Source organism: Haliotis asinina, chromosome 10, assembly GCF_037392515.1.
Source record: "Haliotis asinina isolate JCU_RB_2024 chromosome 10, JCU_Hal_asi_v2, whole genome shotgun sequence".
NCBI classification, from domain to species: domain Eukaryota; kingdom Metazoa; phylum Mollusca; class Gastropoda; order Lepetellida; family Haliotidae; genus Haliotis; species Haliotis asinina.
In genome coordinates, this window is record NC_090289.1 from 29393074 (window position 1) to 29537252 (window position 144179).

The 144179-nt window shown below is 39.5% G+C and overlaps 10 protein-coding genes and 1 pseudogene across 13 annotated transcripts in view; 5 read left to right on the plus strand and 6 right to left on the minus strand.

Annotated features, from left to right (window-relative positions):
• Nucleotides 1-1611: 1611 nt before the first annotated feature.
• LOC137298525 (methyltransferase-like protein 27) lies at nucleotides 1612-13083 on the minus strand. Of its 2 annotated transcripts, XM_067830817.1 has the most exons (7): nucleotides 12950-13083; nucleotides 7255-7319; nucleotides 6270-6380; nucleotides 5618-5749; nucleotides 4638-4776; nucleotides 2835-2927; nucleotides 1612-2286 (listed from the first exon to the last, which is right to left on the minus strand). In XM_067830817.1, exons 2-7 carry the CDS (start codon nucleotides 7297-7299, stop codon nucleotides 2078-2080), a joined length of 729 nt encoding a protein of 242 aa, XP_067686918.1. In that variant the 5' UTR covers nucleotides 7300-7319; nucleotides 12950-13083; the 3' UTR covers nucleotides 1612-2077. The 2 variants fall into 2 exon arrangements, with proteins under 2 accessions (XP_067686918.1, XP_067686919.1); XM_067830818.1 differs by lacking the exon at nucleotides 7255-7319 and having other exon boundaries at nucleotides 1917-2286; nucleotides 12950-13074.
• LOC137298601 (uncharacterized) lies at nucleotides 7982-9841 on the plus strand. Its single transcript, XM_067830898.1, has 2 exons — nucleotides 7982-8176; nucleotides 9167-9841. Exons 1-2 carry the CDS (start codon nucleotides 7982-7984, stop codon nucleotides 9839-9841), a joined length of 870 nt encoding a protein of 289 aa, XP_067686999.1.
• A 9367-nt stretch (nucleotides 13084-22450) lies between the features above and the next one.
• Nucleotides 22451-27145, minus strand: LOC137298602 (methyltransferase-like protein 27). The gene is made up of 5 exons (XM_067830899.1): nucleotides 27038-27145; nucleotides 25468-25599; nucleotides 24451-24589; nucleotides 23194-23286; nucleotides 22451-22659 (listed from the first exon to the last, which is right to left on the minus strand). Exons 1-5 carry the CDS (start codon nucleotides 27143-27145, stop codon nucleotides 22451-22453), a joined length of 681 nt encoding a protein of 226 aa, XP_067687000.1.
• A 13472-nt stretch (nucleotides 27146-40617) lies between these two features.
• LOC137298603 (SPRY domain-containing SOCS box protein 2-like) lies at nucleotides 40618-43663 on the minus strand. Its single transcript, XM_067830900.1, has 4 exons — nucleotides 43573-43663; nucleotides 42402-42977; nucleotides 41409-41546; nucleotides 40618-40730 (listed from the first exon to the last, which is right to left on the minus strand). Exons 1-4 carry the CDS (start codon nucleotides 43661-43663, stop codon nucleotides 40618-40620), a joined length of 918 nt encoding a protein of 305 aa, XP_067687001.1.
• Nucleotides 43664-45710: 2047 nt separating this feature from the next.
• On the plus strand, nucleotides 45711-50785 carry LOC137298835 (perlucin-like protein). Its single transcript, XM_067831157.1, has 5 exons — nucleotides 45711-45828; nucleotides 47705-47796; nucleotides 48228-48321; nucleotides 48854-49088; nucleotides 50702-50785. The coding sequence occupies exons 1-5, from the start codon at nucleotides 45774-45776 to the stop codon at nucleotides 50724-50726; spliced, it is 501 nt and encodes a 166-aa protein (XP_067687258.1). The 5' UTR covers nucleotides 45711-45773; the 3' UTR covers nucleotides 50727-50785.
• A 1377-nt stretch (nucleotides 50786-52162) lies between these two features.
• On the plus strand, nucleotides 52163-54722 carry LOC137298966 (perlucin-like protein; annotated as a pseudogene).
• Nucleotides 54723-56096: 1374 nt separating this feature from the next.
• On the minus strand, nucleotides 56097-65931 carry LOC137298987 (zinc phosphodiesterase ELAC protein 1-like). 2 transcript variants are annotated; one of them, XM_067831446.1, is made up of 9 exons: nucleotides 65594-65931; nucleotides 63044-63159; nucleotides 61797-61991; nucleotides 61538-61632; nucleotides 60704-60799; nucleotides 60169-60268; nucleotides 58737-58917; nucleotides 57547-57641; nucleotides 56097-57063 (listed from the first exon to the last, which is right to left on the minus strand). In XM_067831446.1, exons 1-9 carry the CDS (start codon nucleotides 65670-65672, stop codon nucleotides 56953-56955), a joined length of 1068 nt encoding a protein of 355 aa, XP_067687547.1. In that variant the 5' UTR covers nucleotides 65673-65931; the 3' UTR covers nucleotides 56097-56952. The 2 variants fall into 2 exon arrangements, with proteins under 2 accessions (XP_067687547.1, XP_067687548.1); XM_067831447.1 differs by having other exon boundaries at nucleotides 65807-65924.
• A 325-nt stretch (nucleotides 65932-66256) lies between these two features.
• LOC137298057 (RUN domain-containing protein 3B-like) lies at nucleotides 66257-82805 on the plus strand. Of its 2 annotated transcripts, none has more exons than XM_067830105.1 (10): nucleotides 66257-66452; nucleotides 70148-70263; nucleotides 70678-70814; nucleotides 71768-71853; nucleotides 74214-74303; nucleotides 74870-74950; nucleotides 75970-76126; nucleotides 76621-76778; nucleotides 77248-77400; nucleotides 77859-82805. In XM_067830105.1, the coding sequence occupies exons 1-10, from the start codon at nucleotides 66370-66372 to the stop codon at nucleotides 78955-78957; spliced, it is 2160 nt and encodes a 719-aa protein (XP_067686206.1). In that variant the 5' UTR covers nucleotides 66257-66369; the 3' UTR covers nucleotides 78958-82805. The 2 variants fall into 2 exon arrangements, with proteins under 2 accessions (XP_067686206.1, XP_067686207.1); XM_067830106.1 differs by having other exon boundaries at nucleotides 66282-66452; nucleotides 70148-70267; nucleotides 70685-70814.
• Nucleotides 82806-85995: 3190 nt separating this feature from the next.
• LOC137298121 (protein SPO16 homolog) lies at nucleotides 85996-94437 on the minus strand. Its single transcript, XM_067830220.1, is given in 6 exon segments — nucleotides 85996-86123; nucleotides 88017-88134; nucleotides 91096-91174; nucleotides 92852-92989; nucleotides 93537-93672; nucleotides 94338-94437. Coding segments are annotated over 6 exon segments (699 nt in total).
• A 2619-nt stretch (nucleotides 94438-97056) lies between these two features.
• On the plus strand, nucleotides 97057-101152 carry LOC137298257 (EF-hand calcium-binding domain-containing protein 1-like). Its single transcript, XM_067830434.1, has 5 exons — nucleotides 97057-97183; nucleotides 98224-98507; nucleotides 99101-99263; nucleotides 99807-99881; nucleotides 100336-101152. The coding sequence occupies exons 2-5, from the start codon at nucleotides 98229-98231 to the stop codon at nucleotides 100431-100433; spliced, it is 615 nt and encodes a 204-aa protein (XP_067686535.1). The 5' UTR covers nucleotides 97057-97183; nucleotides 98224-98228; the 3' UTR covers nucleotides 100434-101152.
• Nucleotides 101153-141596: 40444 nt separating this feature from the next.
• Nucleotides 141597-144179, minus strand: part of LOC137298405 (probable G-protein coupled receptor 139) — a 20130-nt gene continuing 17547 nt past the window's right edge. The window contains exon 2 of the mRNA XM_067830666.1: nucleotides 141597-143899. Within this exon, the coding sequence (XP_067686767.1) occupies nucleotides 142729-143899 (1171 nt within the window). The 3' untranslated portion in view covers nucleotides 141597-142728. The remainder of the gene's footprint in view (nucleotides 143900-144179) is intronic.

The following is a 144179-nucleotide window of genomic DNA, read 5'->3' on the forward strand; positions in this document are numbered from 1 at the left end:
CCAATCTAAACAATACTCAAAATCCAAAACAAAACAGATTTCGTTTGGTTTGTAGAAATCATTACATTGTAGGTATCACTGTGAGAAAAAAGGCTTTTGGGTTTCCTTCACATTCGCATACTAAAACACTGGCGACTCTATAATATTCAATTATATATTGAATAAGAGGTAAACAAGGTTATAATGAATGACAATGCGCATTCAGTGTAGACGAGTCCTCTAGAACGCCAGTCTTAGAAGACAGATGAACCTAAATCCAAAGCCATTCCCCCATACAGAATTAGCCAGTCCCGACTTTCCTCAAAAGCAGATTCCTTGTCATGATAAGGAACGCTTAATAAACCGTTAAGTGACAAATCAAATTCTGACAACCAAGATATATCACAATGGATATAGAATACCTCGGAGTGACATGTACAGGTTAAATATGAATATTGAAGAGTCCTTGAGAACAAATATATCAAAGAACTATCACTCTATGTCCTGGAGAGCTGGTTAGTTGGTTTGGTTGCTTTGTTGTTTAACATCACACTCAGCTCTGTAGAGGTGGTCTGCGAATAAATCAGCCTGGACCAGACAATCCAGTGATCAAAAGCATGAGCATCGATCTGCGCAACTGGGAACCGATGACATGTGTCAACCAAGTCAGCGAGCCTGACCACCCAATCCCTTTACTCGCCTCTTACGAAAAGCTGTAGGCCTATTCTACCCCGGGCCTTCAAGGTTCACCTGGGAGTCAGAGAAGCAGACATGAAAACTGTTCTTACGTGTTGGTTCTCTAACATGAACTATGTGTAAAATCCTCAAGCAACAAAGCCATTTGATGTAACTGATGTATGTATTCTAAAATTAACCGAGGTTACAAATCAATACAAAGGTATCGTTCTTGCTAGTAGAAACAGAATGGCAGTACAAGGTCTTATTATAACTTGAGATGAGAAGCCAAAGTAGGCGCCCCTTATCTCAGGAGATTTTCCAGCAACCCATTGGATCGGACTACTTGTATCTTCCAGATGTCTTTTTTGATTTGGTAAAAGCCTAAATGTAACAAAATCTACATGTAGAGCACACTACTGCTATGTCTCCAGGAGAAGGATACTTGGAACACTGTTTCACACTACAGATACATCCTACACTGTTACAAAACAGATTAAAGTACCAGAAACGTGCTGGCAAAATTGCCCAGAAATGACTTAAAAAGGGTACATTCATTACAGCAACACTTATGTCCATGTAAAAATTCTGGTAGAAGTCGCTGGACAACGCTGGATCATTTCCTGAATACAGTCGAATTTGGCCAGTTATAATGTTGCAAGCTTGAACATTACCAAGAACGACTAGGATATGCGTGAAAAGCGTTTTCAGGAACTCTCACTCAGCATAACAACTGTTCCGATGTTTTCTTAAAGGTACATGGCAAAGTGACGTCATGTGAACACATTGGCGCAAAATAGAGAACATGAGATTAACATTTTATGTAATGTCGCTAAATAATCTTGAACATGTTTTCAATGCTCATCACCATTTCATATTTTTTCAGTGAATATGTTCATGGAAAGAACTCCTCACATCTGTCTCTGAAAATAGTTCTTTCTTTCATATATGTGTGTATTTTTTATGAGGTGTTTTTCAGTTTGTGGGTATGTTGTTGGGGAAAGACAGTTTTTCATCTTTGGTTTTAAACGGGAAAGGTCTCATCAAGCAGAAATTATCACCCTTTAACGTTTCTGGTCAGTGCGAACCGAAAACACATTACACCAATCATTATATTGGTCATTATATTATATATCTGAGAATCCATGAATTCCCCAACAAACGAATGACACAGCATTCACAAGTTTAGAACCAATAGGGTGAAGTTACATATTTAATTCACTTTCTGCTTTTGGAAATATGTCATTAAAGCTGCATAAATATTTGAAACATGGACATCGCTTTTATTCACTTTGACAAATGACAAGGCCAACGAAAAAAAGTCATCAGTGATGCATACATATTTAGAACTTGGGATCTTGACAAATGAAAAGTCTAAAACAAATGTATTTAGTACGTTATAAGGACTGATATTTCTTGATTCCTAAAACTTCTTTTCTGACACAAAAACCCTCAAACTATACAAAGTCCCCGGGCCGTCTGTCGAAGAAAGTTCTCCATCTTCCAGTGCGACGGAAGTGACCTCCCACACGCCCTCCTGCGCCAGTTGGTCTATAAGGGGAAGTAACTGATCCCGTAAGTTGTCTGAGCTGTTGATGTATCTGGTTGGAACCGTGAAAGTGATTCGACCACCTGGTGAATATTAACTTGTTGAGTTATTTAGCTGGTGAAAGTCTGTTTATTGTATACTTACTCCTGCTACATGACGGCGATATCTAACTGGTGAGAGAGTTTAGTTTTACGCCGCACTCAGCAATATTCCAACTATATAGCGGCGGTCTGTAAATAATCGAGTCTGGACCAGACAATCCAGCGATCAACAGCATCAGCATCGATCTGCGCAATTGGGAACCGATGACATGTGCAGACCAAGTCAGCGAGCCTGTCCCACTAGTCGCCTCTTACGACAAGCAGAGTCACCGTTTATGGCAAGCATGGGTTGCTGAAGGCCTATTCTACCCCTGGGCCTTATGAGAAAACTACTATGCTCTTTCATGAGTTTTACAGCTTTACAAACATATATTGAACAAAATTCAAAATATTAAATACACGTGGTTAGTAATAAAGGTATGTGGTCCAGCGACGATAACAACCACAACTGCTTACAACACTCATACAGAAGAAAAACATACAAAAAGCAGCAACACGCGTGTAAAGCCAATTTAAACCAAGATATTCACCAGGTTTAACTATCCGAATCATTTCCTGGAAGGCCTCACAGGGAATCAGACCTTCATTAAAAGCACCCGATGCCACAATGTAGTCATAGTAATCTGGAAATATATAAGCACAATAGATAGGAAAAACATCTCTAGTTTTATTTCAATTTTTAGGCATTACAAAAGAACAGAACCCAGATAATTACAATCAGCATCATGCTGGTAATCAATGTTCATGATAATTTTGTTGAGAGAGAGAGAGAGAGAGAGAGTGAGAGAGAGAGAGAGAGAGAGAGAGAGAGAGAGAGAGAGAGAGAGAGAGAGAGAGAGAGATATTATTATTTGCTGTCCAATGCAACCAGTCCATGACATCATGCAAATTTTATAGTCTGGTTCATAATTATTGAGAATTTTTCTTCTTACTTTGAGCTATCCTAACACCTCAACTGATTCACTGATACTTAAAATTAAGTAATGGTATAAGGGAGGTAACTCATCTTGGCCTACTGAGTATAGTACAACTAGAGTTACCTCCCCTGAATTTGTAGCAGACGTCATTTTCCTCAGCACTGTCAACAATTTCTGCTGAAGATAAAAGAAGGTTGATTTTTGAGTTGTGTAATCAAGGAATTGATGATGTAAATACATTGGCAGAGAGAACAGGAACTCCTCTTTCTACTTTGTATAGGATTAGGAAGAATTTTAAAGAGGGAAAGGATTTTGGGCACCAGAAAGGAGCAGAGAGACCCAGAAAATTGGACTTCTCAGATCGCGTCCGGCTGGGAATTTTAGCGTCTAAAAAGCAAAGGGCAAGCATCTCCAACATCAGGTATGAAATGATAGAAAGGGGATCAACAGTTGTATCAAAATCTACAGTTAGAAGAAATTTGATTGATCTTGGATGGGAGAAAAAGACTGGAATTCCTTCTCCTCTCATGAAACAAGAACATAAAGACAGGCGTGTTGAGTGGTGTTTGGCACATGAAAACTTTGACTGGGAAAATGTGATTTTTACTGATGAAAGCTCAATATGGGTATATCCCAATAATGTGAAAATATGGACAAAGTCTGCGTCAGCACCGTTGTATCGACGACCTAAATACAGCCCAAAGTTTCATGTATGGGGAGGGATATCCTTATTAGGAACGACCCCGCTGTGTGTGTTTGAGGGAAATCTGACAAGTCAACGCTACACTAACATATTAGATAATTTTCTCCTTCCAAGTGCACGTGTTTTATGGAAATGACTGGATTTTGCAGCAAGATAATGATCCTAAACAAACCGCAAAACATGCCAAGCAGTGGTTTCAGGAGAAAAATGTGACTGAAATACCATTTCCTGCATATAGTCCTGACTTAAATCCCATTGAGAACATTTGGGGGATGATGAAGGAATGTGTGAATCAAAAGGGGTTGACAAAAATTGAAGACATGAAGAGAGAAGTGGTCCGATACTGGGACAGCATAACTCACGAGACACTAACCTCTCTGATAGGAAGTATGCCTACCCGTCTTAGACTGTGCCGTGAAGCTCAAGGAGACTTGATAAAATATTAAATTGTTACCTACACAACATGAAAAGGTCAGTTCACTTTCACAATACATTCATTTTTATCTGATTTGTTCTCGTTTAATAATATGAAATGCTTTAGCTATTCTCAATAATTTTGAACCATACTGTATCTTGAAACGGAGCACAATTCACGTTTATGAAAATCAGTTAACGTTTAAACATTGTATATTAAATCTCAGACATGTTCCTATTTCAGTGTTCTTGATATTAGTCCAAATACACTGAGTATTTACTTTAATTGTGTTTCTCACCCGTTTCTATGGCACCGTTTCTTTCTTTGTTTATGAATGCACAGAGGTATCTTTGGTAGATGTTACGGCGTTTGGCCACATTCAGCATATTCTCTGCTGGATCCAAACCGTCGACATGTGTGAACCCATCATTCTTTAGCTGAAAAGTATCACGTACAATTGCACAGATGCAAGTACACTGGACAAAAGAAATAATTATTGATACTGGTATTTTTATGACCGATATTTTATCAATCTGTCAATGAGTAGATATATCATTATTCATAGTTTCAAAATTTACACATATCCCTAAATACTTTAGTAAAGTATATTTAGGGTCTGAAGAGATGCCCCATACGTAACCAAAGAATGTCACAATATAACCTATAATAAGTTGTTATCCCTGTCAACACCATTTTCACCACATGCAAAACATTTGAGAAGAAAAGAAGAAAAGGTGATGTTTTCAAATATTTAGGCAAATATTTAGTAAATATATATTTATCAAATGTTTTCAAGATTCTGAATCTACAAAGCTTTATTGGTATTTAGAAGCTGTTGTTTTGAATGAGTGCCACCCGTGAAGGTCCCAGGGTAGAACAGACCTTCAGCAACCCATGCTTGGTCTGTAAGAGGTGACTAACGGGATTGGGTCTTCAGGTTCGCTGGCTTGGTTGACACATGTCATCGGTTCGATGCTCATGTTGTTGATCACTGGATTGTCTGGTCCAGACTCGGATTATTTTTACAGACCACCGCCATATAGTTGGAATATTGCTGAGTGCGGCGTAAAACTAAACTCACATACTCACTCACTGACTCATGGAATGAGTGCCACTAGTTGGGCACGATGCTCCCGTCTTCTGCGAACATCTGGCATTGATACTCATTGGTAGTGATGCGTAAACACATGCTCATGGTGTAGTCGGAATTGTACACTCGACTCTACTTTCAGAAGAGATTCACAAGGCATGTGAAAAGGGTTTTAAGCTGTTAGTTACCTTATTTCCAAGAAGGCCTGTGCCAGCTCCAACGTCCAAGACTTTTAGTTTTGATCTATGATCCTCTGGGATCAATTTAGCCATGAAGTCTCCGACAACTTCAAAAGGTCTCCAGTCGAGGGTGACGTACACCTGCCGATAGAACTGACTTTTGAGAGAGAGAGAGAGAGAGAGAGAGAGAGAGAGGTGGTTAGAGAGAGAGAAAGAGAGAGAGAGCGAGAGAAAGAGAGAGAGAGCGAGAGAAAGAGCGAGAGCGCGAGAGAGAAAGATGTGTGTGGTTATAAAGTTGGAGGGAGGATGAAAAGAGGGAGACATGTATAAACTGTAAGACAGCTAAGCGATTTTCTCAGAAAACAGGACAGAATTCATTATTTACGAAGAGTATATATCTCTCAACATAATGAAGGATTATCATGTTTGTGTGATGGTTGAAATTTAACTGTTTAAGCATGCATTTACATTTATATGATGGTGCATATGTTGTTGTCAACAATGACAACAACTCAAGCGTTTAAACGGTGTTTGGACAGAGGGTGTACACCACTTCAGGTCGAAGTATGAGAAGGAACTTGCAATCGTAGAGATAAACTAGATAATATTATGACCGATACTGGGGTAGTAATTGTGAACAGTGGCTACGGATTTATGTTACCTGTTCATAGTCTTCAGCAAAGTCGTTGAACATGTCTGCGATATCACGAGGCGTCATTTTCTTCCTGAGGCTGAAATCAAACCGTGCTTGTGCATGACGTCCGGCCATCTCCTAGTGAAGAAAATAATGTTCCTGTCGTCAGATTTGTGCTCCCATGCATTTTGTCGTATTCAAAAATCGGAATCAAATACGTTTTGTTGTGTAATTATCTGATACAAATGTGGAAGATTACCATAAATGATGTTTTAATCGACAACAGAAGGAGCATTTCACAAATTTCCTTTTTACATTAGACATATTTTTGGTCGGAGGAGATATTCGTGACAAAAAGCTTTCCATATTCACAACAAATCTTCAATGTTCAAAAGCACTTCCCTTACTAAAACTAAATGAGTATATTCTGGACGCAAGTCTTCGACATTGTTTCTGAAAGATTTGGGGTAAAATGATGGCGCTTTTTGTTCCTTGACGGGGTCACCATAAATTGTCAACGCAAAAAGTAGCATCAAAGTATATACTGTCACTGACAGGGTCCTTGTGTATATAGTGTTAAGACTTCGTCACTGTCCTTATATACTTTGATGATCTCCTTCTTACTGATCTGTTCTAAGCTCCACGTGAAACGAATTATCTACCCGATTTGATAAAATATATATGTAACTTTAGCTGTATCCCTAATCTGATAATTCAATAATAATGACATCGCCAGTTCTGTACTAACAGGAGATATCAGACAAACTGTACTTTTGCAGATCCAGCTATTCGAGTTACACTTTCGCAAGGAGTATTTTATATCAGGTTTATTACATGAATGAGTATGTTAGCAAGCAAACAGGTGATCTTTTTCAAATTTGACGAATAGGATGCAGTTCCTTTCTTGAACTTATATTTCTCGGGGATTTTTTATTTCCATGCCAACAGGTTTTGCACGCTTATTATATAAAATGAAGCAATCATAATATTTTGACATTTATGTGACATTTACCTTACTGGCTGCTTTAATCCAGAACAGTCGGATCCATTTAAACATTGAGAAATGCAGAAAGAAATCTAAATAAGAGGGAAAAGAAGTCTTTGAAGGGCATTTAGAAGTGAAATACATAAGAATGAAGATTTTTATGGATATCGACTTCTTTATATGAGAACACAACGTTTCGGAGTTAATGCTTACTCCTTCATCGGCATTAACTCCGAAACGTTGTGTTCTTATATAAAGAAGTTGATATCCATAAAATTCTTCATTCTTAAGAGGGAAAAGGAAAACATAACACGCACATTAGATGTAAAACTGATCTACTCGAGCATGTACTAATTGTATGCATTATAGATGTTATATAGTCATACGAGTATTCCGCACAGAGAAAGCAAATGCATATTAGTCTTCTAAAACATGATTGTAACAGCTGAGATCAGTTTTTGAATGCTTGAATAGGTCTATGAATAAATTGCTATTGGTTGGTAGAAAATGTGTATGGAAATTGAAGAAATTGATAGAACGGTCATTTAGTGCTGTGAATGAAAATATGAAAACGTTATTTGTGGCGGTGACAGTTTGCCAGTGAACTGCGCAGCTGAAGCCAGCTAGAGAAGTGACAGCACCGATGCAGACGTTGTACACGGACCAGCTTGCAGTAGAAAATAAGGAGACCGTACGCGTTCTTCCATGATTCCCCAGTGTCGGCAGTTCTCTCCGCGGACACCACGGCATGAGAATGGCAGCGTTACCTACTATCTACAAGATGTGGATTTGGAAGACAAGTCGGCAGAGACAAGAAGTGGACACCATTTCCTTCTTCTTCCTGATTGAGAACAGGATTCAGGTGTTCTCTATCACTGAACAGCTGCAGGTGTTGCAGACCGCTGATACCGTATACATGGATGATGGAATTTTCACACCATTTGCTGAGGTTTGGGATCAGGTTTACATCATTTAACACTGTGTAACATCCCTTAGACTTTGCCCTCTGCTTGATCGTTGAGAGGCCACCTACGTTAGACAGTTCCGTTTCCAGCAAGAATATAGTCTCTGACTTTGAGCTTGCCACCATCCAAGCCATAGAAACTGAATTCCAAACGCAGAGACCAAGGGATGCAACTTCCGCTTCTCCCAGGCCATGTAGAGGAAGACACGGATCTGTCATTGGTGCTCCAGGAAGATAACTCTGGAATAATGTGCCAAAATGTCTATCTCACAATGCTGATTTTGCTGACATTTGTTCTCTGTTTCTGGAATGTGCACCATCACCAAATCCCAAAGCTGTTTTACTCAACACCCAAGCTGGACCTTCTAACTTTTCAATGACTGTCAGTCAGTATACCCGGAACTTCTTGTTTTCAATTGACAAAAGACCTGGGGGATGCTCATCTCAAACTTCAACTACTGAACAGAAGAATTAATCCAGATATGACATCTCATAAAACAACATGGAATTTCATTCTCTTCATTCAAACGCAGAGGTTGTCGGGCGGGAGACAGATTCATAAACATGGAAAAATGTGTAACTACATTACTTACCAAAACAAGAGAAACATTACAAGCTCATATCAACAATACCAAAGCTGTAGAAGTTCACCCTAGACAGTTTCCAAGCAAGCTAATACTATCTTTGGTCAATGCTCAGTCGTCCCGAAATAAGACTTTAGACATTGCAGACTTAGTTTTTGACAAGCATCTAGATATCCTGTTTCTCACAGAAACATTGTTGAAAAAACATTCAGATGAAAGTAAACTTGCTGAACGGAAATCCCAAGGGTATGACATTCTTCGTGTCCCATGGGAAAGTCGCACTGTTGGTGGAATTATAGGATATTCCCCTTTCATATCAAGTTTATGTCCCGAGGGAAATAATTTTGGTTTGTCACGAGCTTTAGCGACATAACACCATCCACAAATAAAGCAAGCCATAGTCTCCACCCTAGCCAGACGTGCCAAAGCCATCTGTGACCCAGCCCACCTCCAAGACGAAACTGACCACCTCAAGAGAACTTTCATCGCCCTCAATGGATACCCCAAACAACTCGTTGACCAGACTATAGCCACAACATTCCAGCATCAGAACGACCGCCTCCCTAAACCTGAGCCTGCACCCATCCGAGTCAACATTCCATACCAAGGCAAGATAGGTCATCAAATCAGTCGACTCCTCAGAAAAACTGCCAGTGTTGATGTGACCTTTTATTCTGATAGGACATTGAAAAACATCCTTAGTGCAAATGGAAGAGGTGGCAGTGATCAAACCAACCCCAACCCCAGAGGCTGCATCTACAAGATAAACTGTGATTGCGGCAGTAGCTACATAGGTGAAACCTGCAGACCATTCAACGTCAGACTCAAAGAGCACAAAACTTCAGTAAGAAACTTAGATCTGAAATCAGCCCTCTCTGAACACATCGTCAACTATCCAAACCACTCCATCAACTGGAAAAACACCGAGTTCCTGGCTTCCAACATCAGTGATTGGTGGAGAAGGAAGCTTTGGGAAGCAATCAACATCAGAAGATTAGAACCTCAGATCAATAGAGATCAAGGCGTGTACCTACCCTCTGCCTGGTGTGTCAACAAGGACTCATAGACTCTCAATCTATCAGCTGTGTAAACAACCATGTACTATTAAAATATTCCTCCTTTTCATCTCTCCTCTGTGATTGTACATACCTAACTACATTTATGTGCTTGTATATACATCTTACCTCTCTGGCTTCATGTATACCTATATATATTCTGCAGTGTTACCTATGCTCATTATCCACCTGACGAAGGGGCAAGAATTAGCCTTGAAACGTCGTGTTAAAAGAATTAAAGAAGTTGTCATCCATAATATTGTCTTGTATTACCTCACCAACTTCTAAATGCCTTTGAACAATTTCACCCCTCAATGAGTTCATATCGTTTGAATAACTGAATGTGAAAATCAGCGATGGAACCATGTTATATGTCTTTATCGACCTTTGCCTTCGAAAACAAATAAACAGTTAGCCTCAGACTTCCACAAGGATTTCTCAATTCTTCAGCGAATGTTGACACGATCTAACAGAGTACTACTAAATGAATTTGACATACACTTCGAAAATGAAAAGCTGTCAAATAGAGTGAAAAACGTATTGAAGGATCACAACTTTAGTCAGATCACACAAGAAACCACTCACAGAGCAGGACTCACCCACCCATGACTGGGTGGTTATTCCTCCAGGCTTAACAGCCTGCAGTTGAAGATATTCGCCTATCTGACCATTTCGACATCACAATGGTTTGAAATGTGAACCACCCTGCTGTCCATTGCAGGACAATACTGTGCAGAAACCTGATATCAAGTACTACAGACGAACACCCCTACTGTGCAGGACCAAATGAGCTGGCGGAATCATACATATTCACTCTAAAGGCCCTCCCGGATACGCACGCCCCCTGACTAGGCGGGAAATCTGGTGTTAATGCCTTATTGCCTAATGTTTTAAACAGCTATGGGCCAGTGTCCAGCTTATCGTTATCATCCAAACTTTTGGAACGAGCTGTACACATTAGACTCAGGGAATATCTCTCTTCAAATGATCTTTGGTAATGTTTCATCGCTTATCTTACTTGATGTATCATCTGCCTTTGACAGTGTGAATCATCAGAAACTCTTCGGTAGACTCCATGACCAGTTCCATATTGCCGAGATACCACTGATATGGATCACATCCTATCTTCACAACAGAACACAAGCAGTCATCATAAATAATGAAGTCGCGGATAGTGGCAGTTACTATGGATTCCCTCAAGAATCAGTCCTTGGCATTGTGTTGTTTGTGTTATACACAAGCACCCTTTTGCACATCATAGATTAACATGGATTGAATCACCATGCCTTTGCTGATGATACACAATTGCTGGACAGTTTGAAAAAAAACCCCAAAATCCGTTGAATTCCTTTACCCGTACAACCCTCTGCAGTCAACATGTAAAAGTATGGATGTCAAACAATGATTTAAAGCTGAATGACGAAAGAACGGAGGCCATACTCATTGGTACAAAACAGCGTCTTCACAAACTGGATTGCAATAAAATAACTGTTGTCGACTCTTACATTAAGATTTATTGACTCCTGCCTCACTTTGGAGGCGCGCGTGGCTTACGTATGTAAAACTTGCTACTTTAACTTAAGGGACATTGGAAACATTCAGTATCTTCTAACAACCAGAACTCTGATTCAGGCTTTAGTCATGTCTAGACTTGATTACTGCAACAGTCTCCTCTATGACATTAACCACGACCTAATTACATACCTTAAAAATCCAAAATACTGCAGCAAGAACTGTCACCAAGACTTTCAAACAGTCACACATCACCCCAGTTCTGAAAGACCTTCACTGGTTAAACGTTGCCGTAGAGGCAAGGATCCATTTCAAACGTTATGTCTTGCATATATATGTCAGCATGACCTAGTTCCAGCATACCTGAGTGAACTAATCTCAGATCACAATGCCCCCAGAAACCACCACCATCTGTTTGTTCGAAGAACTGAACTGAAACGCTTTGGTGAAAGGGCTTTCAGTGCATAAGCACCATTAAGAATTTATGACCTATCCCTTTACAAAATGTTTCTCTGTTATCTCTTCCTGTTCCACTGAGACTTTTTGACCGTTTGTACAGTATATCAGCACAGGAGTGTGACACTTGCGCGAGTGCTTTGAGCATGCATGCTGGATGGACTACAGCTCTATACATATCACCGATGACCAACAAGAGCTTCAACATCAGACTCACATTCAACACCATCATCATATGCATCTTTTCGGAGGATCGAGATGGTTGACAGAGCAAAGCTATGACAACTCAACTTTGGGTCTGCTCCTCCAGTCGCAAGCGAGTCTACAGAGAGATAGTCAACAGGAACATGAGCTGCAAACACACCCCAAGTTGTATAGGAACTATGTATATGTATAACTGATTCTGTGCTACCAACTGAATCATAGTGCTTTATATATAAGATAAATTTATATTTATATTCATAAATATATATAAATATTTCTGTAAAAACAGATGTATTTACTGTAGTTACTGTGCTACCATTATACGTTGTTATTTAAAATCTCTTATGTCATTCTTATTATATAAGTAACAAAGATCTGAAGAGTGGAGTTAGTCAGCTTTCACCGCGAGTTGATGTCATTATATATAATCTTTACTTAGCTTATTATTTTTGATATTTTTGACATGAAATTGTGAAATGCGAAAGGATACAATACGACTAATATAAATTTAATGACTTAATGTAATGTGACGGAGTGATTTCTACTTTTTGTTTAGCATTATTATTTTTTTAATTCTTGAAGATGCAGAAAACCAAGACATTCATCAAGGAGAAGGCAAAAACATCTGACGGTAGTTACCATGTCAACCACTGAGGGAACAAGTGCCAAAACTAAAACTCACACTAGTGAGTTTAATATTTAGTTGTCAATCGGAAAAATAGAGACCTGCAAATCAGAAAAAATAGAGAGCAAATAAAGAATATGGAGGATTGAAAACATTTTTGATTATTTATTTTTTCGTAATAAAGTGGCCAGTGGGTTTAATATTTGTAAATTCGCAAATGTCCCTTTTCGAAAACAAGGTTACATTAAGCACTGGACCGCTAACAGCTATAACTAGTGTCAACAACTTATGAAAGGAAACAGATGTAATGGAGTCAACTCACCTAATGCTTCGACTGTGAATTCAACAGTTACTGTTACAGTGCCTCGCCGTTTTTGACACCTATAGCTGATAACTCTCAAGCTTATGCTGCTCTGCTTGTTTATAAGATGTTTCCGTTAGAGTATTCACACACCACGTGGGAAGGTTTATCACGTGACTAGATTTTTGTCTTGTTTTTAAGCACATTTATTGCCTACATGAGATAATAGTTTTACCGGTAGTCTTTTCCAAATCCGTTGAAGGTGTGCTTTTTATTTAGTTCCCTGTGGGATTTGGCCATCCTGGCCGGACTTTGATATTTCGTAGCCCTTGCATCAGGTAGTAACAAAGCACGGAAATACATCAAAGTCTCATTTATTTCATGCAACGCATATCCACATGTACACATTTTAGATTCATAACATAAAGTTCGTAATATATAGTCTGGTTCATAATTATTGAGAATTTTTCTTCTTACTTTGAGCTATCCTAACACCTCAACTGATTCACTGATACTTAAAACTAAGTAATGGTATAAGGGAGGTAACTCATCTTGGCCTACTGAGTATAGTACAATTAGAGTTACCTCCCCTGAATTTGTAGCAGACGTCATTTTCCTCAGCACTGTCAACAATGTCTGCTGAAGATAAAAGAAGGTTGATTTTTGAGTTGTGTAATCAAGGAATTGATGATGTAAATACATTGGCAGAGAGAACAGGAACTCCTCTTTCTACTGTGTATAGGATTAGGAAGAATTTTAAAGAGGGAAAGGATTTTGGGCACCAGAAAGGAGCAGGGAGACCCAGAAAATTGGACTTCTCAGATCGCGTCCGGCTGGGAATTTTAGCGTCTAAAAAGCAAAGGGCAAGCATCTCCAACATCAGGTATGAAATGATAGAAAGGGGATCAACAGTTGTATCAAAATCTACAGTTAGAAGAAATTTGATTGATCTTGAATGGGAGAAAAAGACTGGAATTCCTTCTCCTCTCATGAAACAAGAACATACAGACAGGCGTGTTGAGTGGTGTTTGGCACATGAAAACTTTGACTGGGAAAATGTGATTTTTACTGATGAAAGCTCAATATGGGTATATCCCAATAATGTGAAAATATGGACAAAGTCTGCGTCAACACCGTTGTATCGACGACCTAAATACAGCCCAAAGTTTCATGTATGGGGAGGGATATCCTTATTAGGAACGACCCCGCTGTGTGTGTTTGAGGGAAATCTGACAAGTCAACGCTACACTAACATATTAGATAATTTTCTCCTTCCAAGTGCACATGTGTTTTATGGAAATGACTGGATTTTGCAGCAAGATAATGATCCTAAACACACCGCAAAACATGCCAAGCAGTGGTTTCAGGAGAAAAATGTGACTGCATTACCATTTCCTGCATATAGTCCTGACTTAAATCCCATTGAGAACATTTGGGGGATGATGAAGGAATGTGTGAATCAAAAGGGGTTGACAAAAATTGAAGACATGAAGAGAGAAGTGGTCCGATACTGGGACAGCATAACTCACGAGACACTAACCTCTCTGATAGGAAGTATGCCTACCCGTCTTAGACTGTGCCGTGAAGCTCAAGGAGACTTGATAAAATATTAAATTGTTACCTACACAACATGAAAAGGTCAGTTCACTCTCACAATACATTCAATTTTATCTGATTTGTTCTCGTTTAATAATAAGAAATGCTTTAGCTATTCTCAATAATTTTGAACCATACTGTACATCCATCATAAATATGAATAAATTATCTCCCCTCTTTCTATCCATTCAGGACACATGTAACACCGACTTAGATCCAACTTGACTTATACAAGCAAATGTGGGGACACAAATATCCCTCATCTGAGGGGGACATATGTTGAAGTGACACACAAGAATCTAATGGCCAGCTTGTCTGTTGTCATTGATCCTGCCATTACATGTTTTGGTCACATGAAACATTTGCACATCGCGCATTGGGGTAGGAGTTCCCGAAGGATACGGGAATTACTGAGGCCTTAAGAATGATCACAACTGCAGAACTTGATCTGAATGCAACCAATCACGAATCCTGGACACTTGCACCATCAAAGGGTTGTATTTGAACAGAGGCTCGTAAGAAGACTTGACAAGTAACCTCTGTTCCAAGAGGAAGAAGATGTCAATGAACTGAAAGGTATTTGGATGTGAGTCGGCTATTTGGAGACTGGGCGTTAGGTGCTAGCCTTCCCCGTGTTTGGTTATACGTGGCTTCACGGTCTCTAGTGATTCCACAAACTCTTTTCGGTTTTCCTTCCAACCAAAACATTGTTAAATAGCCCGTGGAAGGTATCAAATTTCTATCGTCACTCACTAAATGTACCGGCAGAAGTGGCAGCGCTATTGTCCGTCCCACAAGAAGGGACACAGCGGCTACCCGTAGAGATCCGGGTTGGAATTGGTCCTCAGTTACCTAAGAGCAAGAGGCGATTAACTGGCTCGGTTGACACATGCCATCGCATCCAAATTACGTTAATCGGTGGTCATGTTGTTAATCACCGGATTGTCTGGTATGGACTATATTATTTACATTGTGGCGTAAAACTAAAACTGACTCACTGACGGAATGTGTAAGGCTGCACAAAGTTCTGTACAAACTTCCACACAGTTTGAGCTTAGTGGAAGAAACACTCTTTCAATTCCGACGTTAGGAAGGTTTTTCGCAGGTAATAACCTCAAAGTTAGTACATATATTCCAAGGTGCAACAGGGAGATCGCAACTGATTTGCACGAGCGTGATCAAATCAAAGAATCGAATGTACATCCTGCTCAGACTTGTTCGGTGGAACATGTTGTCTTCTTCAAGCGGACGGGAGAGCTGGCCAAAGCGCCAGGGAGGCGGACCTGTCGGGATCGAGCCCATCTGTGACCGGGTGTAAATATCTTGGAGTGAACATTGAGTGCAGACTTGGAAATCACAACTTCAAAAATGCCCCTCAAAGAAATAATCTGAAACATGAATAATATATATGCTAATATACAAGTTTGATATATTTATTTATGTACATATATATTGTATTTTAACATATATATACTTCATCTCTCTATATATTCTATTCCAGAACAATATCTTCCAGATTACCCAACGTCAGTTCAATTTTCACAGCTGATGTTATGTGATATTTTCTGACTCTCTTCGGTGCCGCCAGTCTGTTAAAAATCTTTCATGTAACCATCCACTCATAATCAAAATAATTGAATTATATTATGATCGTGTTACTGGTCATCGTCTTCTTTTGGTTACCCAGTCATGTTCATATTTTTGGGAACATAATGGTCGATTTCGCTGCTAAGGCAGCACTCAACAAATCTCTGACACCGCTTCTTATCCAATAATCTGATTGTAAAACATTTATTAGATCTAATATCCGTGATCGGGTGCAAAAGAAGTATGACACCCAAGTAGGTATAAATAGATAACATCATACAAAGCCAGCTATTGGCTACAACGACTTGGGTTGTTGATCCAGATCAGTATACTCGATATACTAATGAATATTTGTTAAAAAGCAGAGATCCTTCATTTTGCATCCAAGGTGATGAAACAATCATTGTCAAACATGTCCTGACTGACTGTATTGCTTTTTCCATCACAAGGGATAAATACTTCAATGTCAAAACAGTGAGGAATATTTTTAAAGAACTAGAATTGCATATATTTGACTTTGTTTTGTGAAAAGGTAATTGTTATATAATTCGTAGTTTAGATTATTAAAAATAGCATATTTGTGATTTTAAATTTTAAAGTGTCCTACAATCGTCGGCGGGCTGGAGGGATGGTGTACATTCAGCTGGACCCATGCAGGTAGCTAACGTCCCCAAGGTACCTAGTAGGGTGATTTACCTTCAGTTGTTGGCGATCTTTTATATTGTATATACTTAAAGTGTTTTAAATTCAATTTCAATTTATATTTGTGATAGTCATGTTGTTTTTCTGCCCTTCGCTGACAGGTGTTTATACTTTATTTTTGATTATTATTAATCTATAACTTGAGTTACTGACAATATGACTGTTTAAGACAATATTGCCGATGTGACTTAAGATCACTTAAACTCACTAATGTATTGCTACTTAATTTAAAACAGTGGCGAACACCTTCATCATGTCCTACCAAATTCCATGAGCTTACCAAGGAATTTGTCAGCTTCTGGTTGTGAGTGTCTCTGCGGCTGCTTACCAGGTTAATCTCGATGGTGGACGTGCAGTCCTTAATGCAACACTTCCAATAGACAGTATCCGTTCTTCTCGACTTGATGCTGAACTTGTAGTTAACCTATACTGAATGTTGTTTTCGTCTGCCGTTTGGAGTATACCGAATACTGACCTAAATATCTGCCATTTAGCAGGAACGCGTGACAGGAACATGTCCCATTTAAATGTATTATACTCGCCAATTTAGTTTTTGAATATTTTTTGATAATATCAGTTAACATTTTTACTTTTAGTCAAGGAATCCTCCTTTGTGCACTATTCACAAAGAGTGAGTGAGTCCGGTTTTATGGCGCTCTCAGCAATATTCCAGCTATATCACGGCGGGGGACACCAGAAAAGGGGCCTCACACATTGTACCCATGTGGGGAATCGAACCAGAGTCTTCGGCGTGACGAGCGAACGCTTTAACCACTAGGCTACCCCACCGCCCCTATACACAAAGAACTTAGTTAAGCGCTCCTGACATATTTCACGATTCAGTGTTCCCTGATAATAACCCTTTGGAGCATATCTGGACCACGATCGTAGTGGCAACAAAGGGATCCTCCCTTACAGAACCTGGTCCAGTTAGAAGCTGCACAGCGTGAGGAATGAATGACATAGACTGTTTGTAGAGAGGATTAGGAGGCTTACAGTGGGTATGAGTACTGGCTTTCATACAGTCACATGGAAGTTACACTCGGTATTGACCTTGAATCGTGTAACATTCCAGGTCCATACTTCTACAGACATGTGTTACGAGAGTGTATTTTCCATGATCTGTGTTGTTATTAATCATTATTGTTGCAGTTGTAATTGGGTCACAATATTTAAGGTTTTAGTGTTAGTTATAATGGGTCACATTTCCTACAAAGAATTATTTGAGCTGCACGCCTCTAAGGCAGTACTTGGGAGTTCTCTGCCCTTGGCTTCCTAAATGTATTTGTTGACTGTCTAGAGACTGTTTTAGAGCCTTCCATGTTAGTGGCGATGGGCGTATGTGCTCGAACTTTCAAGAAATGACTGAATGTATATATAAATGCTAGTTGTCGTCTTGGGACGGACACGGACACATTTACTGGAGTACATAATTCTGCCTCTGTGTCAACGCTTGATCTACATAACCTCTGCCTGACTGCTGCTACATTGTGCATAACTGTTTCTCACTATCATATCAAGACTTTGGTGAGTTTGCAATGTGACCCATTGTCTTACATTTCGTCTCATTTGTATTGTATTTGAAATCAGTATTGTGAAATTGACTTGTGACGTTGTATAACTTGCTCTCTTTGCTTAATAATACAATATTTGAATGTCTTAGACTTGTCTTTGTTCTGTTTTGCTGGTTCACGGGGGATTTCCTACACTTTTTGTCATGGCAAATTTTTAACCGTAACATATGGTTTTGTATTAAAATGGTTGTGTTTGTTTTAAATGAGAATTGATCATCATACAATTTACTTTTTTTCTTTGCTTTATGAGCCCAAAGGGTCATACGGATCAGTAAAACTGTTTTCCATCGTAGTCATCTGGAGAAGTCTTCTGTATGTGTTGAAAAAATATTGCAGAAATACAGGGGGCACTTGATTAAGTTCTTTCTATATATTCACCCCATCATGATACTAAGACTAATGCTGACAACTTCGTTAGTACTAAGGATGAAGATTTTATGGATATCACCTTCTTTATATGAGAACACAACGTTTCGGAGTTAATGCTTACTCCTTCATCAGGTGATTGAGAATGGGGTACAGAGCTATATTTATATGTACAGGTAAAACAATAACAAAGTAACAAGTGGAATGACTTAACGAAAGCTGGAAGACCTCTGTCAGCAAACTCGACCAGAAATCGGCCATCTCTGAACACATTCTCAAGAACCCTGGACATTCAATCCGATGGGAGGACACTAGGATACTATCTACCAACAACAACAACTGGCGCCAAAGGAAACTGCAAGAAGCCATCGAGATCCGGAGACAGAAACCAGCAATCAACCGTGACCAAGGAGTGTACCTACCAAGTGCCTGGGACTTATTGATAAATTAATCTCATCTATCTGTGTACATTCTATCTATGTATTCATGTATAGCCAATCTACCCGTGTACATCCTTATCTACTTGTGTTTGTACATCATCTACCCCCATGTAAACATGCCCATCAACCCTCATGTAGTCATGTACATCATCCTTAATCCCCAATCATGTGTTATGTAAACATCATCCACCATTGGCTTCCATCCTTATCCCCAATCACGTACATCGTCCTTAATCCCCTACCTGTGTTATGTAAACATATCCCATCATCTGTAATGTATTACCATTGGCTTCAATCATTGTTATCATAACTGTCGGGTTCCAATCAGCGCTTGTTTATACTGGCTTCCAGCTTTCGTTAAGTCATTCCACTTGTTACTTTGTTATTGTTTTACCTGTACATATAAATATAGCTCTGTACCCCATTCTCAATCACCTGATGAAGGAGTAAGCATTAACTCCGAAACGTTGTGTTCTCATATAAAGAAGTTGATATCCATAAAATCTTCATCCTTATGCATTTCACTTCTAAATGCCCTTCAAAGACTTCGTTAGTACTAATCGCTACCGGCCAAATGATAAGACAAGATAAGATGATCATTTAGCGCGTTTAGAGGCATTTGTTAAAAGTACCATTAGGGGAAAAAAAACTGGCAGTGGAGCCATTTGGTTCAGTTTATATCCAAGTTTATAAATTTCAAGTGTGCTTATGTTATATCCTGCTTGACATTTACAGCCACATCGGCGTGTCCCTAATGTATGTATTATTGTTACCTTATTTAGAATTAAATTTATACTTTGTGGAAGGTTTTATGCGACTCCATCGCTCATTGTGGATGATTTTTATGTCTCTTGTAATGATAAAAACATGCATACCCTAACAGGTGCAAAAATATTTAATCGAAAGGCATCTGCAGTTACGTCTAAATAAAACTCATAAAATTAATGGATTAAAATTACCGAAAACCAAGTGCAATGTATTCATTTTACAGACCACATAAACTAGAGTGAGATGGCACTCCTATAAATGTCCTGTACTAGTGTATTATATTTACTAAAGAATGCATCGGAAGGAGCCGTTGTAAATTTGATTTCAACTCTATAATTTATGACGGAGCATGTGAAAGCAATTTACAAAATTTATATTATATTCTGCTTATTATCAATGCCTGATTTTTTACCTTGGATTTTATTTTGTTTTGTTGTGTGACCCAAAGCAATTTTATATGGTCTGTAAATAATCGTCAGTGATCAACATTTAATTGCAATTGAGCATCAATATACGCAAATGGGATACAATGACCTTTATCACACCTCACACATGAATGTCACTTTCTGATTGGCTAAGCGCTATTCTGTTATTTTCAATGAACCCCGCTTACAGGCGATGTCTTATTTTCAATGTACACCGCTGGCAATTCCGAACTCGGCGAGGGCTCGAGGAACTTAAACAAACCTCGAGCGTACATGTGCCCATGGACCCCAAGGGACCAGTGGACAACTTACAGTGTTAACCGAGGTTGTTCGCCTTATCCCACCAGTCGCCTCTTACGACAAGCATGGGTTGCTGAAGACCGAGATCTTCATGGGTCGAGTATCACCTTAAACTGTGGCACATTTATAGTCCGTTTGAGGCAAAATGATGCCGGTGGATTGCGATCTAACACTAACACAATACAAATAGACATTAAAGTAATAGACCAACGTTGAGTGTAAAAAAACCACAACAGACCATACACTTGAGCAAATTAAATAAAGTTTGGTAAAATATAAAAAAGTTGTATCATTTTTGTGCGTTGTCAAAGTTTGTTGCAAGGACTACCCCACCGTCTTGCATTACTCAAGAAACTAGAAAACATGAAAGAAATAAGAAACATTGTTTGAAGTATTTTATTGAAAACTATCAATGTTTTATACACAGGTGAAATACATTCAATATATATTAGATCAGTCGTGGTTTTGGAAACTTGTCCGTAAAGACAAGGATTCAGGTACAATTAGTTCTCAGAAATACTTATTTAGCATGCTGACAATCGCTGCATATTGTTTGTTAACATTCCAGTATCAAAGAGACGTTATGACGCAAATAATGGAAAAAAGCTGTCATCATTGACCTCGTGACGACTCGTGTGTCTTTTTCGAACTGATTTTGTTTCAGAGTAAGCGAAAATCTCATTGTCAACTCCACTTTTATATGGACGTTTGACATGAATCATAAAAATCACACAAACGTGTGTCAGGTACGCGCGACCAAAATCATTATTACACCAATCACAAACTTTCTTTGAGCCCTGGATTTGCATTCATTATAACGCACAATGTTGACTTATGTAGGCCAGCATCAAAGAGAAGTCATGCCGTAGATAATGGGGAGCTCACTGACTCGTGACGACTTGCAGCTGTCACACCGGACCGGAAATGGTCTATACTTTAAATTATACTGTTCATCTGTACTGCATATTATATATATATGCAAGTTGAGCATTGTTCGTTGTAAAATTGAAAACTCACAATGTACATAGTATAAAATGCTGGTAAACACATATAAGATGATCCACGACCTGACATATGACCACAATTTGCATACTTGGGAACGCCCCACAGAACGATCCACTTGAAACAAGAGGGAAACAGGTTGTCGATAAATATCGAGAAGTCCATTTTAACCGTGCGTTTCACGCATGAATTGTTATAGCACACTCGGGAACAGGTACAATCCCAACGAATTGAATCAACACAATATACTGAGCAAATATGTTTAGGACCACCGATCCATTTCACGAAGCAAATGACATTGTCCTAGGGTTTTTTTAAAACAAAATTGTTGAATATCTAAAATGCTTGTCAATGCCCCAATCATCTATTTGTCTTCGTCTTTACTAAAGGTTAGCGTGGAATATCAGTATCTTATGCCTGAAATTGCAGTCTTATCATTTGAAGGAATATGCGGTGTTGATTTCATGTCACGGTTAGCATGTATTGCACGTGCATAATCGTCAAGCTACCTGTAGCAGCCAAGTGTACTCGCCCAATTCGTTGTACCGCCTCTCTTGTCACAAATGCGTTTAGTGCGCAGGATCATCTAATATGTGTCTAGCAGTAGACTATATCGTTTACAAAAGCAAATACGTGATAAGTGCCTACATATCTAGATTTAAAAGATTAAAACCTCTATTTCAACCGGAAACGCCTCATTAATGTTCCCTGCACAGATATTGTTCACACCGACACTTACAAATCTGAAATATTCCTAAATGCTCAAAGTATCGTTTCTGACACCAGAACTTTCAGACTAAACATAACTCCTGGGCCGTGAGTGTAAGAAAGTTCCCCATCTTCGAGCGCAACGGAAGTGACCTCCCACACGCCCTCTCGTGCCAGCTGATCTATAAGGGGACGTAACCGATTCCGCAAGTCGTCTGAGTTGTTGATGAACTTGGTTGGGACTGTAAAAGTTATTCGACCACCTGTAAATATCAATAAATCGAGTTTGTTTAGTAAATGTTTCTTGTGTAATCACGTACTCAGCATTAATCCAGCTACAGGACAGCGGTAGGCAAATAATCGAGTCTGGAACAGCGATCGAGTGATTTACATGACAAACATCGTTTTATGCAACTGACATACAATGACATATGTCAACTAAGACAACGGGTCTGAAAATATGTCCGAAGTGTCGCCGCTTACACATACGACAACGTGGTTTGGTGGAGAAACGACTGGAAAATACGTATGTTCCATATTTCTAAAAAATCAAGAAAGCTAATTGTGCATTTATTAGGATATGTTAGATAAAACTAATTAAGTTTCTCCTAAGATTTAACACATATTTCGGGCACAACAATAACAGAAAACGAATTCAGAAACTGTTAAAAATGTTGATACATAGTTTTATAGTGACACTTTCTGGCTACGATTATTACACTTCAAATTTATACAATAGAAAAGGAAGAAAAACACCTTTTCTTATGTGTGAAGGCAAATTCAAATAACTTCGTCACCTGGTTTCACGACCCGAATCATTTCCTGGAAGGCCTCACAGGGAACCAGACCTTCGTTAAAGGCTGCCGATGCCACAATGTAGTCATAGTAATCTTAAAAAATAGTAAAAACACAGCATTCAAGAAAAATATTTCCCATTATACATCAGTATTCCAGCGCTACACAAGGACAGAACACAAACACTTGGGCGTCATCTTGAAAATATCTTATCAATAACGGGAAGTACTGTTCAATTTGAAACTGCTATATTTTTAACTCAAATGCATTTTTTAGAATAGAAAATGCTCAAACACCTTAAGCAATATATTCACAAAACTCAAACTGTCTACTGTTTTTGAGTTTAATATCAATTTCAGTACATTCTGGGAAATGCACATTTCCTCAAATTTGAGTAAAACTTCGAACTTAAGTCAAAACTCAGACTTAAGTTTGTTTCGAGGGATTGGGGCCTGGAAACAATTACAAAATTATTTGATCTGCAATGAAGGTGGTCGAGTGTGAAAGCGTGAACGTTTGCTGTTAAACGACATACTCAGCGCCAGTCTATGTGTATGGCAACCTGTAAATACTCTTGGCCAGATACTCCATCGACCTCCGTGATTGGTACACAGTAATATGTATTAGCAAAGTCAGTGCTTGGCTACCGGACCCCGTTGGTCGCTTTTTGAGACAAATATCGGTGCTCAAGAAAAGTTCTAAGAATGAGTGAGTAAGGGAGAGTCATTTGGCACCGTTTACACAGGTTTAGCGAGTGAGTTAGTGAGGGCGAGGTAACACTATCGTATTTCAGTTATATCACAGTGGTTCTTATTGATGTTGGACGAAGTTCCAAAATAATGTCACTGTCAGGCTCTCACCATTTGGCTGAAACTCAAAGGAACAGCTGTGGCATGGACAGATCGAGGAAAATATTAGGAGCAGCAGTGGATTCGGGCAGTGAATGAATAAGTCCACGACTTCATGCTCGTTTCGGCGCTTAAAACGGAGCCCAAGTTTTGAAAAAAGTATGATTTAAAATAACGCCGTATGACTTATCAAAGCCTGATGGTTTTCAAAAGAAAATATTCATAAATATATACTGGAGAAAATAGTTTGGAATATATGTTAATTTTGAAATTGGGAATAATGATTTATTTATTCACTGACACACTGATGAAATATCAATAATAAAAATACCAATAGTCCTAACTTATTTTGTCCAGTATATTCTACTGTAGCAGTTATAATATCACAGAAAGTGTAATTTTGGTCCCCACCAGTGTCTATATCATCGTTTCTGTTCTTATTCATGAAGGCACAGATAAGTCTTTGGTAGATATCACGACGTCTTGAAACTTCCAGCATCTTCTCTGCTGGATCCAGTGCGTCGATGTGTGTGAACCCAAGACTCTTTAACTGGAAATTTTAGGTCAGAAACATATTTATATGGACGAATTATTATTAAGGCATCACACGACTGGGCCAAGTGCAAATAACGATAAATAAATAGGCAGTTCTGTCTACACCAAATCTGTGGGGCGCGTTGGGCGAGCTGGCTAAAGCGCCATGCTAGTGATCCAGCGAGGTTGAGGTGCCAGGATCGAACCCACCTGTGACTTTGTGTGCAGACTCTTTCCGTACTGTCACAATCCTGTGCAGGATTCCGTGCACCAGATGATGGCCACATGAATTCGTGCAGTTGCAGGTACACGTGCTGCAAACTTGGACAAAGTACTCTGACTGTGTGTCCTAGTCCACCCAGGTGTGAATTGGGTACCTCGTTAGGATGAAAGAGACAGAAAAACTCGGTGCGCCCAGTGACAGCAAGAGTTGTATACTCCGCAGGGAGCTGAGCTTGATAATACGATGTGACGTTGGGATTGACATCCAATGATCAAGGGAAACAAATACCAGCGCCTTCAGCAAGCACTAGATGCATGGATATTTGAGCTATGTAAATATTCGGTTCTATCTACGACATGCAAATGATGCACCATTGAACGTACTAAGAAAAAAGTGAAATGTTCCAAATTGTCAATGAGGAGATATCCAGAAAATGCCTATGATGAAATAACAAGATTTATGAAAAAGACACAGTAGTTTGATATGGCATATAGACGCTATAGGTACTTGATTAATAGTCCTACGTACTATGGTTCAAAGTTGAGGACAGTTGTACTGTTAGATGAATTATCAAACCATAACAAACGCTGCAAAAGTAAAGCAAAACAAATATTCCCATCTTATACCTTATTACCAGATTAATCAACATAGTTCATACCGATTGGAGTTACCTCATTTCCAAGAAGTCCTGTGCCAGCTCCAACGTCCAAAACTCTCACTCTGGATCTGTCTTCTACTGGGACAACTTTAGCCATGAAGTCTCCCACAACTATGTGAGATCTAAGACCGATGTTCAAATATTCCTACAGAATGCAAAAAGAGACACAGCAAGTACAGAACACCATTAAAACATTTTTGTCGTATCGTGCATGCAGATCAGCGTTCGAAATAACCGCCGGCCCGGAGGCCAGCGCCGGTTGTTATTGTATCGGGCCGGCAGTTTCAAATATGAAATAGGAAATACAATGAAATAATATGTCGATTATTTTTCAGCTAGGATATTTCCCTTTTTTTCTTTAGTAACGTTCATCCACGATTTATCATGTTACGATAATTTCCAGTTTTACTTCCGGGTATTTCAGCACTTTGGCGTAAGAATGTCAACACCAGTCAAACAAATGAAAACTCCCCTGTGTGCCATTGGCTTCGCTTGATTTTGTAGAATCGGTTTGAAACTGTGTACAATGTAGTCTACTTTGTTTTTATTAGGTTGCCTTGGGCCTGCAGATTTCATTCAGGGCCCGTAGATTTTAAAGCCTGCAGGAAGCAGCAGGCTCTGATAGCCAACTTGTAAATTAAAGTATTGCAAACACTGATGCAGACATGAAGTGACTCTATACGCCCGTCAAGACAAAAGAGTTATGACTTTAACTTGTCCGCTAGCCACCAACTGCAATATTCAAGCATCTCAGGCCAGATGCATGGGTCTACATTTAGGACCTTTTGGGAACAATCGAGCTTTATATATATGTATCCACCATGAATCGACCAGCGTCATAGAAGTGTTGTTCGAAAATTGACCGTAATAGTTATAATACCAAGAGCAAGTTCAAAGCGAGAGGAGGAATTGTATCAGGCTCATGTCGCTCACTCATTTCGTCCAATTTACCAATGTTCTCCACCTGTTCAATATTCCTGCAGAATGTAAGAACGTCAACAACTCAACGTTTCTGGCCTTGATTGATTGACTCTGACTATAGTCAGTTTGGCTCAAAGGCGGACCGATCAGTTGCAATCTAGATCAAAAGCTAATGACCAATGTTTATTAAACAACTTTTAAAAACAAAAATTCTGCCAAAACCTCACAGAATTGATATGATGTTTTGATTATGATCGACGTTTCACTGAGTGTTTTATGTTTATACGTTTTCCAGTTAGATTGCAATTCATCGGCCCGCTTTTGAGCCGAACGGCTTATAATATCCTTTCACGCCACACTGACCAGTATTCCAGCTGTATGGCGGTGTCTGTAAATAATCAAGTCATGAGAGCATAAGTATCAATCTGTGCAACTGGAACACGATGACATGTGTCAACCACGTCAGTGTGCCTGACCACCTGATCCCGTTTGTCGCCTCTTACGACAAGAAATAGTTGCTGAAGACCAATTCTATCCCAGGTCTTCACATGTCTGAGACTGATGTAAACATTATCAACATACATACTTTTGAGTCATGGTCACAAGTAAAATTTAATCAAACAGTCTCCTGACTGATGCGAAGGTGGGGATTCCTGTGTTACCTGTTCATAGTCTTCAGCGTAGTCGTTGAACATGTCTGCGATGTCGTTTGGTGTCAGATTCTTCCTGATGTCATATTCAAACCTTGCTGCTGTGTGACGTCCGGCCATATCCTGATGTACTTTTCTTGACGTCAAATGGCTTAAAACACGGTTATGAGATAGATTTTACCATCATACTATTAGAAGCAAATGCACTGGTGTTTTTAGTCAGATATATTTAAAAAAATAAGATAATGGTATTCACCGCACTTAAGGTATATTTCTCTTTCTTTATTCAAACTTTAGGTGTGGTATGTTTCATATTGATGAAAGGATATGACAAATTTCGAAATGTTTTTGCACAAGAAACCTTGAATTTAAGGAACCATCCTTACTTCAAATAAAATTCCAACACAAGGGGGCATGTCCTCATTGCTCATTGGCATGACTTGATGGTGCATTTGCAGACTAAGGTTGTCACCGTAGGTATTATTACATGTTTTCTGCAGGAGTGCAGATAATGTCAAAACTGAAAGCAACTAGGAATCCATACGTAAAAGGGTTTCAGTGTGCTTTGGATTCACGTAAAAAAATGAATTGTCTTTGCATGTCTTTATTGTGACAGAGGCGTTTAAATTATTCTTACGTTCAAGTGACAGTTGGTGGTGCCCTATTGTGACAGCAAGGGAGGCAATGCTCAGTAAGTATGTTCTTATCAGGTTATTTAGGATTTAAAACATTAAAACGGTTTGTTTTCCTGTGTATTTTGCGGTTCTCAAAAGCTTACAAGTTTTATAATCTAACGTGATTACGATCCACAACGTGATTGGTGAGAATGAACATAGCTATTACACGTGATTTAGATTTAGTCTGAGTCTGATGAAGATTATGTTAATTTCTGGGTGTCAGGTAACCCTACATAAGTTACCTTTACACATTTTGCCGTCCCAATTTATGGCCACTGTTATAGCTATGACCTATATTCACTTTGTCTCTTTGTTAACTATAAACATATATTGCTGTTCCACTTTATGGCCATTGTAAGTCGGGAGATGAGACCAGTAGTGCTGGATCGGTGTACCGTGACGCCGAACAGTTCAAAGACATTCAAGAATAAATCCACACAGTCTATATACTCACATACCTGTACTTTATATTCTGAGAGTAAATCCGAGGTTAATCTTTGACAACGCCAGGCTCTTGCCGGGCACCTATAACTATTACAGTCATGTCACACATGGATAGATAACGTCTACACTATAGTGTAGCCAATGGGAGACTAATTGTAAACCAATGGTGTGTTTTAATTTGCACTCCGGTTTTTGTCAAGGCTGTAGTCCAATTTCCCATGTCGTTGGAAACCATGTTGTGCTAAGACCTCCTGTATGTGTCGCGATGGAAAGATACTGTGATCCATTTATCATCTCTCTCGAATTCTTCTCTATTGTCTTAGTGTATGATGAAAGTATTCTCTCTCTCACGAATCATGTGTTCACAATTATGCGCTAAATGGTAACGACAGCAAATGAAGCAATAACGAAAGTATCCATAAGGCTCAGTCTTGAATTTGTATTAATTTTCTAATGTCACCTTTCAACAGAAGGTGCCCACCTTTTGCTTGTTTTCACCCATCCTTTGTGGGTACAGACCTTTATATGCTTTACAAATGGTGAGTGAGTTTTTCGTCACAGCAATATTCCAGTTATATGGCAGTCTGTAAGAATCGGGTCTGGGCCAGACAACCCAATGATCAATGCATGAGCATCGATCTATGCAACAAGGATACGATGACATGTGTCAATCAAGTCAGCGAGCCGTACCATTTTGATCTTGCGCAATCTACTTGTGTGATAACATTCATATTTTTTAATTATCATCACAGTCGAACTTCAACTTAGAAACTTTAATAAACTTTATACACTAAGTCTTGTTCTCGCATAATCCCTCTACTTGCGTGGTAAATTTCATGTGATCTCAATCGACCATCATCTTACAGACTTTCATATAGTTTATACACTAAGTCTTTTTCCTGCGTAATCCCTCTTGTGTGATAACTTTCATGTGATCTCAAATTCAGATTACAGACTTTTATATACTTTATACTCTGACTACGTCTTCTTCTCACATGACCCCCCTACTTGCGTGGTAACTTTCATATGATTACACTCGAACTTCAACTAAGTGCAAAATTGTAAATTTTCATCCATCCTTTCTGGGACCAGACCTTCATATACTTTATACACTGATTCAGGTCTTATTCTCGCGTGCTCGCTCCACTTGTGATTCATTTACTGCAAATTTTAATTGCTAAACATCAGTTACAAGCTTATATTGTCACATCCATTATCAACTATTTTAAAAGGGAAAAAGATGCAAGGAGTACAACTCACCACGTTCCAAGGATGATCCAACTGTGTTACAGGGGCAGACGGTAAAGCGCTCTGATGTACTATCTGCAATGAACAGCTCATACCCCTCGAGCTGATTCACTTATCCCGGGACAGAGTTTCTGCTCCAGTGACCACACCGCTCCACTGACCACACGGAGGTGGACCTACTCGACGGCTGTGAAAGAATATGGTCATGCTACAGGTGTGAATGCAGCAATATTTATGCTCCAAACCAGCATGAACGTCAAGTTTTTTTGTGGTAAATTATACTTCAACTTAAAAAAAATCTTCATTCTCATAAACCGTCATAGGTGGACAAGGGCAAAAAATATACAATATTTACAAATTTTTACAAAGTAGCGTTAACAACGTATTAACTACAGCCAGTTCTGAGACTTATTGTACCGCAGCATATAACATTCACTCATGATACATGAACCGTGATGCTCGGATTTACATTTAAAACAATGCAAATAACATTCCCACGTGATACAAGATATCTTTAAATCATGATACATGTACAAGAAACATTACATTACATTTCACTTATGAACCAATAATGCGTGATTCTGCTTCTGCATAATAATTCAATCAGAGTATTTCTACCTTGCAGCAGATTGTCCATTTCAACATTCAGGATACTGTCGAGGTGACGATTTCAGTCTTTCCGGTCTCGGTCTTCAGCCCTAGGATCATTGTCACTTAGAAGATAAAACTATTCCCTTTCGTTGATTTAGTGTGAGGTTTTGCAATTAAACGTGTAGCGGACTTAAGTCAACGACAAATGATCGCAAAGTTTAAAACAGTAGATTCGTCGTCATTCTAGCACGCCTGATAAGCGTTTTAAAACGGACTCTTTGGCACGCAAGAACACAAGACATGAATGGGCCTTTTTCTGGAAATCGCTTAGAATCTTCCAGATGAGGGACAGGTTGTGTAATGAACAAAATAACACACTTTCAACCACATAGATGCATTATTTCAGGAACCAAGTAACATAACAAATAGCATATATACATAGAGACGAAAGTACTGTTCCTGTAACGGAGATGACTCATCATCAATCTCACTGTCTCTGGAGGGAGTTCGCATGGTGGCATTGAGGCGGTGGTCCAAGGTGGTTGACACGGTGCAGACAGCTCACAACAGTCCTCAATGGGGCTCCAAATTTGTAACGGAGATGACTCAACACACAAGACTAAATCCAGCCAGGCTGTAGTTCAGGGGCCCGTTTCACAAAACTCTCGTAGCCTAAGATCTCGTAATTTTTCTCGTAGCCAATGTACCTCCTATACTGTAATGCAGGAGCTACGGATGCTACGAGAAAAGTTACGAGATCTTAGGCTTACGAGAGTTTTGTGAAACGGGGCCCTGCTTTATTACTGTAGTTTTGACAGTATAACACAAATCTTAAACAATGTATATGAATATATACTGCTCCATCGAAAATACCTATTTTGTCACATTCAGTTCATTGCACATTGTTCACGTAACAATTGATGTACTACCACTGGACATATAAATAACTCAAAATAAACGGACATCGCAAAATTAATGGTTCAATTATCACTGAGATTCTTAGAAGTGGAATTATGGAACACTTTTGGCATCTTCCAAACACAATGAAATATCAGCCAATCTTACCCTCTGTGGGGCAACTTGCATCAAACTGGCCACATGTTGTGAGGCACCAAAATATACACCATCCAATGAACTAAAATATGTGTGCCTTAATTAGCATGGAAATGCTAATTCTCACCAGTAAAGTAAACGTACAATATGTTTGGCACCAAATCTGAATCAGTCGTAAGTCAAATTATTGGCACCAACAGCTTGTAACTTTGAGTCAAAATATGCTACCACCAAATACATAAATTCAGCTACAATAAATACTGAATGAACTTTTCAACAATTAAACATATTTTCGTCGTTAATTCCTTTCATATGAAATATAGTATAACTTACCTGAAATCCACCAAAGTCAAAATCCTCCACTCATGACTTTCAAGCCACCTTGCCCAGGTGGGAGACAGACAGCAAGTGAAAAAACTTCACATTTCCAAAGTCAACAATATTCAACATCCAATCGAGATGCTGCAAATCCTATGCCAATGGAAACCAAGGACAGGGCAGCAGGCCTGACCTTTACAAAACTTGGCTAATTTGCATAGAAACTAATTTCAACCCATGACCCAGTGGTGACTCTGAATACACCATGGACCTGCGAAAATGTGAACCTTTTCACTGACAACTGCATTACTGTTTAAGGCACTATAAACGAACAGAGAAATAAGAAGAGACATGTTAAAATAGTTTTTTTTCTAGAACACTTTACAAATTGTAAATTGTACTTGTTACATTCATGCTATGGGCAAGTGTGATCATTAAATTTTTCTCAAACGAATCATTTAATATTAATCTCCCCTGCTGTCTGACAATCAACTGGCCTCAATTCAAGCCGTGGAGTTTAGTCGCCGCTAACTGAGGGAAATAATTGTTGATAACGACGAAACAATTCCCAATCTGGAAAAGACACGATATCGTCATGGCGGCATTTTTGCGTGAAGCATGGACAGTGGAGGTGGAAGCACTGAGCATTACGAGCGGGACGAGTTAGGACGTGTAGGCCGACATGTGTTGATACCTGTATCGCCCTCACAAGGCGAACAACGTCAATGAAATATGATTACCGTAATAATTAGATGTACATAACGAATACGCCACACGGTAGGGAGGCCCGCGCTACAATAGTGGTATACTATGCCTCACCCGACGACGGGGCCAGGGAGAAAAAAAGACGTCCTCCGAACTAACATCATGCACAAATTATGCCTTATTGGATTTACACGAGACGCGATAACCGTAGTGATAGCGATAGTGTTCAATGATAAAACACTACGTATGGGACCAACGATAAGTTCTCATGTTTACAGCACCACCAATGTTACATCACCTGAAAGTGCTAGAACAATCTGAATAAATAACAGAACAATTATAAACGAAATAATCAACTAAACACTAAATTATGAAGAATTCCAGACTAGGTGATAACAATTTATCAGTTCACCTTACTAGGTTCCATTTCAGTGTTAAATGTTCCCGTCACGATATGGCTGAAATATTGCCGATGTGACGTTAAATATTCACTCACTCACTCACTCACTCACTCACTCTACTAGAGAACATATGTCTGCCCACGCGAGAAATAACGCTCCTCATTTAAGCTAAATGAACCACAGCATTTCTTGTAGGATATTACAACGTTTAACAAATATCACTAAAACAACGACAGTCTCGTGTAACACTACTTCTGCTAACCCATCTGACTCCAGTCGATTGTCCTTGTTAAAAATGAGGTTTGTGTTAGAAAAGAAAACTCTTGACCATGACTTAGTTGCACAGGTGGTTTCTACTTTAATATCAGAAGTAGACAGTTGTTCGCATAAGCACGATACAAGTTACTAACTCCTATCATTTCTTACAACTAGACACGAATGTACAGCTTAAATACATCTAACTTTCAGCTGCCCCTTTGTCGAATTTTGTGTCGGACCACTCCTATTTCGCTGACGAGCATGCTTTATATCTTTATAAAGCCTTTATATCTGCTAGAATCCAACTTTAAGAAGTTGATAAGTAACGACATTCCCACAGAGGTTACTTGTCATGTCTTCCTATAAACCTGTGTTCTAATATGGCTATATTTCCCGGTTTTCATTAAATTCCCTAGCGGCAAAAAATCGCAAAACGAATTAGCTCCCCTGTTTCTATCCAACCAGAACACGTACGTGTCACATCGACTTAGATCCAGCATGCCTAATACAAGCAAATGTGGGAACACAAATATCTCTCATGTACCGGGGACCTGTGTCGATCCGACACAGGAGAGTCTGATGGCTATAGCTTGTCTGTTTTCAACGAGGACTATGGAGACGCCATTGATCCGGCCATTACATGACTGTGTTCTGTCTAGATGAAACATTTCCGTATCGCGCATCGGGGAACAGGTTCTAATTTTTTCGAAGCGTACGGGAATTACCGAGGCCTTACGAATCATAACAAACAACATCGCTGATTGAAACAACTAATCTGACGGCAACCAATCACGAATCCTGAACACTACCACCATGAAAGGGTCGTATTTGAACAGATGTTCATACTAAAATATGACTAGCAACCTCTGTGGGAAGACAATGTAAGACTCTAAGTGTCTCGGTGAAAGATGGCCCTGTGATCGGATTGAAAATTTTGTCAGAAAAGAGAGGGCCTGAAATAAGAGATCTATTCCGAACGTACCTTTGATGAGCAGGGACGTTGTCTAACTTATCTAAAGTGACAAACTTACTGGGCTTCCTTTCACGAGGCAACCTAAACTAAGGTGAACCTTAACTCCCATTCATTAACATCGCACCAAGGTTACCTTAGTGAGTTACGATCATCATAGTGCTATGTGAAAGGGGGCCCTGGTCTTCCCGTTGCTATACTCAAACGTTGCTATATAGACACCTCTTTATCCAAACGTTGCACCGTTAGTTCACCAATACGAAAACATCCGTAAAAGGAAGATAAAGCATTGTGTCGTAGCGTAATCTGATTTAGGGGTAAGGTAATACAACAGGTAAAGCATCCACCATTCTACCAAATATGTCCTCAGTAATTAGAAAAAACGTTGGTCCACAGAATTCTTTAGACACTAAGCCCCCCGCAGTGGTTTCCGTACTTGAAATGAGTTAAACATATCGTCCATAGAACGAATTTTACGAATACAACCCAACTTCGGAATGTAGGTCCTCATATTCGAAGGCGATAGCTCCAAGTGAAAGACGTGTCGTATCTACCCGCTGTATGTTCTGCTTTAAAACTTATATCCCACTCCAGCACTAGGGCCCTCACCAAAGGCGTCACCTTGATAGCCCTATATGCTTTCTTGTTAATGACAGAAACGATGTTGTCTGAACGAATATAAGAGGATATATTTTCCTCGTAGCCCATAATGTAACCGTCAACACAACTGGAAAATTCCAAGATATCTACATTTATTTATTTCTAACTTTCTGGTCATACTCCATATGCCCACTCTCTCTTAAAGCCTATTTCAAACACTAACGTCGGTGAAGAGATGTCGAAAACTACTAGACTACAACACTTGTTTCCTAATCCTGTTATGTTGACTCCGAAATAGCAACCATAACTTTAGTTCCTCTTGGCCAGTTTTTATTAATTTATCTTCTGAGATGGGTTCTTCACACCAAGCGTAAGATCATACAGTTTTCTCAGAAATGCCCCGTCTAATACTACGACCATACAAGTGAAGTTAAGGCAACCCAACAACGACTGTATTTCACTGAGTCTAACCTTCTTTTTCTTATACGTGATTTTATATTGTCTATATTTCAATGCCTACAAACTGGAGACAGTTCGGTGAGTTGATTGGTTTTGTTTTTGTCTGGGGTTTGGCAACCCCCTGTGCACATATTTAATGAGATTGGATTAAAAAAGTCAACAAATTGCTAATTTTTAAATATTTATTATCTCGACTCTAATTAAACACCTGTGTAATCTCCTGCAGAGTCACAGATTATTCTGAAACCTATGACCCCCATAATGTAGGTCAGCACTGACCACGATGGAGTAGAACGTTCTGGAATCTATGACCCAGGTGTGTGACCTCATCACGATGAGTGAGGAAGTTCTGGAACCTATGACTCATGACCCAGGTGTGTGACCTCATCACGGTGAGTGAGGAAGTTCTGGAACCTATGACTCATGACCCAGGTGTGTGACCTCATCACGATGAGTGAGGAAGTTCTGGAACCTATGACTCAGGACCCAGGTGTGTGACCTCATCACGGTGAGTGAGGAAGTTCTGGAACCTATGACTCAGGACCCAGGTGTGTGACCTCATCACGATGAGTGAGGAAGTTCTGGAACCTATGACTCATGACCCAGGTGTGTGACCTCATCACGGTGAGTGAGGAAGTTCTGGAACCTATGACTCATGACCCAGGTGTGTGACCTCATCACGATGAGTGAGGAAGTTCTGGAACCTATGACTCATGACCCAGGTGTGTGACCTCATCACGGTGAGTGAGGAAGTTCTGGAACCTATGACTCATGACCCAGGTGTGTGACCTCATCACGATGAGTGAGGAAGTTCTGGAACCTATGACTCATGACCCAGGTCATTATTATTTAACCAATACTGAACATACAATATGAAAATAGCTGGGTGGTTTCAAAATTGATTTATATCTGAATTTACAGGAATAAATGTATACTCAGTATAGCAACAAATATAGGATGGCCGTCAGGCGTGTCCCACTTTGGGCACCCCTTTCCCGCGTAGATACCGCAGGCAGCGTTCTCTGCATGTGCTATTGATTGTCTGAAAGGAAATATATATTAAGGTTTTACAGGGCTATAAAGTACCTTTAGCATTTGAACGTTAATTGTTTTCTTCCAATGCTTACATCCCAATTCTGAAATTCAGAGCAACTAACCACTTTCTACCCACCGAGACCGGCAGATGGGAGGGCGTAACCTGAGAAAATGGAACATGTAAGATATGAGACAATAGTTGATGAACTTCATTATTTACTGAGATATAGCTACTTTAACGATATTAGACTAAAGTACATTCCTTCACTATACCTAAAATGGAAAAATCTGGTTACTTTCAAACAACTAATGAGTACAAGGAAAACAGCAGAATTAAAAAAGCTACCATGTTTATCAACAGTATACTATAACACTTTAAATGGTAACTGTGTTCCATCTTGTGATTTTCGATGTAATCAGATGATTTTGTACTCTTGTACAACTGCTGGGTGGTTGAAGGAGAATGAAGAAGTTGAAGTTGAAGTCAATGACCGCACAATGAGGTTACACAGCTGTTTAAGTAGGTCACCCAGATACTCGATGAAAATGGCCATCTTTTTTGTCTCAGTACTCAAGTATGCAACATTCACTGGTTCGGTAATATAACTTTATTATCTTGCTAGTAATGGCTCGTTAGCAAGCAGCATCTACGTCAGTGGCGCCACCTATGTAGAGTGTCATTCCTGATTATTCGTGCTTAACTCATCGAATTACATGATATCTCTTATTCCCCATTACATGCTAAATATTCAGTACTTTTCGTACTTTGGCAGCAGGCTTTAAGGTAGCGCTTTGGAGTCAGCAAACTGCCTGCCTCTGTCAACGCTCGACCTACATGACCACTGCCTGACCGTCCGCCGTGTTACATTCAGTATTACTGTTTCTGACTCGCAAACCAAGACGTTGGTGAGTTGATGTTATATTTGTGACCCATTAGTGTAGATTTGACTCAGTTGCATAGTGCATGAAAGTTCTGTTGTGAATCATGCCTCAACACACACAAGTATTGAAAATGTTAAACTTCTCAGTGTTATATTTTGCTGGTTCTGAGGGGATTTCTTATACCTTTTGTCACGGTAAATTTTTAACCGTAACAATACCATAAAAAGTAGTGATATTGGATTTACATATATATTTATATATATATAATCACTGGTTATTATTTATCTGCAATGTTTCATAATTACCATTGGTAATGTGATACAAAAACAAATATCAGTGATCAATGTTGATTTATTTTATAATGGGTCAAAACTGGCGACATTTACGATGTACCTAAGTTTGAAAGTACGTTTTCATCTCTTTTGTTTTGTTTAAGATGATAGTGGATGGGTATCACAATTTCTCGCTGAATTCAAACCTGTGAAGTGTATATGTAATCGTTAATCGTCGCATTTATTAATTTTAGTTCAAAGTGAATGTTTAGAAGGAGGGACACGCATTTCTTTTGGGTTAAACAAAAATACTTCTTTTTCAGCGTAATTAGCCATCAACACTACCAAACAATGAACAGTTACTTTTTAAGGTCAAAGCTCTTGACGTCAAAGCATCATGACGTCACAATTGCAAAGTACATTACATGTGGGATCTGCGTATCACATGATGCTATTGTTTTCTGTCTGGGTGGATACACAGTCCCTTTCAGCTCGCTCTCGTTATTTTGTCAGTGTATATTTCCATGAGATACCTGATAACTGTAGAGGTCGTGTTTCAACTCCACGGGTTTACCCCCATGGAACAAATGCCATGATGAGTACCGAATGAGTTGCTATTGGCAGCGGGGTGTATTGCAATAAATCTAGCTTGTTCGCGGGGTGCATTGAAAATAATATACCGAAAGCCATTAAAAGCTCAATTGGTATTAGTTGTCCTGGAACTTACAAAACTACTACTGAATATTTTTTACCTGTGATACAGAGGATGTTCGTGCCTAAATATCGGTATATCCCTCGCTCTCGCTCGGGAAATACCAACATTTAAGCACTCGTGTCGGAAACATGGTACATGACACGGACACACATGTAATATCCTCTATTCAGTTTTAACAATGTTCCCACCTCAGAGTTCTCAGGTTTTTAGCATGTCATTATTCAGACACGTCTGAGTTTGAAACAAGACAAGTTGTTTCTGTGGTAATTTGTTTTGGGTTCTCCGAGTGGGTTGGCAGAGTGAGTGTTGGGTGACGGAGTGTAGGAAGTGGGAAGATGGGTGACGGGAATGGGATGACTGGTCATGGGTGTGTGGGACGACAGGTGATGGGGTTGTGGGTGTTGGATGACGAGTGACGTGTGGGATGACGGGTGACGGGGGTGTTGGATGACAGTTAATGGGGTGTGGGATGACGAGTGACAGGGATGGGATGATTGGTGATAGGTGAAGGGGTCGGCTGATGGGTGACCGGGTATGGGATGACGGGGGTGTTGGATGACGGGTGACAGGATCTGGGATGACAGGTCATGTGGTGTGGGTTGACATATGATGGGTGTGGGATGACAGGTGACAGAGCGTGGGATAACATGATGTGGTGTGGGATGACAAATGACGGGGGTGGCATGATGAATGTTCACGTGGGTGTGGGATGGCAGGTGACTGGGTGTGGGATGGCAGGTGACTGGGGATGGGATGACGGATGACGGAGGGTGGGAAGGGTGACGGATAGTGGGGTGTCGTAAGGATTCGGTGAGGAATGACAGAGTATGGTGTGTGGAGTCAATACACAGCAAAGATTGTAAACAATATGTTTTGTTACATGATTGGTTTATTTGTTCATCTAAACAATGAATAAACGATACAACAGCCACGCTCCACAAACAGTGCACCAAGTAAAACCAACTAGCGTCCTTACGAAGAACAAGTCATAGTTTTTTATGAGCATTTAGGTCGCACACAGCAATATATCAATAACATGTGATTTTGTAAACAGTATACATCAATCATCTGTGCAGATTCATAAGGAAATGTGTGTAAATGTATTTTAATTTTCGGAATGTTAGTGACTCCATCCCATTTAGCGATCAACCGTTTGAGATTAAAAACGATAAAACAGGTTGTTTAGTTTCGTCTTATTTAAGGTAATGGCTACGTGAAGCTTATTGGTTGTTGTCCCACTCTGCAGCGTCCGTACATATGTACTGTTGTACCCAATGTCTTCATATGGGGAATTACACACCCAGCAGTCGAGTTTGGTTGACCATGTATGTCCAAGGCCACCATGACAGTGTGGCCACATAATTCTAGCCTTAAGTGAAGAAGAACGTATCGTCATTTCTTACAAAGTCGATGTCGGGAATTAACATAACAGGTTCCATAGTAGGGTAGGGTAAAATAGGGTAGGCTACCCCAGCCCTAATACTATACAATTATAGACTGGTGATAAGGTCCTCGTTCAATATTAAAACAGGTACTGACCGAATTCACCAGTTTACGTCTGTTTTATCATGTAATTACCGAAAAGCTTCTAAGAGCCAATACATGTCCATTCAGTCAAGAAAAGTAATTTTATATAACAGGGCAGTGAAACACTGAAAAATAATGTATGCTTGTTTAATGCATAGAAACATGCAGATGTCCACTGTCAGTATCAGTGTTTATTATGTGAGCACATTTTCCGGATATCTGATTGGCCGTGACTGTCGACAGAAAAAACACATTGACTCCTACCCAGGTCCGACCAAGAGTCACATTGACTTGAGTTACTATATGGCTTACATGGCACATAACGTGATTATTTCATTGAAAATAACATTAATTTCTTGACTAAACGAATATGTCCTGGTTTTCACAAGCTTTTTTCTGCAGTTGCATAATAATACAACGGACTGGGGAATTCGGTCATACCTGTTTATGTACCCACAAAAAGAAATATTGACCTCAGACTTCGTTCTTTGTCAGTGAAAATAAAATTTTCGGACTTTTCCTCGGTTACCATTGCTTTTCGCGGCTCCATAAAATCAGGTATTGACCTCATTCACCAGTCTGTAATTGTATATCAAGCTGAAAACTCAAACACGTACCCAGGGCTCTAGATAATTTAGCTGTTATCATTTATTCCTATGCTATTGTCCATATTGGGTACTGCGGAGATCTGTTTAGGTATTTAACAAAGCTTTAAACATTTTCTTGGGTTGGTACATAAATTCTTTAAAATGAAATTCGACTTTCATGCTGTATTCAGGCACTAAGTAAAGAACTGTATTTGTATTCAACAAAGTGACTTGTGGAGCCTTCATCTTCAGCAGTTTGGATTGGAAGCATATACGTTTTTACAACCTTTCAAAGACAGACATCACATGAACGCACCACATTTCTCTTTATCATTACCATAAACACATTGCATGGGATGCACGTGCACAAGGCTAAATGAAAAAAAGAGAATTTTTTCTCGGACTTCGGCGCGTCACCTTTATTTGTGCGCGTAACAATTTATTATTCCCATTTAAACAATTACTTGGCCGCGTCTCGATCATCCATTTGTCCACTATAAGAATGGGTGTCTGAAAGAACGAGTGTGGCTGAATCTAAAACGCATTAACACGTGCTTAACGTCCCCAACTGTATTTCTGAGAGAGAAAAAATGTCTCCCTGGTCACTTTCTTTTTTGTATCAAAAATTAAAAATTAAGTCCTACCGCCCTCGTCACTTTTTGAAAAAAATGTGCCCGAGAAACATTTAATTTTTCTATGTGGCCTAACCGATTAGAGGAACATGTATAAAATAAAAAAACCCCAACTTTATGAGTGTTAAATCTAACAGTTTAGCAGAGGCAAGCCTACGCTAAACGTTACTTTATGTAGACGCTGGTTTTGAATGCCTTCTGAGACTATGGCACTTGAATCAGAATCTGGAATAGGGAGGGGGCGGAGAGAGGGGAAGTTGGAATGTGGCATCCTCTGGTCCAGGGCGTTCGTTGTCCGAGTTCTGGGCCCAAGCTTGAGCACGTGCATGTCCTGAGAACATGAACATGGGAAAATGCCAAATATCATGTCAGTTTGGTTTAAATGAATATTTGTGATAATCGCAATTTGCTATTAACAGTATTCTCCACCGAAACGGATGCCCGTTGTACAGGTAGCACCCGAGACTAATTAAAACACTTTCAAAAACAGCATGTGTTGCTAGGCAACGTGCAGAATTACTTCCAAGTAAACATTCGAACAAGTCATGGGCGAGACACTACATTTGCCTAGTCTGTTAAAACTCAAAGCGATATTTTAGTTTGTTGGATGTGTGTAATGCAAAGATTTTACTGTTTTTGTTTGATGTTTTGCTTGTTTGTCGATCAGTGCCACACCGAACAATATTCCATCAAAATGGCTGCGGTCTGTAAATAATCGAGTCCGTACGGGAGAATTCAGTGATCAGCATCATGAGCATCATTTTGGATACGATGATATACATATCAATCAGGTTAGTGAGTCTGACCAACCGATCCTGTTGTTCGATTCTTAGGACAAGCATGGATTGCTGAATATCAATTCTAACACGCATCTTAAAACAAAATGTATAACTGATATGACGAAATATTATGAAGATTCGAGTTTTCTTTTGTCATAACATAAGCTGCATCATCAAATTGCTGGCGTAAATGTTTTGAAAAGTCGGGCGAGGAAGATGTCACAACTCACGCAGTGCTATAGACTGGTACATGGCTCGCTTATGGAGATCTAGATCTTCGGATTTCATGCGGTCGATGCCGGAACGCGATGGAACAGTCGATGTCGTCATGGCTGCCGTAGGTGGGTCACGCATGGCACTCGACATGGCTACGGAGAGAATGATGAAAAGAGAACACTAAACGATGTCCTATGTAATACTATAGTTGAATATTCGAGCGACTTATATACAATTATACCATTTACGCGTGCCATTAATGGTTTATCACACGGGACACTAGTATTTTCTTTACTACTCACCCTAAATAATATCACAGAATTCAACTTACAGAACGAGTGCATTACTCTTCCATTACAGACGCCACAGATATGAATACATGCCACTTATGATTGTCAGTATTACAGCTGTAGTCTCATGGAACTCTTAACCTCCAAGGAGGGTAAGCCTAGCTTTGTTGAATCTGTCTCCAAACGAGAGTACCATCGAAGACATTCGTGTCGTGTATGGGTAATTGGTTGGGAATTTAGCATAGATTTCTTATGGGTGTGGAAAGGGTTTCATCTCTTTTTTATTTTTAAAATATTCAAATGTAGGTAATGTAGAAATGAGACCATCTCCTTTTTGACATCTGATTTCTCCAATTATCAGAGCATCCTTTAGCGAGAGAGTTAGGACATAGTTCCCAGCTTCGAGGTTTTCCCAGGTGTTACCTCATATGTAGTGAGTGAGTATGGTTGTCTGCCGCATTTGATAGCAGTCCAGCAATATCACGGCGGGAACACCAGAAATGGGCTTCTCACATTGGGGAATCGGCCGCGGGTCTTTATCGGACGTTGTAATCATAAGGCTATCCCACCGCCCCCTTTAACGCAGACATAATATCGTAACGTGGTAAAAAATCGGAACTTTATTGATACCGATTTGCATTATATCGACCGAGTTTCATTAGATCTGACATCATCAATAAGAGGTATCTACGACATCAGTCCTAAACATGGCCTCACCAGAACCTCTGTAGAAGACTTGTAATCGGGCCCTGGACACGTTGGCTCCAACCATCACATACAGGGGCTGATTCAGGTAGTGGATGTTTTCAGCCATCACACCCCAGAATGTGCTGCTGGATCCGAAGCCCAGCTCACCACGGTCCATGTCAACATACATGAAAAACCTCTCTGGGATGACGTCTTCTTCGTTTGGCGGACACCTCCTTCCCGGCGCGGAGTTGTGAAACATTGTCTTCTTGGCGATGTCCAGTCCCCAGGACCCCTCCGTCATGCCTACCAGGGTGACCTTGCCGTTGATGAACAATGGCGCCGTGGCTGTACCCACACCCACTGACGCTGACACTCCTCTGTGGACTTCTGGCCAGATAACCTCGTACACGTGCTTACCATGTGAAACCCCACGTGACCATTTGGCGCCAACTGTTACAGGTCGTTTGGCACGCTTGCGTTCTAGAGTGTTACTGTCGACAATCGTGATGCCTTGACCAGCAAAGGCAAATCCGTGGATGGAGAGTTCCGGGTCAGAGGTGACGGTCAGCGTCCATGGAGGTCGGGAGAGAGTCTGAACCAGGACTATATGGTAGAATGCATAGGCAGTTAACACGATGCTCGAACCAAAATGATATCATAGATAAATCATGCTTTGGACGTACATTAATCTTGTAGGCACTCATAATCTTTAGTAATAAATAATTCACCATACATTTAACATTCAAAACGTATCTTTCTCTGATAATCACGTCTATGGGGATAATCGCCCTCAAAATGGCTACCAGCGCTGATATGATTTATCCATGTGCCAACTCTGTTTACCAGATTCAACAGATCATGTCGCTATCATTTCATACAACATATTTTGACAACATTTAACGCTCTTTTCAGCATAATGTTTTAAATTGTACACCTAGCCATTAATATCAGAAACAGATTTTCGCAAACAATTCGTCGTCTTCTGAATAATATGTTACGGGATCCTGTTAATCAACAAGATATTGCGTGACTTACGGAATAAACCGAACGAATCCGAATGCTTGATAGTCATTCTGCCTAGAACAGTCATTTTGACGTACGCTACAAAATATGCTGATAAGTTAGGAATAGTAATGTTTTTTCGTTAAGATTTATTATGATTTTTAAAATGTTTACTTCAACAGAAAAGGTCGACTACCTTGGTTTGCAGCGTTGAAGTGCACAACCCGACCTCCAGCTCTTTGTGCTGAACAGACGTAGCAGGCGGCAATGGCGAGGCCGCACGCCATGATGAGCAAGCAGACGGTGATGAGTGCAGCGTAGCCAACGTCCACCCCTACATCCACCCAGAATGAGGGTTCACCATGACTGGGGATGAAAAGTAAGGTCACAACTGACACGTTTATAGAAATATACGGTAAACATAAATCGTGAAGTCGTATTAAAAGACAGAAACAAAATAAACGAAAGGCGGAGCTTTTCGAGCTTATGGATTGTCCTGTGTACTTACCATCCCCGGTCGGTTCAGTATTTGATAATACATGAAATGAAGGAGATTTCCTTCACAAGCTCATCTGTAAGGAAGCGTATTGGGCTCCGGGTCGGCATTTTTTGAGCATTGTGAAACGAATGGTTCGTAGTGTGTGCTGCTACTCTTTGACAGTTAGACAAAATGGGACCCGAATTCAAGAAAAGAATAACTGGCTGTTTCCTTAGCCTGAACGGTATCAATCCTAAATTTGGAAAAAATGCCCGATGTTGTTTTACAGAATGGGTTATATATCAGAGGAAGAGTGAGTGAGTGAGTTTAGTTTTACGCCGCACTCATCCAGAAGAACAAACGGATACCAAGTATCTCCTGTAAACTAGCCTCGTTTGTGTGACATAAGCTTTCTGACTATGAAATACTACTTTCAGCCTATTCGACACATGGAACACCTTTACTTCTTAACGCGAATTAAAATCCCATTAAACTTCACCTCATATCCAATTCACAGTAGAAAACGCCGGCCCTTTACAACAGAGGTATTTACTTCATGCCGACCTGGAATGCCGTGTACTCAGAAATACATCAATTTCCCTATTGTCTGGGGCTAAGGAAAACAATAAATAACTGTAAACAATATAGCGTTATTTCAGACTGGCCTGTGCCCATTCACAGCCATACTCACTTCAAATACAATATAACTTCGAACTTGGGCAGGTATACCTATAGATATGTCACACTACACCTCGGACCAACATTGTAAACATGATATATTGAAGTAGGATTATGATTCATATCAGGGATATATGTAATTAACAAAGTGAGTCTGAATGTGACTAGATAAAAAGTTTTAAAACGGGATAAAAAAATAAGCCTCCCTGATCTGACTTTGAAGGTTTTTGTCAAACGGCAAGAAGGACGTCTGTATTGAATGTTAAATATTTCTTTGTGGAAATAAATAAATTAGTGCAAATGATTGTGTTCTCATAGGTGATTTTAAAAAAAATTAATTTAAAATGTAAAATTTACTAATTGAAAATATAAAGCTGAAAAATTTGAAAGTTTGAACATTCTTATGATCCATTGCCATAGTACTTACCACACGATACCTGTGAAGAAAACAAAATGAAACTTAATTAGGCGTGTATGTAAGAAAATCGAATCAAGGGTGTATATCGAAGTATTTGATGTTCACAAATTCTGTGTAAGTTAACCCAATTCTAAGACGCATATCACAACATCGTTATTCATAGCTGACAGGTAACGGTTTTAAACATCAAAATAAAAATATCGATTTCAGTAAAAAAAACGATTTACAACACCTTTGATGAAAATTGTGACAACCAAAACACCAAGAAAAAGCGTCTGTTCAGTCATCCTTGGGCGTCCATTATTTTCAGAGCAGTTTACTGGTAGAGCAGTGTGCCATTGCAGTTAGTGGTACTCCTTCGGAACCTAACCGAGCGGTTACGGAGACAGCCGAGCTTTGACAAATGATTGACGTTAGGAACCATTTCTTACATGAATAAGCCGCAGTCAACACAAGGAACGTTTCGTCGTTTCGCATCTACATTCCCACAACAGCCTAATTCTCATTCTGTGCCACACCATGATCCAAGTTATCTCTGTCGTGTCAACAATCGATTATGTACAAACCCGACTTCATATTGCTTGAAAGTTCCGAGTGCGGGGTTCACCATCCAGCCAACCAACAAACACACTTAATCTCCTTCTGTGGCATTACAACTGATTTTCATTTAGTTATTGATGATTACATAGTTATGTGCTCATGTATGTTTATAACGTTATAACGTCATTGCACATGTATGTTTATGTGTGACCTGTGTTTTAAGACACACATGTAGACAATGTAGTCCTCCTGTCGTGTTCTCAGGAGATAGTAGTACACAGCTATGGAGAAGGTGCTAGGGTGTTTGGCTTTCGTTTCCGCCTTTGTCCTCGTAACAGGTGGGTAAATCTTGTCATGAATTTACTCTCTGCTGTACCGTGTCACTGTGCTAATGCAGACTCCATATCTAAATTCGGTGCACCCCTAATTAGGCACATCGAAATAGTCAGAATCGGTTCAACAAATTTATCGTAGCGCGAAGGTTGACTGATCCAGGGAAAAACAGGCCATCGCTACTACATACTGGTCAAAAAGGCTAGAACAGTGGCAATTATTCATTCTTAGTGAACCAGTGAAGATTCGAGTTAGAATTGATCTTCAATAGCCCATGCCTGTCGCATTCGGCGACTAACGGGATCGGGTGGTCAGGCTCACATGTCATGAGTAGATCGTTGCTCGTGCTGTTGATCACTGGGTTGTCAGCATTTCTTCGTGAAGTAAACATGGATCATTGCAATGACATCTCACATCTGTAGATCGACAAACAACTGAATGTGTAGACCACTTTCTGTTTGCTGTCTTTTAGCGGCATGTGTTATGATCACCCCATGAAGGATTCTTAGAGGACTCCGAAACGTGGTGTGTCAAAGAATTTATCCATAAAAGATCTTGGGCACTTTGTGTTTATTCAACTGAGTGAAGGTTTTTATGTCACTTTCATAAAAAAATGTGATCACCCTTTTCTGCCAACACCTGGTGTCATCACTGCTTTTCTGTAATTAGTTTATTTTATTTCCATCACTGAATTCCCGTTGACATTTTTCGGCAGATATTCCAGTCTGTTCTCTTGCGTCAAGGTTTTATATTTAATGCCTCTAGTTGTGTGGTTAAACTCTAACCTGTCCCAGAGTCCATAAACAACATTACCTCACCCCCTCGCACTCCCGACTAAACTTCTGGTGAATCAAAAGTTTAGATTTCCTCTGAATATCCCAAATCACTGAGGCTCATTTTCGATTTAGATTTACTCTCAAAGTTACATATATTTATTGTCAAAGCGTTTATGGACCCTGATGTACGCCAGAATGCTGCAAACAAATAACCAGATCACACACTGTAACATCCCTCCCTGATGTCATAGGTTTGTGCAAGTTTGAGGTTATTACGTATTCAAACATAGAAATTTCCAGTGGAAAGGGTCAATTTTATTGCAGATTACCATTTGTAACACTATCTAGAGCGATAGTAGTATGGTCGATGATTTCTTAACAAGACACTTTTTAAATATCTGGGTTATCATAACCGCGTCGTTTGTCTAAACTTTATCATAGTAAATCCATGCATTCAAGACATTAAACTGTTTCGTTTTAGTTCGTCGTTCATGCATAACTTATAAAACCAGTTTGAAACTGGGAAGCCGCAACTTGAATGGATTTATTGGTACAATGAAGAAAGAAATGGCTAAATCATTTTAGACTGTCTTCTCATGGACTCTTAAAAATATATCCAAACATAACATATGCTAGACAGCAACAGTTATTAAACAGGAAACATAAGCATATATACGGAAGCGTAGTAGGACTTAATATCTCCAACGTAGATGCTGTCGCCTACTGTTAGGAGAGCGTATTTTCTGTAATTTGTATTATTATTGATTAAGTGGTAATTACTACGTAGTACTTAATAACTGCTATGTAGTACTTAGTATTTCCTGCGTAGGAGATAATAAGTCCTACGAAGGTGATAAGAAGTCCTACGTAGGAGATAGTGACACAAAAAGAAATTTCACTGTGGCCCTACTACGCTTAAGTACATAAACGCTTTCGTGAGATTTCACTTCATTGTATCGAAACTTGCGTTTCTTTCGCTGTTCAGTATATGCTCTCATTTGTTCACAGTAACATAAAATTAAGAGAGAACTGCAATGTATGATCATCCAGCATTGATGTCTACGAGTTTTGTTTCATGACGGTATTATCCATTTTATCTCCACAGGTCAGGGTGGCAGTTGTCCCGCCGGGTACGCATACTACAGCGAGTCCTGCTACAAGATGTTCCCCGTGGCGGCCACGTGGCCCGAATCTGTGGTAAGGAAATGTATCAATATCACCATATTTACAGTGGAGTTTAACCGTTTAACAGTTTAACAGTGTAGCCAATTTCACTGCATCATAACACTCGAATCCATTACATGTATTGTAATGTATTTACATTGTAAACCAGTTAATCTGGATGGGATTAATATATATCCGGGGTAGAGAATCCTTGGATTAAGAGAGTCTCTTTTTCCGTGGGATTGGTTTATTGGCCCCTCGTAGAATCTGATGGATCACAAAGAAGACACAATGTGTGCACATAGCGAAATATCAAAAATGTCGTCATCAGTAAATTGTGTCAGCCGTGTTCCCTTCAGTTAGACGTAAGCATGTCAGTCTGGGATAGTCTGGGTTTGACCGTTCTAACAGGGTCCTGTCTATCAAAGTTTTACTGAATAGTGTAGACATAATTTTTTATACAGGTCTTCTGCAAAACCTTCGGAGGAAGACTGGCCATGATAACAGACCAACAGGAGCAGAACTTTGTCGAGAGCTACATCACTGGGCTGCACAACAGTAATGAGACAAATCTGTGTGAACTTTGATAAAGGCTAAACGAAGGATGTTCTGTCGAACATCAGAACATCGAAGATATTACATAACCATATAAACATTTTGTTCTTGTAACCGAGACTATTTAGTTTCCTACAGAACCAAGAAGTAGTGTTTACCAGAGGTTTAGTAATACAAGGTTGTTGTTCGTATCGATTTATTAATTTAAATATCAGGTTAACTTTACATTTTCAACAATTTCAAACCGATTTTAAAGCGAAACAAATAATTTCATCAAAATAAACTAAAAAATTAACAGTTACTTAAAAATCATCTGTAACCCAAGTGTCTCCAAGTGTCCATAAACACTAAAATTCAAACCAATTTTAAAGCCAAAGAAATCCTACCATCAAAATAGAATATAAAATCAACAGTTACTTAAAAATCATCTGTAACCAAAGTGTCTATAAACAGCCGTACACCCTGTAACGTTGAATAATTACAAATACACTGTTCCAAGAGGCTTTTTTGTCCCGTCTTTGTCTGGTTGCTGTAGGTCATCTGACGATGGACATTTGGCTTGGTGGGTCCGACCTCTTGGTGAACCAGGAGTGGATGTGGATCAACACCATGGACACTATACAGTACAGCAACTGGAAACCCGGGGAGCCCAACAACGTCGGCAGTGGCAGCTCCGTCACGGAGGATTGCTTAGCGCTCATGACTTCAGCTAACTATGAGTGGAACGACGCTCCCTGTACAGACCGAATGTACTTCCTTTGTGAGATAGAGTAAGTGATGCCAGAAGCTAATACCCTTTACTCCATGTTTCCTCGCTGAGACAATAAAGTCGGTAGCCAAATACCACCTTCATTCCAGGCATACAACTGCCACATCGCACCTACTATTGTGACACACTGTAATGTCCCTAATGTGGTACACAACTGCCACATCGTACCTACTATTGTGACACACTGTAATGTCCCTAATGTGGTACACAACTGCCACATCGCACCTACTATTGTGACACACTGTAATGTCCCTAATGTGGTACACAACTGCCACATCGCACCTACTATTGTGACACACTGTAATGTCCCTAATGTGGTACACAACTGCCACATCGCACCTACTATTGTGACACACTGTAATGTCCCTAATGTGGTACACAACTGCCACATCGCACCTACTATTGTGACACACTGTAATGTCCCTAATGTGGTACACAACTGCCACATCGTACCTACTATTGTGACACACTGTAATGTCCCTAATGTGGTACACAACTGCCACATCGCACCTACTATTGTGACACACTGTAATGTCCCTAATGTGGTACACAACTGCCACATCGTACCTACTATTGTGACACACTGTAATGTCCCTAATGTGGTACACAACTGCCACATCGTACCTACTATTGTGACACACTGTAATGTCCCTAATGTGGTACACAACTGCAACATCGCACCTACTATTGTGACACACTGTAATGTCCCTAATGTGGTACACAACTGCCACATCGCACCTACTATTGTGACACACTGTAATGTCCCTAATGTGGTACACAACTGCCACATCGCACCTACTATTGTGACACACTGTAATGTCCCTAATGTGGTACACAACTGCCACATCGTACCTACTATTGTGACACACTGTAATGTCCCTAATGTGGTACACAACTGCCACATTGCAGCTCAACCACACAACCTCATGTCTGTTGTTAACATTTTTAAAGATCCCAACACAAATACTCTCCATAATGTTGGACATTTCCTCTTTCATGCTGAAAAGAGGATCCATTTAAAATATGCTCAGCGACTGTAATTGAATTATGTTTGTATTTTGGGCCTGTGGCCTTTATACAGAATAAAATATGTCTATGTCTATGTCTATGTCTACATTGCAGCTGTTGTGATGACACGCACGCCATGCCCGTAAGACGATGTACATTTTTCTCACAATGCACGTGCTGTGACCACATACTGTAATGTCTGTAACATAGTACACAGTGGCATATTGCACCTACTGTAGCGACACCTTGCAGTGTATAACATGGTATATACCTGCCATATTGCACCTACTGTAAGGACACCTTCCAGTGAACAACATGGTACACAGCTGCCATATTGCACCTACTGTAAGGACACCTTGCAGTGAATAACATAATACACAGCTGCCATATTGCACCTACTGTAAGGACACCTTGCAGTGAATAACATAATACACAGCTGCCATATTGCACCTACTGTAAGGACACCTTGCAGTGAATAACATGTGTACCATGTTATACACCACAGGGTGTCAATAGACATTAATTCAGCATTGTGTACATTTGGATATCCCATCACGAAGTCCACGAAGAAAATTTTCTTGTTTCATTTTTGTTTTGTTTTCACAGGTTGGATTCAAATCCTATTGGGTGAGAACATGCACACGCTATTCACAAGACTTTGTTCAAGTTAATAAATCAGGTTTGAAGTTGGTTGTCTATTCTTTCCTCAACAAAACATCCTTTATTTTAACACATTTGAAAATATAGTGAGTGAGTTTAGTTTTACACCGCACTCAGCAATATTCCCATTATATGGCGGCGGTCTGTAATGAAAATACAGCTACAACACAACAACACACCTGGTAGTATGGTATAGTTTGATTTTATATAACGTGGCTTTCACCAGGGAGCCTATATAGAGAGTTATAGAGTATCCCTGCTTTCACACAGCAAACTTAAGTTTGACGACATACGTTGTTGAAATTTTTAAAGTTGTCAAACTCGCGCATTCACACGTAAAACACGTTGTAAGTTTCGTGTCATCTGAGCGCCATGTCTCTATCGGAGTGGCCACGTGACAATTTCGTTGACTGCAATTGATCGTTTCTGAACAACACGAGTTTGACAACACTATACACGTCAAACTCGAATTTAGCCACACCGAAAGTGTGATGAAAATTTGGTGAGAATAGAGACTGATTCCATTTCTCGACAACAGTACTAGTTTGACTCTGAAATTGGTGTTGATGGAGAGTTGTTGGAATCTTCACACTCTCAAACTCGCGTTTGACAACATGTTTGACAACATCCAACTACATTCCAGTCACATAAAGGACTAATTTAATGGAGTCTGGATCTGACAATGTAGTGGTGGATGTTGTGAGCAACGACCACGTTGTGAGGGTGAGGAAGTGAGGGGATAATATTTTTATACATTTTACTGTACGATGCCTTCAGCGACATTCCATCCACATTCAACCGAGAGAAACCAGTAACTGGCTTTAAACACCGGGCCTAGATTTAGGTAAGGTAGTCGTTAGTTGATGTTAATGAATGGCCCTTACGACAATCCCAGCTCTAAGAGAACTTCGAAAATATATGCCCTGTTCTCTATCATTACTTGACTACTGCATTCACACGTCAATCTAACATTTTCTGGAAAGTTGAGAGTGCCGTGTTCGCGATCCAACCAACAAACAAATGGAATCTCCACCACGAAGACGCGATCATTCGTGGCATGAAAATAAGCTGATTTTCGCTTAATTATTAAAGACTGTATGTGTATATGTATTGAACGTTATTACATTTATGTATGTGTGATCTGTGTTCATATACACGTGTGAAGCGGTGGAACAGTCAAGTGGATACAGCGTTTGCTCGTCAAGCCGAAGGTCTGCGTTCGATTGCCCACATGGGTATAAAGTGTGAAGCCTATTTCTGGTGTCCCGTGATATTGATGCGATATTGCTAAAGAGGCGTATACCTATATTCACTCAAATACACGAGTGAAATAATGTACGACAAATTAAGGTCGAGGAAGATTGCTCACATGTCATGTTCCCAGGAGCAGGTTGATAGTACACAGCTATGGAGAAGGTACTAGGGTATTTGGCTTTCGTTTCCGCCTTTGTCTTCGTAACAGGTAAATGTTGTCATAAAATAACTCCCTGAAGTAAACTTTTAATGTACCATATCGACTGAGACCTCAGTTCAGTCTAGGCCTAATTAGGAAAGCATTAGAACCGGCTCCACAAAGCGATCGTCGCGTGAAGATGGACTGATCCATGGAAGAATAGGTCCTAGGTATTTTCAAAAGGACAAAGCAGAAGCAGACTACTATCCTGAATGTTGGGGTCTCTCGGTATATAAAACAGTGAAACTAAAAATAATTTCAGTGTTAAGATGCATTAGTCTTTAGCACAGTGTTCACAAAGCGGTCTCAGTGCCTCAGTCTCTCTGTATATTGTACAGTGTAGCTCAAAGTAATCCTACTCTTCGTGTCTGAAAATTTGCAGTATTTACAGAATTTCCTTCAGGGCGATCTCGGTGGTACAGTGTCTCAGACTGAAGGATAATGTCCACTGAGCGATCTTACTGTTACGTAGTCTCAGTTCTGTAGTTTCTGCTACTTAGAGGTATTACCCATTGTATCCCCAAAGGTCAGGGTGGCAATTGTCCCGCCGGGTACGCCTACTACAGCGAGTCCTGCTACAGGATGTTCTCGCTGGCGGCCACTTGGCCCGAGGCTGTGGTAAGGAAAGGTCTTGACTTATCATCATCGTTATAGTGGAGTTCCGTATAACAGGGTAGCCAGTTTCACTGACACATCGGGACACTGGGAAAAACAAAAACTGAATAACTGAATGTAACTCCGTTAATCTGGGCGCCGATGTACAACGCGATCTTAGCGCATACCTTAACATAGACTTACGACTGGCGTAGCGTTGCTTTGTTCAATGGGACCCCGGGTGGTACTGATAAAGTGAATTGTCTGCAATAATATGTCATTGGAGCATTGGAATCTTGTGTCATTGTGAAGGAAGAAGCTGCCATCAATAAATGGTATCAACACTTTTCTTGTGGGTATATTTAATCTGTCCGGAGAGCCAATTGTTTCATATTACTATTAATCATTCAAGCCAAGTTCATATCTTTCCTATGTAATGCAATGTAATTATACTTAATCTACCATACAATGCAATTTTAATTAATCTGCCATGATTATATTCTAGTTGATCTGCCGTGCAATAAAATTTACTATTTCATTTTTCGGAACGTCAATGGAAGAGTGACGTTTCTATCAAACAACTGCATACCTTGATCCTTGGACAGTTGGAGTGAACACTTTGTGCGTAATTGTTATTACTTTGTTTGAAAGTTCGCTCGGATTTTTATGCCAGATAATCAACATGGCTGTCATTAATTTTACAGGTGTTCTGCAAAACCTTCGGAGGGAAACTGGCCATGATAACGGACCAACAGGAGTAGGACTTTATCGAGGGCTACATCAGTGGCCTGCACAACAGTAATAAGTTGCCATATGATTTAACCTTAAATGGCTGGACGTATAGGTCCCGGTCCACAAATCGCAAGCTTATTATAAACCATAAAGTTACGACAGGTAACGCTTTGTGGATCGGGACATAGACAACATATATTTTATGGTCTTTCGTCAAACACAGAAATCACATCATAACATTTACCTCTCATTTTCACCTTGCATCTGAAACCAAACCAAATGCTATGCTATATTTCCTTACACAATCAAACCAACAAGTGGTGTTTACAAGAGTGTAATGTTCTGTGAGTGGATCGTTAAGATTACACATATTCAAATTATCATTTGATACTTTGCATTATCATTTGATACTTTGAATTATCATTTGATACTTTGTATTTATTTGACTAACCAGTGTTGAATATTTGTACGGAGTTCAATGACACCATCTCAGAACCACAGTAACTCACGATGAAGCACGGTCTACAAACAAAACCATCTTAGTACTATAGAATCATTATTTATTGTTCCACAATCATCTTCTCAGTTTGAGGCAACGGGCTTACACCGAACCATTTTCCACCTTCAGTTATAACCCTAACATCTAAAACGTGTTAAACGAAAGTAGATGTATAGTGTCAAGGCCGTCCAGTTTCCAAAATAATGTTGCAATACCTGTAGGCCACCTAACGCAGGACATTTGGCTTGGTGGGTCCGACCTCTTGGTGAACCAGGAGTGGAAGTGGATCAACACCATGGCCAGTATACAGTACAGCAACTGGAATCCTGGGGAACCTAACAATGTTGGCAGTGGCAGCTCCGTCACGGAGGACTGCTTAGCGCTTCTTTCAGCTAACTACAAGTGGAACGACGCTCCCTGCACAGACCGAATGAGCTTCCTTTGTGAGAGACAGTACGTAGCTGAAAATAAGTACCCTCTACATTTCATGTTAATTATTCTGAACACATTAAACATTATGTCTTTTTCTATCCGTCTTTGCAACCTAACAGTTAAGGTTAATAGACCTTGAAATGTCCGTAGCATAACAAGCAAAACTCCCTGTATCGTTTTTTCGAGATTTACCTCATGTTTCAAGACATTGTGACCTTCCCTCTTTCCACAGACTGGATGCCAACCCTATTGGGTAGGAAATACTTGTCCAGCAAGATTACGCACGGATATGTACAAGCTGAATGATTCAATAAAATTTGTTTGACCTTTGCTGTCTTTTTCCTTCAAATTATTAAATGAAATACTTTGAGTTACTTTTTTGTTTTGAAATATTTAGAAATCGAGTGACAAAAATGCAGCACACCTGACTAATAACTAAGGTCCTAATTACATATACAGATTATGATACCACTGTGGAGGCATATTTTGTCAACTTAACTTTAAACAATTTCACAAAACTCTTTCATAAACTAATCGAAATGCCAATGTCTTCACAGTTCACTATTTGTCTAAATATGTACTATATTTACCACACACATCAATAATCCACCCATGACGGGGTGGCATCCAGTGATCAATATTATGAACAATGGTCCAAGCTGTCAGGGCTTCAACACGTAATAAATCAAGAAACCAAGAACATCCTCAAAACCATTTGATCATCTCTTACCACCAACATCTTATGGATGCTATAGAAGTTAAGCATCTAAGGTTCAGGCTTGGCATTCAAAAAAGAACTGAAGTCTGAAACAAAATCAAGATTTTCACATTTTCATATCTAAGTCGTATTCGTTATGCTGCTTGCGCTATTGTTCTGGCAATTTCTGACTTAAAACTTAAGAATGGGAACTTCAAACCACATAACTTACTCTGTGCGGTCATACCAGCAAACACATAGATATAATAATTGTAAGTTTTGGCACCGTTGATCTTGTCGCAATGAGTAGGCCACTTGTTAATACATCTGAGTAAGGTTTTATGCAGATTTAGCTTTATTCCAGTAGCATTACAGCTGGTTAACAGGTCAAAGTCAGTCGCTCATTATTTCTGGAATTTCTGGGTCCACCGGTGAAAGTCTGGGGTAGAATAGGCCGTCAGGAACCCACGACAACCCTAAAAGATGACTATGTTTGTCATGAGAGGCGACAAATAGGGTCGAGTGGTCAGACTTGCTGACTTGGTTGACACGTCATCAGTTCCCAATTGTCTAGATCAATGCTCATGCTGTTGATCACTGGATTGTCTGGTCCAGACTCGATAATTTACAGACCGCCGCCATATAGCTGGGATATTGCTGAGTGCGGTGTTAAACTAAACTGACTCACTCACTCACTCATTTCTGGGTCAGTAAAGCCCATGTCAGTTCAACACAATGTACATGCAGATGCATATTGCTGATGTGAATCATAGAAATTCAAGAAGTAAAACCCATGATGGGGAAAGTAAGCTCACACAGATGAGAAGCATTACGTGCCACAAACTATGAAGACAACAAGCTCCATCATCTGTTGTCTTTGGCCATCACTCTATGGCTTTCCTTACAATACAAAAATGACACTTAAAATGTTGAATAAGGATTGTTTTGTATTAAAAAAACTGATATGATTCATGATAAAGAGTGACAGGTGATGACATATATTAATTTGACTTGTAAGACAACCTGACAGATCTCTGTCAGAAGATGACACCTTTGTACACTCGTTTGTACTTTCAGAGCAAGTATGAATGGCACCATCAAAGACACTATCTCAAACATCCCCAACAGACGCCTTCAGGCACACATACCTGTGTCATCAATGACACAATGACACCATCTCAACAACCAATAGACCTTCAGTAATACATGCCTGTATCATCAATGACACCATCTCAAACATCACCAATAACCATCCTCAGTCATACATGCCTGTATCATCAATGACACTATCTCAAACATCACCAATAAACATCCTCAGTCATACATGCATGTATCATCAATGACACCATCTCAAACATCACCAATAAACATCCTCAGTCATACATGCCTGTATCATCAATGACACTATCTCAAACATCACCAATAAACATCCTCAGTCATACATGCCTGTATCATCAATGACACTATCTCAAACATCACCAATAAACATCCTCAGTCATACATGCATGTATCATCAATGATACCATTTCAAACAACACCAACAGAGGCCTTCAGTCATACATGCCTGTATCATCAATGACACCATCTCAAACATCACCAATAAAGATCTACAGTCATACATGCAACGTGTCATCAATGACACCATTTCAAACCTTACCAATAAAGGACTTATAACAACATGTCTGTGTCACTGTCACTGACCCCAACTCCAGACAGAACAGCTCAGATCATCACGTATAGATTACTGGTTATGAATGTCTTAGAGGTATGACATAAGTGATGTATCAAGTCTATTTCATCGGTACTGTGTAGGTGTACATGTCTTCAGCACAGATGACCTTTCCCTTTCCCAGGACATTCTCAGCCTCCTCCATCAGCTTCCCCACAGAGTCCTCACCTTCCTAGAATAATGGAGAAATATAACAAACTGAAACTTGTTTACTCCATAACAGAAATATTTGTGTTTGTTGTTTAATGCTTCACTCAGGAACATTCCAGCTATATGGAATTGGTCTGTAAATAATTGAGTTTGGACCAGATAATCCATTGATTAACGGCATCAGTCTATATAACTGGGATATGATGATATTCCATTAGTTGCACCTTACGATCACTGAACAGGTAGATGATTGAGAAAATGATTAGGAAAAAGAGTCTGGACCAGACAAAGACTGAAAACATGACCAATAATTCATTCAATTCGGGCACATTTGGACACAAATTAAAGACCTCTTTTGACTGAAGTTCTATTTTGAGATAACTAAAAATTCAAGTGTAAATATTGGTAAATACACGAGGAGTTTGCTGGACAGAATTGCGAGTTCAATACAAATGATTTAATAAATCTGAGTTAAAGATAAGGCGGTTGGAATGCATACACCAACCTTGGCATCATAAGATAATGGCCTGTATCTCTGGCTGAAGTGGGTGAGTATGAGTTGTCCTACCTCCAGTTGCTGTGCCACCTCGGCCGCCATAGCTAGGACACACAGAAAACATTAAAACAAACTAATGACAAGACTGCAATACAACACAAATATGAACACTTGTTCATCAGAGTAGTGAGTTAGTTGTACACCTTGTTTAGCAACACTGCAGCAATACCATGGCCAAGGCTATTACAAATGGGCTTCACATGTTGTACCCATGGCAAATTGAGTCTCCAGCATGATGAGTGAAGGCTTTAAAGGTCACATGCTAAGATTTAATTTTGATACCTTTCGGTATGGACTTGCAGAAACAAATTATCAAAAATGCAAATTCAACTGATAAACAAATTATCAAAAATGCAAATTACACTCATAAAAAAAATGTGATGAAAAAAGCCCTTGAAATGGCAGTTCAAACAAATCACTAATTTTCCATCAGCGCTGAGTGGTAAAGTGGTTTCAAAAGCTGTGTGGCTTGAACCGGGAAGGTGACATGTACAAACACAGCAAGTGATGCATGCAAGGATTATCTCTTTGGTCAAAGTTGGCGAACAAGAGATGTTTCTTGTGATTACAAACATCTTGAGTCTGCAGTAATAAATGTACACTGGCCCCATGCAGATTTTACAAAAAGTGTAGCATTAGAAATAATAATTTCATTGCTAAAATTGCTCTGCTTGAAATCTGTGAAATGTTTAATACATGTCTGTGGTAACATAGAAAAATATATTGATTATGACAAGCTGTTTCTGTCACTGATGGAACTCAGTATCTGTTTTATTGACACCTATGTGTCTGCCTGCCTGTCTGCTAATGACAATATACAATACACAACTTCAATCACTGACCATATGCAATTTGAACTTAACACCTATTAGGCTACACACCATAAATAGAAACGCACTGTCTGCATATTAGCAAATGAACCAGCCAGTGAAGGTCTTTGTTACACTTGAGTGCACATCCACCCTGCTCTGACCTGATTTGGTGACCCAGGTGCTTTGTTTCAAGGGAAGGAAACCCAAGTACAAAATATTGCACTTTTGATTTTCACATCAGGAGATGTATCATATTGTAGCCTCATATCATTGCAGTCTACATATGATGATGGATTGCAGCTGGTGCAATGATATCAGAGGGCACACCTGGAGTGGAATGACCATTCTCCATGCACTTCTCCCACAGAGCATTCTCCAGTGTTGCTTCATGTATGAGGACGTCTGCTCCACATCCCACCTTGACCAGCTCGGACGTGTCACTGGTGTCCCCCATCACCAGGATGTGACGTCCAGGTCGTGATGGTCCGACCACCTCACTAGCTTCTACCTGCATACAAAGTAATATATGTGAACAAAAAGTGATATTAATGCATCTCAAAATTAATGGGAGTGTTCAACCTTGAACTATGACTGGATTGATGAGCTTCAACATAAGACATACTTGTTGCTTATATGTTGTTTTTTGTTGAACAATATCATTCAACAACTTTCCCACAAAAGGATGGCAGTCTGTAGGTAACTGTCGCAAACAGACATTCTTCCAAGACTATTGAAAGCATTTGAAATACCTGGCAAGCAAAACACCACGCTGATCCATACAGCTGCTTCTGATGACAAACATTGACTGCTGTTGTTTATATTCTTACCCTCAAGCATAGAGCTGCTAGACTGATACATAACAGTTGCCATGGAAACTGGGCATTGTTATATGACTGGTATTATGTTATAAGCCATGTCAACCTCCTTCAATAGTCATGCCCATTTATCCGAACCTCAGATATCCAGAAAACTCGCCTTCTGAATGAAGATTCCTTAAAATGAATTCACAACATTGTAAAATTACTCACCCATCCTGAAATCAGGTTTCCGTAACCGTACGGTCATTTTCACATACAAAACACCAAATTATGTGCATTGTTTGCCTTGTATATCCGGATGACTGAGCACCTGTATGTTTACACATGCGATTACCGAGGGCCTTAAAAAAGTCGGCAGTCTTTGAAGCGTGAGAAGATTAACTACCTCTGAGTAGCAAGGTGACACTGAGTTAATTTTGAGGCGTGTCAATTTGTGGGTCTCTATAATTAATTAATCCGGATGATCAAGCAAGCCTGGACAGCTGTGAGTGAAAAGACAATTGCTAACTGCTTTCATCATGTGGATATTATCCAATCAAATGAGGACCCACAAGAAGACATGGCCTTGTTGGAACTTCGCGATGCACTATGATCCTATACACAAGTTGCAACTGTGACTGTTACAGCCAATGATCTTGTGAATATCGACAGTGACGAACTGACCGGCGAAAGTCCCCTCGCTTTTCTACACAGCCAGTGCAAAAAGTTATGACTGATTTCTTCAAGCAAGCATAACTGCATGAACAGGTATGAGACATTTTATGTATGCACTGATATTTGTTTATGTGTAATCAATAAAGATTATGTCTGATGCCTACTACGTTCATTTCTTTGTACGTTTCTTTGTACACATGGCCTGTGGTTCAGATATCCGAAAATTTGCTTATCCGGACAATTTCAATAATAACACAAGAGTTCGGATAAACGGGGCACGACTGTACCTTAGTTCCATCCTCGAGGACAACTGGTTCTCCAGACTTGAGCTTAGAGTACAGGGGACCTGGTGGAATCCCTCTAGACTTGGCTGCCTCCACATCGAACCTGGAACAAACATTTTTAAGAGACAGTTGTCTGAAAAGAAGATGACTCTTCAGAAAGAGGTACAGATAATCAAAAACATGTGTTGCAGCATTTCTTTTGTCCATCTTAAACATATCTGAATTATTTCCCATATCTGCATTGTTAGTTATACTTATCTAATACACAGGATTTGTTTATTTGTTAATCCCACATTAGGTAATATTTGAGCTAAAAGGCAGTGGTCTGTTAATGATTGAGCCTGGACCAGACAATCGAATCAACATAGTGAGCACCAATGATGAAAATAGGTTACGATGACATGTCAACCACGTCAGCGAGTCTGACCACAGGATACTGTTTGTTGCCTATTACTACAAGCAGAGAAGTCTAATCCTAGCTGACATCTCCATGGGTATCACACATGAGAACTTGACAGCCTAACAATGGCTCTCATACCTGCCTGGTTGTGGTGCCTCCTGTACAGAGAACCCAAATGATGGCACCCGATGTTTGAGTTGAACAGCCTGCACGTTGAACTTCCCATCATTGAACCTACCGGGCATAAGTCACACAGTTGCCCCAATAGGTGGTGATTGAAACAAAAAATACAATATTTGATTTGCTTAGACATTGCAAACCTCCAGGCACTGGCCTGACTGGCTTGCTACTTCTCATGTGACTACAACCATATGACTACCATGTGTCTACCATTACAACCATATGATTACCATGTGTCTACTACATGTGTCTACCATTATAACCATATGACTACCATGTGTCTACCACATGTGTCTACCACTACAACCATGACTACCATGTGTCTACCACTAGAACCATGACTACCATGTGTCTACCACTACAACCATGACTACCATGTGTCTACCACTAGAACCATATGACTAGAATGTGTCCACTACATGTGTCTACCACTACAACAATATGATTACCATGTGTCTACCACTACAACCACATGTCTACCATGTGTCCACTACATGTGTCTACCACTACAATCACATGACTACCATGTGTCTACCACTACAACCATATGACTACCATGTGTCCACCATATGTGTCTACCACTACAACCATGTCTATCATGTGTCTACCACTACAACCATATGTCTACTATGTGTCTACCACCACATCCATATCACTACCATGTGTCCAGTACATGTCTTCCACTACATCCATATGACTACCATGTGTCTAGCACTACAACCATATGACTACCATATGTCTACCACATCTTGTGTGCCTATCAAAATGAAACCAATAAATTCACGAACTCACAGTTGCCACACACCATTTTCATCAGGGGAGATAAGTCTACCTGCTTTCTCATTTGGATGGAGTTTTTCATCCGCAGTGTGGTCCACAGTCCATTCCTGTCATAGAGGAAAAAGATATCTCAACATGCATTCTCAGCATCTATCTGGTTGTGAATGAACCAGTACTGCTAAAAGCGGCTTAAAACTACACTCAATCACTCACCCACAACTAACATGATTCAATCAATAACACCAATCAACATCACATGACCTGGACATACCATCCAATCAGTTGGCAGTTGTCTGTCAAGAACCTGCAGCTCATGAACGATATAGTCAAATCCCAGTTGTGAGCGAGACAGGTCCAGAGACACGCGAAGGAACTTTCTGAGTCCCAATGGTCCATACAACTCCACAGGCTCGGTCCTAGCGTTGTTCTGGCTGATGGTACACATGAGGCCGGGGAGCCCAAAACACTGTGAAAAAAATCAGTGATGAACATGTCAGATCTGAATATGAGCAGGTTAGAATTGAGCACATACTAGTTGCATGAATAATACGGGTCATTGTGTCCCAGTTGTCTTAATTGATGTTCATGCTCTTGATCAGTGGATTGCCTGGTCCAAACCCGATTGTTTACAGACTGCTGCCATATCAATGGTCATTACATTCAGGAAAACTTGAAACATCAACTACAAACATCAAAATTCAAAACACACTCTCATGGTTGAACTTCCCCACTTGTCTCTATTTGTATCCTATTTCAACAAGTGTCTAGGATCCATTAGAATATTTTCATAAATTGTTCATAAGCAAATATTGTGCATCTAGAAAATTTTGGGCCATGACGTTATTGGAGTGGCTAACAGCAGACTTAACTGAAAAGTTTTATAATTCAAAAGATCAAAACTCTTTTTGCATTTGTTACAGCCTAGGGATGAAAAATTAATCCAATGTTATCATTTTTTCAAAAATTAGGGATGGCAGCAAAAATGGTCCATTGTACAGAAGTATAACATAGTACAGAAGTATAATCCAATACAGGGGTTGAGATTATCAAATGACCAAAGCAGGAAATCTCCGGGACATAAGGATACCTTTTAAATCATACAGTTGTCATTATCATATTATTGTTTGTTGTATGGTACCTAATTTTAGCCTCCCTTGCTTGACATTATAGGTAATGAAACAACCACTAACTTTCATGATCAGCGACCCGTAAAGATGAGGGTAGAATAGGTTTTCAGCAATCCATGCTTGCCATAAAAGGCATGGTCAGGCTTGCTGACTTGGTTGACACATGTCATCGGTTCCCAGTAGCAGATTGATGCTCATGCTACTGATCACTGGATTGTCTGGTCCAGACTCGATTATTTTCAGACTGCCACCATATAGCTGGTATACTGCTGAGTGTGGCGTAAAACTAAACTCCTTCACTCATGATTAGCATAGACATAATTATTACTGAACACAGTACGTCATCAGTTCATCACTGAGACATTCAGATGTTCTGGATATACAGACTTACATGATCTCCATGGAGATGAGATATGAATATTTTGCTAATTTTCCCTGGTTTAAGGGGACTCTTCATCAGCTGAATCTGTGATCCTTCTCCACAATCAAACATCCAGCACCAGCTATCTGCAGAAAACAGTCAAACAATTGGGATACATATTTGTCTACACTGAAAAGCTGTCAGTAGTCCAGCATTTAATTAAACAACTTTGCATTATACCAGGGTGTGCTTGCCTATAGCGTCAGTTGTAATCATAACCATTTTGTAAACAATATGAAAATATTAGTCATAACAGTGATACATTGCCACAAATTCTAGGACATTTTACCAGTTAACTCATTAAGGCCGAGAGATGCATATGTAGGGCAAATTAATTAGCTTCTCACAGCGAGAGCCGCATATTGGGGGTTATGAAAAGCAACGCCCATTCAGTGAGAGCCGCATATTGGGGGTTCTAAATTTTGAATTTGTATTGTACCTATTATTTCATTCAATTTAGCAGTAATGATCAAAGATTAGCTTTTCGTACGAGAGAGGTTACTTTCTGTGTTAATCAGAAGAACTATTAATGTGTTTTGATAACAATTGCTTGCAATGTCGGGGGCTTATACAGGCAAATGAACACATCTCTGCAAGAAAGGGGATTATGAGATGTTGTTACAGCAGGTAAGTGTTTGTTACTTGTAATTGGGAGTGAATACTAAGATACTATGTTTGCGCATTGATTGAATTAACGGTGACAAGGTTACAAAACCTTCTTCTAAATTAAATCATTCATTCATTCATTCATTTTGAGGAGTCCATTGTCAATCTTCTGAAATTTGTTTGCTTTCAAAACAAATATAAGTGTGCCCATCTTCATAAATATTTGGGGAGATTCAACTTCAAGTGTATACATCACAATATATCAGTATCGTGTAACTTATTTTAATTCTATAATACATGTACTTGAATCGTAATATTTATTCGTAACAATGTGTAGATTATATTGAAATGTTCAGCAAGCCATTAAGTTTGATGAACAAGTAGTGTGTGCAAAATGCATATGCCAATAAATACTATCCCCACTCAATAGTTGGATTGGGTTATCCGGGGTAAAAATAATTGGATTGTAGCGATTTGAGCACTTCAAAGAAAAATAAACTCGTCAAAGTGCTTGTTAGTCCTACATGTACATTTCAGGCATCCTTACGATTGTGTATGTTCACGATAGCTAGAGTTGATAAAACCGAAATCCAGCATATCGATTGGTCAACAATCAAACCAATAGTCAATCTGTATCCAAGCTGTCTAGTGACCGAACGTGCTCTTCAGAAATTTAGCCCACACCCCATCACCTGTCATTTCCTCTGTGACAGGTATCTCATGATACGATTGGTCATAGAAAAGAAATCAGCCACTATATTGAACAGTTGAGATACAAAACATCCTATTCAGGAACTCTGATGACGCCCAACCCGTGACCCTTTGTCTTATGTATGTGCAAGGAATAGCATTATACAATATGCATACATGTATGTTCGTGTGATAACGTATATTTTCTGCATTAAATCTAGATGAACCAAAGTGACAAACTGTGAATCTGTTCCATGTAAGTCACACATTAGCTTATTAGTACTTACCTTAAAATATTCAGTATATACTAGCAATGCATCAGCGAAAACGCTTCTTTCATAGAAGATTATTAGGCATGTGCGTAAATTCTTCTTTACTGCCATTGACATAGATGTTTTGAACAATTTAACCTCACACAATGATATGAGAGGGACAATTTGTTTAAGTGTGTCTTCCATACAAAGAATACAAACATGTGTTAAGAAAATACACACGCCACCAAAAGTCTACAAGAGAAAGTGTAATAAAATTACATAAAACGTTACATATATGACATGTATTCACTCCTGCTTTTTTTCAACAAATACCTTTAGAACGCAATTAAACAATTAAACAAACAGGACTTGCTCGTATGACGAGACAGTTTCCTGTAATCTACGAAACCAGCCCTAATTAGTCTCGGCACAGCTGGCCAGGCAATCAGCACAGGGTTCCAGGTGTTGAGCAGTGAAGTGGCTCTCGGGCTTAGTGAGTTAAACAAGCAATATTGTGGGTCTGTGATTGGTAAGCTGATATAATTGAATGGTGATGATTTTTTACAATTTATGATTACAAACATTATTATACTGTTGTCCACAGTTACTTGTAAACAATAATAATGTAAATGTGCAAATAAATAGGCTTCAAAATCATGTGGTGAGAGTTCCTTCTGTTTCCCCATCCTAGATAACATTTATAAATCAACATATGCTAAAATAATTAACAAAACCTGACACAACCATTACTTTAGAACTCCCAAAAATAACTAAAGGTCCAAAAATCAATTTTCAATGTATGCGGTCCACCTACAAGGCGTTACTCCGGCTCTGGTAATCTGCAGGATTGGTGGAACGGAAGTTACTGTTCCCTTTCATTTTAAATAGCCCAGCAGTCTAAACCTTTACAGGAGGGGGAATCAAATGAATTGGAAGTCATGTGAGAGTCATCGTAACATCAGTATAGTACCATGTTTCAGAACAATGCAGGACACTCCTCTCGTAGGTGTCGGGTAGGCTGATGCAGTCCCTAGAAATGTTATTTCCATCTTGACATCAGATCTTACAATTCTGAATTCATATGAAACTTGAGTTTTTCACCCTAAACTCAATTTTCAAGTATCTAAGAAAATCCACTTTCCAGCTTCCCTATTTCAGAACCTAGCAGCATAAGTTCATATACCTAGACCCATATGTTCAGGTCGTCGCTATTTTACACCCTCTGTTCACATGTAAACAATTATCATCCGAATAGAGTTATCGTCCTTCAAACACCTGTTTGAAACTCCGGATCTCAAAGCCCTGTTTGGAGCTTAATCGGGTCGTTTCTAGACTGGTGTCCTGTATTTCGCCTCCACGCTCAAGCGAGGAGAGGGGCGCAAGCGTTTTAGAGTATCCAAACGAGCCTTATTTGTTTCCACTGTACACTTGTGTCTTAAAGACAGACGCCCAGTCAAAATTTTGGCCGCTATATGCGCGCTTGTATATCTCTCATCTGACCAGTTACAAGCTTTTACTCGAAACATAAAACGTCCTGTTATTTATTTTTGTTGTACTTTTTGTATATATTTTAAAAACGTAGATTAACTGCTTACACAAAATTATATTTAGTTTGTGCATAAAATTGGCGATGGTCAAAGGTTAAGGTCAAACATAACCCATGGGCTCAGATCACATGAGCTCTGTGTCATGTTTACGTTTACTGCCCGCCACCTGTAAACAATAGATAAATGAGGGGTGTGAACGATGGATGACAACAAAAACACGAACACCAAGCTTTCCAATCGACAGATCCAGGTTGCAAGACGAAATGTCGTTTCTGTCTGCAGGTAACTGTGACATGTCATTTGTCATCACCAGCATCGAAACTATTGTGTGTGTATCATAAATATTAGCGAGTTAGAATGTTAACAGTAATGAGACTGGAGATGATCTTCCATGTCCTCGATGACGTATCTTAAATCAGATGCACGCCAAGAGAACAAAGGAAACTAAAACAACGGAACGCTGTCATTGTTGCTCATCCATTATCACTTCCTGATTATTCGTGAAATTACATTCAACAAATTCAAGTTACAGTATTTTGAGGAGGCTTTGCTGCGATTCGACTGTTTATCCAATATTCCTAGTCCAAAGGTAGTGACATTATATGACATTTTTGACATCTTGATGTTCTTCATCCATTATCTTTGCATGTTTTACCAGTCTGTTATAATATTTTTTTATCATATGAGATCAATCTTCTGAAACATTTAGGTCACATTATTTTTAACTATCAATAAAGTTTCTTATATTTTTCAGTGTTTATGAAATGCTTATCTGAGAATACAATTAATTAGGTGAACTGTGGACATCCATTTTGAATAGATGATAAAAACTTTCCCTACCAATTTGTTAGTTAAAGGGGCACTGATGCGGAGCGAATAATGTTTCTCACCAACGGTCTAATTACGAAACCAAACCGCAAATTGGTCAGCGCCCGCTCCTTCGACCGTGACGGACAAAGGAACTGGGCTCCTGTCCATATTAGCAGAATTTCTTCACCTAAACAGTCGGGAGGCCGGATGCCCATCATATACCATTTGTTTTAAAATATCCATGGTATTCCTTGTCTGATCGTAACCAAATATCCCAGCAGTGTAGGTCTTTTCGTATGCTTCGATGGTATAGTTATTGATCCAGTTTGATCCTATTTCAGTGTTTTTAACCTCGATATTTAATCATGTTACATGAAAATATGATGTGTACAGGCACGTAGCCATTTGTTTCAGTACGGAAGATTACAAAGCTTTATATTTAGGTAGTTTTGAGTGTTGGTTCAGCTGTGATAGCAAATATCATACGTACATTTTGGTAGCTATGGTAGCTACAATGGTTTATTATTTATGATAATAAAAACACACAGTTGATTTATTTGAATTCGTAAACAAAAACCGATGACTTTGCCTTTGGTAGAGAAAATTTTCTTACGTAAAAAACCCTTATTTCACCTATTTACCCAAGTACACAGCAAATGCCCGTGTGTATTCCTTATGTAACGAAATTCCCTTGGTATCCTCAAAACAGTTTCGGCTCATAAGTGTTTTCAGGCTGCATGCGACACAGAGATTCCATCTTCCTTGCTGTAACTAGCGTTTGACGGTGTAAACCTACACATGTTATTTGTCATCATTCTCTGGATGGTCAATTCATGAATTTATAACAGGTATAATTAGTAGCAACACCACTTCGGTTACTCAACAAAGGTTCCCATTTGGCATTTCTCCTGTCTGGAGTAAATACTCAACATTATAAATTAATATGTGTATGTAAGTGATGCAAGAGGGTTTATCAGCTGAGTTACAAAAACAAACATCGATCAAAGGATTAACCGATAACTCACTGATTGATTAATTACTTTTATCTTCTAGTGGATTTGTCAAAAGGCAGTGTGTGTAGATGACTACAGCCTGTCGTAAAGTGTAAGTGCAAAAACAACATCCTCCCTTCAAAGAATTAACCACCCTTGCGTTGATTGATTGATTGCTCATTATTGGTTAACTAAATTACTTAGAATAGTGGACATCATACAATTAGTTGCCAGGTGTGCTATCTTGGGAGACCAATGAGAGGTTTATCTGGTTTTCACCAACGAAAGACGTGAAACGATGTGTTACTTTTTCGCAAATGAGACAGTTGTAAGACACGCGACATAGAGCAGGATTATTTACCAGCTGCAGATGAATGGAATACGATTTCTTTTACGTGGATATTGATGGATACATTCCTGAACAAGGTAGTAGCATGACATCGTTGCTATAAAATTAGTCTGTTTTACATTCATTTTTTTGCATTTTGTATTAATTTATTTGTTGTAGCATTCAGAAGAATCTGCATGACAGAAAAACACACTAGATCGCGTATGTGTGTGAAATAGGATCCACATTGACAATCTATACAATGTATAAATGTTGCTGTTATGTTAGAAATTTACTGTGAGTATAAGCAGATCGTGTGTTCTTTTATTAATTTTCAGAATCATACAAGTATGGCAATAAACTAACTAGGGTTATGAGACAAAATATAGAGACGTACATTGGCTTCGTTATTTTTCCGTCCTAACAGTTTTTTTTTACCATTTCTACCACTGGCAGATGATTAACCTTCAAAGTGTTGCATTTGTTTTCATAATACATTTGTAATGAAGTAAAATGACTTCACCTCAGTTGATCTGTCTATAATTAAACTATCAATCGCGCTTACGGACTGCGCAGCAGAGGTCACGAATTCTGGGATATCATCCGGGTACTCACGGGAGAAAAACAATAACAAAAGTTTACACCAGTCCACGGAAATTGCTCCGCATCAGTGCCCCTTTAATAATCATGTTCATTTGACATTTGTTCAAAGTGTCTGACATTTATTTGAAAAGCTGTTCTTCAGCAATATATGTGTTCTTTTCCACTAAATGTTAAATCAGTTATGACTGATGTGGTTCTTCAATCTCCCTCAGTGGAAACTCGCAACTGAAATGACATCCTGCAGTAACAGTATATTGATAAGTTGCAATTTTGGAATGTTTGTTCAAATAAATGAAACCTGGTGGTTTGAGATACAAATAAACTTGTGAGGTTATGATGAATTTTCAGGGATCTTCTACAGAATCTCTTTATGGTCAGGACCCATTATGGTCCAGTGTAGAATGGGTCTTGAACAGCATGTTTGCCACAAAAGGCGACTACGCTTGTCGTAAGAGGTGACTAACGAGATCAGGTGGTCAAGCTAATGGTTGACATGGTTGACAGATCATCGTATCCCAACTGCATGGACCGATGATCATGCTGTTGATATCTGGATTGTTTAGTCATGACTGACTTATATACAGACCGTCGCAGCATAGCTTGAACAGTCAAACAATTAATCAATCGTCTAAGGTGACATGCAACAACGTAAAACACAACTTTGCAGATTCTGATACGTTTTGATATGCACTTACCGAAACAAATAATCAAAAATGTCAATTCAACCTTTAAAGTTGAAAAAAAAACACAAAGAAAAAATACCTGCAATATTGGAGTTCAAAAGATTCACTAATTTCCCCCCAGTCCTTGGGGGAAAAATTGGTTTCAACAGCTATGCTGTGCTGTGCTCATAATGTATGCACGGGAAGTGGGTTTGCAGAGTTTGAAACAGTATGCCTACCTGGAGTATGGGGTTGTGAGTAGTCTAATCTTAGTTGTGTTTTAATTATGTTTGAGTTTTTGGTTGTATGTGACCTTTAATCATTGACTCATTATGATTCTTACTTCATCCTCCCTATTTACCCATGAACATCTGGATTAGAATAGGTCTTCATAAGGGGCAACTAAAGGGATCTGGCGGTCTTGCAGGCTGACATGGTTAACACATAATCGTATTCCAATTGCTTAGACCAATGCTCATGGCCCAGACTCGATTATTTACAGACTGTTGCCATATAGCGTGAATATGCTGAGTGCAGTGTAAATCTAAACATGCTCACTCATTCCCTACCTATTTGTTCCAGATTCTGTGTTAAGAGCCTTATAGACAAGGCCTGTTTCAGCAATATTGACGATGAATGCGAGGAATTCATCAACTTCTGTGCGGTTCTGGAACAAGTGCTTCTTCACAGGATCAGGCGTATGTTGTCCAAATAATAATCACATTTTTGAAAGATATACCTTCATGTTTGTAGTTTTCTTAATTTCGTACATGTATCTTTGTTAGTAAGAACAAACTCTTGAACACCTATTCAGCTTGAAATAGTATAGATATTGGCACACTGAGTTCATTATAACTTCTTTTTTAACTGTATATTTTGTCTGAGGCCTTAACTGGGATTTGCACAACAGACCATTCTCAATGGTGGTCAAACTTCTCCATCACACCAAGGTGTGACCCACTTTAATATTGCTGGAATGTTGTTATAAGTATACGTAAGAACACACTCACATACACGTGCACACATGCATGCACTTCAAGATGATCCCATTTTTCACATATAAGCATGGTTTGTCGGTGGTTTCCAATATTTGCTACACTATTTATTTCCAGCTCACAGAACCACCTGGTATCGGGGTGGGGACAATCGCTCCTTTTGGGAGTATGTTCGTGCGGCTTGTCGACATGTGCCTCAGAGCTGCATAGCAAGCATAGACGCCATAGAGAATATAAAGTCACCATCTGCCAAGGTAAGATCATCAGGGTATAGATGCCATAGAGAATATAAGGTCTTCTCCTTTCAAGTTAAGGTTATCAAGGTATAGATGCCATATAGATTATAAGGTCTCTGTCTGTGAAGGTGAGGTCATCATGGTGTTGATGGCTTGTCAAATCTTCGTAGAACAGAAACCATAGAGAAAATGCTTTCATCTGGTGAGGCGATGCCATCACTGTATACAGAGCTCCAGATAAGATTTAGCTCATGTGGGTACTGTACCCAATGTATTTCTTTGGAGTGGGTATTTTGAATATTGAGTGCGTATTACATTTTCCCTTACCCGCTGCTTTCAGATATGTGGGAATTCAGTGATTTTACTATTTATGTCATTGAATAAGTTTACTAAACAGGTATGTTCTGCCTTATGTCACACCTAAGCAAAACCAACTTAAACACAATGGAAATGATTTCATAGAAAATCACTCATCCTGCACTGACAGTACAACACTAGTCCTATACTAACAGAACAATTTGATAGCAAGCAATGTCTTTTTCATTATGCAGGCAAATTTTATAAATATAATCTGCATGCATATGTTTAAAAGTTTTTGAGTATCTAAGATTTCAAATGCGTAATTGGTACTCAACAATTATTTTTCAGTTTGAATTTATTTGAAATTTTCTGTGCATATTTTTGGGTGTCTGCTGTATAGGTGCTGCATAGAGTAAGCATCACATGGTGAGGGTAACATGGCACTGAGTGTCAAAGAGTTTATGAAGTTGACTCCAGCAATGAGTTAAATTTAATGTAAGTCAGTCTGCTGTATGTGAACAAGTCCGGCATCTTGTATTTGTCATGCCACTTTTTGTCACGGCAGAGCTGACTCTATGTCATTACACCCCGGCAGTCTTCAGTTGGCATACCGGGTTGGTAATAAGATGCTTCACAGGATGGAGAAAAGGTTTTCTTCAATTCTCTTCCAGGGCCGAGCTTTCATTCGGTGCGCACTGATGGAGAAGAAGTTGTCTGAGTATTTAGGTGCTGCAATAAAGCAACAGAACGTCACAAGGTCAGTAGAGCACTGAGAAATGAGGTTTTATGCTGCATTCATAATTGCATTGCATTTAATACTTGAATATTGCTCAAAGCGTTATAAAAACAAACTCAGTGATTCACTCCCTTTGAAGGAAGGATCCAAATATTGTTATTATGAGAAATCATCTCAGAATTTCTACCATGCTGTTAAATTTTAACACACTGACTGTCTGTCTCGAGTATACTTGTAGTACCAATCCTGGTCAAATTTGTCACTACACTAGCAACAGTGGTATTTTAAAACAAGTTTCACATGTTGGCAAAATAGGCACTAGAAACAAATGGCTTTTGGTATTCTTTGTTACGACCTGGAGACTTCTTGTGCCTGTTTGCCAACATGTGAAACTTGTTTTAAAATACCACTGATGTAGCGACAAGGTAACTCGTAGTGACTAATGGGGCCTTTGACTTTTACAATTGACTTTGACAATGTGTTAACAAATTGCCTTGATCTTGAAAGACGAGAGTTTCACACAGTCAGCCTTGTAACATTCTCTATCTGTCAGTGTCATATTTTTTCAGAAACAGATTATATCATTTTTAACAATGCTGCCATGATCTTGAAAGTCAAACTCTGAGAGCTTCACACAGTCACAGTCATTGTCTATCAGTGCTTATACCAGATGCGTAAACTAACATTGCCCATTATGTCTTTTGAACAGATCTTTCTATAGGAAACCTGTTTACAAGTTCCTTTTTACTGATGTGTTTTACATAAGCTTATTATCCCCCGCAACACGTTTTGCGGGGGTATTAGGATGCACCCCGTCCACCTGCGTGTCCATCTGTACATGCGTCCGTCCATGCACATTTAGCTTTTCCGGAGCACAACTTTAGCACATAGATAGATCTGGTGGTATATTAGTGCCTTTTTGTAGTTTGGGTATTGTTAATGAAATATTTTCCACGTTTCCATGGCAACATGTGTGACTTAGACTGAAATTGGAGGTAATGATGACTGTGCCATCTTGTTATTATAACATTACTGCCATGATCTTGAAAGTCATGACCTGAGAGCATAACATAATCAGCATCATAATTGTGTCCATCCATGAATTCTTCTACAAGGAGTGTAATCTTGCAGTATCTGTATGTAGCTTTAACAATGGTCTTTGTTTATTTGGGACATAGATAAGATAATTGGCTGATTAAATTAACCTGCATTATATTCCAGATAAGGGGATTTAACGGGTACAAAATGAGAAGGCTAGATTAGAGCTAAGATTGTTCTGAATGAATGATAGATCATAACATTGGGAAGTATCATTTATGTATAGAGCTGATTAGCCAAGTGATTCTGTATTATAGGTATCTTATGTAAGGATTATATACATTGTATTATCATGACATTGTGATCCTTTGGCTGATATGACATATATGTGTTAACATCTGACATATATGTTATTTATATATTTTCCCCATATATATGATATTTATGATAAAGAAAGATCTATTGGACTTATGTTTATCCCAAGCACCACATTTTGCAGGCGTATATTGAAATGGACTCCGCCCATGTGTCTGTGCAATTTATCTTTTCCAGAGCAGATCTTTAAATGTTAAAACCTGTCAGTGTGGCTTCACCAAACTTGGTACATAGACAGGTCAGGTGTTGTACTGGTGCCTTTTGGTAGTTTTGGAATTTTGAATTCAATATCTTTAGCATTTCCCTGGCAACAAGTTTGACTTTGACTGAAGTTGGTGGCAGTGTTCTGCTCTGGAGCAGAACTTCACAACTGTTTACTATTTCTTCACCAAACTTGACACAGAGATTGGTCTAGTGGTGTACTGGTGCCTTTTGGTAGTTTTGGAATTCTGGGGACACATTTGGCCAAGTCAAATTAGGCACTGCAGTTCAATATGTAGAATTGCATCCCTTGGTTACGCAAGGATGCGATGATCTTGGGTTATTTATCTGGGTTACCTTGGTTGTATATCTAGGTTTGTCAGCATAAACATGGATGTGTGGGTTTCGCCAGAGTGTTGTTTGTGTGAGACATGCATTACTTAGGGTTTCACATGCTAGGGGCTTGGTGGGGTAGCCTAGTGGTTAAAGTGTTCACTTGTCAAACCAAAGACCTGCACTTGATGCCCCACATTGGTACAGTGTGTGAAGCCCATTTCTGTTGTCCCCTGCTCTGATATTGCTGGAATATAATCAAAAGTGGTGTAAAACTGAACTCACTCGCTCATTTATTAGACTGATATACTGTGATATAAGTGCAGTACTGTTCAGGGCAGTATTTTTCTCATTGATCAAAAACTGCTTATATTTTCTTTGCTGTTTGTATATTAGATGACACACTATTAGACAATACCTTTGCTGTTGTTTAGGAAGCACTACCTAGATGGAGCCATAATGCTGTCTGAAGATGCCAATATGCTGTGTGGAGTGTTTCTAGGTCTCAATACCATTGACTTCAGGTGAGATTGCAACCTGGTTGTCCACCGTGAATTTGCTGGAATATTGCTAAAAGCAATACTTACTCACTAGAGTTTGAATTACACCATTTTAGTCGATATCTGTACTGCAGTTATTAAGTCTCAAAACCTTTGAGTAATTGCCACATTTTGCAATTTGTAATCTATACTGAATAGTGAAAGAAATGCAACTCTGTTTTTTCTGTCAAGTTTTTCAATAGAAGACAAAAACAGGAACACATACTTTTATGAGATTACGATTTTGCGAATCTTGTGTTTTGTTTGCATTTCAGTATATTATAGTACCACCCATTTCAATGTGCCTACTGACAGTGATTGAGATAGAAGTATTTTCTTTATGAGCTTCTACTGTGATGACTGTAACATAAGCTATTTTAATTGATGGTTATTATGACTTGTAATCTTAGATTAATCAATCAGAAGAGAGAAGTTTCCCAAATCATGGCAAATGATCTTTTAGACACTTACGGGCTGAAATCCTTTGTGTGTAATATTCCATGTCTATAATATACATGTTCAATGTTTGTTTGCTTCTGGTATGGTTTTAGCTTCTGCCTGAAGGGAGAGAACATGGATCTGCTAGGACCCTTGGCGATAGACTTCACACCATTTCTACAGTTCCACCAAAGGTATGTTCTTGGAGCCCTCATCATATTACTGTTTTCACTTATCCTAGTTGTTTAGGTGCTGCAGGTTGCTGTGCAAACGCATTTATTCAGCCTGTCAGAATCTGTATGTCTCAGTCCTGGTTCATCCGTAGCATGGTTCTAGGCATCACCACCATGCCTCTGGGTTTCACTATGTGGTAATGTGAAAGACCTACTCTGCCTATTACTTGTTCCCACATACGGCTGACATGCCATGATATAACTGGAACAGTGCTCGAAGCTGCAATAACACCCAGCTCACACACTCACAGATCCTGGCTCTCAGTGGCAACCTTGTCAGTGTATCTTGCTTTGTCTATCCATTGAAAGATCCTTCTTTGGGCTCTGTTATCCAGAGGTCTATCTTTGGTTTCTTTCCATGTTCTCAAACTTGTCAAAGTAGGAGCAATATTTGTTAAAGTCAAACCGTAAATGTAGCCCATGGTATGTTTAGGATTGCACTTCTTTGTAAAGTACAGATTCTAGTACTTTTGTCCATATGTATGGATAAAAACCATGCACAATACAGAAGGATATAATTTAGAAAACTTAACAGATATGCATCCCTGCAGTTTTGAATGGTGTTAGAATCATATATAGCGTATTTATTTGAAGAAAGAATTGTTTTATTGTTTATTGACCTGTATACACAAGTACTGCCCTGTTGAGAAAAATAAGAAGTATGTACTGATGTTGAAAAATTATATGGAGCCATGGGTTGAGTCCCATGCAGGATTCAAACCCACACCTAATCACCACCGCACACTGGTGGGTGGGAAGGTTAGGTATATTACTTTGTCTGCAGGCAGTTAGCTGCCCAACTCTGAGGTGTGGGTTTGAATCCCAGATGGGACCCCAAAAAGTACTAGAATCTGTGATTTACTAAGAGAATGTAATACCAAGTATAACATCTGTTATGTTTGACCACTTTCTGCAAGTGATGAAGTTTAATGGTAAAGAATTTGAGCCATGTTTATGAGGTAGATTCCTCTTTACCCCAGTGCGGAGAGTGTTACTAGTGACCTGGAGGAAATGAGGGAGCTGTCCAACTCCAGTATCAGCAGCAGCATCATGAGCGAGGACGTTGTGGACGACGCCAGCTGGCGGAACAAATACAAGAATCTGGAACATAAGTTCAAGAGCGCCTGTGAACAGAAGGTAGACATTTTTGCTATTATTTACTTACTTCCATTTCCATAATTTTTCCTTATTCTAACTCATGCTTAACTGCTTATCTCCTCCTCCCTGGTTAGCCATGTGACTGATTTGGCGGGAAAAGGGAGGCTTCTGGTGGATGAGTGTATTTTATGTCTGCTTCTTTTAGAAGGGAACTTCAAGGGATTTCAGGTATTCCACTACCTTTCCCAGGGAGGTGGAGATAAGCAACTAAGCATGAGTTGGGATAAATATAAAATATCAATTTATTCAGAAAATTACATATATGTTATCACTTTCAGTGGAAGTTGACACCCTGGAATTTTCAGACCCTTGTTCTTGTTATCAACTAGCCTCCAACTTGTACAAAAACCTAACAATGGTCTGATAATTTTATCATGTAGCGGGGTATAGGGCATTGAGCTGCCCTTAGAAACATTTATCCACCGAGTGGGCAGTGTATATAGAAATTTGTTCATGGTCCACCTGTTTGTCAGGGCTACCTGGAGGAACTGGTACGTCTTCGAGAGCGGCAGGTGGAGGAGATCTCTGCTGACAACCAGAGAATGGAGATGCGTCTGCAGTATGTTGAGGCGGAGGGACAGCGTGACCGACTGATGCTGGAGAATGTCGTCCTGGAGCTCCAGGAACAGCTGTAAGATACCTCTGTGCTGTTGTGACCATCAGTCAATGCATCATTAAGCTTGATGTTTGAATAACAGAATAGTCAGTAAATATTTTATTCTGTCATCATAAATACAAATTTCATTTTGGGAAATTATTTGGATGAAGGTGTCATGGTGACTGATTTTATTGTTATCTGAAATAATTGTGAATACAGGCTCTTTGGAAAAGTTTTCAGTATATGTTTCAGTGGCGCCACACATTTGCTTCACAAAGGAAGGGAGATAAATCTTACTTCTTTTGCGTGCACTGGTCCATAGTTTTATGAGAACAGTCACAATCACAGAATACTTACTTCTTTTGCGTACACTGGTCCATAGTTTTATGAGAACAGTCACAATCACAGAATATTGAGTCAAATTTTGTGTTCTCAGGACCATGCACACATCCTGTTGTTTTGCCAAAGGTCTGAGTTTTTTTCACTTGCTGATTTGTTGCAGTGCAAAGGTGAAGTCTGAGCGACAGACGTTGCAGCAGAGACTGTCCCTGCTGTTATCCATGAGACAGCCACCAGGGTCAAGGCAGATACGGGAGATCCAGATGGCAGAAATGGCCAGTGAGGGGATACACTCTGCTCACTCCACCGGGGAACTGTGAGTAGCATGGGCATATGTTTATGTTATATCTCTTGAATAACCATCTGTTTGCAATTAATGCAATGTCAACTGATATAAATGAACCTTTCCCTTCTTGCAAGAACATCTGGTAAAGCTTTGGATTAAGCATTAGGAATGTTAGTGAGCTTCCTCAAGATTGATCTGGATTTCAGAGATTCCAGAAGGATGCACTAATTCTGCTTACACTACACTCATGAGGCTTGCTCCCATTCGCTGGGTGTTGGCTCAGATTTGGGTTAAATGTTCCATTGGCAGGTCAAAGAAATAAAAATAAATCAATTCAAATTTCAAATATTTTTACTACATTTGGAATATTATCCTCACATTGATTATTTACAGATCACTGTCATTTAGCTGGAATACTGCTGCGTTTATGTACAAACCAACAACATTATTTTGTTTCTTTGTTATTGACAACCTGTTTTCTATTCCAGTGACTTAATCTCCTCAACCCGTCACCTTCAGAATGTCCAGCAACAGGACAACAGGAGTCTTCTTTCAGGATCATCTGGTCAGTTTACAGCAAAGGAGGACAACCACAGCATGATCCCACTGACTGGATCACTAACAGATGTTCAGATTCGACCAATGGACACTCTAGTTCATCAGAGCGGGAAACCTGAGCAGACAGAAATGTCTGAGTTGCAGAGTCCAAGTCATCAAGATGCTGATCCTTCTCTAGAAGCTCCTGGTCAGCAGAGGCATGAATCCACTGACAAGGAGAGTTCCACAGAGGTGGAGGCTGACTACAGGGAGAGGGAACCTGCTCTTGCTTTCCCCAGCTTCAGTTGTGTGGATCTGGATGGTTCACTAGATACTTGTGAGGATGACGATGTTGGTGATTTGTCTGCTTTGGCTGCAGAGGATATGCCAGGTGATCCTTTAGGTATTGAGAAGGGCAGATTGAAGCCTGCTCAAGTGATTGAAACTGCAGACATGAATAAGGAAGCTGGATCTGGGTTGGACAAACGTGAAAGCAAAGACAATGATGATTGTGTTTCTGATGCCAATAATTCAAATGGCAATTTAGTTGAGAGTAATGAAAAGACTGATAGTGGCAATAGCGATTATGATATTGTAAACCCAGATAGTGAAAAGTCTTCCTCAAATGAGTCAAGCATTGAACTGGCAGAGGCTCTGGATTCTGGGAAAAGTGAAATGGCTTTGGGTGACTCCACAGAAGATGAATATCTGAGGATTGGCAGTGATGAAGGACAGAGTGATTCCCCAACAGACATTCCATACAAGAAAGAAGAAAACTCAGATGAAGAGGCTGATGATACCAAGAAACAAGCATCTGATAGAGAAGAGGCCGATGTATCCGAACCTGCTGAAAATGTTTCATCCAATATTAAGAACCAGACGAAAGAGGAAAAGATGCAAGTTGAGGCAAATGAGCAGACTGGCAAAGATGCTCCATTGTCTCCTGGAGGAGATTCAGGCTCATCTGAAGGTGATAAAGAATGGGACTTTGTCTCAGACTCCCAAGGAAATGGACAAACTGTGAGTGCCAAGGAAGTGGACAGACAGTGAGTGCCAAGGAAGTGGACAAACAGTGAGTACCAAGAAAGTGGACAGACAGTGAGTGCCAAGGAAGTGGACAGACAGTGAGTGCCAAGGAAGTGGACAGACATTGAGTGCCAAGGAACAGAATGATGATCAGAAAGATGAAGCATCACCTTAACTTGGACATGACAAGTAGACTAGATGTAGTATAAGGTTAGTTTTAGAAGAAGAGTGCAATCACCATGATGACATGACATTGACCAAATATTTGTCATAATTATCGTCAGGTCCCTGGTCAGAGTAACTGTGTACTGAAGAAATTCACTTTACAGTGATGTATTTGGTTTTGATATTATTACCATAAGAATAATGTATCCTTGTGACACATTATGTGAGACTGTCACAGAATATTATGGTGACTCCAACAAATCTCAGTGCTGCAGCCAGACTGCATAATGAAGGATTCCCACTAATTGTACTTACATTACCTTAGCACTTCCTTTATAAATATATGAGTCAACGATAGCACAATGGAGGTGCAATGTTTTGACCACTGAACAGTACAGTATGTACAATTGTCATTTGATGATCCAAATATCAGAGACATGGAGATAAAATATTTAAGAATCACCAGTTAACATTGCTTTGAGTGCAAGTGTATATGAATTTAAAAAAAACCAAACAGATATAATGCTGTGTGTAGTTGACAGCTTATGATCACCTTGTCATATCTATGTTTCCACATAAAATACAGGCATCTTTTATTCATTAACCACTGAGAATAATGTACTTAGTAGTAGGGCTGGGATGGTGAAATCGGATACCCAGGATGGGTGGATAATGTGTTGGACCCGGGTAGCTGGCTCAATACCTGGACCCGTTTTGAGCAGGTGACTAATACATTCAATAATGTAATTTATTATTCTGTGATGATTTAAAGGTTGTATTGAAGATGTAGACATTGGTAATAGGGGGTGGGGTACTTTCATAGAACATTTGGGTCTGTCCCAGCTCTACTTAGTAGTGATGTCTAATCGTGTTGCTCTTGTAAGCCTATATAACAAACATGTAGCATCATGAAATGAAAAACACATGCATCAGTCATTCAAGCAGAATTATTGTCTCAACAGTATCGCATGTCCATAAGAAATACTGGACCAATGGGAGTAATACATACATATCAAATATCCAATGAGAGTGACATCCTGCGAAAATACTAGATATCTGCATTAGATGTCTTGAACCCGGAGTTCCCATATGTCAATTTGAAGTTATTACTTGACTTGATGACATACTTTTAATGTTAAGTGAAGAAAGAAGTCTGTCAAAAGAAACATTTCTGGAAAATTTGTTGAAAACAATTTTGAATCCCAAATCTTTGCATTGATGGCTTCAGTTAATGTTTCTTAATGCAACTAAGGTATTCTGTGGTTCTATGTGACTGTACAGTTGTATCGTCACAGCACATTTCGCGGTGAAATACTAAACTGTCACAAGGTCTCTGTGTATTATAAATCAAAGGAAATATTCCACTCCAAGTTCCACTGCTTACCGATTGCACTTCATCTTTCAGGTTTGCAGGAAACTGTATGATTTCAATTAACTGTGACATTTGTGTTATCAAGTGTTTGTTGTTTAAGGTACATGATGCTGAAATGTAAACGTTCCTTGATGCATGGACTATAACCTGTATACTTTACTGTATTTCATCAGCATGATAATATACTACACCTGGCCAAAAGCAGACACCAAAGATTCCTGGATGAGTGTGAAAATCCAACCACCCAATGCCTGTTAAATGGTTAACTCATGCATGTACTTTCAATGCATCATCAGTATATTCATATTATAGCAATGAAAGGTGAAACTGACATTCAGCTTGTAACATTCAATTTCCAGAATGAGGTAAGGTCAAAGAGTTATATGACAGTCTGATCTAATTGTTTCTCAACCTTGACACATTTTGGAAGTGATATATTTTTGTGTTCACTGCAGTTCTTTTGATTTGAAAGACTCTTATTATGTTGCGAGAAATCTGAAAGATATGTTTTCCCGTGTGAGCGGGCACCCAAGGGAAGTTGACCTATATCACAAACTGTAGTTTCATAGGGAGAGTATGTTTTTAAAGCCAAACTCTTTTGGAACATGCTCTTAAAATGGTAATGGATGCAAACACTGATCTCGTGACTATATGTCTGGAATAAGACCGATGTGACGTAAAACCCAACGCAACTCAACTCAACTGAAAAGACACAACCTCTGAACCGCTGAAGCATATCTTGTTGAAGCTTGCTACAGGTCAGTCTTGTAGGAAACAGGCTAGCTATTCTCGAAACGTTCGTAGCCCTACGGACTTCTTAAGCCCATTCTTAACACATTGGCTACGGCCAAAGTTAATAATTCTTAGGGCTACGAACGTTTCGAGAATAGGAATCACCAGACAAGAATTTCTTGAAACGTTCGTAGCGGTACAGTTACAGAATACCGGATACCTTGCGTCTCGTCACACTAAACCCTAAATCTAACCCTAATCCTAACCTTAAACCAAACCCTAACCAAACGTAAACTTGCTTGTTTTCAAAGATGATAGAAAGTGTCGGGTATTCTGTAACCTTGACTCCGTAACCCTACGAACTTCTTAAGCCAATTCTTAACACCTTGGCTCGACCAAGGTTAAGAATTCTTAGGACTATGGACGTTTGGAGAATATGGATGGATTTGATTGAAAACAAGGTTGGAAAATATCCCCTTTTTGAGGAGAATACCTCCAAAACCATTGAATATGTCTTGATGACTCTTGCCATGGCGGCCAGTCTAGGGCTGCCTTTTGATGTTTTCCTATGGTATTTTGATGGCATCATTTTTTCCCTCAGAGCAGGGTTTATGTAGTGGCAGTGGAAAAGTGGAGTATAATTGGACAATCTCTCTTTGCAAAATGCACCAGACCGGGTGATACGTTATCTACTGTTATTTTAATATAATGGGAACCGTAGGAAAGTGTAAATAAACATGTTAGCAAAACATGACTCTCCTAAGACCAATCTGAAAGGAAAACAACTTTTTGTTCTTACGAAATAGTCATTTGTTTATAGGAAATGGGGTAACCTTTTTGTTCGATGCAGACCAGGCACAATCACTCACAGGCGTACAATGCAAATCCTGAATTTGATGTCGTAAATGTTGCCAAAAGTAGCACCAAATAATTCACCCACGTTATTCATTGCATTCATGATGGCTGATTCTTGTGTAATCTTTGATTCAATGTTGTAATGTCGACATGTATATACTTGTTAAACGTGACGCTATCGTATTGTATATAGTGGAATGTGCATTTGTATGACTACAGACATTATGAAGCTCGGTGTACAATCAGTTTAACAGTTGTCAGGTTTGGCGCTGAACGTTTTTTTTCCGGCGCTGATAAGCCTGCCCTTTTGTCCTGTGATATAAGTTTACTGAAGGGTAAAATCGTACCGTATTTCCTCTATTAGACGCTGATGTGTCATTCAGTTTTTGTGCCAGCACTTGGTCTGGTGGCACGGCCGTCTCTGTTCAGGTTATACAGACATAGCTATTTGAATCCCGAAACAATGAAAAGGTGCGCTTGCAAATAAAAGATCATATTTAGATTAGACGCATTCTATTAGACGCATGTCTTGTATTTGGTGGATTTAGCTCAGTGTCTGAAGGAGGAAATATGGAAGTGGTCTTCTGTTGTACATTTATACATGTAAACATTCCTGGTCAGATATGCTCTCTTGGTAATATCACGCATTTGCCCTCATTTGTCTCGTTCTTGAAAACGCATATTCTACTATCATTTTCGACATCGTTTTATTTTAACGACTGGAACATAATAAAGTATTTTCAACTAATCACTTTGTTTTCATTCGCGTTTGCTTGCTGGTTTGTTGCTTGAGACCACAGTCGGCTATATTTCATCTATATGGCGGCGGTCTGCAAAAGATTGAGTCTGGACCAGACAATCAAGAGATCAACAATAATAACAACTGATCTATGCAATTGTCATATTGGGGCAGTGGGGTAGCCTAGTGGGTAAAGCGTTCGCTCGTCACTCCAAAGGTCCGGGTTAAGTTCCCAACATTGGTACAATGTGTGAAGCACATTTATGGTGTCCCCTGTCGTGATGTTGATGGAATATTGCCAAAAGCGGCGTAAAACTCTCGCTCACATACAAACGTGTTAACCATGTTAGCGAGCCTGGACACCCGATCCGTTTAATTCATTATGTTCAGTTGGATGAAGAATGTAACGATAATTATGTGAAATTGTAATCTTACGCGAACGAACAAGAAAACAAATATTAACACCCACTGTTTAGTTATATTCATATCGAAGCTTGTCCTACAATGGCCTCAACACTGTCTAGCTTGGACCCGTGAAGGTGTCGGGGTAGAACAGGCCTTCAGCAAACCCATGCTTGCCATAAAAGGCGATAATGCTTGTCGTGAGAGGCGACTAACGGGATCGGGTGGTCATGCTTGCTGACTTGGTTGACAAATGTCATCGGTTCCCAATTGCGCAGATCGATGCTCATGATGTTGATCTCTGGATTGTCTGGTCCAGACTGGATTATTTACAGACCGCCACCATATGACTGGAATATTGCTGAGTGCGGCGTAAAACTAAACTCACTATCCAGCTTGGATCGGACAGACAGCCTGACTGCCATAAGCAGCAGTTCATTTCTTTACGGTACGTTATCAGGGAGTCTCACAATCTGACTCATTCACTCTATCACTGATTACTCGGAATCCGAAAGATTAGATAATCCTACAAAACATGTGTCTTCATAACATACTTTGTTGGCAAGATATCTATCATGGTCATCTTGACCCTGTAGTACAAACTGGTCATAGCTTGGTTGATTCCATGGACTTGGTTAATTTGTAATTATTTTAACCCATCAACGAAGGGATGCATTTTCCGAATGTACAACTTTCCTGCTGTAATGGAGTACTCCGTGGGAGTTGGGGCCATATATGTCAATTTAGCCGCAAAATAGCTGCAATATTGCAGATTCAGCGAAAAGCATATATGTGTTACGTTATGGTCAGTCGATGATTTGTTCAAGAGTATACATCTCGTAGCCAACAGATAATGATGGAGGCTGCTCCTGTTTTTCTAAAAAAATCATGTTAACTAAAGAAAATAGGTAAAACAAACTGAACAGCCCCAATACTACCCAGACAGTGCACAAGCCAGGGTTGACGTGACTTTACCATTAGCATTTCGGTGGAACGTTTCAATCCGCTCTCACTTCTCCGGGGAGAAACTATCGCTACAGGTTATACTCGGTACCTGTAATCTCTCATCTCTAAGATAGTGATGAAAGAGAAATATGGGAAATTCGTATTTATCCAGCTTATCAACCATTAAAACGTCATCTAAGGAATCAGAAGACACGACATTCTTTGTAGGCCAGAAAGCACTTAGTTCAACGTGCTCAGGTGAGGTAAGGTAAAATAGATCAACCTGCCAGTACATACTTGTCTGCGTTATTGTTCATACACTACCCACATTTGAATCACTACCCTGTCTCAGTATTGTTTAGCGTCTTACAGTTTTATTTGTTTTCCCCTCCAACGCATTCTGCGGTGGATATTACAATTGTCCAAGACAATTCGTCTTTTTCGGAGCAGAACACACAAACCGTTCAACATTTCTCCACTACACTTGGCACATAGATACACCCAGTAGTCAACTGATGACTTTGGTAGTTTCCGACTGGTTGTGATTCTTTCTGGAGCAGAACTTAAAACCTTTCAATGCTCTTTCTCCGTAATACTAAACTCATTCACTCTAATTTCTCCGGCGTGGAGTCGCAAAATTACCGAAATATAATTGAAGCGATGTAAATGCGAACTCAGTTGTGTGACGACCTATTGAAGAATATCTGAAGTACGTACTGTCCTGGAAATCTGTCTTTTGCGTATACGTGAATGTTTCAAGCACACGCCGCAGCGTTTTTTTCAAATCAAGGTTTATAGCGCTAATCTGGTGCCGTATTGACGCGGTGCTGTATGAGATTTAACTCATAAGCAAGAATAATGATACAACAATCCCACCGAAAACTCTTTAACTCAAAATGCTTGGAAGCGGTTTAAGAACACTAACTTGAAAATAGCTCATTTGATTGAAAAAGGAGCCATGAATAGTCCGCACGTGAAATACAGTCCAGTCGTCGCCATGACGTCTTGTCCCCTGGGGACGTTTACAGCTATCTTTATGTAGGAGATTCTGACAGTTGTTGAGTGGGAGAACTTCCGCTGGAAGATGTTGACTAAGCTATGTGTTCGGGAGTGATTAGTAACGAAGACTGAGGTGAAAGTGAGTCACTGGAAAAGTTTGAAATCGGATAAAAGTCGTGATGGTACGATTTTCATTAATAATGTAACACAAATCTCTCAAGTCATCTGTTTCATAGGACATGCATGCCAGAGTAAAATTTTGAGTAGTCGCCTAACATTTTTCCATTTAAGGCTTTTCTTAAACCATGAATTCATGACTAATTGGATACAGATTTCAAAATTTGATTCCAAACAACCGATGGCCACATCAGTCGTACGAGACGACTAAATGGACGGGGTTGTCAGACTCGCTGTGTATTCAGTTGATGATAAGTTTGCAATCGCTACATTGTCTAGCTCAGACACAAGACCTAAGGACCATCGTCACACAGATGAAATGTTTCTGAAAGCAACGTCAGACAAACAGAAAACAATATCTCATCCACTGAAGCCGTTTATTCCATAAACCTTCGACAGTGACTTCAAGGAAGGTTGGCCCCATTCCACGATCATGGAAAGTTTAGATGGGGATGTTGAAATATGTGCCGTGTATGAAACAAGGTCATTGTATCTGTGTTTTAATGGCCTGTTCCGACAGCCTGATCAATAAGCATCACACAATTTAAGCTTGCAGACAGATTAAGTGAGATTTGACGATCTTCAATCTAACCCCAATGCTGCCATTTGACCGGAGCCTAGTTCCACTTTAAATAAACATAAGACAAATACAGCTTATCGCTGATCACACAACGCACTATTTATGAAACATGTCCAGTATTCTGTCAGCAGTGTCCGTATCTAGACTGCAGTTGAGGAGATCGTCTCGAGAGGCGGTCGCCAGCTGTGCCAGATTCCCTATTCCATCTTGGATAAACTGAATCTCTGATCGCGATAAGGAAGAAATGCTTTTGCAACACATCTATGAAGTGGTTTGTGTGTGCGTTGGCGTTCGTGCGTGCGCGTTATATACTCAAGTAACAGTTACCCCAGCCAGAAGGCAAGAGGACATTTCAGCTATTGTCTTTGAATGGCATTTGGGTGGTGAGTTCAGTTAAACACCGCTTTTAGTAACATTCCAGCAATATCACGTCGCAGGACACCGGGAATGTCCTTCCTACGTTGCACCCATGTAGGAGTTTGAACCTCCAATGGCATTTAGAAGTGATAGTGTGACGATACAGAAACTTCACGATACGATATGTATCACGATATCTTGCAACGGCACGATACAATTCGATTCACATCACGATATGCTATCTTTAGTTATTTTCTTTAGAAACGTATATTTTGATATTAAATAACAGTGTACATTTTGATATAACCGTCAGTTTCTAGTGAAAATTAACAATTTTAAGGTCAACGATACGTATCACGATACGAAAAAAGTATCGATACATTTATCGTCCGATGAAGTATCACGATTATCGATACTACGATATATCGTCACAGCTCTAGGTGATACATACATTAACTTTTTCACCTTCATGTGCATCGGCCATAAATGTTCTCCCTCACATAATCCCTAAATGTTCTCCTTCACATAATCCCTAAATGTTCTTCTTCACATAATCCCTAAATGTTCTTCTTCACATAATCCCTAAATGTTCTCCTTCACATAATCCCTAAATGTTCTCCTTCACATAATCCCTAAATGTTCTCCTTCACATAATCCCTAAATGTTCTTCTTCACACAATCCCTAAATGTTCTCCTTCACATAATCCCTAAATGTTCTCCTTCACACAATCCCTAAATGTTCTCCTTCACACAATCCCTAAATGTTCTCCTTCACATAATCCCTAAATGTTCAAATTCATTTGAGATCCTATAAATGTTCACTTTCATATAGTCCCATAAATGGTTACCTTTATGTAAAATCCCAAACATAATCACCTTTATATAAGATATTTACAACTGAATATTGAACTCTAAACTACGTAGTAGAAACAAGTTGCAGGTGTGTTTTTGCAGCAGTAAAAAATCTAAACTATGCCAAGATAATCATTATGAAGATGAATTCCATGTCAGTTTATGACAATGTGAGGAGATAATTTATTTCAACTTGAGAACGTATGTGGTGATGTCTATCTTTTAACAGACAGTGGAATGCTTTAATTTGAGAGTTACCTTTGCTGCGAACCAAAACCATTTTCAGAATTCTTCGAAGACATATCTGTTTTCCATGAATGAAACTGTTTAATATCATACACTAATACCATGCGTTTTATGAGTGTTTAAAGAACTCTCCCGGAATAATCTCGATGGGGTGAGTGAGTACGGTGTACGTCGCTTTCAGCAATATTCCAGTAATATCACGGCAGTGGACACTAGAAATAGGTTTCACATATTGTACCCATGTGGGAATTCGAATCTGCCTTCGGGGTGAAGCCGCTTTACCCACTAGGCTACCCTACAGAGCCTAATACAGATGGAATGGCTTAGGCATGCTTCAACGATGTGTAATGACAACTGTGTATAATATATGCTGGAGACACAATGTCCTTAAGGGCCCAGAAATCTAGCCCTTAAAATTGTTCACCTTTGGCTATGCAGGCCTCATCCTAGTCTGTATTACAGACCCTGAACACCATTATTTTCCCTTCCGCTAAGACCTCTCTGCAATGCTAAAAGTTCCAAGAGAGGCAGGTTCTGATTCTCCCACCACACTGCATGGATCGCCTTAAAAGATTGCTTGTTTCTATCAAAATTGTACATATTCAGAGACTATGTGTTAGTCTCGCCTCCTTCCATCAATACATGTATAAGGTTAAGGATACGGGGTTCAGTGGGGCCCAGTTGAGACAACGCCGCACCGGTGACATCCCCCGACATCTGCTGAGTGAGAAAACCTTGGAACCGTCTCGTCACAACTTCTCCCATTGGCTTACACAATAGCTGAAAATGAACATGTTCGATTTTATGACTTGCACGGTGTATTTATTATGAACAAAAGATAAATATTCAATTCAGTGACTTGTCAGGTTCGATACGTCTAAAAGGTCCATATCCCAATTGACGTGCTTGATTTCACCGTACAGGTTTCAAACAAGGATTCCATACATGTCAAAATTTCAAATTCGAAGTGGCTTAAATGATACGCATAATTGATAGAAGATATTTTACGCATCAAAATGGCATGCAGTTGCAATCAAACACTATGCCGACTGCTACATAAGCCACCATGGCTGATATTCTATACTGAGTCAAAAAAGAAGCTTCAAATTGTTTCATGGCACTATAAAAGAACAACAAATGGGAAAATGGCTGAATTGTTTACTTATTATTTCATTGCTGAGATATGTGTGATGTACTCGATACACTGACAGTGCCACAATCAGTTCCATTAGGCTACACCGCTGTTCCAAAACATGGGTATACAGAATGTCAAGTCACAATGTGGAAGCCGAGAATGGAGATTGGCAGCCCACAACCGATTTCGAATGGTCTGTGAGGACAGTCGACCTCTAAACATCTCATCCCTGGTTCGTGTAGATGGCAGATATCTGTCACGTAGGTGAGGTAGGACGATTTGACGGACTTCAGCTCGTGACGTCACACGTGAACGACCCGACCTTGGGCGATCAGAAGTGGTGCCAGTTTGTTGTAGACGACCTCGCAAGTCATACACAGTACGACGGCTGCATCCCATTGCTCTTGCGACGTCAATAAGTGATCTTCAAACTGAGTTTGGCTACCGATTTTCTAGAGTCGAAAGATAGGGATGCCATTTCGGATACACAGAGAAAAATTATTCATTATTTTTTAAAAATACATTTTGTGAAGTTTCTTTTTTGACTCAGTATATTTGCCCTTGTCTACAGAGAGAAAATACCCAAAACAGCTATTGACCTGGAACATTGTCTTTCCTGGTGGAACAAATTTATCAGAAAATGCTGTCTCACTGGTCATATTCCAGCAATATGGTGGCAGTCTCTAATCGCGCTTCATCCTGACTGCCCAGTGATTTGTGTGTGTCATATGCATTGATATGCGCAAATGGGATACAAGGACATGCATCAGTGAGTCAGCAAGTCAGTGCATCAGTGATCACCATGCATCAGTGTCACTTCTGCATCGGTGATCACCAGATACCAATAGTTACCTCTTACGATAAGCATGTTTCGCAAAAGACAAATGATTTATTCTAATCCGAATCATTTCTGGTTTGGTAACAGTCAGCAATATGACGACACATCAGAAATAATCAGAAATGGGCTCCACACGTTGTATCCATGTGGGAAAGCGAACCCGGGGAAGCTACAGCTTTAAACACTATGCTACCCCACCGCCCTAGGTGTGTAACTGAGAAGGGGGCATTGGTGTACAGATTCATGAGTGAGTGGGGTGCGTGGGTCATTGGGATATGTTCTTACCCTGACCTTCATGCTGTCTAGGGGCCGGTTGGATAGACCAGTGATTAAATCGTACGCCCGTCACGCCAAGACCCGGGTTCGATTCCCAACATGGGTACAATGTAAGAAATCCATTTCTGGTGCATCCGACCGTGATTTTGATGGGACATTGCTAGCAGCTGTGTAAAATTCACTCACTTACTCGTGTTGTCTAGAATACATTGCCACACGAAGTAAATAATTTACTGCATCCCAGCTCCACACAGCGTATGAGCTGTGACGATCGCTGTGATGGCAAGAAGACCCAGGGGCCAATACAAATAGCTTGGTCAAACAGTCCACTCTTTCGCTGTTTGATTAACGCTCCAGTTCTTGATATTCCAGCTAAATCACGACTGCCATCCAGACAAACCAGAGTTTGATGTTATGATAATGTCCCGTGTGCGCAGTATAAGATGACGCCCAGTTTAATCACAGAGTCTGACCATCACTGCTTCTGCCGACATCAGCGTTCACTGGTACACTGGGGACACCTATATTTGATGTGCGTCAATAAAACGTTGTTTTATTAAACAGGATTCACATTATCACAGCCTATCAGGGCACGGGTAAACACAGTCGGAGAACATGAAAGTGAGTGAGTATGGTTTTACTCCGCTTTTAGCAATGTTCCAGCAATCACGTCTGGAGACACCAGAAATGGACTTCCACACATTGTACCTAACCGCCCCAAAGATGTCTGTATTGACATTAAACATCTTAAAGACTTTCAGATTACATTTATTAAATTTACTGAACATATATATGATAGATTTAACTTTTGCTGATGTATATATTAAATGTAGGTGATTCATGTCATGGTTACCCAGCTGTCGATCATGATTTCAACCACAGATTGACTGGTGTGGTCTTGCTCAGATTTTATTATTTATAGACCAAATTCACCAGCTGGAATCATACTTGTCTCTGTGTCAGTAACCTGCGAAGATCCAGGTCAGAACTGATCTTCAGTAACCCATGTATGTCATAAGAGGCGACTGACGGTTCAGGTGACTTTGTTGACACTTGTCATTATATCCCAGTTGGAATCAATGCTGATGTTGATCACTGTATTGTCTGGTTCAGACACGATTATTAGCTAGGTATATTGCTGAGTGCGGCGTAAAACTAAAACTAAAACTAAACTCACTCAGTGTTTCAGTTAAGTGGCTTTGATCATGCTTTAACATGTTTGTTATTCATATTTTATCTGTAACATCAGAAACGATAAGAAAGACTTCAAGTTGCCACTTTCACGTGCTGAAACAGACCCTCTCAATGTACCCTCAATTATTTTATCTAATTTCGTGTGTAGGTATGTACGATAAAATTTATTGAGTATTTGCACAAATTCGAGCCTACCTGCACACGATAAACATAGTAGGAATCGAGTTTTCACATCAATATCACGGCGAACGTGGGCTACAAGTCCACGATTCAAGATCACCTTCTCAAAAGACAATACCTTTGCAATGTTCAACATAGCTTGGATACTCTCTGTAGGGGTGTGGACTGGGATCATTTGCAGAGGACTCGTCATATATCTGAAGCGCAATAAAATACATGAATAGTAGTGAGTGAGTTTAGTTTTACACAACACTCAGCAATGCTTTACTTATAGGGCGCCTGTCTGTAAATAATCGACCTGAACCAGACAATCCAGTGATAAATATCATGACCATCAATCTTCGCACTTGGGATACAATGACATGTATCTGACCACCGCATCCCGTTTGTCGCCTGTTACCACATGTATGTGCAGCTGAAGGCAAGTTCTAACCAGTCGGCTGCAAGTAGCAAATAATTAGACTAGCCCAGTCGTTGTAATGTGCTGGCTGATGGATGCCCTGGACACCTAGGTCGCAACTGATGTCTTAGAATGATGGATACACAGAATCATAACGGGACCAAAGGCTTCTTGGACAAATAAAGCATGCTGTCCATGTGAAATATACCACTGCTATTTGTTACACCAATGGGTCAGCAAATAGCAATCGTTTCTGGACATGACAAGAAGACACATTCATCGATATTTCCTGCCACAGAGAATGGGCCGGGTTGACAGCTAATCAGATAACTGGCTCGAGCAAATACTAAATACTTGTTTCTAGCCAAGCCATTTTGGGGAATGGAAAGGTTAAGTGAAAGGGCCACAGCCAGCAAGCTCACCATGAAATACAGCTACTTGGTGTTGATTGATGCAAAGTGTCATCATTGAATGAATAGCCTGGAATACTGTTTTTGGAATCGGAAGGACGTAGTCAAAGCTAACGTCTCATGTAGGACTTCATTATAGGTTTTGGGCCATAGTAATATCATAATACGATACGCATCACGAAATATGTGCCACGATACAAAGCATCACACAGTATTACCATATGTATAGTCACACTACCACACGTATCGCGATATACGTCACAAGAGTCCTTCAAATCCTACTTTTTGCCAGTCGACTAGCGAATCCAATTCAATTTTGTCCATTTGGAAGCCACTATAATACAGCAGGCTTTCCAGAATGATGAAAATAATCTGTCCAATCGAATTTGAGAACAAAGTACACAAATGAGCCTGCAAGGACCATCGTGTCGCTTCTGTCGTACGCATGCGTAAAGAAGCTGAAATTCTGAAGTTGTCAGGGCACTCAATCCAAAGTGTCTAAATTTGTACAACACGGACTCATCATCACAACGAAAGCACAATGATTTTGGTGTTCCGCTTAAGACAAACGACATATCTTTCATATGGTGTGTGTGTGTAATGGTTAAAAGAATATTATAAAAAAACCAAAAGTTTATCCATTGTTTAAGTTTTGCAAAGTAGCAATAACATAAGTACTCTGTTCCAGTCATACAATCAAGTTAACCATGAAGAAACTACCGACACGCGTTCGATTTTAAATTAAATTTTTAAAATCTAATTTCAAAACAGTATGTTTGGCTCCTGATGATACGCATTACATATGTTTACGAAACTCATCCACTATATGAGCTATTTCAAAAGAAAAAGATAGATGTTTGTAGCTGCTGTTTTAGTACTGCTTGACTGACCGCTGGGGTCCATGGAGAGAGTAGCAAGTAATGTTTTGACAGTTTATCATTGATACCAAAAATAAAACATGTACCTATCAGCTCATAGAAACTCACGTTCGACCGATGTAATAGGAAGGTAGGGGTAAATGTGCTTATCACACACACATTAAATCACCCTATTCTAACACTTACCTCTCTTGTATGGCGGAGAAGAGGTACTGTTCATGTTCAGCATGGCATGGGGCTTGAGCCAGGATGTAACAGCGACGGTGTACTTGTACGAACTTGTCAATACTTGGTGAAACGAAACAGTAAAATTATACTGACACCATGAAACAATGTGTAATATTTGCTTAATCATGTTCACAGCAGTTACACAGAACCCTTGTTATAACGAATATTATACATGCAGTGGGCAAAAATCCACCAGGGAGTAACAATTCTCATTAGTATCTTCAGTTTAGAAGAAATGAGTATATGCAAAAATTAAATAGAATGTAGAGAAACACAGCCTACACAGCCTGAAGTAACTATCGATCGTACCTCACAATTACCATAAACACTTAACTTTCAAACTGGCCTGAGTGACGACAAACGTCTTCCCATGGGTTTGCACTGTCAGTATTTATCAGTTATATCATAGATTTTCACTCCTTACAAAATCATAATGATGAATACAGTGCTGTATTCGAATCTATATTTATCATTCTACATGTCACACACGTTCATCTCAATTCCTCACGCTCTACCTACACCTGCCTATGTTTCTATGCCAACCAGTAAAGTATACTATATCATTTGTGCTTATCATATAAACACGACACATGTGTCCAGCGCATTTAGAGTCAGCTGCTATCGGTGGAAAATAAACAACAATCAGCCCAACCTTTCCCACACCTCTGTCTTGATGCCGCCGTCGGGGCTGTCCCTGATGATGTCTTTGAGGTGTAGGATCATAAAAGCAACACCCGACATGGGGAAGATGATGCTACTGGGGGTGACGCTCTCTGAATCTGGAAAGAATATGTAATGTGCATTACAGGAATGAGTTTCAAGTAGACGCGAATTTTTATCAGGCACATCCCTCATTCTCAATAACTGTCAGTCTGGTATTGTGGATGGAGCGTCTGGTAGAGGCGGCAGTGGGGGTGGTTCGACTCCCTGGCTTCATCATGTCAACACATGCTGATGGTATTTAATTGTTCTTAACCTACCTGGCAGTCTGTATTGAGGGGAAAAGCAAAACTGGTCGACTTGTTGCCATTGAATATTGTGTATTTCAGACGCGTATCCATGTTAAACATGATATTTAAACGTATTCTATTTATTATGATCATTTTGAGGGGTTCGTTTTTAGGGTTTATGGTGAGGGTGGGTTTAAAAAACCTGAACAATTTACGCAAGTACGCACACACGCGCACACGCGCACACGCGCACACGCATGTGCTTGAATGTGCGGGATGCATTTTCACGGCACATAGACACAGAATAAGGTTCTCAGTTTTTAATGCTTTCTCACCTAACCGGCCCCACGTTATTCTAGTGTAAAACCTGTCTGGTCAGAACGAAAATCATAATTAATAAATGTAATTATCACTGAGTCCAAGATGATCCTGTCAAAGGTAGATGGCCTCTACATGGTAGCACGGGTTTAACTAATGACTAATTTCTCACTTACTTCGAATTTTGAAGTTCTTTCGTCGCAGAAGTCGACTGATTTCACTCTTCTCCAGCGCCTGATGCAGAATGACGGGCCAGGCACCAACCTGTCCGGCCATAATATGCAATCACTTTTATATTACACAATAATACACAATCACTTTGTCTACAAATCTGACAGATGAAGTGTAGGGTCAGGTTATGTTCAAAAGAATTGGTACAAAACGGCGTGAAGTTTAGTCTGCCACTTCCGCTGTCAAGAGCAGTAAATGAGAGTTATCTCCCCTTTCCCATGTTCGGTGATCACGTCAGATAATAAACTGTTGTTAATAAATGATATTTACTACATTATCTACGTGGGTGTATCTGAATAGGAATGAAGAGAGTCGCTGTGTTATCTAAGTACATTATTACACATGTGATAACTTGCCTCTGTTCGCTCAGCAGAAAATGGGTACCCGGGGGGATAAGTCAGACGACTATTAACACTCCAGCGATTTACAGGCGGCTTGGGTTATCCGTGTAATATTACTAATAATAATGTGTGTTAAGGCTTTGAAAATGTGCCATGTACATAGAAACGGCGCATTATAAATAAACCATTATTATATAATTATTAATGTTTATTATCAATATACATATTTATAAGCGTGATACGATATCTAATTGTTGCTCAGTTGCTTTGTTGCTTTTATTTCAGTTCTGTTTAGCTCACGACATTTCTATTCGTGATACTTTCTGTTATGTATGTGTACACTTATTTCTTGTTACATACATAGATCCTGTTTTACATTTCACCCACTATATTTAGCTTTAAGAAAATCACGGAATGTTTTGCGTTGTATTCTTAAACGTTTGACCTGTATGAAAGGCCTGTTTCAAAACTCATGGCTCCCATTGGGGGAGCTGCTTCATAATTCGACCAATCAGATGGAAGGTTGACATCCCTTCGCACAAACACCCTCCCCTAGTTAGTACTCTAAACGTTACTATTTTCCGGGGGAGGCAGGGTGATAATCGTAACAGCAGTGGCCAGTCTTCTTTACCGGCCTTGAAGATGCTCGTATGTCACAGTTGTCACATGACCTTGTCACCCATATCACGTCGTGACGAAAACTGACAGGTGAAGTAGATGGTGTTAGACAGGTGTGACGTGCCGTCAGAAGAGAACTAGGCCATGACACAAAGTTAATTGTTTCGCGCTCCGTTTTCTCTCATCAAAATGTCCATTTACATAATTTTTAGCTAATATTCTTCAGCGAAAAAAATGTTATATAGGATCTGATGACCAAATCAGCCAATGACAGTGTAAGGCAGTGGAAAACACTTGTCTGTGTATGACATAAAGGTGTATTGTGAAGTGTTCCAACTGAGATATAACAATGCGTTTTCAATGAAAACGACGCGTGCTTGAACTCACTAAATAGCGAAATCCTATGACAAATGTCATTTCTAAAGGAAGAGATGAATACAACCAATGTAACTAAAGTAAACATGGATCCTACGTCTCGGAATTACAACATGCTTGCTTGACATTGTTACAAAAACAAATCAAACTATTGGTAATATAATTATAATGGTATCATAAGAAGGAATATATTACATATTAGTTGAAATACACATTGATCCTACTTCTCGGATTAGGAAGGGGATATTGTGTGAAACGGCCTTCCAGGAACTACTGAGATAATACAATGAACTCACATTTATGGTTTACACTGAAAGAGATGCCTTCGTGATATTGTTAAATAGCAAAATCCATATTATCAGAAATATTATGTCGAAACTGAGAGGAGAATCGATCACAAATTAACGGACGTAAACATTTATGCCACTTCTCGAAATACCATACGCATCATTTCTAAATTGAGAGGAGATTCTATCGCATATTAACTAAATCAAACATTGATCCCCTCTCTAATTACAATGTGGGTGCTTCGTATTGGTACATAGTAAAACCCAAACTATAATATATCCTATATTAACTGAAGTAAAATTAAACATTCATCCGAATGTAAATCTACCATATGCGTGCTTGATAGTATTAAAAATGAAAATCCAAACTAGTATTAATATCACTTTGAGGATAGATTGAATTCAGCCCACATTAACTGAAGCAAACATTGTTCCTACTTCTCAAATTACCACATGCGTGCTTGATATTGTTAAAAACACAATCTAAACAATTAGAAATACCATTTCTTAACTGAGAGGGGAATATATCAATACTAAATGACGTAAGAATTGATCCGACGTTTCGAATCAGCAGGGGAATATATCCTTTATTAACTGAAGTAAACATTGATCCGACGTTTCGAATTAGCAGGGGAATATATCCTTTATTAACTGAAGTAAACATTGATCCGACGTCTCGAATTAGCAGGGGAATATATCCTTTATTAACTGAAGTAAACATTGATCCGACGTCTCGAATTAGCAGGGGAATATATCCTTTATTAACTGAAGTTAACATTGATCCGACGTTTCGAATTAGCAGGGGAATATATCCTTTATTAACTGAAGTAAACATTGATCCGACGTCTCGAATTAGCAGGGGAATATATCCTTTATTAACTGAAGTAAACATTGATCCGACGTCTCTAATTAGTAGAATAATATATCCTTTGTTAGCTGAAGTTAACATTGATCCTACCTCACGCACTACCATAAACAAATGTATTTCATATTGGCCTCAATGCGTGTTTGTGAGTCACTGACGACAAAGATTCTTCCCATGGATTTACAATGACCTGCCACCCACGCATGTTGTAGGGCACCTGCCCCTTATGTATATATACTGGTGGAGGACCCTCATAGCGGACAACACCACACACGACAACCTTGTTACACCTCTCCAGTAACAGCGTGAGTATTGTTGATATTGAGTGAAGTCTTTGTTCAATTTTGTAAATGACTTATTAATATGAATATATTACAGAAACTATATCCAGGATGATATGTATTCTATATTCATTATTTGCTATGACTACTGTGACTATCCGTCAAAATCAGGGACAGATTTCATCTTCAATAAGCCATGCTTGTCCTGGGGTACGACTGACTAGATCGGGTGGTCAGGCTCGCTGACTTGCTTGACACACGTTATCGTATCCCGATTGCGTGGATTGATGCTCGAGATGTTAATCACTGGATTGTCTGGTTCAACTTGTTACGGGATCGGGTGGTCATGTTGACAGAGACCACCTTATCTTTGATAAATGCTCATACTGTTGATCACTGGATTTCTGGGTCAGAATCGATAGTTATATGGTCGCCATGTAGCTGGAATGTTGATGAGAGCGGCGTTACACCACAAATAAACGAACTTCGTACACATCAGGATACTGATGGTCAGAAAGCTACACATTGTATCGTGCAACTGCATGCGTGAGAGTGTAAGCGAGCGTTTTTAAAATGATCAACCAACAAATCAATTTAGGGTTGCGTCTCTTAGCCGCACCAGAATCCGCTGATAGAGGGTTTAATCTAGACGTCTACCGAGCTGGACATACTCAATCATTAAACCGCTATGCCGTCATATCATTGTTCAAAGCGGCCATATACCAAAGTCGATCAAGTCATATAACATTTACAAAGTGTTGTGTGTCTTTGACTCCGCCCTCATTCTTGTACCACATATCTCTCTAGAATGAAAATCTGTGTCGTCGTTCTTAATAATATAGAGGTAATATAGAATAGAATATATAAAATTATTGTCTTACGTCGAGTGAGTAATATACTCGCAACATGCACATATACAAATATAAGTTTAGACACACATGAACTGAAATCTGAAAACCACACCAAAACGCACCTGATCACATGCACGATATTTGCACATGTTTTTCAGAAATTACACACGCACGCACGCGATATATATCAAATGTACGATTGCATTTTTCCAGACACCATGAAGTTTTACGACAGTATCCTGATTGGCACAACTCTGCTTGTTTTTGGCCAATCAGCACAAGCTAGTATGTGGCAGGCCATCGGACGGGAGTTCACAAACATGGGAAAACACATAGCCAAGGATCTGATTAATGTTGGCCTTAAAGCTGTCAATGAGACCATGAACATTGGCTGCAGGACTGCATGTCCCCGACTCTGTGAAGACAAGGTCGGCATGTACTTTTGTCCCTTCGTATGCGTGCCACTTTGCAACAGAGGAAAGCGTTCTCTTAGAAAGGTAATATGTACTTGCAGTTACAATGATTGTATCGAACACGCTTATATCTAAGTGACTTATATTTCGAACTGTTTTTGTCTCTGCCATTTGCCGTATAAATGAACTAAATGCGTATATCGAGCTATGGTTATATCGATCTAAAATTAGTGGTCCCAGAGTGTTCGTAATAAGCGTGGTTTGGTGGATATGCATGCTTACACTCATCCACTGAGGAGGTTGGGGGCACCTGGTGGTTAAACGTTCGCTCGTCACGCTAAAGACCCCGGTTCTATTCTCCACATGGATACAATGCGTTAAGCTCATTTCGTTGTGTTGCTTGCGCAAATTCTGTTATGGTAGACTCAAGTCTTAGACATAGGTACTATAATGCTTCAGCAATAATCGAGCTTCAGCAATAATCGAGCTTCAGCAATAATCAACAAAGGGCTAGGAACTGGCCTAGTGGTTCCAGCGTTCTCTCGTAACGCCGATGACAATAGTTCGATTCTCAGTATGGGTATAATACGTGAAACTGATATCTGGTATCCATTTCCGTAATATTGCAGCTACAGTAAGCGTAAAGACATATTCACTCACGTTTTCTACATCTACAGGGCAGTGACTACAGTGGACATCTCATGCCAATGCCAAACAAGTTCTCTGCCTACGACCTCAACGACGACGGTGTGGTCAGTGTCAAGGAATTCGCCTTTGTTACCGGACATACGATGGACCAGAATGACCTCAAGACGGTCTTCGCACTTGCCGACAGAAATGGTATGGACATATTGTGCATAAACAATACATATTGAACAGCAAAAGAAACGCAACGCTGGCTTTTTATCAAGTTTTTAAATAGAAACCATAAACATGAGCGCTTACTTCTATGAGATTTCATTTCTTCGAAAGTTACGTTTCTTTAGCTGTTCAGTATATCTGTAAGCTGTGACTAAAATATACTTCGTTGGAAAGGCATTTCTCTCTGCTACAATGCGTGTTCTCACATAGCACTACAAGCAAGCTACCCATTACCTTCAGCAACCTGTGCTTGTGTTAATAAAGCGGCGACTAACTGGGTCGGGTGGGCAGGCCCTTTGACTTGTTTGACGCAAGTCCTCGTATTCCAATTCCGTAGACTGATGCTCATGCTGTTGGACACTGGATTGTCTGGTCCATACTCGTCAGTGATGTTGGAGATCCGTCAGAGAACAACAGGGATATTGAAATTTGCAGTGTACTAGAACTTTGCAGACTTCACAAGTTATACAAATAACATACATGAATAACCGACTTGTTTCATTAGATAATTTCGTTTTACAGGCGATAATGTCCTCACATCTGGCGAACTGTATGGGGGACCGTTTGTGTTCGAGATGGATCTCAACGACAACGATTGTAAGTTCTGAATGCTGTGATTCCGGTCATGAACTTTGATATATTGCTTTACTGTTGCTTTTAAATGAAATTTAATTTCAAGTTCATCGTAATCTTATTTCTTCAGGCAGACTTCTCTAGTCCCCTCTAATGGGGGATGCCAAACGCCTCGTGTGTCCTTGAGATCCGGCGTCAATGCGTAGCAACGATTACAGGGAACCCAGCTTTTAAACGATCCTTAACTTTAATATGCATTTACCAGAGTCTTTGCGCAAAGATTGATTTCTTACACCGGAGCCTCACACGCGTGTGGTAATCTCGGGGACGTGGTTACCATTTTGAAAAAAAACCTGGCTTACACTTGATTGCTGCTTAAACTTTGGAAAAGCCTTCAATACTATCTAAACATAAAACTTTTCAACCTATCGGGCTTACTGGAAAAAACTCGAATTTATGTTTGTTGTATTGTTTTCAGACCAGTACTGCCAGTATATAATAAACAGACGGACCCAGAGCACTCGGCAGCCACATACCCAGTCTGTCAAAACGAAGGATATTACTAATAAGCTGTAATTCCTAGATCCAAATATGTTCGTCACCACTCGTGTGTTTCCGTCATCGGTCCCGGAAATAGACGAGCGGTCTAGGATGATGGAATGCTGTCTTTGCGTTGTGTAACTTTTTTTAATTGCCAACCACAAAGAAAGAAAGAAAGATTTCACCAATTTAATTTTTTTCTTCCTTTTAATCCATCAGAAACGTTTCTTTTAACTACTTGGCTCTCAGATTCTCAAAAAGTCCTTGGTGGAATTAAAACTTCTGTGTTTTATTAAAAGAAACTGCTGAATCTTTCAAATTATGTTTTGCTGGGCGTAATAAAGTAACCGCGGATTAGAAACAGAATTGAACATATTTTTTATGATATGTTAGAGGATTAATTTACTCTTTTCCCATACTGGCTTACTTTGAAGTTTATTCTTCTGAACGGAATCCGATGGAAGGAAAAACGCTCCTGAAATTAAGAGTCTGTATATAAAGTAATTAATAAAAAACGCCAAGATGTATTTTCCCTGAGTGAATTTCGAAGGCTAGGTCGAGTGTAATTGTTTTGCAGGACTTACTTTGCCATTTAAAAAAATATGTAACTGTAATTATTTCCTCGGATATAATTTTTTCGTTACAGAACTTGTCAAGGTCATAAATGGAAAACACATGTACATATTTGTTTGTCATCTGTTTTTGTGAATATTCTATTAAACACCATTTTGAATTAAATTCGCCATGTTAGTCGATTCTAGATGTACTTCATTTCCTTGGTTTTAAGTCCTAAAGATTCCCGTGAAGATCCGGGATAGAACTGATGTTCAGTAACCAATGCTTGTCGTAAGAGGCGACTAATGGGATCGGGTGGCGGTGGTCAGGCTTGCTGACGTGGTTGACACATGTCATTGGTTCCCAGTTACGTAGCTCGATACCCATGTAGGTGATCACTAGATTGCCTGGTCCAACCTCGATTATTCACAGACATTTACACATAGCTGATATATTGCTGAGTACGGCGTAAAACTATCCCCACTCACGTCTGTAAGAAATGTGTTGGAATGAACGACGCATGAAATTGGGTGGTAAAGCCGTGTGTGGAGTCTCGGTGATTTTGTGTCGTCATGCTCCCTCTAATTGGATCGGTGATCATACTATCAACCACTGCTTCATCTGACCCAGAACTGATAACATGATGATGTAGTTAGATTGCAATGATGTTGGATTCGGGGTAAGGAACGATTATACTTACTCACTCTCCATTTCAAAAGCATTTGTGACGAACCTTGCAAATGAGTGAGTGAGTAAGCTTGAATTCTCGCGTCTTTTAGCAATATTCTTGCAATTTCGTGACTGGGCACACCAGAAATGGTCTTCACACATTGTACTGGCATTCTTTCATATTGATAATTGTACAATTCAGAAGAACATTTTAACATACCATGCGGAGAATTCCTTGCCGAGGGCTTTTTCAACAAGCTCTAACTTAATTTAAATGAAACGAAATAAAAACCTTGCAAAATGTCTCAGATTGTGTCTTCTGAAAGGACTTTAATTCGGTGAATCCGAAGAAGAGTTGGACAGTTTATGGATGTGTAGAACTTAACCTGATTTTCTGGATGGATTTCCTTGACGTCAGTGTCATAGTGACGGGTATAATGTTTCATGACTGCCTTCTGTCAGTGTCATTAAAGTCAGATCTCTGACTCTCGTACCATTCCTCTACGTGGGAAGATGCGCAGACCCCTTCATGCGCATCTCGTGAACCCTGGGCGAGCGTGAACCGCCCAATCAAAATGAAGGATTCGTTTTTTCTTGAGCCAAACAAGATGAAATATGATTAGATTTATATGGTATATATTGAATTAAGCGACAGGTTAGTCGATAGCTAATTCTGTTATCATCTCATAATGCAATAAAACAAGGAAATGGATATGATGGTCTTTTGAGTACTAAAAGGACAAATGCAATAACAGCAACCTATCAATTTGTTCTGCATTTCTTTCTTATAGACACTCTAAAAAACCCAAACTAAATGACAACCCAAACCAAATCTTTGATCTATATTAATTATGACGCAAAACACATTGTTTTTTTGTATTAATCTGACCATACAAATATTATTAGCTTTACTAGCCTCGAATATTGGACTTGGATGTGGAGAAGTGAAGATTAAAACTTTACTCATTACGCGGAAGATCCGGGTTTAAGTACCATACTGATACCAGCCTAAATATTGCTGATAGCAACGTAACATTTTACTCACTTAATTATTCATTCACAGTGTGCGCGTGAGTGCGTGCGTGAGTGCGGTTACACACAGCTTTTAGCAATATTCCAGCAATATCACGGTTGAGGACATCTCAAAATGGCCTCACACATTGTGCCATTGTGGGCAATCCTCTTCGGCGTTAACACTAAAATTTACGCTCTCCTATCAGCACCAGTGAAAAGCGGAAGAAGCGGCGGTAAAATATTTCGAAAGTCGCAGGTCCATGTCGGCGTCCCTAATACGTACACTCACCGCACGGTAACAATCCACATTCAGCATATGTTCTGCTCCGTTACGACACGTCGCTGTCAGCTGGAATATTTCCGAGTGCGTCGTAGAAGTGAGTGAGTGAGTGAGTGAGTGAGTGAGTGCCAAACGTACAAGCGATTGCTCAAATACCTGTTCTTTTATTTACGTAATAGTTTACACAAAAGCATGTATGCTCAAGGCGACCTTCTCTCGGAGTCGTTGGAATAGACGACGGTCCCCGTGACAACACTTGCAGTCCAATGGCTTCCTTCATTCCAGGATGACAAGACCTGTCCCCTGAAATAGGCCAGGGGATCTATATTTATCACTAATCTGTCACCTGTCTGAAGGTGCTGACAGCCTACATTAGTGCACATGGGTTGGTTCTTTGAGATTAAACATCGAATGGTTCGTTCTGGTAACCGACTGAAAGTTCTTGAGATGTGAAATGGCAACGTGCGTTAAATACGAACCATACTCTCAATATTTATATCTCGATATTACCAAAGTGGAGAACACCTTATAACCTGGCATGGTTGCTCCATGTGGAAGATAGAAAATTCTACATACATGGCATCAACAACTTTGGGTAACAATAACAGCGGGAACGCAGTGGTGGCATCTGACTGCTGTGACGACGTCGGGGCCTTTGGGGGTATGTCATGAAACCGTCAACGACATAAACTGCATAATTTACATTACAGTTGGCATGTGAATCGCCGGGGACTTAAATCGCAACTGTGTACGATACCCGTGATACCTTGGTAACATACACACAACTTAAGTATTAATGTGGTTTGGGGAAAAATGAACTCAGTGTTAGTTTCCTTTGTACGGCAGTTTAGTAATGTTTTGAACGTTGGTATGCAGTGTTTTGGCGATTGTTTTCAGTTTTCTTTGTTCTTAAACGTTGCACCAAGAATGACAGAATGGTGATTACATGCATCAACAAAGTCAGGATGCGGGACCACCTGAAACCGTTAGTCGCTCCTTACGACAAGCATGGGTTGTTGAAGATCATATAACCCGTGTGTTCATGGGTTTTCTGACTAAGTGACGTCTTGACAAAGTTTGTAATGTTTTCACCGATTCTGTTTTTGCAAATGTGCGATTTTTCCAGTTTATTAATATGGAATTCGCTGATGAAATATTTAAAACATTTTCAGAATACTTTCCGTATACACGGTTTTTCAGTATTTGTGATTGAAATGAGATTCTGCCTTTGAATAGTGTGAGTGGGATAGTTCTGGATGTGTTCGACAATCAGTTACCATCAGTTACATTATGAAAGTATGATCTATAAGACTCTGTCACAAGAGAAAAGCATAAACATTTAAATTAGTAAGGGAACATACAGCGACCCCTTTTTCTCGGCAGTCAGCTCGTACCTCGAACACTAGATGAAGCCCGATTCTATCGCACCAAGATACGGCCTCGCGTACAATTCCCAGATGTCATGCCTGGAGTGAGTGAGTGAGTTACCAATATTCCAAGCATATGGCGGCTGTCTGTAAGTAATCAAGTCTCGACCAGACAATCCAGGGATCAACAGCATGAACATCGATCTACAGTACCGTGATACCATGATATGTGTCAACCATGCCAGCAATCCTGACCACCCGCCTCTTACGACAAACAAATGTTAATGAAGATCAACCGGATCTTCACAAGTTGTCATCCTTTCAACGCGCACGCGTCCTTATGCACCTCTGTAGTGTTATGACCGGGTTTTCCCTCTACTGATCTCAACAGAATATATGATTGAGGGTCCAACCCAAATCAGATCAGCCACAAGTCCTGAAATCTCCTTGTTTTCTTGACGCGAGGACACTTCTCAGTAGGTGCAGCATATACAATGTTTGATTCATCAGTTTAAACACTGGAGTCGTGCCTTGCACTGTCCAGTTGATACCGACAACCCAGTCCAAACGTACTTGCCGGTATATTGGGTCAGTAGGTTGTGAATCATACCCTCCGTTATTGACAAATGACACCAATATTAATCTGACCACAACCACATTGTGGCCTAGACCACCATATTCCTAATTGGTTCTTGTTCAGTATCTCTTCCACATATTGATGACTTGTTCCGGCAAAGGAAAGATGTAAGCTCATATTTCCCATTTTGCATTGGACCTTGTTTTTAATACTATTATGCTGTCGTTACTCATCGAAGAGCTTTGTAATCTGATTCATCCGTCGCCGTCTTGTATAACCCCACATAACTTGCTCTTACTGGCCGTTACAGATGTCATAGCGGTGTCTGTTGAACGTCACAGACAATCGTATCGTCACAATATTAGAATATTTTTTACTTTTTTGTTTTGTAACTTATAATTCTTTTTGTCAATGGAAATACGCACTGGCGTTACAATCTGAACGTTTGTGTTCGTTTTGCTACATTGATTTTTTTTGGCAATTACTCTGTAATATTACGGCGGGCAACACCAGCTAGATGTGTCATTTGAGCTTCCATCTCCCTGGATATACTAGAAGGAGTAACACGTGATATTTGCTCATTTGTTTGTTTGTTCTTTAATGTCACACTCAACAATATTCAGTCATATGGCGGCGGTCTGAAAATACTTGAATCTGGATCTGATAATCCAGAGATCAGCATCGATCAAAGTAGTTAGGATACGATGACATGTGTCAACCAAGTCAACTGACCACCCGATCCCCCGAAAATACAGAGATTCAAAGGCTTAAATAATTTCATTTCTTAAAAGGTATAACTGTAATTTGCAACAAGGCCAGTCAATTACTATGTCACTGGATTAAACTGGGACGAGGACCTCGGTCATTTCCTTCTCCCTTGTGAAACTGGATTACCATCGCTACAGAAATGACTTGGTTTCCTGGAAACCATCCGTATTATGGGAAACTGAGCAATCCAGTTGGTTACCATTCATTAAAACTGACTACCTCAGTTTCCAACTAGATCCCATTTTGGAGTCTGTGATTTTGGTATTTCTGTAAATGGAAACCAACAAGAAACTAAGGCCAGGGGTTTCTTGTTGGTTTCCATATCAGTTTCCATATTCAGTTCCAGTTTTCATGGAAACCTACGGTAAACTAAAAACATGGAATCCAGCTGGAGCCTGCTTGGAGGAGTGGGTAATGAAACCAAGTGGAAACCATCCGGAAATGATGCAGTTTCAGTTTTCATGGAAACCAGAATGGAACTATGGCAAACTCCCTGGATACCAACTGAAAATGTTGGTTTCCGTGACGTTTCCTCTCAGTTTCAGTGTTCCGGAACCCAGCTTATTTTTGTAGTGCATAAGTCTTCAGTAGTAAACTCAGAGAAACTCTCAAGCTCCCTTGAAGAAACTATGGCACATTACGACTCACTGGTTAAGAAATCTATTTAACTCTCACCTAAATGTCGTTTCCTGTATAAATAGATTAGCTGATTGCATCTAGTAGTTACATAGTCACCTTGGCGACCGCCGGTAAATGGCGATTATTTTACTTTTATAGGACTATTTCCGCGTATTTAAAGGTGGGAGTACTCATGACAAAAAGTGTGTCTTCTTGTCATACACATTAATACATGTCATACAATGAGTGAAGACAAAGTCACGACAGAGACTGAATCTTCTTGTTACGCGAACACGACGAGAAGGGTATATAACCTTGTAGGTAGAGCGAAGCCAGTCATGACAAGGCGGAATGTTATACAATTAACACATGTCTGCAATGAGATGGGATTTGTGTAAAGTAATAATGAGTTTACTCACAATAATGAACGAGTTTCTAAATGGAGAATAAGCTGTTGGAATTGTCTGTGAACTGATTTCCCTTACAAACATTTTTAATTGGAACTGTCACCAAAAGTATCTTAAAGCGAATGCTTGTATTGATCCTAAGATTACTCATTTTGGCAATTGCACTAACTGCCGAGTACCATGTGTGCTCATTGTGTCACTTAGGTTTCATTGATAACAATCCCCTACCTAACCCATTGCATATTTATCTACAAAAAACACGCAGTGTTCACGAAGCGTCACAGAGAGTAATGTGAATGTTCATATAGTGTCAGAAACACCTACGAGTTGAGTTGGGTTTTACGCCGCAGCAATATCCCAGCTATATGGCGGTTGTGTGAGGTGTGTGTCCTTACAGCGTCACAGAAAAGAACCTTATTTAACGCTTGGTCACACAGACAAGACTGGGATTACCTCAGTGACGAGTAGTTTCCATCGAGAACAGTCGCTGATGCTGCTGCCGATGCTGGAGTACTTGGAAGCTGTATCAGACACCATCATTTCTTTATGCATGGTTTGCCGTTCTGTCTGCACACTAGCGAAAACGCCTAAATCTCATGCTCGCAATCTTGGATATTTCCTGAGATTATACAGTTTATCGAGAAGAGCATGGGTATTGTGGTAAACCAAAAATAATAATCGTACTCAGGCATTTGACCAACGAAAAAGCGGATCCGTGCATTTTCCCCATTTGTAGAATCTTTAAGTAGATATTTGCAACTGGAGCATATGTGCATCAGTAACCTTTCTTCGTTATGCCTTAACCATTACGATGTAGTTGGTGCCCATGTCTTTATTATTGTATGCACTACTCTGTCACTTCTAAAATAGGATTGTCCACTTCCGAGTAGGCAGCAGATTATTCTAAAACATAAATGTGTTGGAGAGATCTACGTTTAGATAGAAAAAAAATGATAAATGTATTTTACAATCAATCGTCTTATTCTAAAACGTTTCCATACAGATCTGACGGTTTGAGATGCGCATGACATAAACTATATCACCCCAGAGCGTCTAGACTCAGCTTCTTGGTAAAGTTAATCAGTGGCGGTATTTTATAACCTTTTTCGCGTGTGTGCATGCATATTCGTCATAGCGAGTCTGTTCAAGAATGGTAGCAATATTAAAAGATGTAATTCATGGTGACCCGTTAGCAGCAGGGTTGTGCCATGCAAAGATGGACCTCCGTTTATCGTGAGCCACGTGGCATTATGTTGGGCCTGACCTGCTTCTACTTTATCGGGCAAGTTGGCAATACCAACAAGGAAGCATCCAATTAGCCACTTCCAGATACGATTGTTTGTTGTTACAATATTCAAACTCAGCAATATTCAAATGATGTACCTGTAAATAACCCAGTCTGGGCCAGACAGTCCAGAAAGCATCATGGGCATTGATCTTCGCAATTGACATGTATGAATCAAATCGCCGAGCCTGACCACCCGATCCAGTTAATGGTCTCTTGCGAGTGGTCTGCGGTAACAACCAGGGAAGGTGGAAGAGAGGGATGTTTCGTTACAGAAGTACAAATCAGTGTAGTGACTCATTTTGTTACGATGCATTTCATTTGTGGTTTTGATGATAGCTATTGTGGCAGTCCGTGTGTTGCTTGAAACTTCAAAGTAGAAAATTCCGTTTGATTTCACTTCCAACTTTTGGTGACTTTAATTTGAGGAAATGGTCATTTATGTAAGTGCGACTGCATAATTGCTCAATTAATCCTGCCTCAAATGTGTTTGCTATGCCATTTTAAGATTCACAGTTTAAATGAAGTTGCTGGTTCTGAAATGAAAGACTAGTGTTTTGTGCAACCCATACACGTATCCACGATAAAAAGCTGTAAAGCTAAAAAAAAACCCCAGATAATGACAAGAATACAGACTATGTTATCTGAAGATAAGTCCGCATTGATGGCTGTCCAAAGCCTATCACGTTTTGTCTTGCCTTTTGATGAACCCGTCTGTACAAATGCATCAGACACTCTCAAAGTTTTCAATCCGGAAATACACTTGAAAATATTACATTGAATGCCTGTGACGTTAATTGTCTGTGTAGTGAAAATTGTGTAACTGATTAAAACACTTATACATCTTAGAAACACCTTGTAGATGTATTTATGACGTTTATTACGATCATCCTGGTCTATGGATAGTTTGTGGTACAAAATGAATCGTCTCGACGTCAACCTGTAAAATGATTCAATGATTTTTCCAAAATATTCGAAAGACAGAAGCATTAGCCCAAAGAGACAAAAAGTGTTTGTCTGACTTGACACAAACACCGTTAACCGTTAACATTATTAAGAACTGAAGGGATCATTTTCTGAAATGAGAAACTGATGTGCTGTCTTAAAGAAACTATGGCACATGGCGACTCACTGGTTAAACAATCAATTTTACCCTCTCCTAAATGTATAAATGTATTAGCTGATTGCATCTAGTAGCTGGATAAAGACACGTGTGCTTGTGTACCAGAGATAAAGGACAATTACCATACTTTTTAGAAATGTTACAGGTAATCATGACAGACAGTCTATATATGTGCATAGTTTTGTCTTGGCCCCGCCAGTCATACCAAGATAGGTAAAAGCAAACTGTGACAGGCAGAAATTTGGAGATTGGGTAATACGTTCACACTTGTTTAAATGATCTGGCGTCACGGACACGTGCCTTGTGTAAAGTATATGTTCGTATAGCGTCACAGACACGTGCCTTGTGTAAAGTGTATGTTCGTATAGCGTCACAGGCACGGGCCTCGTGTAAAGTGTATGTTCGTGTGGAGTTAGACACGTGCCTTGTGTAAAGTCTTAGTGTTTGTTCATATAGCGTCACAGGCAAGTGCCGTGTGTAAAGTGTATGTTCGTATACCTTCACAGACACGTGCGTTGTGTAAAGTGTGTGCTCATATAGGCGTCACAGGCAAGTGCTTTGCGTAAAATGTATGTTCGTGTAGCGTCACAGGCACGGGCCTCGTGTAAAGTGTATGTTCGTGTGGAGTTAGGCACGTGCCTTTTGTAAAGTGTATGTTCGTATAGCGTCACAGGCACGTGCGTTGTGTAAAGTGTATGTTCGTATAGCGTCGTATACATGCTGTGTTATGGCGTGTTGATCAAACGTTACAAAACTGGAGCATGAAGTCCCTATCACGCTGTCACCATGATGTGGGAGTGTTAGAAAATAGTGACAGGAACACGCATTTCAGCGGATTGGTCGTCATGACTCCACATGCATAATTTCGCGAGGAAAGGAATGATGAAAACAGTGACAAAAATCCAAGATTGCCATCGGAAACTGGACGGACGACTGGTGAGGCACCACCATCCCTTTGAAGAACTTTCATTTCGCGCTAGATCGGAAACACTCCGTGCTTCTTCGAAGAGCATGAGCTTATTGATGTGATTCTATTATTGATTTCAAAACAAAGTCTAGATGATTGCACTACCAGACACAAGGTTTCTGAATGTCATGACAGCTGGAAGGGCACATCCCATCAGTGGCGTCGCCATGACTTCACATGCACAACTACGCTGTCATCTAAACGTCCGAAAATCATAGCACTCTAAATTATCACATTCGTTGAAAGAAATGATGAAAGCAGTGTCGAAAAAAGAATAAGATTGTTATTGCAAACCTTCAACGAGGATTGAGGAAGCATCAACGTGCCGTTGAAGAACTTTCATTTAGCGCTCGATTCAAAACACTCTATTTTTGTTTCTTTAATGAACAATGAAATTAGCGCGCCTTTTCGAAAAGCATACTTTGATTGGTGTGATTCTATTATTGATTTCAAGCGTCAGCCTAGATTGTTACACGTCCAAACACAATTTTTCTAAATGTCATACAGGTGGAAGGACACATTCCATCAGTGGCTGGTAGTCCCGGGGGTGATGGCGAATCTCCGACAACCGACTTCACTCTTCAGACTTGGAAGAATCATCCAGTGAGAAACTTGACACTGTGAAAGATCAAACAAAAACGAGTGTAATTATAATCATGACGTTCACGAAAGTCTCTAATGAAAACCGCCCATTTGTGAGTTTTACTCATGGAATATCCAGGGGGAGAGTATTAGCACAATACCACTCCTACCATGTAGTTGAATGTGGCGTTGTTCTAGTCAGCAATATGTCAGCTTCAGCTCAACTGCCGTGAAATGATTAAGTTTATAATGTGCAGCTGATTGATTATTATCGGGTATCAGGGGTGGCCAGGATGGTTTTGTTCACAAACTAAGTTGAGGATTAGTTTTTCAAAATATTTCCCTTCAAGACCACACCCATCTGCCAGCAATGGTGGACTGAGTTGATCCTGCTGGTGCAGAAGGCTTGATGGACTCATTGTCCTTGGGGTCCAAAGTGTTGTCCACTGCAGAAATGAAGCCACAAAAAACTTGCCTCGAGTCTGCCAGACCTTTCTGTCTTTACAATTGTCAAAAGACGTAAATCTCATGACGGCAAATGATGATGTCTCATGGATTCAAAGCATCGGTACCGCATCACTGAAATCACGGTTAGGACAGACAACATTTGGAAATCACCACTAATGTATTCATTTGTTTTGTGACATGATACTTACCCACACCAGGGTCGATTCAGCAGAGCAGAATAATGATCATCTGTTTATAGATCAGTGTTATCTAGAATTCCCATATTTAGCTCCACGCGAAATTTAGCCCATGGGCTAAAATGCGGGATTTCCCCCCATCTTTATGCCAATGGGCCTAAATTTGGATTTAATTGTTGGGTGTTTAGAGTGACCCACCTTTCCAGCTTTGAAAATCTAAATACTCTCTGTAGAGACTAGTAATTGTCAGAGATGTCAGCCAGTCCTCTCGCTGTGTTTTTCATTTATTAGACTGTAAACTTTATCATTCACGTTCACATAATACTCCTGATTAAAGAGTTTTTAAAAAATCCTGATTCCTTTCAAAATAATGCGCATTTTGGAACTCAACCCCTTTACTTAAATATGGTTAAAATATTTCATTACTAGAAGAGTGATTATGCCCCGGGCTTAAACAGTGGAATCCCCTGTAATGATACCGGTCACATACACATGCAAAGGAAAGTCAAATGTTCAACTGAAGAAATGGGAACATATGGCACAACTCAAAGATAGTACATAAATGAGACATATTTTTAATCGTTTAATGTCATATAATTCCATTGTTCACAGATTTGATTAGTGAAGAAATCAAGCATTTCACGAAATGGCCTCTAAGTCCATATTTCCTTTCATCTTTGAGACACATTAGGCACCCTATCAGTGGTGTAACAAAAGCCGCTGTGATCAGGGTGTGAAGTTTTTATTTAAATGTCTTCCTCTAGTGTAAACCATTAAGAAATCTTTCAAGCGCTTGAATATTTCAACCCCAAACAATTAAAGCTTTTGAACATTGTGAAATATTGACTCTTGTTGCTCAGCTGAAACCTCGAAAGTCTTCCCTCATGACATGGGGAATGTTTGGTTGCATCGAATCTTTATGTACATGTTTAAATATGAAACGAATGTAGGCAGTTTCACTGATATCCTACATATACAGTTAAGTTGCTCATTGACATGTTTTATTCTTGTTTAATGTCTTGTAGCTCCTTTTAGCACAGAGTGTGTCCGTAAAGACGTCAAGAATTTCACTTACTGGTTTCTATGTCAATGTTTCTTTTCATCTTTGAGATACAAGGCACCATTTCAGTGGCCAGCACGGTTTGTAACAAAAGCCACATTGATCAAGGAATGACGTTTTCCTTAAGTTAGCCACATCAAATGTTTTGTCAAAATCCGATATTGTTTCTTTCTGAGAGAGCAAGATGTCAAGCAGATCCTTTGAGTCTGAGAAAACCCATTTGGTTGTTATTCCACGTGTCTCAAATACTCACTGTGAATAAAAATGAAAGACCTTGATTGTATTAATGATTCAGTTTGCTGGACTGTCCAAGCAACATCTTTAAGACTTTCCTTGTACGGATTCTCTGAAATCCATTTGAACAGAAATCTGGAAATATTTACATTTGCAGTTTCATTTCAGTTTCAAATGGTATTGACTTGTTTGTACATAATTCAATAACATTTGAGAGCTGTAATGTTGGCCCAACTAAATATGGGTGGAAAGTCCGAAGTGCACCAATGTGCAAAAGAAAAATCCCCATGTATATTATTCTCACACAAACACAATAAGTATCTTCAAGGCTTTCTTTCAATAAACAAACTATATTTTACAATTGGGTAGGCTATCAAAGAGATCAGGACTGTTTCAGCATATTTATAATCTACGTTTACAAACGACGGTTGATCGCTCGTTTTTCGGGCACGTCAACAAACACATCGCAGCATTAAGAAAGTTCCAAAAGACAGGAAAATCTCGAGTAACGCGTGTGACCACCTTCGGCGTTCAGGCATGCCTCGACACGAGGTCGCACAGAGTGGACAAGTCGTGTGATCACGTGTAGCCATTGTCCCTGCAGGACCTGAATCAATGAATTCCTTTTCAACGGAGACTGTAAACGCTTTCGGATGCAACGTTAGAGTTGGTCTTACAGATACTGAGACACGTACCCGACCATCAGGTCAGCTTGTTTAGAACCTGCTTGGATTTGTGCATAAACTCGACACCAATTTAGTTGCTTCCAGTGACAAAAATTCATGGCCCATACCAATTTACGACATCGATGTTCAAGCGTCGACGTCATGACCTTGAACTTTCGGTGGGCACGGATACGATGTGCACGAAGACGTCTGCTTACTGTTCATCTGCTGGCTCGATGCTCAAGACCTTTTGTCGCTGATGAAGTGACAGTTACAAATCTTTTCCTCAGATGCAGCATCTGGTCTTCCTGGGAGTTGGTGACTTGGTGACCCTTGGTCTTCCGCTCCTTGGCCTGTCTGCTGTCCTGTCAGTTTGTCTTAAGCATATGACCAGTCTCCCAACTGTTCGTCTTGCGCAGCCATTGATTCTTGCAACATGAGGGTACATGGCTCCCATCACCAGCATAGCCACTGCTCGTTCTCATTACCCTAACGTTACGCGAGGCATGTTTTTGCTGGTCATACGGGTGCACTTGCCGGAAGTTTTGGCGGTCAAAGTCATTTTTACCGCTTAAGGCATATAGCAGGTGCTTTTCCTTCACTGATAATGTTAATGCGTGTTTGGGGGTGTTCTCCCAACCATAATCAAGGTATAGTATAGTGGGTATAGTGGGTATAGTGGTAAACCAAGAATGATAACCGTAACCTGGCACGAAAAGCGGATACTAGCAACCTCTTCTGTTCTCTGTGGAACCTTTAATGATCGTTTCAAATGGCGCAGTTGTGCTCCAGCAAGCTTTTCCCAGACGCCTGGCATCTAAATGGTGCCCACATCCCCATAATTGTATGTACTACTTGGTCACTTTCAACACGGAATTGACCACTTACCGATAAAATGCCTGCGTTGTCGAGCCTTCTAAAAGCATGAGGGTGTGTTGGAGAAGTCTTCCTTTAGACAGAAAAACTCCTACAGGTATTATTCAGTTATCTGTCTATTGCAGAACGTGTTCATACATAGCCGGCGATTTGAGATGTCTATGGCTCATAAACCATATCTTCGCAGAGCTTCTAGGCGTTACGTCTTGGTGAAGTTAAACTATGGAGGTATTTTATCACCTGCCTTACGGATCCTTGACCTCACGTTACACAATGTAGATGTGTTTTCTTCTCAGCGAGTCTGTTCCCGAATGTCGGTAATAAAAAATGCAATTCACAGTGGATCAATAAAGCTAGGGTTGTTCCATATAAAAATAGACGCAAGTTTGCCGCATGTTTCGAGAACAATGTGGATTTAAGTATGAATTGTCCCCAGTGAATTATTTTTTTATCCGAAACTTGGACTTGATTTTTAACAGCATTCCACGAGGGACGGATACTGTGTAATTCGAAGTTGTCGCTGGGTTATTTCATATATTACCTATGTCTAACCCCAACGTAATGTGGTATCCGATCACAGTTGGAAACATCAGATTACCGAATTTATTGTTGAAACGTTACATGAAACTGATACTACCTTTACGATTAGGGGATAGCGGAAATTGTATTTGGGCTTTTTGCAAATTTTGGATTGAGGATAAAAAGGTTTTTCAGGATAAACGAATGTTATTCATACGCGGTGAAATTGAAGACTGATTCTTTTGAATGACGTTTTTTCAACCATTCAGAGACACCTATCCATTTTTCAATGAATGAACACCCACTCTCATATTTCATATTGACAAGGTATGTATGTAGTAAAGTGAAGCCATGTTATATACGTTTACCACTTTGGTTAAACTCACCCCAGGTCTGGGTGTGGTTCCAACAAATCCAAAAACAAAGACTCCACCATTATGACATTTTATGAAAGCGTCTGATATATTTCTCCTGCAAAAAGTGCACCTATTGTACTGTCGTGTAAATTTTCTTTGCCTAAAGCTATGTGTTAACACAGAATTTGGTCACTGTTCATTTGACGCTTGTTCCCGTTCATTATACCGTGATGACACTCATAATGCAGGTCCTGTAGCGATAGGTCTTTCATTACTGGGGAGTGCAAACGTGTGAGTTTGATGCTCAAATATTGAAACGTGACTGTCACTGTCATTACGTACTGTAGAACGTTGCACCAAAGAATGTCATGATTCTGAAAGTGTGGAAATATGTGGAGTATAGAAATAGCATGATAATTGCATATCGAGAGAAAGGTGAAGTATCAACGCTGCACAATGGCCAGGAAGCCGTTGAGAGCGTGTGTTGTGTTTGCTAAAGATGTAGTGAGAATAACGTATTTGTCATTACTAAAACTACAACACCAACCCACCCATCCACAACACTTTTGACATTAATATCGAAAAAAATCCGTCATCATTAAAACCCAGATTGTCTGAAATATCGTTCAATAAATGGCGGTATCGTGGCAAAATAGCTAAAGTAATCGATAGTCTCTACATTATCCTTCATCAGGCTCCCCAGTCCAAATCACAAGTTGTCCAAACCAATCTATGTATCGCTTAAGCACTATGTAAACGTACATTTACAACTGATACATAATTTCCTTTCATCCCATCTCGACCTCAAGCACTTAGGTGATGTATATCAAATGGAATATCAAATTATCTCCTTGGCGGGGGAATTGAGACTCCTCAGGACAGTGTTATGGTGACCCAGTCTGTTATTTCGTGTCGACTTATTTCGAGTTTCGCTTAATGGAACGGCCATAGACAATTTCACTCAAGGATGATCATACGAGTAGATACATAAAACAGGGGAACCATAACACTGGTTAATGTTTAATAAAAATGAAAGTTCACTGCGTCGTGATTTACTTTTGCCCTGTGTGTACTCTAGATTCTGGTCAAGGGAACCTTAGTTGCTCCGGGAATCTGTTCTCTAGTCTTTATAAATCAGTCATAGGTTTCAGTTCGTTATGGGCCTGGAGTATATATATATATTAAATATATACCTATAATCTCTTCTGTGGCAAATCCCCATGTATATATCACTGCTGGGGAATGATAATTGGCAGGACTAAGTCTTCAAGCCAGTACTTTGGTTATGTACGTCTGTTCGGATTGGAATTAACTTGTGATGAGAGAGTGAAATGAATGATATGCAAGTACTTTTATCGTGAATAATTTTGTATCATTTGTAAGTGACAGCATGATATCAAAATGTTTAAGTACTAATAACTATAGTAATTTAGGAAACAAAAAATAGCTGCTTTCCGGGCCGGATTTCTCCGCTCAGTTATGAGTGGCAGTCAGTGCAAGAATAACTACAGTATTTTCATTCCGTTTGACATGGCGCAGCCAGGAATGGAACCGCGCAACATCAGCTATCCGGGCAGAAACACTATCTACAAGATTCGAGCTATGTGTGCAGTTCTTCAAGGCTAAATTCTGGTATAAGGCCGGGACGATTCGAGGTGGTTTTGGCCGATCTTTTTCTTCTTTACCTGCCAAACTGCCATACCCTCAGAACGATCGTTGATTAAAGAACGTACAGAGGACTCTTTGGTCACATTAAACAGTGCCACTTTTCCGAGTGTTCGTGAATGCAATTTAGTTTAGACATTGCATTGCGTTTTGTAAATGGTAATCGTGCAACTGTGCCTGTCAATATGCAATATTGATTATTCATTGCCGTTGTATGGTCAGATTGTCTACGTGTGCAGTTGCAGGCTTTTCACACTGAAATCTGCATCGTTTGGCATCCAACCAGATCCTGCTAATCTGTTACTCAATTATCTTCGATAGCCCCAATAGCGAAGCAGTTTAGCTTTGGTTCGCGATTGTGTGCTGCAACCATACACGCACTGGCAGCAATGACAACCAAAAATATCTTTAAATAACTTTGAAATATTTCCCCCAAACCCCTGACTTTCCTTACAAACTATGTTCATTGAAAGAGCTAAAAAGCCAACCTAGACGCAGCAACCCAGATGTGGATTTCAACTTCGTACCTCTGAAGGAATTGGTTCAAGGGTGCCCTGATGTACATTTTAAAATGTCACAGAAAATAAATAATAATAATAAAAAATCTTTCAAACATTTCGAAATCCTTCTGTACAACCTTTCTTTTGAAAACATACCGCGTAGTGACAGTGTTCCGAGTTTCGTGAATGCAGAAATTAAACGTAACGCATAGTGAATAAATAGGGGGTGTACAAATACATAGGCTGTCATGTCTTCGCGATGTAACATGCGTCCCCGTCTAACCAACGGTGTCATTAGCATGTGTTTATGAATGACTTTCCAATAGTTATGCAAGATGCGCATAGCCCGTTGGCACAAACATGCGTGACACAACTCATTGGTTAAGGTAAACAAATACACATACAATTTGAAATAGGTAATTCGACCAACATAACTTTTGTGCATCAGGCCAACTCCTTGATCGTTTTAAACTTTCCTTTGGAGTATCTCATGATTCATGTACAGAAAAGCTAGGTTTCCTTGTTAGGTATTTTACGACAATATGAGAATCTATCAACTGCCATAACATGCTGTCTTTGGTCTGTTGTCAAGTTGTCCAGCATTTGTCATAGTGATCAAATAAAACCGACTTTCTTTCACCTGGCATCGTATTCAATACCCATGACGGGCCTGTTGTCTTTCGTGGAATGGATTGTTCAGTTAACTAAACTATTGTAAAATCATTCTACTTTTGTCTGTCAAGACAACGGGAGAAAAATGTCGGACAAAGGAACGTCTGCACATGTCTGATGGTGGATCAAATGGATTAAGCAAGAAATAGTTATTGAACAACGATGTATGGATTTGGTACGTTTTACTTGGGACACTTGCAACATTTACATTGTTTGGTGATTGTTTTCATCCTGTTAATGTTTTGATAATTACTTAAATTGTTTTGTGAAACGATTCTTTTGCCTGACACTACACATGTATATCAACGGTAGCTGGTGTTTTCTTCAATTCGATAGCAACAAATATGGATCAAGGTCATTTATAACACTACAATATCGTTATTTCAAAATCTTGACGATCCGTGTTACAATTTGTCTTCAGTAACGCACATCTGTCACACAAAATGCTGCTAACGGAATTGGGCAGTCAGGCTAATTGATTTGGTTGATGCATTTCAGCGTTTTCCAACTGCGCCCATCGATGTGTACATGGTGCTAATGTGTTAATGGGGTGTCTGATCCAGACTCGACTATTTACATAGTATTATAAAATAGCCGAAATTTAGTGCTGTGCTAAAAAAACAAGCAAACACACCAACCTTATCTGGAATTAAACGAAAAAAATGGTGCATAAACGGCTATAAGATTTACCATGTACATGGCATCTTTGGATTTTTGTTACAACACTGAGGTGAAACGCATCATCATCATATTGTTCCCTGGTAGTCCAGAACTTATATTGTCCGTTAAGATAACAACAGTGCGGGTTCGTGCGCTCACATGGTCTTATCTCGCTGTTTGTCTGTCGGTACTCGGGGCAACATAATAGAATAGAAAACACTTGCACATACCCTTCCCTGTTTGTTTCACTGAGCATGTTACATCTATCCATCCATACATTTGTACAATACCCAATACAGGTATTCAACCAGGCTTTGCTAGCACATGTTAGCAGTACCTTGGCTTTGTCATTGCCACGTCAGTACGATGGATGATACTTGTGTCACATGTAAAGCCTCACAGGATTGAACCAGGTACTTGTGTCACACATAAACGTGACCCAGACTGGGTGAAGTTCTGGTCACATGTGAGGTCAGAGATTTGAAGTCAGTGGTGAAAATACAGTTCCATAGGTCGATGACGTGGAGTACCTATAAACCTTTAGGAACATGCTCAGTGCAAGTACAGGTCATCTCCAGATGATACCAATTTCCTTTGAAAGACGTCCGTTCCTGAACGATGTAGTCACAGTCACGTTGTTTCGAATGTGTGAAAATGTCTTAAGACATAATTTTAGAGGTTGTATTGTAAAAATTATTGGCAGGAGAAAGTATCCGATGCTGGACGCTATATTCAGCAATATCCTTTAACAATGCCCGGGAAAGAATAAGTCAGCAATCCCGGTTAAGAAGAGGTCATCAATAGCCTATAGTAGTACAAAACACAAGAATAAGGACAGGAATACGGACAAGGCCGTACTGACAAATAAAAGACGTTGGCAGTTGTTGTAACCAAAAAACTTCCCAATGTCAATACATTCAGTGGCATCAACGCAACCAGTTCTGGGGACAATGCCAAATAGTGTATACAATTTAAGGGAGTGATTTCGATTATTTGGTAGGATTAATTATTTCTAATACCAAAATATTTAATTATTTCTGTCACTTGTCTTGGAATAAACTGCACACAACAGTCGGAACAACGGGGAAGTAACAATATATGTAATGTAATAATTAAAATAATGGTGAAGTATGACAAGATGTTTTGTGGACAATTCTTTTACGTCTTTCAGACCCCTTCATCAGGTGAACTGATATTACTCAGATATAACATCTTCTAAATGCCGCTAAAAGACACCAATGGTGAAGTAATAAATCAAAAATCGAAACATCATGCAAGTTCTGTTGTGAGGGAGATATTTTGTTTTGGAAACGAAAAAAGTATAGTGTCTAATGTCGGAACAGAGGAGATGAACTTGTGATAGTGAAGGCAGCCAGAGTGGGATGCTCGTGACTTTCATTTCTATCGAATGATTTCTTATGATCCGTTATTTGAAACTGAATGACGTAAACGTATTTGCTATGCGAAATGATGGGCCTTATCTTAAAATTTAAAAGTTAAGCACCGTTCCTTGTTCTGAAATGCAGGATTTATTGAAAGAGTACTCAACAAAACCCGTGAAGATCTAGGTTAGGATGGCCTTCAGCAACATATGATTCTGTGACTTATTTGGTTCACATATGACATCGTATCAATATTAGGTATATCGATGCTCATGATGTTGATCACTGGATTGTGTTGTCCAGACTCGGTTATTTTCACACCACAGAATCTACGACCAACACTTAAGCTGTCAAGATCTACAAGAACCCCAATAACGAAAAGTATTCAGTCTGTCGTGTCTGACGATGTATCAGCATTGACGGCTGTCCAAATCCCCTGACATTTTTCAGGCGTTTTGAAGAACCAGTCAGTACAAATGACACAGAGACTCTATAGAGTTTCAATTTGGAAACACACTTAACGATGTTTCACTGAATGCTTTTGACATTAATCGTCTCTACAGTGAATACGTTATACACGAGATAAAATGACACTTTTCAGCTAAAACGAAACGTCATTGTAAGCCCGGGACGTGTTTATGACATTTACAACGATCGTCTTGGCTGTATGGATGGTTTGAGCTATGATCCAATGGTAAAAAATAGAAAGAAGTGATTTTAAAATGATCTAAGATTCGTGTATTGATCTTTAGCTACTCATGATTTGACCACGTACCATGTGTGGTCATTGTGCACTCGGAGTTTTCATTGATACTTCAATCGTTCGTTCATATGGAAACTCCGCGTAATGTCCTGTGTATATATGTTAAGAATACGAAACGCCAGTCCAGTATTGATACGGGTTCAGTGTTCAGAGACACGGCTAATGTTCATGTAATATAACAAGCACCTTGTGTAAAGTGAGTGTTGGTATATTGTTACAGATAAGCACCTTGTGTTATGTAAAAGTTGATATAAACTTTACTAAATGTACAAACATGAACATGATGTCACTGCCATTATATTTTGTCCTGGAGTGACGTGACACAGTGCAACATGTATTTCAGGGGATGGGTCGCCATGACTTCATATGCAACTACGCTGTCATTTAAACGCCCGTAAAACATTGCATTATAATTTATCACACACATAAAATGAAATGATGAAAAGAGTGACGAACAGATTCAAGACTGCTGAAGCAAAGTGAACCGACGATTGATGAATCACCATTGTGCCTTTGAAGAACTCCCATTTTGCGCTGCATTTGAAAGACTCTAATTTTGTTTCTTAAATGAACAAAGAAATTCGCATGCCTCTTCGGCAAACATCCGCTTATTGGTGTGATTCTATTACTAATATTTCAAGTGTTGGTCTAGAAGATTTCACGACCACACACGAGCTTTCTAAATGTCATCAAAGGTGCACATGTACGGACGGATCACATTAGTAGCCCCAGAACTGATGAGGGATGTTAGACATCTGACTCGGATGGTCAGATTTGAAGGAAACTTTCAGTGAGAAACTCGACACCATGAAAGATCGAACTAAATAAAACCTAGTATAATTATAATCAAGTTGATGGACTGTTGTAATGAAATCTTGGAACTCAGAAGGACAGAACGTGTTCACAATTCCATCCACACCTACCTTGGATTTGAATCTTATGTTGCCCAGTCAGCAATATTTCAGCATCACCACCACTATGTTGGAACAATTAAGTGTATAACATGCAGCTTAGCGGTTGTCATGATGTATGATGGGTGGCTAGAATGGTCTTGTGGACGAATTAATTTGAGAAGTGTTTTTTCTGTCAAAATGATTCCCTTCGAAACCACACCCTTCTGACGACAATGCTGGACTGCTTTGAATCTGCTTGTGTAGAAGGCTTGACTGAAGGGGGTCCAAAGTGTCATCCACAGCAGAGATGAAGTCGCCATTATTTGCTTTAAGCCTGCTTGGCCTGCTCAGAATAGTGTGGGCCATTCACGAGGTAGTGAACCAAGTGAATGCTGGAATCCTAGAGGACCATCACTCTGACAGCTGATAGACTGAAGCTGGTACTAGTACAAGACCTGTAGTCCTGTGCCGCTCCATCGCATCCATATTTTGATCGGTGAATTGGAAAAAAACCTTAAAATGAAAAACGCGGAGAGGACGTTTGCAACAAACCTCTTTCTTTAGATATATGAGAAAGGAAAGGACGTATGATCATGTAACTGAATGCCATCATGAACATCTGTTTACAGATCATTGTTAATGGCACCGGTCACGTACACATACAAAAGAAAGTCAAGTGTTCAGCTGATTCAGCTGAAAAAATGGGAGCATATGGTACAACGCAAAGGAGGTAAATGTATCCGACATATTTTAATCGTTCAATGTCTTATAATTCCATCCTTCACAGATGATAGTGAAGAGGTCAACCATTTCATGCAATTGCTTCTAAGTGCATATTTCCATTCATCTTTGAGACAAGAGGCACAATATCAGGGTCAGCACGTGTTGTAACAAAAGGTATGAAGGTAGAAAGCTTTTATTTAAGTTAACCAAATAAACTGTTTTGTCAAAATCGACATTGACACTTTTCAGAGAATGTCAAGTGGAGCCTTTGCGTTGAGATATTCCGCGTACTTATAATTTCACTTCTCAAATATCCACAGTAAATAAAAACGAAAGACTTGCCCGGGTTGGTTTGAGGATAAAATCTGATGAACTCTCTGAGCAATATGTCTAAGACTTTCATTGTGCGGATGGTCTCAAAATGGTTTCGAAATTGAAAAGAGGACTGGGTATATAATGAACAATTACAGTTTCATTTCTACACGTATTTTTTAATCTGTACAAAATGACACCATATGGGAGATGTAATGCTGGTTTGCTGAATATGGGCAGAAGGTCCGAAGTAATGCTATTCGTCGAGCATGGGTATGGTGGTACACCAATAATTATAATAATAATAATCATCACAACCTGGGACTTTACCCACGAAAAGCGGATCCATGGAAGGTGCGTCTCCCCTGTAGCACCTTTAAGTGGATTGGATGATCTTTTGTATCAGTAAGCATTTATCAGACGCCTACCCTAACCATTACGATCTAAATGGTGCCCACGTTCTCATAATTGTATATACTACTTGGTCACGTTGAGCAGAGGATTGCCCTCTTCCTGCTAAAAGGTCTGGCTTGTAGATCTTTCTAAAAGCACACGTGTGTTGGAGAATTCTTTCCATAAAGGCATTTTTCAATTAACCGTCTACCCCAGAACGTGTTCATACATAGCTGACAATTTGAAATATCTATGGCTCATAAACCATATCTCGCAGAGCTTCTAGACGCTGCGTTCTTTTTACAGTTAATTTATGGCGGTATTTTATTATCTGCTATGTGGATCATCGACCTGACATTACACAATGTAGATGTGTTTTCTTCCCAGCACGTCTCTTCACGAATGTTAGTAATAAAAAGTGTTATTCACGATGGGCCGATAAAAGTAGGGTTGCATCATATAAAGACAGACCTAAGTTTGGCGCTTGTGTCGAGTGCAACGTAGAATTACTCAGGATTTGTCCCTAGGGAATTATTTTTTGATCTTCGCGAACTTGTGTTTGATGTTTAACATTATTCCATTATTCCGAGGAAAGATAATGTATAATTCGAGGTTGCCATTAGGTTAGTCTATATGTTACTTTTGTTTAAACCCAAAGCCGGTGAAATGTTAAAATACCAACAGCGACTCCTTGAGTAAGGGATGGCATGGTGACAAAGTTTGGATTGAGGAAAAAAGATACCTGTAGTGAGTACAAGAATGTTAATCGTACGCTGTGAAAGTAAAGATTCTTTGTAATGATTCTTTGCAATGATTCTTTCAACCATTAAGATTGGAACAGAGACACCTATCCCCTTTAGAATGAATAAAGATCCACTCTTATACATTATGACATTGATAAAGGTATTTTACAGTGAATAAAGATCCACTCCTATACATCATGACATTGATAAAGGCATTTCACAATGAATAAAGATCCACTCCTATAAATCTTGACATTGATAAAGGCATTTCACAATGAATAAAGATCCACTCCTGTACTTCATGCCATTGATAAAGGCATTTCACAATGAATAAACACCTACTCTCATTTTTCATATAGACAGATGTATATATATATACTGAAGTGATGTTTTAGACGTTGACCACTTAAGTTAAACTCAACCTTTGTCTCGTACAAATCCAGAAACAAATGACTCGAATCAGGACGATACCATTAAGACGTTTTATGACAGGGTCTGATATATTTCTTGTGTAAGAGACTGCACCAATAGTATTGTCGTGTATGTTCTTCTTTACCTAGGCTATGTTTTGGCTGGGGAGTGTACACGTGTGAACTGGATGCTCAAATATTGAAACGTTACTTTGATATGCCTTGAGCAATCACTGCCATTCCTTTTGTTACATCAAAGGAATGTAACACCATGATTCTGAAAGCGTCGAAATGTTGCACTACAGAAATAACATGATAATTGCATAGCGAGAGACAGGCGAAGTATCAACTTTGTACAATGACCAGGAAGCCGTTGAGAAATTAATATAGTAAAGATATGTTGTAAATCGAGGAATCACATGGCATATTTCTCAAGATTACAATGTAGCGAGGACACAGAGGGGGGAGCGGGAACGTGTATGTGGTGGTGTGGTGTGGTGTGGTGTGGTGTGGTGTGGTGTGGTGTGGTGTGGTGTGGTGGCGCGCGCGCGCGCGCGTGTCTGTGTGTGAATTTTGAGATTGCCAAAGATATAGTAAATCGACGACATGCGTGATGTGATTGTAGGTCACATTTAACATATAATTTGGAGAAAAGCATATCTATCATCACTGAAACTACAACATCAAACCACCTCAGGCACAACACTTTTAACATGAATCAGTCATGATTAAAACCCAGATTGTCTGAAATATCGTTCAGTAAAAAGCGATATCGATGACAAAATAGCTAAAGCTAAAATCGATAGCAACTACGTTATCCTTCACCAGGCAGCCCAGGCCACCATCACATTATCAATCTCGTTTCCCAGAAGTTGTCCAAACCAATCTATGTATCGCTTAAGCACTATGTAAACGTACATTTACAACTGATACATAATTCCCTTTCATCCCATCTCGACTTCAAACCCCTAGGTGATGTATATCAAATGGAATATCAAATCATCTCCTTGGCGGGAGAATTGAGACTCATCAGGACGAAGTTACGGTGACCCAGTCTGTTCGTGTGGACTCATTATGTTGTGATGGACGCTTAATGGAACAGTCATAGGCAATTTCACTCAAGGATGATCACACGAGTAGAAATATCAAAACATTTAAAATAGGAACCATAATATTGGTTAATAAAATGACAGTTCACAGCGTTGTGCCATGTGGTCGATGGAACCTTTCTTGTTCCAGGAATCTGATTTCTAGGTTCCATATTTCAGTTATATGGTTCACTTGGTTTTTGGCCTGGAGTATGTAAATATATACCTATATATCTTTCGGTGGCAAAACCCCATGTATATCTCACAGTGAAATGACTAATATGTAAGTAGGTTTATTGTGAATAATTTTGTATCATTTGTAAATGGCAGCATGATATCCAGATATGTAAATGTAATAAATAAAATAATTAAACAAACAAACAAATGGCTGTTTTCCGGTCCAGGATTAGAGGCAGGCAGGAACAAGCACAGTAATTCCACTCCGACTGACATGGCGCAGGCAGGGATGGAACCGTGCACCGTCAGTTATCCAAACAGAACCACTATATACTAGGCGCCAGGAACACGTGCACTTCTAAAAGGCTAGCAACACCAAAATTCTGGTTTAAGGGCGACAGGATTTGAGGTGACTTTGACCGACCGTTTTCTTTTCTACCTGCCAAACTGCGATAACCTCTGAACGATCGTTGATTAGAGAACGTGGAGAGAAACTCTTTGGTCACATTAACAAGTGCGAGTATTCCGAGGTTTCGCATGCGGTTTCACATAGCCACTGAGTTGCATTTTGTTAATGGTAATCCTGATACTGTGTGCGTGTCAATGTACAGTATTGATTATTCATTACCGTTGTGTGGTCAGATTGTCTGCGTGTGCAGTTGCAGACTTTTCACTATGAAATGTGCATCGTTTTGGCATCCAATCAGATCCTGCTAATCTGCTACTCAAAGAAAGCCCTGTAATGAAGCTCTAGCTTCGGTTCACGAGTGATGTTTTTAGCGATAGACATACACTGACAGCGAAGAATATCTCAAAATAACTTTGAAATATTTCCCCCAAAACCCTTGATGTCAACTTTCCAAACAGGTTTAAGTGAAGTAACCGAATTTCCTTAAAAACATGCCCATTGACAGAGCATGTAAGCCAATCTAGAGGTTAACGCAGCAATTCAGATGTGGATTTCAACTTCGTAGCCTCTAAAGAAATTGGTTCAAGGATGGCCTAATGTAAATTATAAAATGTCACAGATAATAAAACATCTTTCAGGCATTTATCTTTCTGCACAACAATTTTCATAAATAATCCCCTACCCTCGTCCAGCTTCAGAAATTAAACGTAAGGCATAGTGAATAAATAAGAGGTGTACAAATACATCGGCAGTCATGTCCTCACGATGCAACAAGGTAAGTAAATATTACGAAAGCAAAGCAGTTGAACTTGAATAGTTATTTGAAATTACTGGATGAAATTTTGTTTGGTTTGAATGTGCAACGTTTTAAACAATTAAATAAATAAAAATAAAATAAAATAAAATAAAATAAAATAAAATAAAATAAAATAAAATAAAATAAAATAAAATAAAATAAAATACAACAACAACAAGAACAGAAAACACATGGTGGTGCCTTGCTATGATCAAATAAGCTCATTGTTCTTTCCAGAGAGAAAGTCAGTTGCAATATACATAACCTACCTTTCGAGGAGGATTAGTGATAGGCAAAATTAGATATAAACTAGTATTTTACCGAAATATCCGCCTTATGCAGGTTGCACAGAAGAAGTCAGTTGAATGTTGTAAATAAACCCTTTCAACAGCAACAAGAAAGCTTCACCGAAAGCATAGCCAACACATTATCACTAACATTGATGTCTTTCATACAGTTATGCAAGATGAAAGTATCCTGCCCAACCGTTATCATCGGTGGGCACAAACACACGTTAAAAACATGTTGGTATGTTTTACCTTGGACACAAGTTATATTTACAGTGTTCTGACGATTGTTTTTAAACTAATAATGTTTTGATATCGTTTTAAGTTGTTTTCAATTTGTAAATTATTTTGATTCTTTTGACTGAAAATATATCATCGGTAACTGTTAACATTGAACATAGAAAACTGTTATCTGTTTTCTTCATTTCAATATCAATAAACATATGAGATCAATGTCATATATAACACTACAATGTCGTTATCTCAAACCCTTGACGATCCGTGTTACAATTGGTCTTCAACAACCCATGTCTGTCGTAAAAGGTTACTAACGGGACTGGGCGTTCAGACTAATTGATTTGGTTGATGCACTTCATCGTTTCCCAATTGCGTCAATCGATGTTCATGATGTTAATCAATGAAGTGTCTAGTCCAGACTCGACTATTTACAGACCAGTATGAAATACCTGGAGTGCTACCGAGTGCTGTGTTAAAAAAAGCAAACAAACACACAAATGTAACTTGGATTATAACGTAGATATAGTCCACAAACGGCTATAAGATTGTACTATCAACAGAGAATTGATGAATGGCATCTTTGGATTTTTGTTGTAATAATGAGGTGAAAATGATGATCATCATCAGCTACTTTGTGTCTGGGTTCAATTGCCATGACATCTGTCTGTCCTATCTCTCTTGTGTCTGTTGGTACTCGGGGCAACATAATAGAATAGAAAACACATGCACATACCCTTACCTGTTTGTTTCACTGAGCATGTTACATCTATCCAACCATACATCTGAACAATACTCAATACAGGTATTCCACCAGGCTTTGCCAGCACATGCAGTACCTCAGTTGTAGTTTAAAAAAATCCGATGCAGACCATTGTAATTAAGAAATATCCTTTAACAAATCCCAAGAAAGAATAGGTCAGCAATCCCGGGGAAGAAGAGGTCAGCAATAGCCTATACTTGTATGAATGTACAAGGATAATGACAGGAATATGGGCAAGGACGTACTGACAAATAAAAGACGTTGGCAGTCTTTGAAAACAATAACTTGTCAGTGTATTGAGTGGCATCGACGCGGCCAGTTTCTGTGGACAATGCCAAGTAGTGTTTACAATGTAAGGGATGGATTTCAATTATTTGGAGGCATTAATTATTTCTTACACCCATATATTTAATTATTTCAATCGTTTGTCTTGCAGACAGTGAAAACACTCGAAACAAGGAGAATCTACTCGAGTAAATAATGAAAATAATTTTGAATTAATGAATCAAAACTCGAAACGTCAAGTTCTGGGGTGAGGGGGATATTTTGTTTTAGAAGTCAAAATAGTGTAGGGTCTCATTTCGAAAAACAGAGGAAATGAACTTGTGATAGTGAAGGCAGCTACTGTGTGGTGCTCTTCACTTTCATTTCCATCGTTTACATTTGATTTCAACGATCCACTTATACTAGAATGTGAAGAAATGATTTTTTACGATACATTATTTGAAACTGAATGCCCCAAATGCATTTGCGATATGATCGACCTCATCTTTGAATTTAAAACGTAAACACAATTCGTTGTTTTGAAATGCAGGATTTATTGAAAGAATACTCATGTATGCGAAACCCGTGAAGATCTAGGCTAGGAGGACCTACAGCAACATATGATTCTGAGACTTAATTGGTTGACATATGACATCACATCCCTATTATGTATCGCTGCTGCTGATGTTGACCAGTGGATTGTGTTGTCCAGACTTGGTTATTTTCACACCACTGAGTGCGATGTGAAACACTTTCCAAACGAAGCGAAAAATGAAACATGCCTACCACCAAAACTTAAGCTGTCAAGATCTACAAGAACACCAATAAAGAAAAGTATTCAGTCTGTCGTGTCTGACGATGTATCAGCATGGACGGCTGTCCAAATCCCCTTACATTTTTCAGGCGTTTTCAAGAACCAGTCAGTACAAATGGCACATGCACTCTATAGGTTTTTAATTTGGAAACACACTTAACGATGTTTCACTGAATGCTTTTGACATTAATCGTCTCCGCAGTGAATACGTTATACACGAGATAAAACGACACTTTTCAGCTAAAAGAAAACACACTGTAAGCCCGGGACGTGTTTATGACATTTACAACGATCGTCTTGGCTGTGAGGATGGTTTGTGCTATAAAGAGAATCGTCTCGCCGACAACTTTTCAAATCGCACAATGCTTTTCTGTTTTACAAATATTCGTAAAACAGAATGTGTTAGTAACAAGCGACCTTTATCTGAATGCACACAAATCCTGTCAGCTTTGTTAAAGTCAAAGTTATATTTTTACATAATGAGAAAGTGACTATGACACATGAGGACTCGTTGGTTAAACAATCTCTTCGCCTCTCACCTAAATGTCACTGAATGTTTAAGTGAATTAGTTGATAGCATCCAATCGTTGGATAAAGACACATATGATGGTCACCTTGACGGCCATCGGTAAAAGACAGTACGGTGAGATTTACTCATGTGTGTATAATTTGCACATGTGTAAATTTACTTACATGAGTAAATCTGGTCGTATACACGCATTTACACATGTGCAAATTTTACGACCCTAAGTAAATGTACACCTAGTTCTGGGTAGGTATAAATATGTTACTACCCGTGAGTAAATGTAGCTATTTTGCAACCGTAAGCAAAGTTGGTAGTATGGATGCACAGCAAATTTACATACGGTTATACATGATCACAGTATTACCAGTTATTAAATAAAAATATTCAAAAATGCAACTTTGTGTTATTTGAAATGTACAGCGTCCATGTGATAATTATGGAATGAATTATCAGCCATGGTTGGTTCTCTGTGAATAGGAAAGGTATTAACTTAAAAGACCTTATTAAGGATGCCTAAAATAATATGTTTGCTGAATAGACATCATTATATCGAGGATTCCACGCAAACATCGGTATGCAATCACTGGCAGTGACATAACTTTGAAGAAGCCATGCCAAAAAAATATATTGAAATCAATCGTCACTGTGAACAAACGAGGAGTAGGTTCAGCAGTTCCGGACAGTTGTTCTAAACTTCGGTATGATGATATCTACTAACAAATTTGAAAATCAAAAGATCAGTGACAATGCTTCACAGTGACGATTTCAATATTTTCGTGTAAACACATATGTTCACTGATATGTTCAAAGTGTGTTGTTCATGAACGCCTGTGCAAGGTCATCACGGAGGGCTTTGGCACACTGGATCATGTCTTCGCCAGCATCCTGTACATACACCTGGTCATCATCGTCGTCTTCTGTGTTTGCGTCCCACTCATCTCTGCAGGCCTCATTGGCACTCTCACAGATGTTATGGAACACTTCACAGCAAGCATGCAAACTCTACATCAAGATCCTATCTTTTCTGTAGGCATCGCCAACGTCCCTTCAGACGAACAAATGAATTCTCAGTTGTCATCCTCGCTCTACTGAGACGATACTGAACTTGTGTGAGGTTGCCTCTGTGAGTGAAGGGCTTTAAAAGCCAGTGCTTCATGGGGTACGCGGCATCGCCAAGTAGGACCAACGGCATGTCTGACTCTCCAACCTTTTTACTCCACTTTGGTAGGAGAGTACCGCTATCACCAAGGATGTTGATATCAGAATGTGCGAAAAACACGGGCGTCATGCACCCTACCGGGCCAGCCAATGTTGATATTTGTGAACATATACCTGTGGTCGCAAATTCCCTGAACCCTTTTCTGTTTAGTCTCCGTGGGAATGCTTGGGTGCGATGATTGGTATGTGGCTCCCATTTATAGTTCCTGCACAGTTTTGGAAGTTCCATCTCTCCTGGTATCCCTTAGTGACAGCCTTCAATGCTTCTCCTTCAGGGAACTTGACATCCTCATGACGTAGCACCTTCATACTGGCTTCAAACACTTGATGCACTGTAGCACATGCTGTTGCCGTCCCAACACCGAAAAGATTGTCGACTGTTCTATAATCCGCCGATGATGCCATCCAGTAAATAGCTATAGCAACTTTTTTCTGGACATCTAATGACTCCTCAGCAGTATTTGCAGAAGGCGATAGTTCACCGTTGAGGCAATTACATATAAACTTCAATGTCTCTGGTCTCATTCGGAAGTTTCAGCCATTCCAGGTCACTAAAATGCCCCCAAACAGTTTTATCATACCATTTGCTGGTTCTTTGCTTTCTGTGGGTATACCTGGTGTTGGAATAACCTATAATAAGGCCAATACTGAGGTAAAATAGACATTGTATTTCCGAGACATGGCATGTCATACTTGCGTCATGGCTGAGGTAGATATGAAGATTTTTAAGCCTTCAACCCCCTAGCTACATGTATTTGCCTAGGGTACTTACAACTCGTATGAACGCATGGCAAATATACTTTTGCACACGTAAGTAAACTTACTCAAGTATGAATGGGGTATTACTACTTTAATACGAGTACTTCAAAGTATTTAGAGTAATGGCAGTAATGATAACAAAGTGATAATCATCTTGGTATAGACACAAGAGTATAAGGGATGCTTTACATGGTGAAAGACAATTACTTATTTCTATAGAAATTGTACAGGCATTTAGAAGCTGAGAGCAGTCATGGCCATATGTATCGTCTTGTTATACACACACAAGGTATAAGGACAGACAGACATATGCGAAGCCTGTTGTGACACGATTATATAATTAGCACATGACAGTTATGATAGGAGACAGGTAATAATGAGTTTACTCGGTCAATTGAATAATTTCATTAAATTGTCAGCAAAGTAATTTCCCAGAGATAATTCAATGGTTAGAAAAGGACAGAAGTGATTTTAAGATGATCTAAGATATGTGTATTGGTCTTTAGTTTGTCATGATTTCACCATGTACCGCGTGTGGTTATTGTGCATTCGGAGTTTTCATAGATACTTCAAACCTCTGTTCATATGGAACCTCCGCGTGATGTCTTGTGTTTCTATTTTAAGATACAAGACCCACATTTAATGTTAATTCAACTTCACAGACACGGATGATCTGTGTAGCGGATCACATTAGTAGCCCCAGAACTGATGAGCGATATTAGACATCTGACTCGGATGGTCAGATTTGAAGGAAAATTTCAGTGAGAAACTCGACACCTATTATTGATGTTGATGAAAGTCTGTAATCAAATCTTGGATTTCTATAACCACAAGTTTTACCCACGGAAAATGTTCACTATACCATCCACGCCTACTTTGGTTTTGAATGTCGTGTTACCCAGTCAGTCATGTGTATAACATAGGGTTTGTCATGAAGTATGATGGGTGGCTAGAATGGTCTTGTGGACGAAGTAAGTTGAGGAGCATTTTTTTCAAAATTTTCAGGATTTCTTTCAAAACCACAACCTGTTTGTGTAGAAGACTTGATTCCGGTTGTCTGAAGTTTCGTCCACAGCAGAAATGAAGTCGTCATCATTTGCTTTAAGTCTGCTTGGCCCGATCAGGATAATGTTGGCCATTCACGAGGTAGTGAACCAGGTGACATCTTTATGAATCCTAGAAAACCATCAGTCTGACAGCTGATAGATCGAAGCTTGTACAAGTACAAAGACTGTAGTTCTCTACCGCCCCATAGCATCAATATTTTGATGGGCGGACTATAAAAAACCCCGTAAATCACAAAACGTCCAGACGTTTGAACAAGCGTATATCTTTAGATATCTGAGAAAGGAAAGGACGTATGATCATGGAACTGAGTGTCATTATGACCATGTGTTTATAGATCACTGTTTATGAAGTGGTGAAATGTTCTCCCACTTTGCCAAACTGACACCGCAGACGTCATCCCTCAGGTCACACAGCGTTTTTAAGATTGTATGGTTGCACCTAATCTTTATGCAGATGTCTAAGCATGACAAATATATACACAGTGTCAGTGATCTCCTACATTTATTGTTCAGTTGCTCACGGAGGTGTCTGATTCTCGTCTAATATCTTAGAATCCCATCGTTCATAGATTTTATCAGTGAAGAAGTCAAGCAATTCACGCAATGGCTTTGAGGTCAATATTTCTTTTCATCTTTGAGACAAGAGGCACAATATCAGCATGTTTGTAACAAAAGCCACATTGAGCAAAGTATGAATTTAGCCGAATCAAATGTCCTGTTAAAATCGAAATTGGTTCTTTTCCGAGACCGCAAAATGTCAAGCAGATCCTTTGCGTCTGAGAGATTGCACGTGGTTGTATTTCAACTTGTCTCAAATATCCACAGAGAAAATGAAAGACCTTCCCTGATTGTATTAAGGACTAAATTTGCTGGACTCTCGAAACAAAATCTCTAAGACTTTCATTGCACAGATTCTCTCCAATGCAGAAATGAAAGGACAATTAGCAATATATTCAACAATTACAGTTTCATTTCAAAAGCAATTATTTGTGGGTACATAGTCACTTGCTATGTGAGAGATGTAATGCTGGGTCTGCTGAATATGGGCAGGAAGTCCGAAGTATAATCACAAACCTGGGACTTCAGCCACGAGAAGCGGATCCGTGGAAGATGCATCTCCCCTGTATCACCTTTAAGTGGATTTGATGATCTTTTGTATCAGTATTTATTTATCAGACGCCTACCTTAGCCATTACGATCTAAATGGTGCCCACGTCGACATTATTGTATGTACTTTCGGTCACTTTCAACACGGGATTGTCCACTTCCTGCTGAAAGGTCTGCGATGTAGGTATTTTCAAAAACATAAGTGTGTTGGAAAGATCTTCCTTTAGATAGAAAATACATCTTCAATTAACCGTCTATCCCAGAACGTGTTCATACATAGCTGACAATTTGAAATATCTATGGCTCATATACCATATCACCGCAGAGCTTCGTGACACTGCTTTCTTTTTAAGTTAAACCTTGGCGGTGTTTTGTTACCTGCTTTGAGGATCATTGCGTTGACGTGACACAATATTGATGTGTTTTCTTCCTAACAAGTGTCTTCACGAATGTTAGTAATAAAGTGTGCTATTCACGATGAACCCATAAAAGTACGGTTGAGTCATATAAACATAGACCTAAGTTCGGTCATTGTCTCGAGAGCAACTTGGTATTAGGTAGGAACTGTCGGCAGTGAATTTATTTTTGTTGATCGAGAACTTGTGTTTGACGCTGAACATAATTCCACGAGGGACAGATAATGTGCAATACGACGTTGCCAGTAGGTTTTTCCACATGTTCCTTATATTTAAACCCAAAGTAAGGAGTTTTTCGATCACATGTGTAGACATCAGGTAACTCAATGTATTGATGAAACGTTACATAAAACTGATAGTAACTCTCCGATTACATGATGACGTGAGTTGTAATGGAGCATTTTACAAACTTTAGATTGAGAATAAAAGAATCCTTTTTAGGATAAAAAGTGTCACGTATACGCGTTGAAAACGAAGACTGAATTCCTTTTAATTACGTTTTCTTTTCAACATTTCAACAGAGACACCTATCCATATAACATGGTATAAACACCCACCCTCATATTTTATCACATCGAAAACGTGTGCGTAACGTTCTGACGTGACGCATGTTTGAGGCGTTTATCACGTCACCCCTGGTCGGGTATGGTTCTAACAAATTCAGAAACATGGAGTCGAACCGGGGACGATGCCATAAAGACATTCTCGCTCATTCATTTTCGGTGTTCACTCCAAAGATATAAAAAGACGTTCGAGATTGGTCCTTCGAGTCATGAATGCCAGTTGTTTCTGTACGTGTCTAAATTGACCAAAGCCTTTGCTGCCATCTTCCAATACGAAGACATATAAACGTTAACCATTGCTCCCCAATTCCACATCTTCGATTCTAAAAAGAGTTTTGCAAGAAATCGTCATTGTTTTTCATTTAACCCCGTTACTGTTATCCGAATACTTCAATCCTTGCCGCTTTAAATCCCATTCCATCAAAACAAGAACACATTTTCATATATATACAGGAGAAGAACATATCTATCATGATTAAACCTACAACACCAACCCACATCAGTCACAACACTTTTACCATTTGTATTGAAAACAGTTCCGTCACCATTTAAACCCAAACTGTCTGAAATACTGTTCAATAAATGGCGGTATCGTAGACAAAATAGCTAAGCAGTCAATAGCCTCTACACTATCTTTCATCAGTATCCCTATTCCAGCATCCCATTATAAATCTCGTTTCCCAGAAAGTTGCCCGAACCATTACATGTACCGCTAAAACACTCGTATGCAAAATGTCCATTTTTCAACTGATACATAATTTCCTTTCAGCTGAGCTCGACTTTGGGTGATGAATGTCATATGGAATGTTAAATCATCTCCAGGGCTTTGGGATAGAGTCATCTGGATACTGTGACCCAGTCTGTTATGTCGTGTGGACTCATTATGTTGTGATGGACACTTAATGGAACAGCCATAGGCAGTTTCACTCAAGGATGATCACACGAGTAGGTCCATGAAAACACTGAGAAGAGGAGCCCCCATAATATTGGTTTATAAAAAATGAAAGTTCTCAGGCCTGTGATTTACATTTGCCATGTATGTACACATATTGACGTCGATTAGTCCATTGCCACTATGGTAATCTGCTCTCCATGTTGCATGTTGCAGTTTCAGGTTCCACTCGAGTATGTGAATACATAGCTATATTTGTAGCATTTGCAAGTGGCAGCACGATATCCATATATTTAAACAGCCAACAGACAAACAAACAAACAAACACACAAATAACTGCTGCAAGTTGGCATTTCCGGTCCTTTTCTTGTCCTCTCAAGTTGGCATCCCAGGCAGGGAAACACCAAGTACACTATTTTTCGCTTTGAATGACGCTTTCGTACCGTGCGCCATCAGCTTTCCGTTCAGAAACGATTGTTGAATAAAGAGAGGACTCTTTCATCACATTAAACATTGCCAGTATTCCAAATACTCGTGAATGCCCTTTACGTTACCCACTGTAATGCATGTTTTAAATGGTAATCATGAAACTGTTGGTTTCAATAACCTACATTGAATATCCATTGCCTTTGTGTAGTCAGATGGCTTACGCATGAAGTTACAAATGTTCCCATTGAAAGAGGCTATCAACCAACCATGTTAGCTCAGAAGAAATTGGTTTAAGGATGTCCTAACGTAAATTTTAAAATTGCCACACGAATAATAATCTGATCGAATAAGGTGTGTACAAATGGATAGGCAGTCATGTCTTCGCGATGCAGTGAGGGTCTCTAATTGTGGTCCATGCATCCTCATCAGAGCTTTGTGTAAACCTGTAACATTATCTGTGAGTAATCAGGGTAAGTAAACATTACAAAAGCAAAGTAAACAGTGGAACTTGAATAAGTAGACGATAAAAACAGTCGTTTGAAATTACCGGATGAAATTTTGCTTGGTCTGAATGTGCAACTCCTTATGCAACATACACATCATGGTGCCTTGGCATGATCACGTAATCTCACTGTTTTTACCAGTGAGAAAGTCAGCATTAGCTGCAATAAGAATATAAAGTAAATCTAGTATTTTACATTGTCTGAGTAATTAGGTTAGGTGAACACAACAAAGAAAAGTAGACAGCACAAATTTGGATTTCGACCAACATAAACCTATCTCTTGTGCATCAATCTAACACAGAAGCTATTTAGCAATATCTCATGACTCATTTACAAAACAATATGTATGCCTGCTTGTCAAGTATGTTACCACCGGTGTCCACAATTCAGTTTTTATGACAACATGGGACTTGGAAATACATTTCCTATTACCAGATGTCTATATCGTCCAGTTGTACAGTATGGGTCACACTTTACAAACAGAAACAACCATCTTTCATGAGTGTCGTATCCATTGTCCATGAACATTGACCTAGAATGAACACCTACCTAGAATGGATTGTCCTGTTCACGAAACTATTGTGAAATCAATCTACTTTTGTCTGTCAGTACAAATTGGGGACCCAGTACACAGCCGTACAAAAGAAAGTAGATATACGTCAGTGCACACAGCATATGTTTGATTGTGCCCGAAATGGAGTAAACGAGAAATAGTTTTTCAAAGTTTATGTCTGTTACGGTTATCTGATTTTACTTTGGACTCTTTTAAATATAGTAATTTTCAGATATCGTCTTCAATTGTTTTGTTAGACGATTCTTTTCCCTAGCAATATCTTATCTGTAATTGGTAATATTTAACATAGATGCTTATCGTCGGATAGATGATTTCTGTGCACATCAACAAACATATGAGATCAAGGTTATTTACAACACTAACATTAACGTCATCTGAAAACCGTGAAGATCTGTATTTCGACTGGTCTTCAGCAACCAATGCTTGATGTAAAAGGCTAGTACAGAAATTGGACGACTGGTCTTCAGCAACCAATGCTTGATGTCAAAGGCTGCCACAGGGATTGGACGACTGGTCTTCAGCAACCAATGCTTGATGTCAAAGGCTGCTACAGGGATTGGACGACTGGTCTTCAGCAACCAATGCTTGATGTCAAAGGCTGCCACAGGGATTGGACGACTGGTCTTCAGCAACCAATGCTTGATGTCAAAGGCTGCCACAGGGATTGGACGACTGGTCTCGCTGAATCTGGTTGATGCACTTCATTGTTTCCCAGTTGCGTCGATTGATGTTAATGATGTTAATCAATGGACTGTCTGGTCCAGACTGCACTATTGACAGGCCACTTACACATAGCTGGAATACTGAGTGCTGTGAATAACGAAATAAACACACACAAAATAACACGAATCCAATGTGGACACGTTGTAATGTATTACCATCAAAAGGGAACTGATAAATGGCAAATATCTGATGTTTTTGTAAGTTGAAAATCACAGTTATCTTACTGTTACCCTATAATGAATTCCGCGGCAGTCAAGAATTTATGTTGTTTGTTGCTTGTTAAGATAATAACTGTCAGGATTCACATGGTAAGGACGTACAAATCCTTGCAGTTACTTCGTGTCTGAGTTTTGGTGCTCTGGCAGCTGTCTTGTCCAATATTTCAGTCTGTCAGTCTGTTTGTCTGTTAGTAATGGGCGAAACGCATTACGGAATGCACATATTAATATAATATAGGTGTTCCACCATCCTTCACCAGCAGATGTAGGTAGTTCCTCTGTTTTATCGTCTTAGCATCACTGAGTCATATCCTCAGTGTCAGTTCCATCGATTGCAGGACACCTGTGTCACATGCAACGCCCCATGGGATTGATCAGGTACTTGTGTAACACGTAAACCTGTGCCAGATTGGGTCAAGTGCTGGTCACATGTGAGGTCAGAGATTTAATTTCGGTGATGTGAATGACAGTTCAATTGTTCGATGACGTGGAGTGCCAGAAAAGCTGCAAGTAAATGCTCAGTGCAAATACAGGTGCATCTCTAGATGAGATCAATTTCTTTTGAAGTACGTCTCTTGCCAAATGATGAAGCACTATCACGTTGTTTCGAGCTTGTGGGAACGTCTTCAATTTTAGAAGCTGAGAAAATAGGCGATGGAAAAAATAAAAATAATATCCTGAAAATAATGCAGCAATGTCGTTCCACAACTTCAAGCAGGAATCAGGGAAAAGAAGAGGCCATCAATAGCCTATCTTTGTATGAATGTCCTAAAGGAACGCAAGTGACGCAAGGACAAAATTATTGACGTTTCCAGTCGTTGTGACCAACGTTAAAGTATTGTTTCTGGCATCGTAAAAGCATAGCCGCAGTTATGTTCACGTTATGTCGACAAAGAGGGGCAAATGTCTCCAATCATTCGAAAGATTCGTTTAGGACTGTCTCGTTCAAAAGCGGTTTGTTTACAAACAGCATGCAGTTCCTTCCGCATCTATTCTGTAACGTACATGAATCAGAATTTCTGCCCGAGTTACCACAATCAAAACAAGATGGTGATGTTTAACATAAGTTTCAGGTAAATCCATGGTTTTATTCCAATTTTCCAACGGATTCAACTTTTGGTGTTTAAATCCACAACTTTTCAGGTACAATTCATCTGGTGATTTCAAACTGCATTATACAGCTTTCACGCCGAAATTATTAGGTAACTGTTGCATCATTCAAGACCCCTCAAAAATCACAAACAAACAAACAAACAGAAAACCCCAGAAAATGGACAAATGGAAGAAGGTTAAAAACAGCAATGCACCAGAGACCAGGATAGTGCCTGATACATTTCCCTATTTTGGAATTCCCGATTTGTTTCAGGTGAGAAACAGACTAGCCATTGCGTGTGTTTATGGCAGTCACCATGGGTTGTCCAGGACACGCCTACCTTTTCATAATCACTCTTCTAATACTAATCCATAGCACGTGCTACAGTCGAGTCAGCTTTCAACAGATCTTATTATTACTGTTGTAGAAAAGTTTGTTGTCGCTATTATTTAGCAGCATAAGGTATTTATATTACCAACATTTCTTGTTATTTAGATAATTTGTCCCAAAATTTCCGATGTGTGGAAAGAACTTTTAGATAATGAGGAAATAATGCGAAAAATAATGAGAAAGCAGCGCAAAAGAACACGAAAGTTCGAAAAACATAATTGCAATAACAAAGAAATAATAGAAGCAATGAGTCAGAAATCTAAACGTACACTTTTTAAAAACCTGCAATAACGAAACAATAATGGAAATGATAACACGTAATCAATATGACGAGAAAGTAACCCAGAACATTCGAAGAGAAAAAACAAAGCCTTTGAAAATAATATGTAATGCCACCAAATTGGCACCATTTGGCATTGTATTCACATCCTTAATCATTGTCTGCTCTGACAATGCTAAAGTACATCTGAGTGGAATGTAACTCCAATAGTCTTGCTACGACCTGCACGTACATAGAGTCCTCAAGATTGCGTCCTACACGTACGCGTGTTGCGACATCCCGCTGAAAGTACAACAGACGTGAACAATTAGTTAGATAATTCCCAATTCCAACTTTTAATCGCTCATTGAAAGACAACTTCAGTTGGTCTATCTTTGTCAATGATCTTTGATGCTATCGGTTTGCATGTTTATGTAATTTGCAGCACCCCGTCTGTGTATACTTACAATCTCTATATCACAAAGTGCTATGACGTCAAACAAGATAATTACATTGCCTGGACGTTATAGTGTATATACAAAGTCGAAACTACAGAAGTGTCAGTCTACATTATCTGCCAAAACAGATTCTGTTGGCTGTAAAGAGCGAAACAGCTGTTACACTTATGTGAATTGTTAAGTAAACGGTGAGGAAAGAAAATTTCGAAATTGTGTTTGTTAAAATTACATCATATCATATGGCGATATGGATTTGAATCTGTGGGGCTGGGTTTTATTGATTCATATTGGCGAAATGTCACCGAACAGAATAAATGATTCTGAAGTTACTAAAAAGCACAAGGGATGACGTTCTGATACACTGTATATCCTTGTCATCTACCATCATTGTTTCTGAGTAGAGATAAACAAATTATACCAGTTGAAGTCGAGTATAATCATTGTCAAAAACCTCGACTTAAACTTGTAAGTATCAGTTATATGGAATTATAGAACAGTTCCCAATAAATGTGACATGATATGGGGATTATTTCACGAAGCAACCTTTGATAAGGTTAACCTTAACTCCCATTCTTTAACACTGCACTAAGGTTAACTTCTTTGAGAGGCATTTAACAGTTGGAGCAGTAAGAAGGGATGACAAAATAAGGAAGAACAACTTCTTTATTGCTATGGGAGCGACGTTTCGGTGTAAGTTCTAACACCGTTATCAAGCACTTGCTTCAGTGTTGCACCGAAACGTCGCTCTAATAGGAATAAAGAAGTCGTTCATCCATATATTGTCATCCCTACCTGCACTAAGGTTACCTTAGTGACTTACGATCACCTTAGTGCTTTGTGACAGGAGGTCGTGGTCTTTAATGGCTAAAGCTTATTGCTCACCGTTATGTTTCATAATTGGTCACTATGTCAACCACTGGATTGTCTGGTCCATACTCGATTACTTACAGACCGCTGTCTTATAGAGGGGCCAAACAAAGCATAGAACAACTGGTATAAAGCGACTTTGCGTCACCCACATACATTTGTATCCTTATGAAAAGCTGTTTAATTTATTTGATTTCTTATTAACAACATTTTTATTCCATATTGAATATTTTCTTTATGAATATATTCCACGTTAAGGTAGAAAATATCCATAATGAATATCAATTACAACATATTTGATCTGTAAGAACGTTTGTCACAGAAGAGATGTGTAATATCGCAAATAGCCGAAGATGAATGACGTTCGTAGCGAAACATTAAAATTAATTGAACATGCATTGTGTAACTACGGAAATAATGAATGTTGTTTGTTGCAATCTCTCCGATTTAATATTGCTATGCCCTAGGTTGTGTTTCCAAAGGTCATAATGTTCGTTCGCCGAAATGCCAACGCAACCTTGAACAACAAAGTAACCTTTTAACGTTGACAATATCTGTTTATTTACATAAGAATCAACATATGGTACACATCCTTTGACAATAGTGTTGATTGTCCCCTTTAACACAGGCAGTCAGCACTAAGGCAAGCGTCAGTAGAAAGCAAATACATAAGCTAAACAGCAGTCTCAGGTACAACGAGACGTTACGAACGAATTCATGACTTCCTTCCAATTATTTCCAGTGATTTAATGATTCATGGATACGTAAAAGATGAAATGACGCATTTTAAATACAGGAATGTTACGAACATCAACAAATATTTTTTAGTACAGCTTCGATTTTTAAAATGATATTTTCCTATCAATAAAATAACGTCCACGTTCACTTGTGCACATCAAAATGGTTGTACCTCCAAAATCAACCAATCAGCTTTTGCATTGTGAGGGGTCTTCAATGCTATTGGTTCATTTCGGAGGCATCATCACAAGAGGATTCACGGTAGAATACCATGAAACTGTAACCTACCAATTCGTTAGAAAAAAATAGTGTTCTATTTATGGTTCCCTTAAAATACATAGTGTACCGTTAAATTAACATAACTATTAAATAACGGTGATTGTTAAACGTTTATAAATCGTAGCAGGTAAGAAATGCCCAAGTGAAGACGCCGTAAACATTCATTAGGGGTGAAGACATCCAACATAACATGAACAAAGAAGCCCGGAACAATATGTACACATTTCATATAAAATGTAAATTTCGAGGGTGTATCACAGTTGCTGTATCACACATATATAGAATGAATGGTCTGTAATTGTTGAGCAGCATGGTGTTTGCAACAAGGACACACATCCACACCACAGTCAGATTTGTATGTGTATGTTGCTCAGCTCAACGCTTGAGTCTAAAGAAAAATACTGCAGTTATCAAGGGAATTACTTTTGAACACACGACGTGAAATAAATCTCATGTAGGAAGTACGATCGTTGAGCAATAACGACACTGGTTCATAAAATTGCCACTCGGAGATCTCTTTATGGTTGGTCAGTCGTAAAGTATTCACACGATGACATTGCATCAATCTCAGATCAACATTTCTTGAAGTTAGGGTAGACATACCCTGATCACGCAGAGACAACACAGTCGTTGTCTAATCCTGACAACAGCTATTTTGTTGGTTATCTGCTGTCATGGTCAGTAAACACGATAATAAACAATCGGAAGAATGATCCACAGACGTGTTTTTCACAGGTGTCAGACTTCTGACAGGAGTCCATCTTTGAACTTCCGGCTTCCTATTCGCACATGCAAGGATGGACGTGGTCGACCTACCAGTGACAATCGTCGTATTTGTGACTCTTCCATTTGAACTGTTGGACCACAACAAGGCCTACAGAATAAATACACAAAGTTTCTCCAAAATATTGTGTTAAATATGCAATAAATGATAAAATTACAAGCCGAATTGACAAGAAGTAGCAAGTCTGTGATCTCCCGGACGCCTCTTTGGAGGAACTTCTCTTCATAATATCCGATTCCGAAGAATGTCGACATGATGGCATCCGGGGTTATGCAGACGAGAAACACGATGATGACGACAATCAACATGACGGTGATGCGGTGCCGTCTGCTCGACTTTGACCTGCCGATTCTGCATCGTCTCATGCCGTAGATAATACAAGTGTTAAGGATTATGAGAATACACAGCGGGATGATTGAACGCAGAAAATTCTGAAGCCAGATATACGTCGTTGAAAATGTATCGTTCATCCACAAGTCAGATACCTGCAGATCGTAGTAATGGTGGGCAGTCGTATTGTTGTATTGCTCGACTGTCCGGTAACGCATGGCGTAGGGAATAGCCAGTAGACTCATGATGAGGAACACTGACGTGGAAATAGTCCTCGCTCGTGATATACCACAGTAGTGCTTTACTTTGGTCGGGTGACAGACATAAATGTATCGCTCCACCGCCACAGACACTGTCAGCCACGCGGATATACACAACGACGAGTTGAAAATATAGTGCGCGTAGGGATATAAAAATCCAAACGCCCTGTTCCCTCTAGGGAAGTCAATTTCCAGTAACAAAATCACCATGAAGTATAGAAAGTCACTGATCAGTTTGATACAATCCGAAATAGCTAAGGCGAGAAGGTATACATTTGTTGAAGACGTCATTTGTTTCTGGCACATGACGATAATACTGAGTACATTTCCAACCAATCCAAACGCACACACGATGGGGTAGCATATCAGCCCTGTCACAAAACGGGCTTGTACGTAGAAGTTCTCATATCCATCGCTCTCCCGGATACCGCTGTACACGACGCTCTGGTTGGCCAGCTCCTGCATCTCGGCGCCGAACACCTCCGAACCCTCACGTGAGACCGTCATCAGGTCAAGGGTCAGGTCACTCTGGCTTCTGGAACATAAAAGTGATAGAATGTTATCAACAGTTAAGATATTGATTTGATTTGTGCGATTTTAACAACGAACTCAGCGATATGACAGCTACACTGTATATGACGTCGCTCTGTTTACAATCCGAGTCTGAACCAGACTGATATCATGAGCATATATCTGCGTAAACGGGATACGGTGGCATCAACCAAGTCAGCGACCCAGATCCAGTTCGCTGCCTCTTAACGTGGATTGCTGGAGACCAATTGTAGCTCTGGTTTTTACGGGTCCCAACAGTGAAA

What these genes read in the sequence shown, in the direction of transcription:
- LOC137298525 (XM_067830817.1), bottom strand. Translation starts at nt 7,299, where the DNA reads ATGTTTAAATGGATCCGACTGTTCTGGATTAAAGCAGCCAGTAAG. An exon ending in CAGGCCTTCTTGGAAATAAG is followed by an intron (nt 4,777 to 5,617) that starts GTAACTAACAGC and finishes GATACTTTTCAG; the next exon opens with CTAAAGAATGATGGGTTCAC. An exon ending in GATTCGGATAGTTAAACCTG is followed by an intron (nt 2,287 to 2,834) that starts GTGAATATCTTG and finishes AATATTCACCAG; the next exon opens with GTGGTCGAATCACTTTCACG.
- LOC137298601 (XM_067830898.1), top strand. Translation starts at nt 7,982, where the DNA reads ATGGCAGCGTTACCTACTATCTACAAGATGTGGATTTGGAAGACAAGT. An exon ending in TTTTCACACCATTTGCTGAG is followed by an intron (nt 8,177 to 9,166) that starts GTTTGGGATCAG and finishes CCACAAATAAAG; the next exon opens with CAAGCCATAGTCTCCACCCT.
- LOC137298602 (XM_067830899.1), bottom strand. Translation starts at nt 27,145, where the DNA reads ATGGCCGGACGTCACACAGCAGCAAGGTTTGAATATGACATCAGGAAG. An exon ending in AAACGATGATATAGACACTG is followed by an intron (nt 23,287 to 24,450) that starts GTGGGGACCAAA and finishes CTATTTTTTAAG; the next exon opens with ATTACTATGACTACATTGTG. An exon ending in GATTCGGGTCGTGAAACCAG is followed by an intron (nt 22,660 to 23,193) that starts GTGACGAAGTTA and finishes TGATATTTACAG; the next exon opens with GTGGTCGAATAACTTTTACA.
- LOC137298603 (XM_067830900.1), bottom strand. Translation starts at nt 43,663, where the DNA reads ATGGCGTGCGGCCTCGCCATTGCCGCCTGCTACGTCTGTTCAGCACAA. An exon ending in CTTCAACGCTGCAAACCAAG is followed by an intron (nt 42,978 to 43,572) that starts GTAGTCGACCTT and finishes TCTACCATATAG; the next exon opens with TCCTGGTTCAGACTCTCTCC. An exon ending in AGTCTTCTACAGAGGTTCTG is followed by an intron (nt 41,547 to 42,401) that starts GTGAGGCCATGT and finishes TTCTCTCCGTAG; the next exon opens with CCATGTCGAGTGCCATGCGT.
- LOC137298835 (XM_067831157.1), top strand. Translation starts at nt 45,774, where the DNA reads ATGGAGAAGGTGCTAGGGTGTTTGGCTTTCGTTTCCGCCTTTGTCCTC. An exon ending in CGCCTTTGTCCTCGTAACAG is followed by an intron (nt 45,829 to 47,704) that starts GTGGGTAAATCT and finishes TTATCTCCACAG; the next exon opens with GTCAGGGTGGCAGTTGTCCC. An exon ending in TACTTCCTTTGTGAGATAGA is followed by an intron (nt 49,089 to 50,701) that starts GTAAGTGATGCC and finishes TTGTTTTCACAG; the next exon opens with GTTGGATTCAAATCCTATTG.
- LOC137298987 (XM_067831446.1), bottom strand. Translation starts at nt 65,672, where the DNA reads ATGGAAATAACATTTCTAGGGACTGCATCAGCCTACCCGACACCTACG. An exon ending in GAGGCACCACAACCAGGCAG is followed by an intron (nt 60,269 to 60,703) that starts GTATGAGAGCCA and finishes TGTTTGTTCCAG; the next exon opens with GTTCGATGTGGAGGCAGCCA. An exon ending in TCCTCGAGGATGGAACTAAG is followed by an intron (nt 58,918 to 60,168) that starts GTACAGTCGTGC and finishes CTTTGTATGCAG; the next exon opens with GTAGAAGCTAGTGAGGTGGT.
- LOC137298057 (XM_067830105.1), top strand. Translation starts at nt 66,370, where the DNA reads ATGGATGACAACAAAAACACGAACACCAAGCTTTCCAATCGACAGATC. An exon ending in TTTCTACAGTTCCACCAAAG is followed by an intron (nt 74,951 to 75,969) that starts GTATGTTCTTGG and finishes TCTTTACCCCAG; the next exon opens with TGCGGAGAGTGTTACTAGTG. An exon ending in CTGGAGCTCCAGGAACAGCT is followed by an intron (nt 76,779 to 77,247) that starts GTAAGATACCTC and finishes GATTTGTTGCAG; the next exon opens with TGCAAAGGTGAAGTCTGAGC.
- LOC137298257 (XM_067830434.1), top strand. Translation starts at nt 98,229, where the DNA reads ATGAAGTTTTACGACAGTATCCTGATTGGCACAACTCTGCTTGTTTTT. An exon ending in GAAAGCGTTCTCTTAGAAAG is followed by an intron (nt 98,508 to 99,100) that starts GTAATATGTACT and finishes CTACATCTACAG; the next exon opens with GGCAGTGACTACAGTGGACA. An exon ending in GGATCTCAACGACAACGATT is followed by an intron (nt 99,882 to 100,335) that starts GTAAGTTCTGAA and finishes TATTGTTTTCAG; the next exon opens with ACCAGTACTGCCAGTATATA.